Source organism: Micropterus salmoides, unplaced genomic scaffold (genome assembly GCF_014851395.1).
Source record: "Micropterus salmoides isolate LMB-PRFRI ecotype aquatic unplaced genomic scaffold, ASM1485139v1 Ms_hic_scaffold_15, whole genome shotgun sequence".
Taxonomy (NCBI): Eukaryota; Metazoa; Chordata; class Actinopteri; order Centrarchiformes; family Centrarchidae; genus Micropterus; species Micropterus salmoides.
The window spans coordinates 28,699,076-28,828,197 of NW_024040596.1; the positions used below are offsets into that span (position 1 = coordinate 28,699,076).

Consider the following 129,122-nt stretch of genomic DNA (forward strand, 5'->3'; position numbering starts at 1 on the left):
AAAGCCAGTAATTTAATAAGACAATAATAAAACAAATGCAACATCATCATAAAAGTCAATAAAACACAGACAGTAACGGACCTTAAAACACATACATCTCCACACTTTCAGTAGCACGTGGCGAGACAAAGCTTAAATCAACAGAGACCAAGGAGCTGAGGGAAGAGCATTCCACAGTGTCGGGGCAACCACATGAAATGCACGGCCACCTTTGGCTTCCTCCCACCGCCCAAAGACATGCTGGTTCATAGGTCAATTGGTGAGTCTAAATTGCCCTCAGTTATGAATATGATTGTTCATTTCTATGTACGCCGCTGACTGACTGTTTTAAATCGAAACCGTGAAACTAGTAAGCCCTGGTTTATAGATTTAAGTGGCCCAGTGGTGATGTGGGGGTGAAGCAGGTCGGAGATTTACCCAGGTGCCTGACCGTGCAGTGCTCTATATGTGAATGAAAATGAGTACTTGAAACTGAATCCTGAACCTAACGGGGTGGCACTGTAACGATGACAGGATGGGTGTGATGTGACTTGTCCTGCAAAACCTGGTTAACAGCCTTGCAGCAGCGTTCTGGACTATTTGTAGACGGTCCAGGACGACTTGCTAAAGCAGATGGAGGGAGTTACAGTAGTCTAACCGGGATGATATAAAAGCATGAATGATCATCTCTAGTTCTGGTTTGTGTTGTTCTCAAATAGAAGAAACATGGACGGGAAACATGGAAGATTTTATTTGTTGATCAAAGTACATGGGTTGGTCAACAGGCCCAAATACTGTATACGTCTATTTTCTTATTTCCTATCATGTCAAGCATAGTATGACCCCTCAAATTTATCTCATTTTTATCTTGACCCCCCAGGTTGAAGACTGCTGCTCTAAGATTATTATCTCACAGGACAAGGTTACTACAAAGGTTGAAACTATTTATTGATTTTAACTGTATCCAGACCTACATTTTAGCAGGTAAAATTCGGAAAAAATCTCACCACCATCTGTCCTGTGGTGATAAGTGATCAGGCTGTTGAAGTTGTTCAGCAGTATAAATATCTGGGCAGTGACCTGTAAGATTCAGAGTTTTAATGACACGACTTTCATTAAAATGTTTTTTTCTTGTTTTGTTGAATCTATTCTTACATTCTTATTTGTCAACTGGTACGGGTCACTTAACCTTAAACATCAAAATACGATTGCAAGGCATGGTCAAAGGCCCCACCCGTTTTAAAACGGAGACCTTCTGCTACGTTTGCACCTCCAGTCCAGACTAAAACTGCGAAAACGAAGACCTAAAATGGAGAAGTTTGAAAACACTGACGACCCGTTTTGCATTTCAATACTCCAGAGGGCGTTTTAGTGAAGATGGGCAAAAACTGAGGACTTTGATTGGGTCTTATAAGTCATGCAAAGCAGGAATAGGATGCTGCTGACAGAGTTTCTGAGTTGGTCTTTTTATTAAAATTCTGTACCGTGCAATAAACACTCATCTACCTACACTTGTACTGTGCATGTTACCGTTTCCTCTGTTTTCCGCCACCACACTCCCGTGTTACATTCAGTAACAGTCCCAGCTCGTTATTGGTGCATGCAAAAAAAAAATCTGGTCTAATTCTTTGGCTGCATTTCTTTATTCTTTCCCCAAATCTTCTGTAACTACGGAAGAGACCATCTGCTTCATGTTTACACCGGCATGCGCATGCCCAGTGTACCTGAATGGGCACTAGATGTGCGTTTTCAGTCGTTTTAATGTAGATCACCTCTGATACGCAGCTAAAACGCTGGTGTGGACGCGATCGTATTCGTTTTAATTCTCCATTTGTAAACTAAAACGGAGTAGTGTGGATGGGGCTGTGAGGGGAACTCGCAGGCACGGCTTTGAACGACCTTTCACACTTACATAAGGTTAGGACTTTGAAGAAGGCCCAGTGAATCCTGGCTGATCCATTCCACCTCAACACTACCAGCACTCATTGTTATTACAGTATTTATAAATTCTTGTTATTTATCATTACACTTCTGTTAATACTATATGTATCTACATTTATTATATTCTTAGATTTTTATACTTTCTTATATTGTCTACTTAACAACTTCTACTATTATTTCTATTCCTTTTATTACTGTATCTGTACCAAAGAATTTCCCCCCTGGGATCAATGAAATATTCTGCTGCTGATGATTTTGTCTACGAAATGTCACAGAATAGTGAAACTGTCCAATATATTTCCCAGAGCAAAGAATGACATCTTCAGATGTCTTGTTTTGTCTGACCAACAGTCTAAAAAACAAAAAAGCTTTGAAAAAAAGTCTGAAATGATGAATAAATACAGTCATTACAGTTACTATAGTAAGTCCTCTCAGTTTAAATCTACGCTACATCTTCAGTATCCTCACTCACTGAACTGACCTTCTCTGTAACATCAGTCTTTATGGGCTCTAAACCTCCCGTTCTAATCCAGTCAAAACAAAGCTTAGTTAATGGAAAGATGGAGAACAACAGACACAGCCTACAGGGAGGTGGAGGTATTGTTGTGCTAATAGGGGTTAGAATTACCCGGGTTTATATAAGTGATAAAAGGGGGAACTCCTACCGTGTTCATCACCCTGCAGCCAAACACACCAATCCTCCTCCTCCCCCAGCTGCAGTTACCTGTCTCTGTGTTGGGGGTGGGGTGGTGGATGTGGAGATGAATGAATGGAGGCATGTGGGAAACCCGAGCACTGACAACACCCACTGAATCTACAACAATAAGAGCACAGCACGCCATGAAAATGGATCAACTGAAAGTTATCAACTTTTCACAAGGTTTTTCCTAAATCCCTTCAGTGTTTGCATTCATTTTAGCAAAACAAACAACGTCTAAAGGAATAAAAGAAGGAGAACAAAAAATGAAGGTAACAGAGGTTAAAGCTCTGACAGTTAATCTAATGTCTAAACTGGTTGTAAGATATTTAGAGAAAACGAAAAAAAGAAAAGAATTATAGAGTTTGCTGTTATGTCAGATTTGTATTTCAGGAGTTTTCAGTCTGTTACAGCCACAATATGAAAGTTTTGGACAGAACAAACAGACATACTGATGATTCATACTCGTAGAGCCTTACTGGGGAGGAAAGTCATTATGACTCATCCTCTGGGGACCACGAAGTAGTTGTTTAGATATTTCAGTCTGGACCAAAGTGGTGGACGGACCAAGCTGGGAAGCTAAAAATGGCAAAAAATGTACATTTTCTCCTGCGGTGGAGCCGGAGGTGATGTCATGGGGGGATTGTTACCTTCTTAGGGTTTGTTAACCCAAACCCTAAGACGTCGATAACGTCAGATCATAAAACGCTAAGCGCCAGTGTTCTTCAAATTAGGTGCTTCTCTTATCGTTTTCATTCTTCACACAACTTCTTCTGCAATATTATAAATAATTTTCAGCAAAGTGTGAACTGTTATTACCACTAGTACATTTCATGGCGTTCCCTCCTCTCTTTGGCAGCAGGCTTCTCACCCAGCCTTAATGTGGCCACTGGGACCAGCATGAATATTTTCACCTTCAAATGTGGTCACACAAATCTGCATTAATATGGAACCTTGTGGATGCAGAGTTTATTTTTTTATTTATTTTCATTGAAACCGATTCACTTCAGTTTGGGATTTTTAGGATCAAGTGTCTCAGCAGCCAAAAGAGGAACTGCCTCTCAAGATTGTGATGGTTTCCACTTGAATCAGATCAGTCTGGCTTCTGTAAACTCCACAGTTTGTAACGCTTGAAAATACCCAGTTTGTATAGAGTGTCATCTGACCACATTAAAAGGCAGACGTGTTAATGGCTGTTCTGTATGACCACACTAGAAGATGTGATAATTGTTTCAATGTGGGGATAACGGTGCACAATTTCAGACATTTTCTTTGGAAGGCAGTGCTCTCGGCTGTAAACACCGAAAGTGGCAGAATCAGTTGATTGAAATTTTTAAGAAAGAGCTATAGAGAAAATTTCAAACCCTGACTCCTGTCTCATGAGGTATACCGGCCCCTTGATGGGAGAGAGGCAGAAGCAAATACACTTCAGGTTATTTCATTGTCACTTCATGCCTCAGCCACAATGATTGTTTTTTTGTTAGGCTTCTCAGAAAAGCCATTATGTTGGTATGTGGCGTGCACGGTTTGCAACCTGAGGGCTGAAGGCGTTAAGATGTTTAAAATATCAAACATTCACATCTGTTTTTCGCAGATTTCAGGTAAAATTCTAAGAAAACCAACAAAATGAAAGAGCGCACCACTGCTCATACCTGAGAGCTGGATCCAGCTGGTTCCTTCAGGCAGCTTCACGTCAGCCCTGCTGTTTGCACACCTGGAGAGCCTGTTGGTTCACAGATAAACATGTGGCAACACGCCGCAATGCTGAGAAAGCTCTGTGTTTGTGCTCTCGCTGAACTCCTTCACACTTCTGACTAAAAAAAGCACGCAAAGACACGTGTAAGAAGTACACTGACCCGAGAAACAAACACATGATTTAAGATAAGTGAAGTGTTTGTTTAGGAGACGTGACTCATGCATGCAGAGTCTCAAACAAATACAGCACTTTATTTTTATTTATCAGACAAGCATCACATGGCTTCTCAAAACTGCAACAGACTTGCAAGCTAGTTCACTTTGCAGTTCTCAGTGCTCAATTCCAATTTAATGCCCAGGTCAGATTTTGTTGATTTACACATTATTGTTTAATTGTGTCCCATATCAGACTCCAGAATGAACTGTCCACGGCTTGAAAGAGACCCGCAAAAGAATAATACAACATCCCATGCAAGAATGCTGTCATGTGGAAGTAAACATGGAGGCCACAGATGTTACTTCATACCTGCCAAACAGGAGACTCACATTTATCATTGTCCTCATCCGGTTTTCTCCCAAGATATACCATCCATCCATCCATCCATCCATCCATCCTCAACCGCTTATTCTGCGTGCAGGGTTGCGGGGGGCTGGAGCCAATCCCAGCTTACATTGGGCGAAAGGCTCCCAAGATATACTTTATTTTAATTTTATTTATTGTACTTTTATTGTCACATACACATACATGTAGCTAAGTTAATTCTCTGCATTTAAGCCGTCCCTCAAGGGAGCCGTGGGCAGCAGCTGTGCAGCGCCCAGGGACCAACTCCAGATCTCTATCAGTGTCACTGGTCAATGACACTGAGTGAAGAACCTGACATGATTTTGACGGTGGGGGAAACTCCACACAGAAAGGCCGGGACGACCTTGAACCCGGGACCTTCTTGCTGTGAGACCACAGTGCCATCCACTGGACCACCGTGCCGAAACAATATGTTCACAACTTTGTGTTCTTTTTATTGCATTTATTACCACTTCTGGTGCTGTACAGCGTATATATGCCCTTGCTGTCTCTCTCTCTTTCTCTCTCTCTCTCGCTACTGTTTTCGCCCAGATAAGTAGCACAAGATCGCTGGATTGTTCATGCTGTTATAAACAAATCTGATCTGAGTCACACATGAGCAAAGAAATCTGATTTGGGTCACTTTGGCTGCAGTCTGAACACAGTCTTAACTAAACTGAGAACAGAACAGTCTTAACTAAACTGACTGACTGATAAACTGACTTTTATTACACATAAAGTATATTAAACATTTGATTATCTCAAAAATGCACTTTCTTCATCAAGTTGACCTTTTAGAGATAAATGGTTTACAATATTGTGTGCTTGAGTGTTAAGTTCCTTTTCCTGTGGGATGATTTCCCAGCAGCAGCAACATCAGAGGCAGAGTTTCATCTGTATAAACAGAGTGAGTCACGATGCAACGGTGTCTCATTTAATACTAACGGGGGTCTTAGTGGTTTACTTTGATCAGGCTGCTGCTGCATTTTTACACCACAGTCCTTTCTTAGCAGAGTTAACTTAAGTGCTAAATGAAAAAGTAAGTTGTTTGTTCTTTTACAAGTTGCCACGTGTCGCACGTGTAAATGTGTTTCTAGCAGGTTTTACAGCGCTGCTCCGCTGCTACACGGGAGGAGAAAGAAGACAAACAAGTAAATGATTTAGAGAGCGGCAGCACTCAGCACATCTCTTCATGTTTGACACAGTTCGACCGGCCAAGTTGTGGGATTTCCAGCCCTGCAGCTGCTCTGTGTCCCCGGGAGACTGTAGGAGGTTGGAGGGAAATCAAACATCACTGCCAGCGATTCAACACCAATCCTCCCCCCTCCGCTCTCATTCCCTGCCAACAACCTCTTGACCTCCGTCTCCATCCAGCTCTCTTACTGTAATCCACAGCAGTAATGGTTTTAGGTTACCATGGAGTTCGGTTACATTCATGTCACTTATTCTCTTTAGCTCAGACTATATTTAGGCCCTTTACAGCTACAGTTTTTATTGGTTTAAGACGCAGCAAATCACTTTTTACTCCATCTGAAGGTCAAAAGGACAGATATTATCTACCCATGCAGAAGTTGCTGAAGTTTTGAGATTTCTGCTGGACTTTTCTCCATTAAGTCGACGATATCTCTTCAGTAACTTGAGACTTGAGATTTGTCTTTACTGATTTAAGACTTGAGTTGGACTTTTCTTGGTGTGGCCTTGATTAACTTGAGACCTGAGTCACGTTTACCTGAAACTTTAACTTGTCTTGGTCCTGCCACTTGACATGATCGTGTATTGATTAACTTGATACTTGATCTTGTCTTGACATCATATTAACTTGATACTGTGCAAACTCACCGTGCAGCATGGTCCCAATACACTTTACAAGGAATACACAGAATAAAATACAAAAAAGTTTGACTGGACAAAATGCATCTCTGGAAAATACTACTAGGGGTTGAAAAGAACAATTATTGATAATTGTTTTTTGCAATTGTTTCCAGTGTGTATTTTCTAGAAACACTGAGACTTCCAGCACTGCTGAGAGCTTTGACTACCCTCAACATACATCCATACAGTTGATATCTGTATAGCTTATTCTGTTGCAGCCTTTGTCAAATTTGGTGCATTGTTTGATCCACATATATTATGAAATGTTCAATCAAAGCAGCGTCATGATTATTAACCCTCCCCTGTATGTGTGTGGAATATTAACACAGCGCCTGGACAAGCAAGGCACCATGGGACGGCGGAGACAGGCTCAGCAGAGCAGATGTGTGATTGGTGGCGACAGGGTGGTTTGTGTGGGAGAAAATGAAGGCTGGCAGCACTAATAGTGACTCTTTTTCATCTTGCTGCTCTGTTCACCGCTCTGCTCAGTACACAGATCTCCTGAGCTGCTGTGTGTGGAGCTAAATCATACGGTAAGATTTAACGTAATCCTGTTTATGATGTTTTCTGCAAAAATGTCCATAGTTACATTTTATCAAGTCATGTGATTAGGGCCACATTAGGAAAAATAAGGTTAGAACAGAAGATATTTAATGAATTCTTCAACATGTCGTGAATTATGCTTGTTTGCTGTCTTGCTTTTTTTGGGAGCTTTATAAAATATCGTATAGTGTTTCTCTATACAGCCCTCATAACAGTAGGATTAGATTATAATAAAAAATACAACTATATCTAATGTAGAAATAAAGAGCAAGAACAAAAAGACAAACTGTAAAAATAAAACTGATGTGTTTAATTTGATTGTCAAGTTTTACTGTCATCTCCTCCATGCTGTTGAGAAGAGTAGTTTCATCTCTTTTCCTGCAGAGATGGACCTCCACTGTCAAGTTAACAATAATAAATATAAAACGTTTGGTTACACACAAAACGAAAATGAAAAGAAATGCAATGTAAGATCCTGAAGACGAGATGTTTTCAGTGGTGTATGAAGACCTTACATAATGAACCATTGTGTTTTTATTTCCTTAGAATAAGACAATTATATGTACATAACTGCGGGTCCCCCCTTCCATGGAGGTCGCTGTATTGTGTCATCATGTTTCTACAGTAGCTGAAAAAGGACAAACAGCGCTACAGAGCATGTTTCGTCATCACGGGGTTCTTCTTCTGCTTGTTTAATTCCGGCAGTGTAGACACCCGTCACTACATTGAATGCATACATAGAAGAAGAGAGTCTGAGTAGTCATCTGGTTTTCAGAGATGGAAGACTGATGTCGGACAGATGTTTTCAAAGCGGCGCTAAAGTTGTCTGTTTCCTGCTGGACAGGTAATTAAGTGAGTCGGACTTTAGCGATGCAAATGAAAACTGTTGTTTGATAGCTTTAGCTGGAAGATGGGCATAATCACAGAGAAAACTGATGTGTTTCTCCTGTCAGTGGTGTAAAATATGTAGCTGGATTAATTTCATAGCCTAGTTATTCTCCAGCACTCTGTTTTGGTTTTGTCGGTCATGTTCCTGAGACAATCAACTGAGCACTAATTCACGTGCTCAGATCAGCTAGCTAACCTTTACTGCCCTTGTAGAAAAAATTTGTAGTTGGATTGTAATTTAATGTAGTTCTGCTCCAGTGCTGTGCTATGACTTTGTTACGTGGACAGAAATGTGCCCTTACCTTTGTGAGACAAACCGCTGATGAACATTATTAGCAATAAAACTGTAACAGCAGGGAAGCTCAGATAAGTGGCTAAACTTCACATTTTTCTTCCCTGGTGGAAAACATGTATTTCTTTTTACTACTAATGGTGATATATAACAAGACTGTGTGCCTATCCAGTGACCAATAATCAATACTTTTCGCATTTGCAATAAAAAAAAAATCTTATTTATTGCTTACCTATTGCTTCCCACTGTGCATACAAATGTGTAATTTGCACATGCTAAATGCCCATTAAAAACGTTGCACGCTTTACCACAAGCTGAAATTATGGCTGTCAGTACTACTTTGTGTTTCTGTTGTATTCTAAAAAATTTTGGTAAGATTTGCATGCTTATCTAATTAAGCAAAGCGAGAGGAGCCTTGATCCTCACCAGTCAGTGGTCAGGCTTGATGCACTAGATGTGATAGTAGGAAACGGCAAAGTTTGTCGAATTCATACGTAGACATGTTTAACCATGCACAAAGACTGGGGGGCAGGGGAATCCACAAGGGCCACCAACGTGAAAAAGTACACCTTTCAACGACTGCAAAGCTGTCTAATTTATGCTAGCAAGCTAAAAACTAACTATTCATATAAAATGTTTCAGAACAGTTTTTTTTTTTTTTTTTTTTCAGAGAATGCACTGATATGGAAAGTGATCACTAGGAGAAAGTATTTTGTATTTATCAGATTCTTTCTTTGTATTATAAAGCTGTGACAGCCCTGGCTGTATTAATGTTTGCTAGTGTTTTCCCAGGCTGATCTCTGCTGTGAAAAAAATCTAATTGATGTCATGTCCATGGCGCTTTCTTACAGACACATGTGTTTTCACTTCTTTCCTCTCTAAGCTCTCATTTTTCTTAGCTGTGGCCAATTTGTGCGACTGACTGTATCCGGGAAACGGCACAACATTAAACATGGTCTCCCTTTGAAATGGTGATATTGAATGTCAAAATACCTCCCTCATAATTGATCAGTCATCTTTAATGCTCCCATTAAGGGACAGAAATGTGGGTTTAATTACTGTTGTGTGTAAACTTATGGAGCACGCTGCTTATTAAATACAAGTCCTGCTAACAGGAGTCGGCTGATCTGCTGTGCTAACTGCAGTTGGAAGCTTTGTTTGTAATTATGGGTTTTTTATCGTGAGATCTGCGAGTACAACTCATTTCTCAAATATGGGTGAAGCTGCCAGTGTTAAGTTAAATTTTACAAGACAAGATGCTAACATGTTCATCATGACAATGTTTAAATACTGATGTTTAGCAGGTGCAACGTTTATCATGGTAGCTTAGCGTGCGAGTGTCATTCATGGTGTTAGATCGTCTGGGGATCTGAGGAGGGTTCATCCAATAGTTGTTGAGATATTTCCTTCTGAACCTTAGTAGTGGACAGGTTGATGGATGATATTGTCATTATTAAAAACACGCTGCTAGCACGGCTGGAAACAGAAATTTGCACAGTGAATATCTCAAATGACTTTAGTGGCCACCTAATTTTTCTTTTGGCATCAGCCACGGTATAAAATGTTACTCTCACACTGGATATACTTAATCTAATGCTTGTTGATATTACATTTCCTAATCCCATTCCTGCTCCCTAGAAGATGAACTCTTTAGATCTGAATGACCCCATGACCTTTCCTACAGCACCACCCCTCACCACAAACGTGTTTTTAGCTCCACTCCTGATATAGACCTGAACAGACCATGTCTTGCTTCATGTTTCAGTTACCATTTCTCTTTCACACTGATCTCGCACTCAGTGACAACACAGGAACTTCTTGCAAATAGATAGGAAAGGTTGCACTGAGTGAAGATGCCTTCCAAGATGCGATTCAAGAATCCTACATTCACAACCCCTTTCATCCACAAGTTTCTATTTGTTGTGGCATTGAAGCATGAAAAGTCCATAGTCCAAGTGAAATGTATCTCTAATAGCAGCATTGGGCCTCATTTTGCAAGGCTAACCTCAATGCTTATGTTTTATGTTGATATATTTCAACCATCAAAAGTATTCTTGCAATTACCCTCCTCTTTATTTAGGTCTGTAATCAAATACCAATATCGCTCTGCTCTAGACCTCTGCATCAATCTATCTATAGGATAAGAGGAATATTTCAAGCATGAGAAGGATTGTGAGCGTCTCTGGCCTCCTGAGTATGTGCTTGTCTATCATCATCATGACCTCCCCCTCCCCTCTGTCCCCGAATCAAAACATCAGATGACAGCTGGCAGCAACCATTCCTGCCGCGTCTGCCAAGGCTACACCCTTGAGGAGAGTGTTGGTGATTTCGGAGGGTGAAACAATTGCGCATGACTTCAAACCAAAAGCGAAAGCCTGTGTTGCCGTCTGTCAGTCACTGTTTCATCATTTTCTTTTGGAACCAAGACGGGCCCTGATCTGCACAGCGATTCCCGTGACACAGAAGCAGGCTAGTCCTGGATTAGGAATTAGACTGGTGGATCTCCTTTATCCCATCTATGATGAGCTGCAGTATTTCAGAGCAACAGGTCTGCTGACCATGTTATTTATAAAAGCAAACATAGAAATTAGTTCCCTCCGAATCTGAGCAAAGTTTATTAAAGAGATTATCTGAGGCAGTGGTTCCCAACCAGGGGGTCCAGACTCCCACAAGGGGTTACAAGATAGACATGAGGTGTCACAAGATGATTGAGATGATAGGACATTTCCAAAATTATGGCACTTTAATCTGGTATTTGCTTTTGTGTCTTGAAAATGAATTTAAAAAATATAAAAAGGTAAAGGTAGTTTGGTGTTTGATGGTGTTTATGTATGAATATCCACAGAAATGTTCATGGAAATCTGGGCCCGTTTATTAAACTTCTACTTCACTTACAAACATAAACAGTGTTCTCAAACGTTTTCTCTCACACCCTCTTTTAGAAGCTGAAACCTGTTCAAGCCCCACAACACCAGCTTAAGTGTATATTATTTTTAATCAACACCACACACAGGCGATTGAAATAAAACAAAACACTCATGTCAGTAAAATAGCCTGGCTTGTATCAGAATCCTTTTTATGTTTATGCCACCACATGAAACACATTGATGCAACTTTAGGCCTGCTCAACATCCATGCAAAGGAGGTGCAGTGGTACTATGCCCACCCACGGGTGCCTGCCCCCCACTTTGGAAACCACTGTTATAAAGAGTAAACAAGGTCTTTGGTGTAAGTCACTTGATAACTCATACTCTGCAAAGGGTATGTAGTACACTGGCAGTAATGGAGCAGGAAAAAAACTGTGTGAGCTTTTTATGTTTGCACATAAGTTCACATGTAAGCTTAAACTATCGAATTCTGACTTCTGCATGTTGCTTCAACTACCATTATACTGACCATAAACACACTGTCTCTGCACTGCAGCTGCCTGGGATCTACACTGAACCCCCCCTCTTAAGTTCCACTCTTAAAGTGGTAAGAGTAATGATAAAGTGCTTTAATTGTTAAGTTTGAATCCATAAGTATAAGTGAAGGATTTTGCTTTCATTTGTCACTGTAGTACAAAATTGGTCCAGGGCACACATTCACAAAAGGATCTTATTTCACCCCCAGGAGTCCTCCTAAAGCTAAGAGTTTCCTATTCACAAAGCTGCTGAGAGCAACTTTTAGCTTAACTCCTCACAAGTGAACTTCTTCACTCTGTCCACAGTGATGTCAGTGTGTTAGTGAATGTGAAATCAAATATTCACCAATACACAGGAGCATGAGAAACAACAAGAATCTATGCATGTTTTATTCAAGCAGAGAAACTGTATTTTTCTGTTGTCCAAGTAGCATGGAGTTCTGCAAACGGTCACTTCTGGTGTTATTGGATTTTTTTGATTTGTTGGTGAGCCGACTGAATCCTTTACCTATGAGACGTGTTACCTGCAGAACATTACTGACAGAGACCAAAAACTCAGGAGTCCTGGATTTCGAACTTAACACGCCCCTTATTGTTAGGAGTTTCTCCTTGCTCTGCCAGGTAGGAGCTACTTTTTAGCCTTAGGATGTTTTGTGAATATGACACCTGATGTCTTTGTTGACCAACCTTCTAACTTTGCAATCTTCTGGTTAGTATTAGATATCACTAGAGTTGAGTATCATTTAAAATTTAACCAGTACCCTTAAAGTGATACCGATAAAGTGATACCAATAGAGTACTTAATTTGATACCTTTAAAATGCCACATGTTGAAGTCACAGTAGTTGATTGGTAGTCTATTATTATTATTATTGTTGTTATGGACAAGCAAGGTTATGTATTTAATTTTTTTCTTGTGTCAAATAACTGTTACATAAAAGTATTGTGCAATTGTATCAGATCCTCCCCAACCTAGGGTTTAATTAGTTCATCCTCATACGGGGAAAGACTACATCTAGCAAATTTTTATAGGCCTATTTGAATAAGAGAGGAGGAGTGAAATAGTTCAGTGACCAAATAAGTTGTGGGAAAACAAATTTAACGTACTTTTTTGATATACTGGGTTTTTGTGGTCGATAGTGTTGTAGTACTTGAGACCTGTCTTGGTCTTAAGACCACTTTTTGATGGTCTTGGTCTCATCTCGGACTTGACCACCTTTGTACTCGGTCTTGTCTTGGTCTCGGACATTGAGGACTCGGGATTTTATTTCCAGTCAAGACCGTAACTTTGGGAATATCAATAAATTGCTTTTGCATTGTCTGATTTGTTAACATCCTAACTTTGATTGGAAGTAAAACATGTTGCTTCAAATGCAACCAATAACCCTAATCAATGAATGTCACCACTCCCTGTGATGCTTACGTGCTCTTAGTGTTTGTATGTGGGTGTTTTAATGGGAAAGTGGATCTTTCAGATCACTTTGAGAACTACCTATGATCTTGTTCCTGATTTTATTGAGTGCCATGCAATGCAGGGAGCTGGTCTTGGTCTCGACTGGTCTCAGCCCCTAAAAGTCTTGGTCTTGTCTCGGTCTCGATAAACTCTGGTCTTGGTCTTGACTTGGTCTTGGTGTGGGCAGTCTTGACTACAACACTAGTGGTCAATATCATAAAGGTATCGAGTAGTGATACCCATCAACCTCTCAGCATTGTTAGTAGCTGCAGTGAAACCTCCCTCCTCCTAAAGGGTCCTTAACCTTAAATAAAAGAACTGAATCACCTTGGGTGTCCATTGTCCAATTTTACTTATAATAATAATTAAATGTATTAATGAAATTGAAGAACAGTAGCATGGAGATATTGCTTAAAGTACAATTTTGCATATTACTTCTCATCTAATTTAGTTAAAGTAAAAACAAACATATCTAATCCCCAAAAATAATTAATTAATTTTGACTGTGAGAATGTCTTGGTCGCAGTCCAGTCTAATGACACTGCTCCCCAGATGGATGAGTTTGTCACTGTCATGTCTGAACATGCCTGAAAAATGGGGAGATGATGAAAATACCTGTGACAGGTAATACTTTATTCAGCTCACTAAGAACCAAATGCATTCCTCCACACCAGAAATAAAACCATTTTATCATCAATAAAACATCAGCAGCGTGTCAAAAATACTTTCCTGTCTCTTAATGGAAGCTATAATTTGAAATATGAAAGACAGGAGTAAAATGATGCATTTACTTAATTCTCATTTCAGTTGTTGCAGAAACACATTTTTATGTTTAAATTTATACAAACGCAACAATGAAATTAATGTTCACAGACTTCATTTGTTTATATACTGTAAGTATAAACATGGCATTTGCATTTTTCCTTCGACATTTAACTGGCTTTATTTGTCATTTAAGATGCACACATTAGATAGACAAAGTGGAGATGCTCACCATCAGAAAATGCTCTGCTGCTCTGACACTTCTTAAAAGAACAAAACAAGACACGATCAGACTATCTGTCGATAACTGGCTGCAGGGAAATAACAGGGAAAGGTTTGTTTGAAAGCAGTGCTTCACTGTCAGCTTGTGGTTTGGTCTTCCAGGAAGGCCTGTAGATGTGTAAAGCAGGAAGTGATGAGCAGTAAAACGTGTGGGCTGCAGGAGTGATTCAAGAACAGACGCAATTTCCCTTAAAGAAGGCTTATCTCTGTTAGAGGCCTTTCAGTTCCCTCCCTCCCTGGATCTGAGATGACGCCCTCTTCCAAATGTTCTTGGGTAAAAAAACCCCAACATTTTGTAGAATCTTCTGAGCGCACTTAAGAGTCACATCTGCGCTGTTTCAAACCAGAAAACAGCAGACCTCAGGTCAGGAGGGCGTGTACTTCTTGGATGTCGAACAAGTCAGGGCTGGTGTTTGATCAAACGCACATGTGTACACACCCCTTAAGTGACGTGGCTGCAGCCTCACGTAGCACACTTCTGCATCATCACTTTCCAGCCCTTCCGCAGAAGCCGCACGTCACAGCGAATAATTTCCTGCAATGTCATCAACAACCTCAAACTACCTCAGAAAGGAAGAAAAGAAACAGAAGCCTCTTTGCTGTAAATGTGGAAGCACGTTTCAAAACCAAACTTTTAGTGCGTAGTATTATATTCTGAACAGGGTGCAGCCCTGTGTGAGCAGGGGGATCTATTTCATATCTTGGTTAAAAACATAGCAAAGCAGGATTATTACTACAGTACTTGGCAGGGTGATAAATCACCTCTTCACTTGGCAGCTCTGTTGACTCACTTCCTGCCGTCTAAAATATAACTTTACAAGCCACTGTCAGCTGGGCCAAAGACCTGTTGATGTGGGTGTCTAACTGCCAGTCACGGACCTTGACACAAAACATTATGACTTTCAGATCTGATGATCAAAGCAGGAGAGTTGAAGGGGGAGTGTGGATTGATCAACATGAGACGAAGATAGAGTATGAGGTGACAGTGACAGGCGCATGCATGTTATCAAAATGATGATAAGCTGCAACATGCATGTTACACACAGATCATGGAGGCAATTAAGGGACTTTAAACCAAGTGCTGCAATTTGCCTACAAAAGCTGTGAGTTCAAACTGAGCCACGCTAAATCTAAAAAAATATGTGTATAATGTCTGTATGTTGAGGTTTGTCTGTCATTATCTCTGATGTCAATCATGAACAAACACCCATAAATCCTATTAGAAAAAAAGATTCTCCACCTTATAATGGGAGAACTTGCCTGAGAATCATCAGGTTTTTAATTTTTCTTTAGTATCAAACTTGATTTTAGCCTGTTCTAAGCCACTATTGAGCAATTTTAAAAACTACACACTTGTATAACATCCTTAATGATGACATAAATGCTTGCCTGAATGCTTTAACTGAAAACCTCGCTGCTTTAAGAAGGGAGCAGCCATTCTTAGCTGCTTTGGACAAGCAGTGGATTTACATCCTCCAGCTGGAGACACCTCCTCCACCCACCTCCCTCCCGAGCTCTCCTGACCCCTCCACAGCTACAGCACAAAGGGAGGGGCACCCTCTTATCTCGGACCTGAGCCTGAATAGCGATGTTTTCCTGGGAAACCTCCACTCCAGTGGGAAAGGACAACAGATCCTTTGTGGTATTGCTCTCCCCCGCCTTTAACCCAACAACCAAACCCCCACCATGTCAGGCATGCAGGAACCACTACCATTGGCTGACCACCCTCCATCTCACTCTGTCTCACTCTCTGTTGTCCTAAAATTCCTCCATCCTCCACCTGTGGTTGACAGAGATCCAGCCGGCTCATGGCTGTGTTGTACGCCTGATAAATAGTATTCAGCTCACAGTGAGCCAGATTCTGCAGTTCTTTTTCTCTCGCCCTCTTCTTGTTTGAGAAACAAAAGCGGTTCCACCTGTCCCACTTTATACAAAGGCAGCTGAATGAGGTGAACTCTTCGCCGGGGATGTTTGTTGCGCAGGTCTGCTGTAACGCTAGCTTCCCCAGATTTAACCAAACCCGACATCACTCATACTGTACTCAGATCCCAGACAAAAGCCACTGGTTGAATGTTCCAAGTGGAACTAGACCTAGAAACAAAGGCCCAGCTTGGCTTCAGCCCCAAAGATCTCTATACAAGTCAGCTGATGCTAACAGTTATTTATAGGGTAGGTTTTGCTTCAACATTTAAGGGGACACATTAAGTGATGTTTTAGTCATTCAGAACGGCATTCTGGGGACATTTTCTGCACCAATTATTGGCGGAAATGTCTTTATATATAAATAGAAACACAAACAAGTTACAGTTCACAATATAAAATCTCACACGAGTATTCCTGCCGACGACACCAAAATGTGATGGCAATTGTTATTTAAATTCTTTGAGGCAAACACTTGTCTTTCTTTCTTGGGTTTATTCAATCATCTGCAGATGGACTCATAGCAACACACGTCATGTACATGTGTGCTCGAAGGAGTGAGGAGAGAGCTATTTATCCAGCTTCAAAGTCAAGCAGATCATCTCACAGAGACATGTTATGTCCCTGAAGTCTGAGTAGCACAGAGGACAGAGATGCTTTGACTGTTAACGTTTACACAGATCCAGCGCCACATCACGTACGAGTCTCTCTGAGTCCAGGGGTTACATGAATCAATAAAAATGGTAAACACATCAATATGTTTGGACTACTATTACAACCCCTTAGACTCTTAACTCTCTGAAGACTGCTAATACACAAATACACAAACGTCAGTCAGCCAAAACACGTGACACTTTATGTGGAAAATGTCCCACCATGACAGTAACCACACTTTGCTAACTTTTCGACAGGGGCCTCTTGTCATTGAAGGGTTGTCTCTATTTTAATGCCTCTTGTATTTTATTATCATCCGCCTCCTCCATCACTTCAGCTTATATTTAGCGGATACAGAATTTGCCCATTTGGGTCACCGCTGTCTGACGCTGGAGTACTTTTCGCAAAGGCTTTTTACTCTCAGACTCCAGGTTATCACATGAAGGTTAGTGGGTCTTCAAACTGCTCCTCCATTTACCTGATGGCTGCTGGCTCCACTCCCAACAGAGCGTGATGGGAACATACTTTTAGTGCAATATTCTTTCAAGGTTGAGAGCAGTAGTGAAAGTGGCTCTGGAACTATTTCTGGTTTTATTGTAACTTTCAAATTAATATTTTTGGCTTGGGATGGATGTTAAAAATGCGGCTTGCTGCGCCACATTGCCATGCCAGGATAAACACTTGCTTCTTGTTTCTTTTTAAACAGTGATGGTACATTGTGATTTGGATCCACGGATATGTGACCGCAGGGCTGCATGGACTGCAAAGAAACAAAGCAGCAGGTTTTTCAAAGGCCACATTGATGTCATATCTTACTGGCCACTGATACTTTATCACAGAAACTTCACCCCCCCCCCACTGCAAATATTTGGGTTAGTTTGCTACACAATGTCAAAGAGAAGAGTTAAACCTTTTGTAAAGTCTCAGACGAACAACTGAACCACTACACTAATCTGATATCCTGTCTGAGCGGAAGGAAACCGCCACTTTGCTGATTATCTCACACATTACTCAAGAGTTTCACTCTGATCGTCTGTTGATGGAAGTTTACCGACATAGCAGATCGTAGCAGAATTACTGTCATATTAGTGCTAGGCACAGTTTACGTCATTTGCCAAAGTGTAGACCCAACTCAGAAAGTAGTGCAATGTTTCTGTAATGCTGATGAAATCAAGAGGTCCAGGGTGTGGAGGTAACACAGAGAGATCACAGATCCCATCTCATACCTAATCAATGACTAATGTTGACCTTCGTAAAACATAAACAAGTGTTTTAGCTGGCCTATATTCACGTTTGTAGTTGTTTTTTTATCTTAAAAACGTAAAAAGGCAAAATCCATTTTTAACAAGCAACTCAAATATAGACATATAACAACATTCTCATGACTTAAACTTCAGTTGAAATTTGAATGCTCATTTTTTGTAAATATAAAACAGTTTAAAGTAAATATAAACTGTAATGATACTGGATCTGATTGCATTGTTGGTAATTTATGTATTTGTGGAAACAGCATCTTAAGGATCTGGGTAGGTGTTTGCAGGGATTGACTCATATTTGAGAGCGGGTGTTTCTGGGAGACACACTGTAAACTACCGTGGCGCTCCACCAACTAGACAATGTCACACTGCAAAGCCTACGAACGCTGATGCAAGATCATTTTCCAACTTTTGTAAAAAACCCACAGTGTTCACTTTAATTTCTTTGCAGTTAAATAGCGGCAATTCATAACAAATGTCACTTTTCATATAGAGCAGGTCTAGCCATACTCTTTGTAATAGTATTTACAGAGACCCAAAAATTCCCGCCATGAGCAAACACTTTGTGACAGAGGCAAGAGAACTCCCATTTAGGAGGAAGAGAAACTTTAAACAGAACCAAGACCCAGGGTGGGCGGCCATCTGCCTCGTGTTATGTTAATGTTAGGATATGTATCTTGCTGCTAAGCTTGTAATCCACTAAGGAAGTGGAAGCTGGTCAGCATTGATTATTAGGTAATATTAACACTAATTTCAACACATCCTCACACCTAAACAACAAAATAGGTACATTTTTAAGTGTCCCTAAATGGCACGTACGAATGTTGGCAAGTACCAGTTCACCAACAGGCATGCCGGACCTTCCATAAGTTATGGAAGTCACACGACATTTAACACATGGTACATGTTGTGAAACAATGGTAGTTTGGTTATGTTTAGGAAAAGATTGTGGTTTGGGTTAAAATAAGTAATAAGTCATCTTTATTTAACTTAACACATGTCACCATTGACTTTGTTCCACACGGGACTCCTGAAAATCCTGAATTTACTTGACTCATCCATCCACCCCACCACCTCCTTACATGGATTTTTCGCTCTTTATACAAGGCCACCTGTCTTCTTTTACCACTAGAGGTTGCAGCCTAACCATACAGGTAAATATGGGTCGCAATTAACTGCTGCATAATCAACCTATACGGACGTTTTTCTGGTGAGGACAGGCTGACTGATTTCCACTACACAACATCATCACTTCCTGATGTTGTTAAATTAATTTTGAGTTACTAAAGCTAGTGGAACTGTGGCTAGCCAAAAACTGATGTCAGGACTCTATAATCTCACCCTGTTGGCAGATTGTTTTCAATATTTTGAGTAAAAACCAACAGGATTAAATAACTCACACAGTGATTTGATAATGCTTTTACCCCTAGCGTGTCAATAAAATGATTGCATACACGCTGAATAGTAAGCACATGTGGCTTTGTATAATGGGAATATGCAATTCTAATCTGTGAGAGCGTGAGGAGAAAAGATCAGTTACAATAATCAGATCAGGGACGGATTGAAGCAGGAAAAGGCAGGAAAGGGAAATCAAGGATTTGAGATTTCACCTCATTTAATCAGCAAGAGGCTTCCAAACAAGACAGGACCACTTCAGTCTCCATTTAAATATTTTACATCATTCCCTGCATTTTAATATGAGCTCACAGTTGGGTGGGTGAAAGCACATCCATGGCTTGGAGGGGGTTCTTGTGAAATTTCTCAGACTCATGGAGAGCAGCTCATTCTATAATTTAGGGGTTGTGGGTTGTGAATGAACCACCTGCTGTGAAACAAGAGGAGAGTCATTTTCAACCATCTTTGACCCTACAGCAAGCTCCCAGTCAACAAGAGCAGCGCCCTTCAAAAACCGACCACAAACAAATATAGTGGAACAGTAAAAAGATCTTTGGTACCTTAATAGAAAATTTAGAAGGCAAAAAGAAAAGAAAGAAAAATATGTGAACCACAAATCTAACTAAAGACATAAATGACAGTTTCTGTCTGTTGACATGGATACTCTGGATTTCAATTCTATGTTGCTCGCCAAGGTATTTAAAAAGGAATCTGGGTTAAGAAATCCAGAAAGGCTCCTTGACAGCCACTGTCTGCTTTGACCAAACCTTATAAACATGATCCTTGTCAAGATGGCCAGAATGTTAAAATTTAAAAAGGACGGTTTGACAATAATTTAATAGAAAGCTTGAGAGAGCCTCCTCCTCACCAAAAAACTGCCGTTCAGGTTGATTATACCGCAGCTTATGACGACCCATATTTACATTTTATGTTAGGCTGCAACCTTTAGTGGCAGAAGAAGTCAGGTGATGTAATATAAAGAGTGACAAAATCGGTGTTCGGTGACATGGATGAATCAAGTAAACTTGACTCAAGTGGACTTTTACTCAGGCGACCGAGGTTCTAGTCTTGTGTGATAGAAAATCAAAGGTAACATGCTGTAAGTTAAAAAAGGTTTTGTAGATTACTTGCGTCACGCGACTTACATAACGTACTTATTTTAACCCTAACCACCATCTTGTCCTAACCAAGTAGTTCCTGTATGCCGTCTGCAAATCTCCTTCTGGTGTACCCTGATGCAGACATAGCCATCTTATCAGCTCACCTGGTCTATCAGCATGCTAACAAGTGTAATGTTAACTAACCAGGTTCAATCTACACTGAACAAAATTATAAAGGCAACACTTTTGTTTTTGCCCCCATTCATCATGAGCTGAACTCAAAGATCTAAGACTTTCTCTATGTACACAAAACTCAAATATTGCTGACAAATCTTTCAAAATCTGTGTAAGTGAGCACTTCTCCTTTGCCGAGATAATCCATCCACCTCACAGGTGAGGCATATCAAGATGCTGATCAGACAGCATGGGTATTGCACAGGTGTGCCTTCGGCTGGCCACAATAAAAGGCCACTTGAAAATCATTTATCACACAAAAATGCTATAGTTCTGTTCTGCTTGGTTGTAGCTTCTTAAATGTGAGTATTTGCCACTTTTCTCTGTTTTATATCATTGTAAACTGAACATCGTTGGGTTTGGAATTGCTGTTCGGACATAACAAGACGTCACCATAATAATTCACCATTAAGGAAATCAATTGTTAAATGCAGCTCTAGTGTTATAATAGCTTTATGACAGTGTGTGAATTGCTGCCTGTCTTAAATAATGTACATGCATTTAGTCGTCATCAATAATGCACTTACTGAATGAGATCACACCTCTGTGTCTCTTAGCAGTCTTTCCCTGGAGGATATGGAGGGTTTTAGGTTTCCTCCCTTATGTTTCTGCAGACCAGCTGATGTCACAAGCATCAACCCAAACTCTTGAAATGATTACAGTTTTCATTTTGGGTACCCTTGGCTGCAAATGTTTCCTAACAAAACGCAGACTTTGTAACAGGATATATATTTTATGTCCAGTAGTTTAAAGCTACTTGTCCCTCTAAGAACATAATGCAGTGGTCGAAAAATCTTTGCAAGTAATTTAATTCTCCTCTGAGAATCGAATTACCAGCAGTGTAAAACCGAACGGACACTTCACACTGAACACGACAGCTGACATTCTCATTTCTTCACCCAATAAGCTTTGAACGGGCACATCAAATCACCATTTAAACTAATCCATATGTTCTACTGCCAAATGTCTGTGTGTCTGTTTTACTACCCAGAGTATAATGCAGCTCCAGCTTGCTGCTGTTAGTGCCACTTTCTGCTTTAAAGAAGTCACGGTTAGATAGATTTCTTTCTACTGCCATGTTTTCAGAAATTTGTCTTTAAGCCTCAACTTGTGGTACAATTCATGATTACACAATATTAAAATGAAACATGCAATCACTTCCTAAATTACACATGTCCCTGCAGGGCTTTCTGTGCTATAGATCTCAAATAGATGACTCAGTTCATTAGTTAAACAAAATTGAGATGGTCTTAGGTCTCATTTTCAGTCAATCTGTTTCATCGTTTAGGTACCAAAGGACATGTTGCAGTATCTCTCTTCACTCACTAGCATCTGTTTATCTCATCACAGAGGTCATGGTCATATATCAATTATTTAATCAAAGGCATATGAAGTTCTTTTTTTTGACCTTTAGGGCTCTGCGGTCAAGTTAGCAACGGTTAGCAAGACTAAATATGCAACATCCATTTAGACTTAGTACATGTTAACATTGCAAAAGGTTGCATTTTGGTTTCACACGGGAAACAAAGGCCGGTCTCCTGGGTGAAAGTCCGGCTTCTGGACTGCCATCCACCCCAACCACCTCCTTACTTACTCTGACTTTTCTGTTAAATATCCTACACCTACCTTTAGCATTCAAAAGTGATGCTACATGGCTGTGCGTTACATACTGACACCAACGGGTCTTGACCAGGCGTCCATATGCCTTATAAAATAATTACAATTTTATGAAATGATTTTAGCCCTCTATAGTTAGATTAAACTTTTTATCCTGTGTATCAAGGATAAAAATCTGTTATTATTCTTTCTAGTGTAACTTCTTACCTTACATTTAGACCTCTCTCGCAGAAAAGCAAAGCCTGGCCTGATTCTTTAGACCACTTTAACTTGGACCAGTGCCTGGAGGACTATCCATATTGCACAACATTCACAGTGTGTGATCCTGAGAAAGAGCTATTTTACCGTGAAGGGAAAGTGGTATGTGCTGTTTCAAACAGCCTGATGATGAAGAAACATGGACTCATTCAGCTGGACAGAAACAAAGGTTATAAAAACAACTTTACTGGCAGACCGGACGGAGCTGACCTCTTCATGACCTCGTCTATACATCTGTGCTTTAAAAATAAAAAACAACTCTAGTTTCTCTTTTTAAACTTGCTTGTATTCTCTTCATTAATAATGTGATTTCTTTATCAGCGGGTTCAGGGAGAAATCAGCTGCTCGTCTTATTAAATTCGTAATGAGAGAGTCACTAAAAAGGGACAACATTAAAGTCCAATACATCACAGAATCAAACAGCTGACCCAATTAAATGCTCATCCAGTCTACTCAAGAATTTATGATTTGCTGTGATTTTACATACATGATGACAGATTTTAGCATTTTTTCATTACTTATTTATATCATTTTATTTTGTATTTTACAGAGTCCAACATTTTATAAAAATCTGCCTTTTCAGTTTTGATGTTTCTTGAGTGAAATTGGAAGTAATTACAGTTTATCCTCTGGGGGACCATGGATAACACTTTATTTTTGAGAAACCTTGTCATGGTACCAAGTCTCATCAAAATGACATCATCAACTACTTGATGTTACGATGGCCTTTGCTCATGACGGACAAGAGTCATTTTTCATATGATAGCAAGAGGTTGGTGTCAGGTTGAAGGAAGAAGGTTGCTTTAGGCATTTTTATTTTTTACAAATGCTGACAATTTTTAGGTGAATTTTGGCTTTTTTAACATAAAAAAAGTCAAGTGGTCACCAAAACAAATCGTAAATATCCTTTGGGGACCATGAATAAAAATATTTCCTGGCGATCTGGTAATAAGTTACACTTCAAGACACAATAATGAATGATTTGTTAAGGCAAACAAAGTGAGAATTTTTATTAAACAAAGATAAACAAAAAGCTTTAGCATAATTCTGACTCCACAAAGACCAAACATGCCTCCTCTGCCACAAAAAGCAGTAGGCTCCAGACATTTTGCCCTTAATTGCTCCTCTTGCCGTCCTTCTTTGTCTGGTGCATGACTGCAGAGGGGGGATGGCTGGCTGCCAAACAGGTCCCTAGTCCCTATAGATTGAGGGGGGTAGTTGTGACATTCCTGTATCCCTGAAAAAGCCACAGACAGCTGGTCGGGAACCAGCTGACCTGCGCTATGTGAACGCCTTTCTTTGCTTTCATCCCAAAACAATTGATGGTGACCGACTCAGTGGCCCTTTAATCCACCTCTCCTCTCTCCGAGCAGCAGTCACAATCTGACCTCTTTGTTCAGGCTGTTTGAGCTGGGGCTGTCTGCTACAGCTTATGTTTCATTACAGTCGTGTTAGCTGATCTTTACTGCCGCCAGAGAGATTCTTATTTTCTTATTATATTGTGGCTTTCTGAAACTTTAGATGTTCTGTCTTTCTCTGCCTTTTTGTTAACAAATGCAATTATTGATGACAGCTAAAATGTCTGTCAAGAAGAAACAGAGTCTACTGATTAAAAGGTCTCTGTGTCCCATATGCATACAAATCCACTTAAAACACACATCTGAACAGTTCTGAAACTGTAGTTTGCGATGGTGGCCGAGCTTTAGAGTGACTTTTAGCTCGTTGTCTATCGTCCAGCTGCAGCGTTACTGTTCTGGTTCACTCTTAGAAATCTCATAGCGTCATTTCCAGAGAAGAAGAAGGTGTAAAAAGCCACCGTAACACACAGAACAATTAGGGACTAGCTGGTGAATATAATGGAGCATTTAGCAGCTAAAGAGCCAGATATTTCCCTCAGGAGCTGGTGGAGACCAAACACAGAGCTAACAGAGAATACTTGACATACATTTATCAGGTGATACAAACACAACTCCACATGATTGATCATGTTGCTCCATAACTGATGGATGTGGAAATAAGCGGCTGTGTTCAATCAAACATACATATCAAACATATCAATTTAAATGTTGATGAAATGCCAATATTGAAAATTTATTTACTAGGATAAACCCCCTGAGATACACTCCTAACATATCACAAATCACTGTATAACTAGGATACCATAATGTTCAGCAAAGGAAATTAATCAAATCTTCCATCAGTCAATAAGGTGATCCAGATTAGGATTTGCCACAAAACCATCCTCCCTGAGCGGCCATGCTAACCACACACACCTGCAAATTTTTATTCTAATGTTGCACACAACTTGTTCCCGCTGCTGAAGGAACGCAAAGAGAAGCAGATATACTTTAGGTGTTGCTGAACAAAACAAACACACAATACAAAGAATGAATACAATGCAACAAGCAGTTCTACCGAGTATGTGCACCAGCTGATCTCTGATTGGACCGTTGCAGGATGACACTGTGCTGCAGCAGAAGCTGAGTCAGGATTTGTCATTTGCTGAAATGCTGTTTTGCTTGTGTTCACCTTTCTTTTTGTTTTCACTGAAATGAACGAAAAAGCCTGAGAGGGAGCGTACATCCAAAGACAACACGGAGGGGGAAGGGTGCAGGAGGCAGAGGCGTTCATGAGTAATGTGTTAATATGGAGAAACATGTGAACCAGTAAAACAAACTGTGTGGGAGAGAAAACCCTTCAAGCCATACTTCAAAAACTCTGCTACCTCTTGTACTTCTGAACTGAAAGCTGCTGTGTCGGTTGACACTCTGATAATGCCCATAAAGCCAAGTGACCACACACGGGAACAGAAACCCATCGTTAAAATGCAGCGTGGAATAATCCCATCCTCTCTGTGGATTCTCCGCCTTCCCGCCGAGAGGTGATAATGACTTGATATCTTCTGAGAGGTGTGAAGCTTGGAGTCACACTAAGGAACGGCTTTTCCTTTTTCACATGCCAGTTTCCTCTTTCCACATGCTGAATGTTGCCATGGCAATGGCCCAAACTATCAGCAACCATGCATAGCACAAAGACTTGAATGAGATTAGGAAAACGCAGATCCACATCAGATGGAGAGAAGCCGGTGAGCACATGAGGATAAAAGCTTTTAAGTAAAAGCCTTTAAGTAAATGTGCTACCTTGAATGAGTTGAAGGTTTCCTGATCATCCATGTATGAGTCAAACGCTCCTGATGAATCTCTTTTCCCACATTTTCACCTGAGGGTGGATGGTTTGGCTTTCAGTTCCTGCTCATCTACAGACATGATTGTTTCATGCCAGTGCCTGAGGGGCTCAAGACAAAGTCAGAATACACACTGCTGGTGTTCAGACAGCATTACATTTAAAACAATAGGCTGCGTTGGTGTTGAGGTATCAGTGAAACTATGAAATTTCATCCAGTAAATCCGGCGTTACTTGGAGCTTATAAGCAAATCTGACCTACTTGGTCAAATTCTCCAGAACAAGTATATAATATTTTATCACAGATATGTTTCCTATATTAACGACACACTGCAGATACGGTCATGGTGAACATCTCAGGATTCAACAGAACACGAAATCTGAGTTTTACCCAGAGGCATATCTATATATTCTTTTATTTAAGTAATCACAACAGACCACAAACAGTACCACTTTCTTAACTTTTTTCTTTACTCTTCCTCTTTTTCTCCTTTTTTTATTTAGGCATCAAGGTGTGTTGAGGGTTTACTGTGCATAACACAAAAGACATCGCTCTTAAGCTACATGATCAAGCTATAAACCTGCAAACAGACATTTACTGCTCTTCCAGCATGAGTGAGGAGGAGTGTTTAGTCTAACCTTAACCCAGTATTTTTAAATTTACCAGACTTTAACCAAAGATGTGACAAATCAAAACATTTGTGAGTTGATTTTTTAGAGGAGTCATTGTTGCTATGACCACACACTGTGTTTGGATAACAGCTTCCTTCGCAGAAGTCAACAGGCCTTTACCTAAAACCACAAGCTTTTCTGTCCACTGACAAACTGACCCACAGATTCTCACAGACAACTCAATCACTGTGAGACCAAACAAAGCTCGAGCTGTTTCCACGTCTCAGCAGCTGACCAGTGAGTCTTTGGCTGAGATCATAAACACAGCTCTCTTATGAAAAGCTTCGCCTGCACTTCTCACACTGACAGACTCTCACAGAAACCACAGTTCATCACAGGCTTCTTTTTAACTTGCATAACTACTGAAGTTCTTGAGTCCTGAAGGGTAAAAGACATAAAAGGCTTCAGATAAAGCACTGAAAGCACTTATATTATGTAAGTCATCTCTGAGATCAGAAAAAGGTCCGAAAAGTCTTCATAGGTTATTTTTCTGGGTCAGTTTCTCAATCTGCTTTCTTGTCTGTACGTGTGTTCTTGTGAAACGTCATCATGATGTAATACTGTTCCAATTCAAAAGTCCGCATCTAGCCAAGTACTGTCAAACACCCAGTTGTGTTTTTGCTTCGTCCGTTTCACAGAGAATGCATCAGGCGGTGACTTGTTTGGACTTTGGCTAGCCAAATTTCTCATAATGCGTTTTGCACCCACAAGCAGCAATGGTGGAAAATAAAATATATAATGCTGCTGTTCTTGTGTCATGGAATGTAGTTTAAGAGTTTTTAAGGCACAAATATAGTTGTTTCAACTTCAAATCTGTGATAGATTTATCAAGACAGAGCAGAGTTGAAAATTTCAGAGATGATGATTCTGGATTCTGCAGAAAATTAGACACAGTCAAAAGATTGGTCAGGTGTCATTCTGTATTCTTTTGTTAACAAATCACATGACAAGACCAAATCTAACGATGTGTTAGACTGTCACCGTCTCTGAATCCTTTCTGACACTCAGACTCAGGCACTCAGCTCCAAGACCATTGGTTCCTACTGACAAATCTTTTAAAAGGAACGCACAAATAAATACTTTCCTTTTTATAAAGGGCTCAGAAATGTACTGAAACAGCTGGTTGCTGTAGTTTTTAACAAACGTGACTCAAACAGGAGGAAATGGAACATTTGCTGGGGACTATTTTCAGCAGCAGATTTGTTCATTTGATGCTCCATAGTAGGTATTTAGGGAATGGTTTCTAACATCCAATGTCAATAAAGTCCGTTCAGAACAGAGTCAATGTGTTTTCACACCATATTTGTGATTTAACGCGAACCAAATCAATTGCATCAGCCCAGGAGCATCACACCTTTAATTTTAAGCCAGCATTCCCAGTAGTGGAGCTAAAATGAACTGAAGGTGGCGCTAGAGGAAAGATTTTTATCCTCTGGGGAGCAGGAATATGACAGATACATTTAATGATAATCTGACTTTTACAAATTGATATTTCTCATCCTCTCTATTCTGGAGACAGGAAATGTCCACAGCATATTTCATGGAAATCTTATTTATTTTTGGAAATGCCTTGTAGTGAACCAAAGTGATGATCAAGGGAATTTTTTAAGTTCTCTTTTTGGAGTGACATTGGAAAATACACATTATTAACAAAAGATGACGCATCATGCGATGCCCAGCCACACCCTAGTTTCTCTACAGTGACTTCCCTTTAGATGATGGTAAGAAAGCTGGAATGAACCAAACCTTTATACAAACTGTGGCCAGGCACCGAAAGCGAAAACAATTCCTTTTGCAGGCAGCTCATAGGAGATAAATATATTCATGGGAGGGGATTAGAATCTAACTCAATTATATTCATCCTTCAATTTTACAATCAGCTTCTCGCTCTAAATATTCACACAAAGCCACATGTATTGTACATGGGCTTGCATGAATAAACACATACACCAACATGTCTGTTTCCAGCCCATACACATGAACAAAAGGAGATTATACCATCTGAGATCAACATATCTTTCATGAAAATTAAGTGGGCGCTGGCTTTGAAATTCCAAGGGGCTGCGTTGGTGGGGGCATGTTGTTTTAAGTACCAGACAAAGACATATGATCTAGTGAGTCCATGAGGTTTACACCCATTTTTAAATATGAGGAAGGATTTTACCGCTCTGGAATGGGATCACATTCATTTTATCTTTTTGTCACCACCATCGCGAGGACAAGAGTAGAAATACAGTGTTCACGTTTCTAAGTATTCTACCGGGAATGTCTGTTTGCATGAATTTGATTGGCCACTGCAGCGCCTTTGCCAAATGATGTCACATTGCGTTCTGAGAAACAATGAGCCTGGTTAATCTTTTTTGCTGGATGATGAATAATCCTGTTGTGCGAGGGGTTTGTAGACATAATGTTGAGGTCACTGACTGGACCGGAGACATCCCATCAGGAACCCACGACAGCGAGCTGACCGGGACACGTTACCAGCGTGTTGTGTATCTGCTCTCTCTATAAAATTATTCTATTTTGTTTGTTTTTTCTGGGCAAAAGCACACACAAGTGCAACCAGCTGACATAGACAGTTTGCCTCCATGTTTGTTTCTGTCTATAGTCACGTTTGATCACGCAGGTTTCTGTGAGATCCAAAGTCCCCGGATCCACCACTCTGAAACTGTTTTGTACAAATGTCAAGTGTGTGGTCCTGCGTCTGGTATGTGCATTCTTAGGATAAAAACATAAAAAAATCTGTTAATTCCGTCATTTAGTCTGTGGTACGTTTTTAAAATTAGCAAAGATTTGAAAGTCCTCTAGTGTGCGCCAGGCCTTAGCTAATTACAGCTAAGCACAAACTACCGCTGAAGCTGCAGGTATTTGGTCGTAAACCTACTGGACAAAATTTTACTTTGACCAGATGATGGTGCTACGTAAAAAGTCAGAGGATCACCAAAGTTTTGTCTGGGAGCCATGAAAGGCTGCTCTGAATTTCATGGCAATCCATCCAAAAGGTGTTGGAACAACCTACACTGCCATTCACAGAGCCATTTAAAACATCAGTCCACCTTCTATCACAGTAAAGGGCACTATTATTGTCTGTAACAGACGTCTTTTACTGAGCAAAGAGCTTAGAGTCAAATCATTGGATATTTTTAATGGCTATGATTTTCCTTGTCTTTTTAAGTGGCTTCTCCAAGTTAAAGTCTTCTACAATCTTTAGAAAAGTGCTGTTTTAAAGGGGGACTAATAACTGGACTACTGTAACATACATGTCATATATAGTGTGAAGCTGTGATAACTTCCACAGCCTTTTCATCCATCTGATAGCATTTTACTTGTTTTCATTTTCTCAAACTCTCAATATTTTTATTGATTTGTTTCCTCGTCCAGGCAGCAGAGCATGAAGCAATCCTAAAGTCTCAGAGTCAGTCTTTTCTAATAAAACTACCGTCTCATGTTAATAAAAAACACGTGTTTAATTTCTCTTGTTCTACTCTTCGTAACCTGACATGGAGTAAAAATGTGGTGTTGTTTAATCTCCAGATCAGATGTTGCTGCTCAGTTGTTAACAAGCCTTTCTTCTGGTTTGCAGCCCTTCATGTTGTTTAATGAAATTAAGATCAAAACAACCCCCGTTCATTTGACTTTCAAAAACAATTCCAGCTCTGCCTGTTGCATAAGAAAACGACAGTGTTTGTGATCAGCTGAAACTGCAACCGAACTAGCTCTTCTTGCTGCGTTTCATTAAATCAATTACAAGCTGCTGACATTTCCAGGATTTCACGAGAGAGAAAGAGAGAGAGGGAGAGAGGGTATCCTTTTGAAAGAGGACATGAAAACTGTTCTGGAGCTTATTAGCAGAAACCATCAATTAGTCCAAACGCTTTATAGTTAATGTTCAAACGCCTCGCAGTAACACATGAGTGTTTGTTTACTTTTCGGCCCTTAATGCTGAACTCACAATCCGCTGAAGCATTTAACAGTTAATGTTCAACGCTCCTCCTCAGACTGAAACAGAAACAAAAGTGGCTGTTGGTTAGCAGTAAAGGTCGGCTTGTGTTTACTCTGCCAGGCAGAGCCCCAGTGTGCTTTGACCTTTGACCTCACCCATCCCCCGGTCAGCTAACAGGTTCCAGAGAACTACTGCCTGTTTTTTGTCCCACGCAGTGAAAAATCTGTTATTTTTACTGACTTGTAGTCAGGGAGCTCTGATGGTAGTTAACAAATATTTGACCTTATTCTTGAACCACTTTTTAATCTGTCATTTAATTTTTTAAGTACAACCCTGTTACGGTGTGTTCACACACAACGCTCTCCCCGCGGGAGTTTAAACGCTGGGCAACTTTCTTGTTCACACACAAATCGATAACGCGAATAAACACAACTCGCCATTACTACATCTGTTTGAACCCAAAGTAAACGTTTTGCTGTGATTTATTTGCAATAAACGGATCAAACTGATGCCGAAATAACTAAATATGATGCCGATTTGTTAGACATATGAATTCATGCTTTGTCAGGTCTGTTAGCAAGTCAGCAGGAACTTTTAAAATGTTTGTTTTCTGAATGGAGTTCGGATCCATCAGGGCTATGCTATGCTAACTTGTTCACAGTACAACGATAGCAGGGAATAAAGATACAGACACATATTTTCTGAACTCACCAGGTAGTTCAACTTCCTCACTTTCTTTTCTCCAAGAAATGGCCAGTTTTGTCTGGTTTATATATAATGTGAAGTTGTCGTCCAACAGAACTCTGGGTGCCAACCAACACTAACAACACTTACTTAGTAACACACAACTAACAGTGGGACTGGAAATACACGAAAGCTTCCTGCTCAGAAGCTCAAGTGAAGATAAATCAATGTTGTAATCTTATAAACTAAAGCTAATTTAATAAAAGCAGTTAACTCTGAGCTCCTCCTGCGGGTAATCAAGTATAATCCAGATCGACTATGGGTGTTTATTCAAAAGCTGCAGCGCTGCTCCCGGCTCTTTCTTCTTTTGCAGCTCTCTGTCGGTCAGCGGCATGTCACTCCCTTGTTCTGCCTTGTCCTCTCCAAAGAACGCTCTGAAGCGGTCAGTGATGTCCGGGCAATCTCACTGCTGATTGGCTTTCGCAACAGAGCATCGTGTGAATTTCTCGCTCACGATGAAAAATATGAACTTGAGCGAACCAGCGAATGTTGCAACAAACCCATCTTCCGCACCGCCCTGAACAAATTTGCATCTTTGTATTGACTTCGTATGTAATTAAGCTGCGCAGAACGCTGGATTCGCTTTCAGTGTGAACACGCCATTACTAGCCTTCTGTAAGTTAATTCACCTGAATTCCTCATTCATAATTCACAATACAATGCATTTCTTTTACTCCATTACAATCTTTGGCATCCAACATGCCAAACCTGACCAGCACAATGAGCCAGAGCACAGAAACCACACGCTACTTATGTTCATTTGAAAAGGCTTGTGCGCCGAGTTAAAAAAAAAAAGTACAGCTTTGCAAACGATACAGTCTTCTAACAGTGTCCAGAACTGGACGCTTCTCAGAACAAGAACAGCAAACTGATTGATTTGCAGCCTGTAAACTGTGCAAACATACCAACGTTTCAACACTCCTTTGTCAAAAAACTTTTCTCACGGCTTCATCATGGCTGAATGAACAGGTACGGTCTTCGTCTCTATAAACAAAACATGAAATTAAAAAGTTGACCACAGCATCTTGACCACCTTCTGCTCTTTGATAATCAGCTCCTAGAGATGTGCCGCCTTTACTGCATTAACAAGCACAGTCAAAAACAAGGGGGAGAAAATTAGTTAACAATGAAAAAATAAGTATCATAATTTAGATATTATTGTGGAACTTGTCACTGTTTATATTAAAATCAAAGCTTGACATATATTAAACTACAGGTAAACATAGCAAAGTCTCCGTAATGACATATGCCACCGTCTTCAAAAATGACGTATATGGCCGTTGGAAAGTCCAACAACACATATGAGCATTCCCCAAAACAACATGAGTGCTTTCAATTTCAGTCCAGCAACAGGCTTACAGGATGTTACCTAGGTATGGTTAACGCGTGGAAACAGTGGTTAGGCTTACGCAACAAAACCACTTCGTTAGTTTTAAGAAAAGATTTGTTTTTTGGGTTAAAATAAAGTGAAAGTTACATAAGTCACATGATGGAAGTCAGTAAATGTGTAACTTAGCCTAAAATTCAAAATAACTCCACATTTACTTGGTTTCACATGGGACTGGAACGCCATTCTCCTGTGTGAAAGTCGTAAGTTTGACCCATCCACCGCAAATAGCTGCATAATAATCGGCGTAAGGACAGCTTAGTGCTTCAGGGCCGGGCAGCACTTTACTGATTGGTGAAAACGAACCTAATTATCGGAACAAATACAGACAAAATGTGGGTTGTTGTGTTGATTTTCAAGCAGTTTGTCAATTCCCAGAGGAAGGTTTTGAAAGAACTGCTCCATTTAACCCAATTACATATTCAGTTCATACTGCAAAAATGTCATGCTCATCTGTAGACATATTTCATACCATCACATGTTCGGGTGGCCTGCTGTCTCCTCAATAAAAGACTCCAGTTGACACACATTAATTGTTATTAATTGGTACAATAGTTAAATACATCACCATTTTCAATAGTGCCAAATCTACTTCTACGAATTTAGTTACATACTATCAAACCTGTTAATGAAACATTAATTAGGGAAATGGAGAGAAGGGTTTCTGAAAACAGACATCTGAAGAAGGCTGCTGGTTGTCAGCGATTATCTGTGTTTACAAGTGTTTAATCTGAGGACCTGACCACTGAGGCAGTGAGGGGACTGTGACAACGATGTTTTTGTTAAGTGATTTTCCACATGTCAGGCAGTTACAGAATTTGAAACGTTGTCGTTGTCAGGGCCACCAAACATCACATGTCACTAAAAACAAACAGAAGAGCCTCTGACACAGGAAGACTTCTCATTTAATGGCTTTATTTTAAGTAACAGATGAAGAAATAGTGGAGAGTAAATGGGAAGAGGAGAAGTGAGATCCTACAGCTACATACAAGTTACACAATTTATTCCAGCTGTGACGAGTCAAGAGAGTTCAAGCAAACCAGAGATCTTAAACAGGAAATCCAAGACAAAGACACTCAAACAAGAGCTTTAAAAAGCAGGTGAAAACACACGGTTTTGGATGGCGACGGGGCAGCCAAGATTTCACCGCCAAGAAGGGTGTTGGCTTAAGATTTCAGAATAGATCGGGGTCACTGACGTTCTTAGAAACATAGCAGTCTCAGGTTGTCAAGAAGAGGAGATCTATTTGCACAAAGAAGTGCCTCCTGTTGTAAAGCCCACACCTGCAAAGGTAATGGATCAAAGTCTTTTAATGACTGGGCCACAGGACCAGGTGTGCCAGAAACAGGCAGTAAACCCATTATAATGAGAGAGGCTCATAAACAGTAAACACACTGGGTGGTTGTGTCTGTGTCTTCACGGTGTCCACAATGGTAAGAACAAAACCGGAGCTATACAGATGGCTAGAAATAAAGGTTCACTTGCAGTTTCATGGACACCCTCAGAAAAAAAGGTCCACATTGAGGAATGCTGTGAGTTTGACACACAAGTGAGTTGATTCCCCACAAAAATAAAAAAAATAAAAAAACAGAAGGAGCCTTGTCGTCTCATGACTTCCCATTGCTATAGCAACAGCACAGCCGAACCAACCGAGTCGACCCTCACTGATTTAAGAAACAGATTTCCCTTCTTGCATTTGTCTGTGTAAACACAAATGTTAAACTGCAGACAAGAGTCACAAAAATGAACGTCCTCTGATTCGCTCCTGGTGATTATCAAAATGCAGAAAATGCTTTCCTCTAGGGTTTTACAGTATCTTATCTATTCTGTATGATGCTGCTGCAGCTCTTCTTTGAGTGAAATATTAAAGCCGAGGCTCTTGTGCTTTTCCATGTCTGCACATCTTATCATCTTAGCATTGTTTCCCACCAAAAGCCTTAGCCTTTTAGGAAATTCTGAGGTTCAGTTTAGGATTAAATGCTGGGGAAGGTTTGTAGGTATTTTTAAAATGTTGTTCTTCAGCTAATCACTGTGCCGCCGGGGTTTAGCTGAAGATCAGTTCTTGGAGGCAGTGTGTGGTGTGAACTGTGTGAAGGCCATGACATTCCTTAGAGTTTCCCATTAATTACGGAGTATAGCGGCCCGCCACGGTCTGATTTGTTCCACCATAGTTTCAAAATGAACCGAAAATTAATATTAAAGACTTCTAACGTTGGGTTTTGCACCACTGCTCCCCGCTGCTGTCAACTCGCATGCTCACACACTTTGGCATCCGACTCAAGCCAACCGCTTTTCTTTTGAGGTAACTTTAACTAAGGGGTTGAACAGTGTGAGTGTTTCCACTGTCACTTATATGTGAGAACGCGATCAAGCTAGCAACTAAATTTGGAGTGCACAGGTGCAACAGCCTTTATGTTAAATGCAGTTAAAAGGAGCAGAGCAAGTTGACAGGCAGGGTTAACGACTTTATTCTGTCATTTTCTTCCTTTACAAAGTGTTGCAGTGTGAGAGTCTTACCTGAAGAGAGGCTGTTGAGTCTTAATTGCACGCAATACAAGCACAACATACAATTTTAATAATTAATAATTTATCAAATTGTGTCAAACTTGGTGAATGTAGCGTGAGGATGTAGGATACATATGTGACAAAGTCCAGTTTTCTAAAGGTGTTAACGTAACATATACTGTGTGGAAATAAGATTAATTGTATTATATTCACAGGACGTATAAAACATGTTACATGTATCCTTAAAAGTAAAATGTTAGGGAAATTATTCTTTGATTTAGGGTTGCTCGAAAAACAGGTTCTTCATAGTTCTAATCTCTTTATTTTTATTTTAAAGTGCACCAAATTAATGCACTTAACTTTAAAATGTACACATTTTTCTTCCAGGAGGGCCGCGGAGAGTGTCACTGTCCACCCACCATAGTGTAACCAAATCCTGTGGGGGAAACTGTTCCTGGTGGATTGTATTCTGAATTTAAGGTCTCCATGTTTACGTTTGCCTCTTGCACAAAAACCCCCCACCAATATTCATTCATTTGTCCTGCAAGTTAACAATAAGTGTGATAAGAAAGCTCTAATGTACTAAAGCAAACCTCAACATTCTTGTCTTGTATTTTAATATAAAGGAAGGTCAGTACAGTAACAGCAGAATCTATTTTCATTTGACCCATTTGTCAGTTTGAAACATGCTGAAGCTGCTGCTGCTGCTGGGAAAACGTCTGAAGGCCACATGTGCAGCACAGCGAGCTACACGAGTGGCCTATTAAAATCCACGGCCTCCAAGCGTACACCGCCTCCAGAGAAAGTTGTCCTTGTTTATGCTGAAAGAACAGTCTCACTGTCTGCGGAAACCAAGGCCTCACTTTTGTCAGCTCAACACAGCAGCTGTGAGTTTAACCTGCAGGACAATAAGGAACGTTTGAGAACAGAAAAGATCAAGGAGGCCTCCAAAAGGACAACAATCAAACATGTTTCTCATTGCCTTTCAAAATGGATTTTCTGATCCGTCACTGCAAAGTTCCGTTTAGGCACAAAAGCTACTTGGTGAAGGTTGCTTGGCTCAGACTTTTGAGTTTTCTGAGATGGTCACTGTGTCAGTCTAACTTTGTGGTGATTGAATGACTTTTGCATTTGGGTTCACTACTGAGTATATTTTTAGTTTCAATAGCTCAAATGACATTACCCCCAAACGTCTCCACCTGTAAATGTTTGCACAATGAAAATCAAATACGGATGGAAATAATTGCCATATTACACATAGTCTATTATTCATGTTCTGCTGTAACTCATACGTCTTGTTTATTCCACATTTTTTTAGTTTAGGTTTGTGTCTGGCACCAAAGCAAATTCATTGTGTGTAAAAACTACTTGGCAATAAAGCTGTTTCTGATTAGGTGGTTCTTGTAGCCATCAATAAAATTCCTTATGCAAGTCAAAATAAGGCAATAAGTTGCATACTGCATCTCCTCCTCCTCCTCCTCCTCCTCCTCCATTTGTGTCTCTCTCAGCTCCCCAATTATCTACATAAAGCAGGAACAGAGCAGTCTCTGCAGGAGCAAAACAAACTGCTGATTACAGAGCAGCATGTCTTTGCGCTGCTTCAATCACTGCAGAAATTAAAAGATAATAAGCTGACACTGTAAACGCTCTCAGCCTGAACAGCCAGCTCTGTTTCTGAGTCTTTATTGTCTTCCGTGGGTTCCAGTGTTTGTGGAAACAGGAGATTATGTACTTTTGTCTGAGCTTCTTCAGCCCATGCTGGAACAAGTGAGATATGTGATATGGATATAATCTTTTATCACAGTAAAGGTGGGGGGTATTAGAGCCAAGACATTGCTTAAATTGCGTTAGAGGCGGGCTACACCCTGGACAGGTCAACAGTTCATCACAGGGCTGACACAAACAACCCACACACTCACATTCACACCTAAGGGCAATTTAGAGTCAGCAATTACCTCCCTCCCTGCATGTCTTTGGACGGTCAGAGCCAACCTGGAAAGAACCCACGCAGACACGGGGAGGACATGCAAACTCCACACAGAAATGCATGCTGTGAGGACACAGTGCTATCCACTGGGCCCTCATGTAAATCAATTTTTGCCATAAAAATAAAGTTTGAAACATTGTGCACAAATGGTCTTATACCATGTTGGCACCAATATAAGACAACAGAGTGGAGGTGTATTCATGAGCTACCTAGCAGTAAATAAGGTAATTAAAATGATCCAATAATATAAGTAATTCATCCACCACTGTCTTCAGATCAATCTCCCTACAACATTTAGCACATGCTTTTGTCCAAAGCAACTTACAAAAAGTAAATTGAGAAACTTGGCATGGTAATACAAAATGTTTAATGAAGATTTCATTAACTCTTGCTTTTTCCCCTCTTACAAAATATAAATATATTAATAGACATTTTCTTGTGTTTACCATTTAAAAATGCTTTAAACATGCATGTTGTGAAGTAACAGAAAAGCAAGTGTTTGGAAAATGGAAAACGAGCCTATCTTGTGGTGTCACTCCACCTCTAAAAGATGAATTTAAAATGTGGATATACAGAGTAACCAGCTGCAGAGCAGTAAACAAAATACAGATGTCCTTTTGTAGCAGCAGTAAAACACAAAATGGAAATATTCAAGTATCAAACCAAAGCCTCTAAAGTGGTCTTGAACTGAGTGCATGCACTCAGTGTCTCCCCATCTGTAGTTTGAACCACCATGTTGAGACGTGGACTGTGTAGGACGTTTATCTCAAAGCTGCTGTCCCTGGTGGATCAGCTCATTCTTGCTCCTGAAGTTGTTATTGTGCATTCAGAGGGTTGATAAGCCGTTCATTGTTCGGATGTCCCTGGCATATATAGGTCATGCTCTCGTTGTTCTGCCTCCTCCCCACTGTATGTGCTGCATGTGTGGGTATGTGTCACGGTTTTCTCAACAATATGCAGCAGCACCAGAGACAGATCTGCTGCTGTCACCCAGTGATAACCTCTGCCATCTCCAACAGCATGAATATAACAATAACATTGATAAAGGTAGCCTGAAGCTAACACAAAGTTATTTCAGGTGTAGTGACTGAGCCTAGCAGACTGTTATCTCATTGTGTAACTGAGACATTAATTCCTGGTGGTTCTTCAAGCATGCTGCCTCACTGACCGGCTTTATTGTGACATGATATTAGTTCCACCGATGCTTTTCCTGCTGTGACAAGACCATCTGTATCCTAATTCTAAGCAGGTTTGAGTGACACAATTCAGAAAAAACAGCATGTGTGCTTAAAAATGTTGATGTTGGTGGACATTGTCTCACAATGCACAGGAAATGGGAGCTTCTCAGAGCTGGATAAAATTTAAAGTCATTGCCGATGGTGGTGAAAAGTTAGTCACACTGTTTCTAAAATGAATCCGGATTTCATTTTTTCATCAACTCGTTAAGGAACCATTGTTAAAAACGTATCTGAAGTCAGAATGTTCAATGATGAAATTAGTTTTCCTACAACAGCTGCACATGCAATACAATATCAGGACCTGGAGTAACATGAGCGTGATTAAACTTTTTATGCTAATGTTCAGGCACTCGCATTAGTTGGTTAAGGTTGGGGAATTACTGTGCAACGAGAAAGGATGTGGTTACCTTTTAAAACATTTAAACAAAACCCCAATCTTTCCCCTTCACCATTGACAAATGTTTTTATGGCTGAAATGTGACCACATGTGCTTGCGGTACAATAACTTGACACTTCCTTGACTGGAAAAAGCACTGGCAGTGAACATAGTCGAGTCAGAAATGACAGTTCCTGTCAAAACGCACTGCAACTGCTACAGAAAATCTGTATTTGACGTAAGACTGCAGGCCAAAGTAAACCAAATCAGAGTTTTTTACACATATTGTTTAACAGTCACATGGAGTCTGATCTTTCCTCTTTCACATGTGGTCCAAATCAGATACAGGTTAGCGGAAGCCGCCAACATGCTCCACAAAACGCTACAATTAAACATGTGGCTCTTTCTCCTCGTCCTCGTTATCATCTGCTCACAAATTCAATTTCTTCCACCTTCAAATCTATTGAAACTGTAGACGCTAACCTGTGGCCTCCTAGTTGTTCTTTTTCCTACCAGGGTGGTGATGGATAATCCGTGTTGGGGGGTCACAAGGTGCCCTGGCTACTGGGAGTGGAGGTCTCTGGGCCCGGTTGCGGTTTGGAGGGCTGCGTCGGGATTGTAGATGCATCTTGATGCATTGTTTTTTTCTGTGCAGGGTCTCTGGGGGGCTGCTGGGCATTAGTTTGTGAATTGGAATCTGGGGGAGGTATTTCCTGGTTGGCTTGGGGGGACTACTTTGCATCCCTAGTTTGCTTCATTGGCCTCAGATCGGTGCACCCCTGTTTCTCTGTCACCGGCTGTCGGTCTCCTCTGAAGACTGAGGTAGTTAGTTGTTCGGATGTGCAGCAGTGCTCCGGGTTTGTTCTGGGCGTGTGCCTGAGGTTCTCGGCCCTTGACGGGTGGGTGGGTTGACGCTGCCAAGCGTTGGCTGTCACTGTACTCGCGCGGTGTGCGAGTTGGGGTCGTCACTTGCACGCTGATGTTTGTGGCAGTTTGGTTGCTCGTTCCGCGGCGGTGGGGTGCCAGGCGTGGGGTGGCACTGGCCTCTGTTGTGTGCGCACCGCGGTCAACCCTGGTGCCGCTCTTCTGCGGATTCCACCTTTTGCTTTCCGACGGCATTGCGTTCTTGATTGGCATTTGGATGGCTGGTGTCTTTGGCGTTTGTTGGTCGGGCCAGGATCTTCTGCGTTCGCGTCGCGAGTCAACTTCTTTTTTTTCCCCTCCCAACCCTATTGGTTCTCCCTGGTAGAATTATTCTTGATGTTTTTCATTCAGTTACTTATTTAAATGAATTGTTTCAGTTCTCATGGTGTGCTGTGTTGTTTACTTATGTTTCCTGATTTTTCATTTTTCACTTATGTTTCCTTGTTTTCATTTCTCTCAATTTTCTTCCTATGTCAGCTGTTTATTGCTGCTGTTCAGCTGTTTGTTTGTTGTTTTTCTCCGCCCCAAGCCCCCATCCCCCATCCTCTTGCAGTTGTTGCCCTCTCTCTGTGCTGTGTGTTTGTGGTGTTTCTATTCTCCATTCCCATGTCTGTCCTAGTGACAAATTTGAATATAACTTTATAAAAGTTACACCTCATAAGCTCAGATCAACACAAATCCTTATTATAATGAGAACATACACAGGATCTCTTTTATGCTCTTTAATGCTACAAAGCTGACAAAGTTGTGAACATCAGCCCAACATTTGTCAAGAGAAGAATAAGGCTACAGTACAGTAAACATTTCATTGGAAACATTTATTTTTAAATAATGAAGACTGTGATTACTTACTACTGAATCATTAATAGCTGCAAGCATGTAGGTCTGGGGGCTGACTGTGAAAGTATCAGGCATGTATGCCTTATTATAGTAATAAGGCTATTATTATTATCATCATCATCATCATCATCACCACATGCAGCCATTTTGCTACAATTAAGCTTGACACAACAGCTGTGACTGATTTTGCGACCTGACCTTTCTTTTCTCCACGAGAGGGAAGAATTTAGAAAGTTGCGTGGCGTGCAGTAGTGCATGGATCATGCGTAATATTCATCCAGCCAGAGGGAACGATCACGAACCGTTCACAGCGCGTCGGCCGTACTAGCAACACAACCCGTACCGGAGAGGGAATGGGGCGGAGATGATGATCCATGATGACAGAGAAATATAGAGATTAATGTCAATAAAGCATGCTCTCAATATTTTACAGACCCCCAAAATATCACAAATCATGCTTTTAGGGGAGCTGATGTCTTGTTAAGGGGAGCTAAGCTCCCCCTGGCTCCCCCGTAGTTCGCACTCTGTGCAGGAGTCTCTTAAATTGTTCGTCAGACAACCTGTTCCTTCTCTGAGTCAGCACAAGACTGCCCAGGCTAAAGAGCATCGCCACAGGCACACTAGAGGGTATCGCTGTCCTTTCGTGAAACAATATGAAGTAATGCCTCCACCCCTCGAAAGAAGTCTTTGGCAGCTCTGCCATTTCTGCATCCTCATGAACTGGCGCTGAAATCAAAAAAGTTAAGACGCAAAAACGAATGTAAAGGGACGTTTGATTTATTTTTCTCTCCTCCCGTTAAGCGGATAGTTCAAGAACCAGTTCGCAAGTAACGCGATGATTTTGTAATTAGTAACTGTAATGTGATTACTGAAGTTAACAGTAACATGTTACATTACTTTTGTCTATAATGCAGTAATCTGATTACAGTAACGCGTTACCCCCAACACTGTGGATAATACACATGCCTTTGGTGAGAGTTTCCACTGTGACACATCCACTAATGTGTCCCTGAGCAGGACACTTAGCCCCTAGTTGCTCCAGAGGCGTGACACATTGTAAGTCGCTTTGGATAAAAGCGTCAGCTAAATGAATAAATGTAATAAATGTACCAGAGTTTCTACAACTGGTTGAGTCCTGCCTCTGATTGTCTAGCCCTAACCTTAACTAATGGAATCAACAAGTACTAACCAATCAGAGGCAGATTTGTTGAAACTCTGGTCTTCATATTTACTTGCGTACGACAGCGTGCTGTGTGTGACGTCGCATTATTCTTGGCACGTGCAGATCACTTTCAGGCAGTGGTCAGTTTACACCAGTCTGACTTGGGCCGCATTTAAAAAATTTCTCAAAAGTCAAATAAAATAAAATACAAATCCAGATCTGGGCAATAAATCAGAATTGAGCATTAAGGTCTGCAGCATGAACGTAGTCTTTGTGTCAGCATTACACTTGGGACAGAGACATTTCCACATTTTCAGCATCTAGTCTAAAAATCCCAAATCACATCCATCTCTAATGCTTCATGGTTGCCTTTACACTTGGCTTTTGATCACACTTATTGACGTCTAAGACGTATACAGTGGCTCAGTGAAACAGGGTTAATAGTGTCGGGTACTTTGACAAGTCGGATATAGATCTGAGCTCCTCCTGTATTGACTTTTACTGTGGTACTCGATTTTTGAATCCAAGTGAGCTGAAATCAATGGTTGTAGTATGAAATATGTTTTATCTGTTCTGTGCCATTGTAGACATGTGAGTTAAGAGGTTTTCTCCCACATTGTGCTCTGTGTGTGTTGTTTATTCCTTCTGCGATGTGCTCAGCAGCAGACTGAAGAATGTGTCGTCCTGCTGCTGCAGTTTAGTCTGAGAGCAGAAACATGCCTCTATATGGAGACGAGGCCTTCAGGGACACGCAGGCTCCTCCAGCCACCAACACTGAAAGTCCAGACCATTCATCTTGGCACCAGGACTCGTCTTCCCCCAGTACCACACACGCACACACACAGAGGAAATGACAAGCCATTCTTTTCGCTTCCTGCTTTGGAAAAAGTGTGGATGAATTATGCATTTTATCAGATGACAAAAGAGGCCTGTCAGACTCTGCATAATCAAAAAGCAGCTTGGTGCGGCTGCCAGCGGACATCCATCATCTGCTGCAGAAAAAATAAAAAAAACAACACATGCATGGTCACGTTTTATATTCACACTGCAGCTTAAAGTGTCCAAACACTTGGTCTTTGGGGGGGGGGGTGGATTTTTAAAAAGAAAATTGTTGTATCCGTGTTTGTATTTGCATATGTATAATTTGTGTACAATGAAGACCTTTAATAAATCTGAAAATGTTACATTGACCTGGTTTACTGTTACTGATCTGATTCATCTCACAACTCACTGTTGACCAAGACTTAAAGCCATCAGGTACAGACAGGAATGCAGCAACACCCAGACAACACATGCCACAAGTAAGAGTCAAACAAAGCACAGCCCAAAGAAATACACTGAGAAGAACTAATGAGTAACAAGGTGCAGCTGGGCAGCCAGGTGAAAACAATCAGGGGATCAACCGAAGCAGAAGGAAGAAGAGGGACGATACTTAATATCTTAATATGGAGATCTGTGAAGATCCGGCAAATTAGACTAATAATGTTAAAAATTGACAGTTTAGTTTGAGACGTCATTGTTAAATCAAAAGTGACAGCTGACCACCTGGATTTTTTGTTACCATAATAAGATGACATTTTGAAAATATCCAGAAAGTAGCATACTGAACACATCTGAAAAACGTTCACAGGCAACTTATTTCATTTATTTTCGTTATAGTATCTGCTCATAGCAACTAAACCACATTTGATGCTGATTATTTTTGGGCTGAAAGCACTTGGTCGATGGCGGAAACGAGACAGTGTTTACATTTTTAATATTAGGTGACGTGTTTTAGTAGCCTAAACCTGTGGACATCCTGCGCTCAGCTGTTGAAGACCTGCACTTTGCAAACACATTTTATACCCAACACCTGCCCCAAGACTCTCAGGCTAGTTAGCCTGGTCGCTAACAGATTAATTCAACAAATAGCTCACTCAGTTGACTCTCCATCTCCCTAAAAGGTCAGCTCTGTCGAGACAGTTTGCTATTGGACAATAGAGCAATTTTTCGTGTCAAAGCTCAGCAAAGTTTAACAATTTTGAAAAATCTGTGCAGATTTAATCCACTCCCATGAGCAAATCATAACAATTTCATTGAAACATTTTAAATACTGGTGTGACCAAACTGCAACCTCCAGGTCTGAAAAGTGAAGCCAATGCTGCTAAGCACCTTGTACCTACATTCTTTTTAACGGCTAGCAGGGGGCGACTCCACTGTTTGCAAGAAGAAGTGTGATTGTGTAGAAGTCTATGAGAAAAAGAGGCTACTTCTTAGCTAATTTATTACCTCAGTAACACTTTCCTAATGAGTTATTATTCAATTCAATTTTATTTATATAGCGCCAAATCACAACAACAGTTATCTCACAGCGCTTTTCATAAAAGAGCAGGTCTAGACCGTACTCTATGATGCTATTTACAGAAGCCCAACAGTTCCCACCAAGAGCAAGCACTAGGCGACAGAGGCAAGGAAAAACTTCCTTTTAAGAGGCAGAAATCTCGAGCAGAACCATGGCTCAGGGTGGGCAGCCATCTGCCTCGACCGGTTGGGGTGAGAGAGAGAGAGAGAGATGCCTCGACCAGTTGGATTGAGAAAGAGAGAGAGAGAGAGAGAGAGAGGAGGCAGCCTACACAATATACACACAGAGGTACAGACAGTAAAGGTGATGTTGCTATAGACTAAATGAAAAATGGTACAGATATTTATAGTAGTGTTAATGGTAACAGTCGTAATGTTAATGATTATAATAACAATAGGACTAGTAACAATAGTCGTTGCAGCAGAGGGTGTCGAGCAGGAACACGGGGGCAGCAGGTGACCCGCAGCCACAGATCCAGACTCCACAGCTCCAGAGCCAGAAACACCTGCAGGAAGTGATAGGAGGAGAGAGGAGAGGGACGAGAAAACACAAGACTACCAGAAAGGGGAGAAGTTGTGTTAGTAACATGCAATAATGGGATGAGGTTGCATACAGAGGGAGAGAAAGTAGAGGAGAGAGGAGCTCAGTGCATCATGGAAATCCCCCGGCAGTCTAGGCCTATAGCAGCATAACTAAGGGATGGTTCAGGACTCACCTGAGCCAGCCCTAACTATAAGCTTTATCAAAGAGGAAAGTCTTAAGCCTACTCTTAAATGTGGAGATGGTGTCTGCCTCCTGAACCCAAACTGGAACCTGGTTCCACAGGAGAGGAGCTTGATAGCTGAATGCTCTGGCTCCAAGTCTACTTTTGGAGACTCTAGGAACCACAAGTAACCATTCTGGGAGCGCAGTGCTCTGGAGGGGGAAGTAAGGTACTATGAGCTCTTTAAGATAAGATGGTGCCTGACCATTAAGAGCTTTGTAGATAAGAAGAATGATTTTAAATTCTATTCTGGATTTTACTGGAAGCCAATGCAAAGAAGCTAAAACAGGAGAAATGTGATCTCTTTTCCTGGTTCCTGTCAGAACACGTGCAGCAGCATTCTGGATCAGATGAAGAGTCTTAATGGATTTTTCGAGAAGCCTGATAATAAAGAATTGCAGTAATCCAGCCTAGAAGTAACAAATATATGGACTAGTTTTTCTGCATCATTTTTAGACAGGATGTTCCTGATTTTCGCAATATTACGTAGGTGGAAAAAGGCGGTCCTTGAAATTTGCTTAATGTGAGACTTAAACGACATGTCCTGATCAAAGATAACTCCAAGATTCCTCACAGTGGTGCTGGAGGCCAGGGCGATGCCATCAAGGGAAACTATATCGTTAGATAATGCGTCACGGAGGTGCTTAGGCCCCAGAGCAATAACTTCAGTTTTATCTGAGTTTAACATTAGAAAATTACAGGTCATCCAGGTTTTAACATCCTGAAGGCACATTTGAAGTTTAGCTAACTGATGAGTTTCATCTGGCTTGATCGATAGATATAACTGAGTATCATCTGCATAACAATGAAAGCTTATGGAATGTTTCCTGATAATATTGCCTAAAGGAAGCATATATAAAGTGAAGAGGATTGGTCCGAGGACAGATCCTTGAGGAACTCCATGACTAACTTTGGCATGCATGGAGGACTCATCGTTAACATGTACAAACTGAAATCGATCTGATAAATAGGACTTAAACCAGCTTAGAGCGGTTCCTTTAATGCCAATGAAATATTCCAGTCTCTGCAATAGGATCTGATGGTCAATGGTATCAAATGCAGCACTAAGATCTAATAAAACCAGTACAGAGACAAGTCCTTTGTCTGATGCAATAAGGAGGTCGTTAGTAATTTTCACCAGTGCTGTCTCTGTGCTATGATGAGCTCTAAATCCTGACTGAAAATCCTCAAATAAACTATTGCTCTGTAGAAAGTCACACAGCTGTTTAGCAACTGCTTTCTCCAGAACCTTAGAGAGAAATGGAAGGTTAGATATAGGTCTATAGTTGGCTAAAACATCCGGATCAAGTTTGGGCTTTTTCAGAAGAGGTTTAATTACAGCTACTTTAAAGTACTGTGGTACATAGCCTGTTGATAGAGATAGATTGATCATATCTAGTATAGAGGTGCTGACTAAGGGTAAAACATCTTTAAGCAACCTAGTCGGGATGGGGTCTAAGAGGCAGGTTGATGGTTTAGATGAAGAAATTATTGAAGTTAGTTGGTAAAGATTGAGTGAAGCAAAACAGTCTAAACATATATCTGGTTCTACAGCTGTTTCTAAGGTTCCTGAGTTAAGAGATAAGTCGGTGCCAGTTGAGGGCAGGTCTTGGTGAATTTTGTCTCTAATAGCTAGAATTTTATCATTAAAGAAGCTCATGAAATCGTAACTACTGAGAGCTATGGGAATACTTGGCTCAATAGAGCTGTGACTCTCTGTCAGCCTGGCTACAGTGCTGAAAAGAAACTTGGGGTTGTTCCTATTTTCCTCTATTAATGACGAGTAGTACGCTGCTCTAGCATTACGGAGGGCCTTCCTATAAGTTTTAAGACTATCTTGCCAAATTAAACGAGAATTTTCCACTTTGGTGGAACGCCAATTCTTCTCAAGTTTCCGCGATATTTGCTTTAATTTGCGAGTTTCAGTATTATACCATGGAGCTAACCGTCTTTGTTTTAGTATTTTCTTTTTTAGAGGGGCTACAGAGTCCAGTGTCATTCGCAGCGAGCCTGCAGCACTATCAACAAGATTATCGATTTGGGAGGGACTGAAATTAGCATAGGAGTCCTCCGTTACTTTGTGACTTGATAATGAATTTAGAGCTGATGGAATCGCATCCTTAAATTTAGCTACAGCACTATCAGACAGACATCTTGTATAGAAATTTTTGCCCAATGGCGTGTAGTTCAGCAATACAAACTCAAAAGTTATCAAACAGTGGTCGGATAAAGAGGGATTCTGTGGGAACCACTAAATGTTCAATTTCAATACCATACACCAAAACAAGGTCGAGGGTGTGGTTAAAACAGTGAGTCGGTTAATGAACACTCTGAGAGAAGCCAATGGAATCTACCAGAGAGATAAATGCAGTACTAAAGCTGTCATTCTCAACGTCCACATGAATATTAAAATCCCCTACAATAATAACTTTGTCCGTTTTAAGGACTAAAGTTGACAAAAACTCTGCAAATTCAGATAAGAATTCAGAATACGGGCCAGGTGCTCGGTACACTATAACGAAGAGAATTGGCTGCAGTGATTTCCAACTTGGGTGCGAAAGACTAAGAACAAGACTTTCAAATGAGTTACAGTTTGGTTTAGGTTTTTATTATTATTATGGACCCATTTAGGGGAAAATAGACCATAAACCGGGGGAGGCTTTAGGGCGGGGCTACCTTGTGATTGACAAGTCGCTAACACGTCAATCAGGATAGGAGCAACTCGTATCTGCTGCTCTGTGTACATTTAATCAGCCGTGAACTTGTTTTTGGATGCTGTCTGTGCTTTCGTTTTCATGGCTTTGGCCCTTAAACAGCATGTTTTTACTTAATGAAAGTTATTTGTAACATTTTGGTCCTAAAAATGATGAAAATTTATTTTAAGCCTGTTTTTCGTTAGCCAAAATTAGCATCCCAGTTAAATGTGAATTACAGATCCACCTAGCTAACTAAGCTAGCTAGCTCCACCCTCTCATCCAAATATGGCCATGTCTGGTTCGCATCTTTGCATTGACAAAGAAAAGTTGAATGAACCAAGATGCCGATGACCAAAAGGCTAAATTCGAGGCTTCTAAAGAGTAGTCCACAAACCATGATGTTCTTACTCGCTCACTGTGTTTGCAAGTTCCTAAAGTCAGTTCCTGAGCCCTTGGAAGGTAACTTCCTCAGGACAGGGGGCTTGTTGGTGTCAAGAGACTGAAACAGGAACCAGGTTTCTGTGGTTAAATGACCACAAAAAAGTTCTTTGGCTCTTTGGAAAAAGTTCCTTTCATTGAAATTAGCCATTATGATGTAAAACTGTTTCCTGTAGAACCTGTCTGTATAATGATGGTGATGCAATAAAGATGAAGTTGAATCTGGGGTAAAAACCAAAATTAGCATTTATTCTGGTGAATAGCAGGGGAAAAAATGTATCATAAGAGATGTTTGTTAATGCAGAGATGTCTGGCTCCCACTGCTCCTCCAGAGACTGAAGCGTACAAGATGAATGGGAGATTAGTTTTGAATTGGATTATGAATAAGTTACGGCTTTGAGGTGGTGGCTTTGATGTTGGAGTGTGCAGAGGAGAGTCGGGGTTATCTGGAAGTCAAGAGTGGGCAGATGAAGGTTTGGTAGAGTTGAGCAGCAGGGAGGGATCTCCCAGCCTCCCTGCCCAGCCAGCCCAGCAGACAGACAGAAAAGGCTTCCTTCTTCCAGGGAGGGAAGTCTTTCAATGGAAATGCAGCTGACTTTTTGTTGTCCTAGTTTTTGTTCGCTCTCTCAGCCTCCTCCCACTCACTGTCTCTGTGTCTCGTTCTCCACTGTTCTTATTTCTGTTATCCTTATTCTTTCCAGAGACTCTATTTTCACACCGGAGGAACGTTTTTATTGTTCTAACTGTGCATTCAGACCAAACATGCAATGCGATGGTGCGGATGAAAACACAGCGGTATGAAACCAAAGTTAACATTTTGCTGGGATTTAATTTAAATTAACGGATCAAAATGATGCAGATTTATTAAACATATGACAACAACTTCTAAGATTTTTGTTTTCTGAATGGAGATCGGCTCAATCAGGGCTATGCTATGCTAACTTGTAAAGTAAAGTACAAAATAGCTGGAATCAAGTTACAGACATATTTTCTGAACTCACCAGGTAGTTCAACTTCCTTGTTTTCTTTTCTCCAAGCAATGTCCAGTTCTTTCTGTTTTTTATATAAATATGAAGTAGTATCACAGAGCTCTGGGTGCCCACTGACGCTAACAACAGTGGAAGTTGGAAACAACCGGTGGCTCGCTGCTGAGAAGCATAAGTAAAGATAAATAGTTTGAGTTGAAAAAATTCAACTCTCACGCACCAACCCACAGGAGATGTCATCTTTGCATTGACTTTGTATGTAATCGCTTGCCGTCTTTCACTAAAGTTCATGTTGGCGTCAAACAGCCTAAAGGTGAGGCGCAATCAAATTTTTTCTAGATCGTTCAGAAAGCTGGCGGCAACTTCCAAGAATTTGGCACAAGAGAAAACAAGCTACTGATTAACCTCAGTGTTTCCCATTAATTAATGAGACTATGGCAGCCCGCCCAGTCTGATTTGTCTGACTCGAGACAACCGCTCTCGTTTGTGAGAATGAGATCAGGCTAGCTGCTAAATTTGGAGTGCACACGTATTGGAGCCTTTACGGTAAATGCAGTTAAAAGGAACAGAGCGAGCTGACTTGCAGGGTTAGCGACTTTATTCAGTCATTTTCTCACTTTACAAAATGTTGCAGTATGAGAGTTTTACCTGAAGAGAGGCTATTAAGTCTTAATTGTACGCAATACGAGCACCACATACAAAATAATTTATCAAACTGTGTCGAACTTGGTGAATGTAGCATGAGGATGGAGGATACATATGTGACAACGTCCGGTTTTCAAAATGCAAGGTATACTGTGTGGAACTAAGATTAATTTTATTATATTCACAGGAAGTTTTAAACTTGTTACATGTGTCCATTAAAATTAAAAACCAAATGAATTCACTTAACTTTAAAATGTACAAAATTTTAAATTTTAAACCCTCAAGGTTGATGTCCACCCTCCGTAGTCTCACAAAATCCTGTGAGAAATACTGAACCTGACACCTGATCCTCTTTAACATGAAGTGGTTTTAGAAATACAGATTCTATAGATAGCCGACAGTAATCAGGTCACTTAATTGATTATCGAGATTATTATTATTTTCTGGAGATCGACCACTTCATGGATTAAGTCACTGTTTCAGCTGTAGTCTTCTGGACCACAAAGATAACAAGAATCTAGACAAAGTTCACACTGTGGTGGTTTAACGTCTCTTCGAAGTTGAATTTCAAAGCAAAATGAAAGGAAATGAAACCTCTGTGTGATTCTGAAAACAGTCAGCAGTAATGGAAGGTGGGTAATGAGGAAGTCAGCAGTTTGTGTTGTTGAGACATAGTTTTCAGACGGTCTTTCCATTTGTTTCTGAACTCTGAAGCTGAAAGCATTACAGCTGAATGTGTGTCTCACCAGGTGGTGAAGTCTTTGCTCTGCGGGGGTTCACACTGATTCACTCACATGACAGGAATGTAAAACCCTCGGCAACAAGATTCATTGAGTGTCGGTTTGTGTGGAAGAAGTACTCAAATCTCTACGGTAACGGATCATAAATGTGGGACTTTTACTTCTAATGGAGTATTTTTACATTGTGGTATTACTTAAGGAAAGGTTAGTTATAACTACTTTATATACAGTCAGCTAGTTTTAATAATTTTTGCCTAGTTTAGTCATCCTAAGGTCCGGGCCCCACCAAGGGTCACCAGATAAATCTAAGGGGATATGAGATAATTAACGGGAGAGGAAAGAAGAATTAACAAAGTCCTGATACACAAATCTGTTTTCTGATTTTACCTCAAACAGTTATTTAAATGAATCCATGTGAGAAGTTCAGAGCTGAAATGTGTCTGATAACAACTCAAGACATCTGAAACATGAGCTTTTCCAAAAAGGTTGAGAACTTATTAACTCCTTGGGAGGATTTTATAAATCTATTTTTTATGTAAAATCTTAAATGTAACTACAGCTGTAAGATAAATGTAGTGAAGTAGAAGTATAAATTAAAGCAAAACCAAAATACTTAAAAATTCCCTAAAATGTACTTTAGTAAATGTACTCAGTTCGCCTGGTTCACTTATGTAGTGCTAAAACACACAACAACACACGTGCACTACAATGATTCATGTGAGGGAATACAATAAAACTGAAAATATCAAACGATAAATTTCATAACCGATTAATCATTTGTTATTTTGTTTTAAAAGAAATAAAAGACAAAAAGGATCTGCTTCCAGCTTCAGGTTTCCTTTGACTTTGATGAATCACTTAATGCAGAAAATAATTGTTAATTAATTAATTGATGATTAATTAATATTAAAAGTGCTAATTTGTACCCTTCACATCAGAGCAGAAGTTTTATTCAGCATCTTTCTAACTGAACTCACCACATGTTAGACTGAACTCTAACATGCTGGTGAATTTCTGGTCCAGATCAGGCTCTGGATCTGGCTGCGGCGGACTACACAGCACCGCAATGCAGAGCCATAAATTTTACCAACGAGCTCCGGCTCTAAATGTTCACTTCACATGCAGAAGATTAAAACAGAAATCTGTGCTGAAGCCTTTTTTAACATCCTGAGCTTCAGACATCAGAAGGATTTACTCTGATTCAACCTTCTGCCAGCTCTCTGTGACCTTTGACCTCTCTCTGTTTGCTCCACACCCACAAGTATCTGGATAAAGATATCAATCAGGTCCTTATCGTGCCAAGCTGTTTGTACTATCCCACTTCCTGTTGCTGGGGTCACCTCCTCATCCTCAACACTTCTTTAACCACATGTAAATGAAGAACAGTCACCCAATTTTTGGATTTTAAATCTTTTAATATTCAAAAAATACTTCACTTTTATTATTAATACAGTGTAGTTCTCTACTGTCCGTTAGGAAATGAAAAGTGCAAAGTAGTGGACACACTGTCCTCCACACTGAGAGGAAAGGCTACTTCAATGCTCCAGAAAAACAGTCGGCATGACATCCATAATCAAAGAGGCGATGTCTGTTCTCAAAAAGAAAAAAGAGCAGGGGGCACAAGTGACCCCAAGCCTCGTGCAAAATCAAACTTGTGTTTCCACAGTAGACATCCTGTGGGTGGAAATAAAAAATATGAGTCCATAAAAGTCCTCGGTGAGCTACAGCAGGAGCTTCTTGTTCAGAGTCAAACTGTGTTCAAAGTCCAGATGAAGCAGCAGATAAACAGGCCAGCTGTTTCTCTCCCTCCAGGCTGATCTGAAGAGTCATTTCAAGTTTCTTTTTTGGTTATTTTGTACGTTATATCTGCAAAAGCGGAGCTTCACAGCATCGAACAGCTTTAATCCAAACAGAGGATACATTGATGTTGGTTTTTTTAATCACTGCAATGTAAACCTGTTTGGGACAACACTGGCAGAACCCGGACTCCTTACAGTAAATGAGACTCAAACACTGTCCACAGAATCAGCAGCTGTTACCGCTTCTTCTTCTGTTTCAGGGATTTCCTCCTCTTCAGTATCATTTCATACAGTTTGTCCATACCCTCGTGGAGCCCCTCACCTATTATAGCACATGCAGGTTGGATGTGGTAGGTGGTGGATGGGGTGAGCTCGTGCAGAGCCAGCTGCTTCTCAATATCCGCCACTGGAAGAGATTTGGGCAGGTCCTGCTTGTTGGCGATGACCAGCAGCGGCGTGCCCTGGTTCTCGGCAAACTTGGTGACTTTGTGCAGTTCAGTCTTGGCTTCCTCCAGCCGGTCAACATCCACAGAGTCCACAACATAAATGATCCCATCTGTGCATCGGCTGTAGGACTTCCACAGGGGCCTCAGCTTCTCCTGGCCCCCCACGTCCCAGAAATGACAGCTGATGCCCTTCGCGGTACCGTTACTGAGCTTGATCTTCTCAGTGTTGAACCCGATCGTGGGAACAGTGTTGACAAATTCATTGAATTTGAGTCTGTAAAGGACTGTGGTCTTCCCAGCAGAGTCCAAACCCAGCATGACGATGTGAAGAGACTGGAAGGCAGAGATGTTGGAGAAGCTGTTGCCCATTTTGGCGTTTTTTTCCCCCCTGCACTTGTGGAGGGTTTTATCCACCACCTGAGTCTGGAAATAAATCCTCTCCTGTGCTCAGACCCGCTCGGTAATTCCTGGTTTGAGGGTGTAAAAGTCGAGGCGGAGGGGGTGCGCAGGCCCCGGTGCACTCTGGATGACTGATCAGCTCTGCTGTGGCCCTCAGTAGCAGCGGGGGACGCGGTGCGCCTCAGCAGGACGCAGCGCGCCGTTCATTAGTATTCTCCTCACGCACTCACATCCATTTGGCGACGAGGAAGCTCCACTGTTAAAACACTCCGTCAGGACGCAGTGGACGGTGTCCGCGCTGGAAAGGACAACGATGATCACAAGTCTTTCCCCGCCTGAATACCCCTCCGCTCTGTGTGTCCTCTGATTCAGTCCCCTTCGCAATCAAAGTCCCTGGAAGCTGCGCGCAAACAGACCCGCCTCTCGGGCGTGTGACTGCGCCCTGCCCCTGCCGTCGAACCGGGAAAAATAATACCGAAGATCCACCGGTCTGTGTCGCAGCTCCTCTCCTGGCGGTCCCTGCAGCTGCACTGTTGTGAGGCTGACAAAACAAGACCGCAAAACAAGAGGCGGCCCCGCTACGCTCCACCCCGCCGGGACATGTGCCAATGAGGCAGCGAGCGTCCCCACGAGCTGCCGTGGAGATCCTGCAGTCACACTGCGCCTCTGCAGTAACACCACCTGTTCAGGAAATTAAGCAACTTTAGTATTTTTTTGTTTTGTGACAGAAAGAAAAAAATAAATAAAGAGATGTTTCCGCTCACCACCGGAGAAATAAAGAAATAAGAAATAAATTTTCATGGTGAATTTTAGAATCATTCACGGGCAACAACGACACCTTCTGGCACCAATGTGCAAGAACATGAAGGACAGAGGATGTGCAGGCTCTCTACGTAATCACAAAACAAACAAAACGGAAGTTGACATTTAAAATTGGAAAGCCAAATATGTTCAGATGCTTTTTGGAAACAATCTTTAAATAAAACCGTTTTAATTCAACCAATGAAGAAATGAAACTTTTTCTGGTTATTGAAAATTAAACCCAGACTATAGATTGATTACCACAGATAGATAACTTTATTAATGCCAAAGGGAAAGTGCATCCACCTCACATGAGATAGACACGTGAGATAGATAAGAAACAAATAGGTACAATTTAAGAACCGAAGGAATAAAATTATAAGATACAGTAACAGAATCAGTAATATCTATGAGTAATATTCTGCACTATAGTGCAAGTCAATGCAAAAATGTACAGTTGAGGCAATGCTCTGTAGTGATGTCATGAGTTATATAAGTAAAAACACAGAAAATAGAAATAAAAGCTTACAACAAATGGCCAAAAGTATGTGGTAACTAATATGTCATAGTTGAGCATCAGCTGGTATATCCACCTTCCCTCCTGCAGCCTGGATCCATAGAGCGCTTTTCTTCCTGAGACAGGTACACACAGCTGCTCAAACTAAACACAAAAAGACGTAGTGACAATAATAGGAATATAGACAAAACAAACAAATCAGTGAATAAAATTATATATATATAAATAATACAGTTGTGATTATGTGTATGATTTATAACTGAAGAAGAGACAGAAAGAGATGGAAAGATAATAAGTAATGAGTAATGAAGCTCACCACTTTTCCCATACAGGTCATTATCTATAGTACACCTCCTAGTTTATACAAGTGTTTATTTTTTGTAATTTACCATAGCTCGTGTAAAAGTGCACCACTTACTATACCGGGTTGTTTGTGTTTGCATTATGTTACAGTCGACAGCAAAGCACATGGTAAGTTAGAGTAAACACACAGTCATAAGTTAGTTTCAGTTCCATTTTATTAGGTTTGTTTGTTCCTGCACCATGCAGGATAATTGTTTGGGGAGGGGTCGGCCTAAGCATTTTCTGTTTTATAGTAATAGGGTGGTCATGGACGACATCGCCGGGCCAAACCAAGTACAGGGTTTTCTTTCTTTATAGGAATGTTTCTTTTGGTTGTTTTTGGTTATTATAAATAAATCTGTAAATATCCCTGACCTGTTTTCTAGTCAGTGGGAGCGGAGTGAACTGGTAACTAAGTTCCAAATGTTAAGAGACATCTAGATAGTAATGTTATGGAGTAGATCAACCTGCATCAGAATGGGATGGGCTGAAGCAGTTTGGGTGTGAATTGAACACCCTATATAAACGGTGGGATTTGTGCTCTCAAGGGGAAAAAGAGGTGAGACTTTGCTGCTGTGAATGTGTGCCTTTTGAGTTTAATGAGTGTAAGTCCTTTTTCTTAAGTCCTTTTGTTTGTTGAGTTGAGATCCGTGTACTGCAGACCACTGTAAATAAATCAATCACCTCTGGGAGCATACAATGTTTGCGTCTACCTACCTACCTACCACCTTTCTAGCCACTCTGGTCAGGCTACACTGCATATATATATATATATATATATATATATATATATATATATATACACCATTATAAAAATATGATGATTTCTATAGTAAGGTACTATTTCAAAAAGTCAGATTCTGGGCTTAACTTAGTTTTGAATATGTAGTTACTGCATTTTGCCTTTTAAAGAGCATCACAGTGCATCATGTTTAGTAGAGGTATAAAGTTGCATAAAATGTTAATATTCAAGTAGCCTACATTTTTGAGATACTGGTAGTTATTTTTAATTGTATTAATTAATAATTTTTTACTTTGTATAGCACTTTGTTCAACATGTTGTCTTTAAATGTGCTTTATAAATGAATTAACTTGAGTAATAAATCACTTCAACTTTCTCAGTAACGTGACAGTTGTACTGCACTAACCTGCTGTACTGCTTTCATCCACTAGATGGAAACGTCCAACAATAAAAAACAAACTGTTTTTCTCCCACAGTCAGCTGTTTTTATTTCATCACAACACCTAATGTTGCATGAATATGAGACAAAGAGTGATTTTTTAAATCTGCATGTATAGAGAGTGTTGTGATGGAGGCGATACATTCAAAATAAATGTGGAGACATGTTTCAGTGTCAGTTCCAGGAAGTAGCTGGTACCTGTTACAACAAACAGTCAGTGTGCATGTGCGCACACGTTTTCAGCCTCAGCCACTTCTCCTTCATCATTATTCCAGAGAGGATACCTGCAGGAGCGTCGGCCCACCCACCTCCTCTTCTCTCTAAATAAATGCGCACACACGCACACATTTGTTTTACTGTATATGAGACTGCATTCATTCCCCCTGAATCCTGATTCATTTCCAGGCATGTCGTTACCCGGTGGTGTTCTGGAGGGTGAGCGTACATAAACTCTATTTACCCTCAGGTCAAAAGCAGAAATAGCACTCAGGACCTTTCTTCCCTTATACTGTTATTTTCACAAGAGCCCAGAGGAGCCAATAACCCACCGCCCACACATGTGAGGTGGAGGCACAAAGAAACAAACACTCATATAACTGTATCGGCCATACATGTTACATTAAATAATCTTTAAAATAAAATACTGTGAAGGTAAATAAATACATTTATATGTGAAGCTGAGTTGAACATCTGGTACCCCCCGCCCAACATGTACTTGGACCATGATACTAATTCAAACCAAAACAAAGTCAGAAATGTTGGAAATGTTGCTGCTCATATTGAACTGTTTGTAAGCCACTGTTTGTAAGGTGAAATGTCTTAAAAAATTAGTAAAATATACCCCCCAAAAAATCAGTAAAATCTCTCTAAATTATTAGTAAAATATTCAAAAACATGCTGTAAAAATCTCCAAAGTACATTTCTTTGTTTAAATCTTTAAAATCTCCAAATGTTAAGAAAACATAAAAAAGAATGATGCCATGTTGTTGCCCATATTAAAAGGGTTAATCTTTAGTACACTGGAGATTAAATGTTATGCCACGTTTGACGATGTAGAGCTGTGCCTGGGAAGCTGAGCCTATGATGCTTAAATTAACATGTTAGCATGCAATGCAAATATTTAGCATTTTAAAATACACATAACAATCACTTTTATTAAGTATGTTGACATGTAATTTTGGTAATGTACGGTGGCGATGCTGCAGTGAGTCCTCTGACATATATGGCAGTTGTAAGTCGCTTCAGATAAAAGAAAAGTAGTAAAATAAGTACCCATTCTTGTAATGTTTAGTGTAGATTCATGCTAATATTAACATTACAGTATGTAAACATGCTAAAGTTATGTTTAGCATGAAAAGGACAGTGATTATGAACCATCGCCTCCAAAATCAAATTCAAGCCACTAATGCTGCATACAGAGTGACCACTGGGTCTGCACGATCTACCTAAACTCCACAATACAAGCTTACGTTCCTACTGGGCCAGTACGCTTACAAGCCTTATTGCTGCTCTTACTAGTATCTGTTGTTACTCGTAGTTCTCTTATTTTACCGATAATTCCATTCCTTAAATGTATAAAAATGATGATGTCGTTCTGATGAAGTTCAGAACAGCTAATTACTTCACACCTCTATAACAAGAGACAGGTGCGTCGAAGAGGGACAAGTAGGTCAAAAGTTGCAAAGAAAACTCCCGCACACCGTCCAACTTGCAAAAAATATATACTAACGTTTCAGTACTAAACCTTCATAAGGCAAATAGAAAGATTCAGTCCACTTGGGAACTCACAAAAAACTTGCATGATCAAACTTATTTGTGTTACTTCAGACAGAAACAAACGTGGAGGTGGACTCTTGTCGTCAGTCAATTGGCTGCTCTCACAGAGGTTTAGTTCAACCAAAGAGATTGTTTCTGTCGTCACGCTGGCCCGAAAGCTGAAGAACTTCTTAAGATATAAAACTCCACTCTGCCTGCAGCCCACATCTGTGTGAACCAAATTTTTTAAATCATGATTAATTCACGTTGCCAAGCATGTTTTCCAGAAGCATCTTCATGTTCTCAGTGGGAGATTTCTAATCTCTTGATGGGGGGTAGTTTCCATCTGTGTGAGCATGTTTATCAAGAGTTACAAGTGAGTTATAGTCTGTATAAAGAGTTATGTAAATTTCATGCTTTTGTTTCTGCAAGAAGTGATTCATTGTCATCTGAAGATTTTAAACATTCACATACGAAGCTCAAAGTGGGTCACATCTGTACAAACAGCCGTGAGAGGGTGAATGTTTCCAAACGAATGATGTTCAGCTGCTTTATATCCACGATTACCACTTTGAAATCTATTTTTTGTAAATAAAAGTGTAGCCAGGACAGAGCGTACTTAATGTTTCATAAGGTGTGAATGAATAATAGAGGAAGATAAAATGAAAGTTGGTCTTATGCTCAAGGACAAAGAGAAACACGGGTCCATGTCCATAAAGAAACGTGATGTCAGAGCAGTCCGGTCGGTCTGAGCTGTTTGCTAATGAAGACTTCAAAGTCTGATCTGCTGGATATTGCAATGCTGATCTCACATCCACACATTCCTAATGACCCTCAAGTGTTCACATTTCTGAAGTTTGGAAGCTTTTTTTATTCTCCTATTTTGAAGAGAAAGGCTGCAGAAAATTGGACCGCAGCAAAGATGAGTGATGCAAGCGAGGTGTTCGGCTGTGAAATCCTGTTAAATGATTCGTGGGCCGGTGGCTTCCAGGTCTGGGTTCACGCTTCAATCAGGAAGTCAGATTCCATTCAAAACTCTGCCAAAAATCACACACACACTGAACAGTCAGGGGATGGGAAGCTATCACAGCATGCACTGGTTCAACTCACCTGTCATGTCAGGACAAAAATACAATGGATGTGTTCAGTTTATTTAATATCAGCCCTCTTACACATTTGGGGAAGTTTGACAGCTGTAGATACTCCTGTGCTCTTGAGGACTCAAAATTTGAAGTCCACACACTCTGCGTTTATACTAAACTGTCACAGAGTGGCGGTTCCGAGGTCATGGGATCTCGCGTCATCAGCTGGTTGACCTTGTGTGTGCTGTGTTTTGCAAAGAAAAACAAAACATGAGAATGAAACTGTGGATGAACCCGAAGCTGAGAAGAGAGAATCAGCAGTTTTTTTACATTTTATAGCGTGAGCAGATACAGAGCGCTGGTGGCGCTTACCGATCAGCCTGCTCTCATTGGCTGTTGTGGGTTTCTGATCGGAGGAAGAATATGTCTGTAAACCCCTCGCACTACAGTTTCTTTTGGGCCGATAATCGGTTCCCACCAGCCTTGGCTCAGGAACCCTGTGATTGTTGGGAGGGCGAATCAGACCCACTCATCCTTTAGTGTGTGGCCAGCATTAACCATCAACTTTCCTAAACTTAACTAAACCAAGATGCTGCCTTTCCAGGAGCATCAGACCAGAAACTCATATTTTTAACTTTGGTGCCCCCCAGTGGTCGTATTAAAGATGGCGTAATTATATAAAACAACATTCACATAGTGGCTTTAATATGAAATATAGCCATAAAGATTTGTGTTATATAAATTGCTAGTGTTAAACATCGGCACCTGAAAACCTGTCCAGGAAAGAATACAATTCTGCTTTTATGTATTATTGTGCAGTTTATTATTGCAGTTTTGAAGGCTCAAAGAAGAAACCATAACACTTTTTAATCTTTGTAGGAGGAAGTTACTGCCTGAAAGCAGAATCATGTTGCAGACCTACATGTTGTGTGAATGGGAATCGCCTGCAGGAGCTTGTTGATTAAGGTATACTGCAGGTCTTGTGTTACTCAACCTGATAGACCACTGAGCTCCGTCTTAATGGCTCCTTCAGCCTGCTTGGGGGAGATAAAAGCATCGCTCTCGATATCACACGTAGGAGGTATAATGGAAGCTGACAGGACTGGTTCACCTCCCTGAAGAAAGTGTCCGAACTCTAGAAGACCCAGATAAAGAGAGAGAGAGAGAGAGTGGCAGAACAGCATTACAGAGAGACCCGAATTCTACTTTCATGCTTCACATCTCAACTCAAGTGCTTCAGATGAAAGTGGCGTGTTGTTTTTCTGTATGTTTCTGTGTTTGCAAGCACAAACAAGCCACCACGCAGAGCACATTTAATAATAATATAATAATAATAATAATAATCTTTATTTGTAGAGCACTTTTCAAAAACAAGTTACAAAGTACTTTAACAAGTGTAAAGACAATAATACCCAAAAGACAATAATACAAAAACAATACAAGATAAAAGCATGAAAACATTGAAAAGACTAAAATACACGTTTAAGATAAATATAAAATTAGTAAAATAGAATCAAATAAAAGGGATAAAATAAAGTCAAATAAGATCGGGAAAGGCTCTCGTATAAAAGTATGTTTTAAGAAGGGACTTAAAAGAGTTCACTGACTCAGCCGACCTGATTTCCTCGGGCAGGCTGTTCCAGAGCCTTGGGGCCCTGACAGCAAACGCTCTGTCCCCTTTAGTTTTCAGTCGAGACTCTGGAAAAAACAACAGACCTCTGCCCGAGGATCGTGCTGGTGTGTATGGGACTGAAAGTTCAGAAATATAACAAGGCGAGAGGCCATGAAGAGCTTTAAAAGTGATCAATAGAATTTTAAAGTCAATTCTAAAACATACTGGGAGCCAGTGTAATGAAGCTAAAATAGGAGTAATGTGGTCATATTTCTTTGTTCTGGTTAAAAGCCTGGCAGCTGAGTTCTGGACAGTCTGGAGTCGATCAATAGATTTTTGGGTTAAACAGGTGAAAAGGCTGTTGCAATAATCCAGGCGTGATGAGATGAAGGCGTGTAAAATGGTGTCGGTGTCCTTAAAAGTTAAAATAGATCGAATTTTTGCTCTATTTCTAAATTGATAAAAACATGATTGAACAAGCTTTGTGGTGTGCTGCTCGAAATTTTTATTATAAATCAAACCAAACACCAAGGTTCTTTGCCACAGGCTTAATGTGATTTAATAGGGAACCTATTTGAACCGTATTTGATTTGCCATCTGCTGAGACCCGATGACCAGGATTTCTGTTTTGTCTGAGTTCAGCTGGAGGAAATTATTTGACATCCATTTTTTAACTTCACAAAGGCAGTTGTTAAGTGAACTCAGCATTCCAGGGTCTGTGGATCTGACACGCAAGTATATTTGTGTGTCATCAGCATAAATATGAAAAGAAATGCCATGTTTATGGATAATATGTCCAAGGGGAAGCAGATACAAGGAAAACAAAATGGGTCCTAAGACCGACCCCTGAGGCACACCATATTTAACTGGACAGAATGAAGAGACATAGTTGTTTACAGACACACAAAACTTCCTATTTGACAGGTAGGATGAAAACCATTCTAGGGCAGTACCAGAGATCCCCACCCAGTGCCTCAGTCTGTCTAACATGATGTTGTGATCAATGGTGTCAAAAGCAGCGCTAAGGTCCAGGAGTACCAGGACTGAGCACATGCCTTCATCAGCAGACATTAAAAGGTCATTGGTGACTTTTAAGCAGGGCAGTCTCAGTGCTGTGGTACTTCCTGAAACCAGATTGAAACTTTTCAAATATTTTGTTATTTTCCAGTACAGTGAGCAGCTGTTTGGACACAATTCTTTCTAGAATCTTTGCAATAAAATGCAGTTTTGAAATTGGTCTAAAATTATGTGGGAGGGAGGGATCTAAACCAGGTTTCTTTAAAAGTGGGTTCACGCAAGCCGTTTTAAAATAATCAGGGACACAACCAGTAGATAGGGAGCTGTTGAAAACAGAGATCAAATGGGGCCCAAAAGAATCTATTACTTTCAGTAAAAACTTTGTAGGTATTACATCAAGTGGGCTGGAGGACACTCTCATTTGTGATACTGTTTTTAAAAGCTCAGACAAGTCGATGGGATAAAAGTGGTTAAAACTCTCTTGTTGCTGGTGAGGAACCTCTGAGTAAGAGGCCACGGGGGTAATAGAGGCTCTGATTGACACCACCTTATTGGTAAAATAAGATAAAATGCAATTAATGTAGTATATCATTCCAAGGCTGATGCTACATATGTCTGTGAGTCATTATCACTTTCTTAGACTGGTTGATTTGGGTGTTCGGCTCCGTGTGAACATGCTAGACTTTAAGATGCGTGCTTCATACTGTTCAGAAACGTGCGTGTCCTCTCCACTTCTCAGCAATTAAGATGGTTATTAAAATGTTTCTTTAACAGTAGGAAAGATTAAAAATCCAGTTGATAAAAACTAAAAAAATTACTAAAAGTTAAATTAAAGGACAAGTCAGTACCAAACCACACTGCTGGAAAACTGTTAATCCAAACTGTTTTTTGACCAGCTCATCCTCATCAGAGAAACATATAGGTCGATTGTGCAGCAGCTTAATACGACCCATTTTCAAATTTTTTGTCAGGCCGTGACCTATAGTGGCTGAGGAAGTCAGGGAGCGTAGTATAAAGAGCAAGAAAGTCGTGTAACGAGGCGGTCACATTTTTTTATTTGCTGATGATGATGTTATTGTGTCCTTCCTCAGCAGTGACAACTCTGAACCAAGAACAGGGTCCCGTAGTGAATGATTTCATTGATTGGTGTAAATCATCCTTTTCAAACATTAATGTGGCAAAAACAAAAGAGATTTGCATCGACCCCACTGTCATCTCCCCTGTTGTGATGGACTATCATGCAGTTGAACTGGTGAGCAGTACAAATAACTTTGGTACTTTGACCAACAACAAACTGCGCTTTGAGCTCCAGGTTGACGCTGTGTGCCAAAAAGCACATCAGCTTGTGCATTCCAAAGCTTTGAGGTTGTGTCGACATTTTTATGAATGAATGCATTTTATGAATTTTTATTTTGTGTTTTCATGAAAACGTTTTATTCCTGTTTTATTGAATCGGTTCTTACCTTCGCCGTTATCTGCTGGCACGGGTCACCTTCTTTTAAACAGAAAAGTTGTCTGCAAGGTATTGTGAAGGTGTGCAGCAAAATTGCTGTCACACCCTTGTATGACCTCCATGACCTGAATAAGTTTGGTCCTTAAAGAAATCGAGAACAGCAGATTACATCTGCACCCTGATGCAGAACAAGAGGCTAAAAAGGTCAATTATCCCTGCTGTTATCAGCCTTGTAATTACAGTTTGTGTTGTATTTGCTGATGTATTTATTTTTTGTTTTCTGAAATCTATTTGTTACTGCTGGGTGTGCCCCTCAGAGACAATAAAGTTACCTTGAACCTTGAAGTAAACTCAGGACTTTCACTCAGGAGTTAAAGCCCCTTGTGGAAGAAAGTCAAAGGTGGGTTAAGTTAAATAATGTTTTTGTAGATGACTTATGTCATGTGACTTACTCAAGTGGTTTTGTTGCCTAAACTTAATCAAACTAGATGCCTACAAACCACAACCAAACACCATGTGAAATCTTTGTGCTGCTGTTTGGACAGAACGCTGCCTGTTGACTTCTCCGGCTGTTTGTGAACCCGTCCAACAAACATCTGCACATAAGAGAGCAGGAATTCATCACCTCTGTGAGGACAAATGGTCTGTGTGGAGTCAAATCCAGCCAGGCAGAGCACTGACGCACGCAGCTGGTGTTTATACACTGACTTGACAACAGCACTGACTTCACCAAATCGAATCACTGCAGGCCAGAACGTGGACAAAGTTGTCTGTGGTTGTTTTTTACAGAGATGGAGACCCAGCGAGCAGCCTCGAACACACAGCAGCGAGCTCCATTCATTAACACCTCCTGGTGGATGCAAATGAGAAACACTGATTGAAAAATGAATAGCTGCAGGTCACAGCAGTGTCTCTGAAAGTCTAGAGGCAATTAAAAACTTCCTGTGAACACAGGAAAATGGTGAATTCATTTTTCTAATTTGGCTTACCATGTTTGTCAAAATCTTACTTGTACATTTATAGTTTTTTATTTTTCTCTTGACATTAGTAAAGATGATGTATACAGCACCGTTGTTGTTACATGGTGCTTTAGAGAGGTTTGTTAAGGACAAAGACTTTCTTTTAATATAAGGTCTCCTAAAACAGCTTCTTACAGTAGTTTTTATCAAACATATGCACAACAGTGCATTTGTTGGGGACTATTTTCAGCGGCGGATGAATCCACATGTGGTTCTTTAGTGAGTATTCGGTGCAGCAGGACGGGCATGTGTGCTTGCATGTTAGCAGGTCTTTAATGCTGTACATTTGGGCTAAATGCTAACATCAGTATGCTATCATGCTCACAATGACATGCTGATGTTCACCATGTTCACCATCTTAATTTAGCATGTTAGCATTTGTTTTTGCATCAACTTCCAATGCTTCATTTACTTCCACTGCTGCAGAATAACTTGAAGTTGTTAACTCATTATTCGATCCCTGAAATTTACATTATTTCTCAGCTGATCTAAACTTTGTCTTTACCTTCTTTGGTTATTCTGCAGCAGTGGAAGTGAATGAAACACATTTCTACAGTAAACAGCTTGTAACAGCCTGTGAGGTTCTCATTTAGATGACAGTTTGATCAAAAGTGACTTTCAATTGCTATATACTGTATGTCAGGTGTTGCACGCCTCTGGAGCAACTAGGGGTTGTGTCTTGCTCAGGGAACCAAAGGCATGTGTCTTATTCACTGCCCCATCGCCACCCAAATATCTGTACAAATGGTCATCACAATCCATCTAACCGTTGTTGAGATATTTCAGTCTGGACCAAAGTGGTGGACTAACAGCAACATCTCCAGCCCTCACTGACACCGACACCGCTCGCCATATAGTCCATGAGAAGAAGAATGAATCTGAATCTGATCTCTTCCACGGCGTCCCCGTCAGCATGATGTCACGCAGACTTGTGAACAGCTTGTATTTTGGGTGAACTGATCCTTCTAGTAAACCTGGAGCAGTGATTGAAGAGTGAAGTGAGGAGATGCCTTTGAGAGCTGTTTGTTGTTGTTGTTGTTTCTCTATGTCCGCCCCCCCGTAAGTCAGAGAGATAACGTGTGAACGCACTGATTCTATATGTTTGTTGCACTTCTCACTATCATTTGTCTTGATGTCTTTCAATCACTACCTCACATTTTCTGTCTCTCTCACACACACACACACCAACACACAAAGGTTGAAATGGAAATTTGCATGCTGTGCTCTGCAGGTTGCCATGGCACCGGTTTTTACTAGGCGGAGTATTTTGTTGGCTGCGGTGGTTGCTCTGCCTCCTCCAGCAGCTCAAATAAATTCATTTGTTTGTGCCTGCTGAACGCAGCGCTGGATGTTTACTGACTCCTGAAATGGATCGACACCGAGGAAGAGGAGGATGTGGGCAAGACAGAGAGTGAGAAAGGGGGTGTGCACCGGGGAGATGATGGACGATCTGGTGATTGAGAAACAGCCCTGAAGTGAGTGCGAGGGCAGAGCAGAGCGCTCAGCACGGCGCTGTTGTTCTTCCTGTACTTCATCCTGAGCTACAGCCCCCGCTTCAGCTGCTAATAGGAAGACAAATAAGACTTATTACTGATCCATCATGTTGTTTTTACCACAAACCTTTGCCATTAGTCTCCCTCTTAGATCTGTCCATGCCTTAAACATCTACAACCTCCCTCTGTGTTTTGGTGTACAATAAAAGAGAATCAGGGGAGCCTGCAGAGGAGACTGAATCGAGTGAATTAACAGCAAGCAGGACATTTTTAAATAATAGGGTTAAAAGACTTCCTCTCTGCAATTGTTTGTTACTTAGTTCAGCCCAAAGTGTGCTTAGCTGGAAAGAACAACTGTATTTGATTTCCAAATTCTATTATGTTGCATTGAGATTAGGGGGAAATATACCCATCAGCCATAACATTAAAACCACTGCCTAATATTGTGTAGGTCCCCCTTTTGCAGCCAGAACAGCCCCGAACCATTGAGGCATGTGCTGTGGTATCTGGCACCAAGACATTAGCAGCAGATCCTTTAAGACCTACAAGTTGCGAGGTAGGGCCTTCATGGATCGGATTTGTTTGTCCAGCACATCCCACAGATGCTCTATTGGATTGAGATCTGGGGAATTTGGAGGCCGAGTCAACACCTTGAACTTGTTGTTCTCTCTTGTTCCTCATACCGTTCATGAACCATTGTTGTTTTGTGGCACGCTGCATCATCATGAAAGGGTGTACATGGTCAGCAACAATTCTTAGGTACAGTAGGTGGTACGTAGGGATGGGGATCAATACCCAGTTCTAAAAGGACCCGGTTCAAAAATTTCTCAAAACCCGAAAATCAATAAGGTCCGAGCTTATCGATATTGCTATCGAGACTACGCTAGTTACTGTAAGTACGTGCAATAAAACCTTCGCGAGTAAAAAGACTTATCAGTACACCTGTCTGTAGGGTTAACATGTAGAAAGGGTTCATTTAAACTGCTCTGTCCTCAGTATCTCATCCTGTGTGTTTTATACAAGCACAGCTAACGCTAGCTTGGCATTAGCCAAATGTTAAAAATAAGCTAAACAGAAAGCTCTCTGTCTGGAGCACAGAATGGTCTGTAGTCTTAAAATCATCAGTGTTAAAAACTCAGCTGCAACCTTCTACCAGGTAACATTACCTGCAGGCAGCGAGAGAGGAGGAGGGACTGATACAGACTGATTGACCGAGTTTTTATTCTTTCTGAACGTCACTCAGTATTGTGATGTTAGATATTTACTTTATATATAGTGACTTTGCTGTTTTAAACATTAATGTTGCTCCTCTAGAAATAACATTTAGCTGTATTTAAAACATTAAATTCTAATCTAATTCTATAATTAATTTAAAAACAACCAGGCAGTTAATATGCACACGTCAGTGCTCGTTTATTTATCGCAAGTCATATGTCACCTCAGTATTTAACAATGTTATCGCACATCGTGCAGGCCAGTTGGGTCTGGTCTTACCAAATAACCGTCACCAAATAATAGTAAAGCATCGATAGTGGTATTGAGAATCGGATCATTAAGCAGTCTTAATAAGGGTATCCATATCAATAAAAATTAACGTATGCCATCCCTAGTGGTACGTGTCAGATTATCATCCACATGAAAAGCAGGACACAAAGCTTTCCAGCAGAAAATTGCCCAAACCATAACACTGCCTCTGCCGACTCGCATAGTGCATCCTGGTGCCCGTGTTCCCCGGGTAAGCGACGCACCCGGCCATCCATGTGAAAATAATAAATAGAAATGAAATAATTCATCATGATTCATCAGACCAGACCACCTTCTTACATTACTCTGTGGTCCAGTTCTGATGTTCACATGCCCATTGCAGGCACTTTCAGCAGTGGACAGGGGTCAGCATGAACACCCTGACTGGTCTGCAGCTACAGCCACATATGCAACAAACTTCGACACACTGTGTGTTCTGACACCTTTCTATTAGAACCAGCATCACTCAATTAACTCAAGCACACCTGTTATATCTCCCCTATCCGATTCTCCCGCACTTAAGTTGTTGGCAGAACTTCTTGGGCCTTCATCATCACTTCTGCTGTCCTGTTTCTATCTTTCAAATACATAGCTGTAGCTCATGAAATGACAGCCTGCTTGTCAACAGACTTCTGAGCAATTGGCGTAACACGACCGTTGACCATTTCGGAGATACTTTCACCCAGCTGTCTTGACATTAGATTCTGGCCCTTGTCAAAGTCACTCGAATCCTTACACTTGCCAATATTTCCTGTTTCTAACACATCAACTATGAGGAAAAATGCTTACTTGCTGCCTGAATTAAATAACACCTGTCAGTGTTCAAAATGTTAGGCTGATCGTGTGTGTTTGATATAAGGAATGCAGAGAAGATTGATGGTGAAATGTTCAGTTCTGTTGTTCTTTGGTGATAAAGAGTTTATTAGGCTGGTCTCCAGTGTAATGCTGATGAAATGTCCTTATCTCTGACAAACCTATCCTCCTTGAAACCAAGTAGGTTTCACACCAACAAGGTTTCCAAGGAGACGGCTAACGGGCCCCACAGTTTCATGTTGAAAAGAGAGAAAAAAGGGTTGAAGAGGCCATCATCTGTGTCCGAGGATCTGTTGGATCCTCGGACACAGATGTCACCAGTAAAAAGTAATATATTCTGTCCATCAACAACAAGAGCTGTTTGGCCTCTTTCCAGTTTTACCTTCACAACCTGTTCTCAACAGAAAATCCTAGAAATCCAACAAAGGTTGTCTCAGTCCGGGGATTCTGTTTCTGCACTTCTCTGTAAAGACTCTATATCAAGTGACTTAGTTTTAGGAAATACTGCCAATGCCATTAAAGTAACACTCAAAAGGTAAAAACACAGCTAGATGGATAAGATTTCAGTGATTTTGGGCAGAAGCGGATGTGGTAATTGTGACTTGCGTCCATCAGGAACAAAGGTGGTCGACATGTGATTTGTATTTGAGCCACAAAGTCCACAGAGAGAGGAGGTGGATGGATGGAAGAACAAAATGTCGGACCATGATGAACGTGGTCACGATCATTCCCTGACTTTAAGCAAAGGGTTGCCGATAAAGGTCTCCTAACCTTAGTGAAGAATTCATTTTAACCCAAACCATGATCTCTCCCTGTCAAAACCAAATTGTTTTGTGCCTAAACCTAGCCAAAACGTACCCATTGCTGTGTCAGATCTGAAAACTGTTTTATATTTATTACTTTAATCTGTAACGAGGCACAGACAATGACGCTGTCCAGCTGACGGGGCATTTAATTTGGAGACTGGATTGAGAGTTCAGTGCAGGTGTTCAATACATGGAAAAACAAATCTTTTTCAACAAATCTTCAAAGCGAACTGAATGTATTGAATAACCTGTGCCACTGACTGAATTAGTTCCTTTAACAAACACCATTTCCTGTAGGCCCAAGAGCCTTTGTGGGCCAGCCTTTGTTACCTGGTAACAGCCTCAGGGGCCACAGAGAGGTGCTGTGGTCTTCATCACAATATCATCAGAGAAAAGAGCTGTGACTCTACTAAGACACAACTTTATCTAAATGATTAACCATTATGCTAATAAGTTAATATGTTTTCTTTACAAATGTGATTTGATAATTTCAGTAAACTCTCAGTGTTCAATCATCATAGTCCTGGAGGTTACAAGTTAATTTGAGTTCAAACTGCTTTTTATCTCATCAGCTGTGCCATGAAATTCAGTTCAGACATTCATGTTGCGCCTCAGGATGAATTATAATGACTTTTGGAATGGTCTGACTTTTTCTCTAGGACCACTGTTAGGTTCAAATAAAAAAAATTAAATACTTTATCCCAATAGTTACTTAGTTCACTGCTAATTAACATATGTAAGCATATTAACACACTAAACTAAGGTGGTGAACATGATAAACATTAGAAACACCAGCCTCACAGAGCTGCTGGCATGGCTGCAGTTTCTAAGTCTTGTTCTTAGTACAACAATATGTGTGTGTGTGTGTGTGTGTGTGTGTGTATACAAATGTATGTATTTGTACATACATGAATGTGTGTGGGTTTTTGTTGCACCTGTATGTCATGTAACCATGGAGCTGGCCGTGGCCTCCTGCCTCCTGTCTCATCCATCAAAGTCTTTCCTTTTGCTCTGGCTCCTGTTTGTTAGCGCTCCTTATCTCCCCACAAACCCTCATATCTGAGTGTGTTTAGGGCACACAGACACACAAAGGGTTAAATGAGACTGTGGGCACACACACAGAGGCTGAGGCTGACAGTGCTGAGCACACAGAGAGAGTCGGCCTCCCTGCCAGGTTTCGATCTTAACTCACCTTTCTCATCAGAGAGCTGCTCTGAGAACAAACACACTTCTGTTCTGCTCGTGTCAGCACAGACTCCTGCTGCAGCACCCATATCACTAGACACTATTCACCTGTTTTTATTCATGCATATATCCCAAAATAACAAAAGTACTGCAGTTTATGAAATCCATATATTAGATCACATGTAAGGCTCACTTTTTAAAAACTGGAATATACCCAAATACACACTACTACTGTGCAAAAGTGTGTACAAACACATCAGTTACAGCTTCTTAAAACCTTAAGTATGTAATAAAATAGAGATAAAATAAATATGTTATGTTATATAAAACCATGTTGCAGTAAAACCACATATTCAATCTACTTGGTTTGTTCTGTAAATGCAGATGTGCTCTTCTTCATTGTCAACAAGGGACCTTACGGCAGAAAGAGTTGATACTAAAATGGAAAACACCAGCCCGTTGTCATTCCCTGAGCATCAAATAGCTACGCTTTGTCACGTCCTTTGGCGTCTGGTACCGATCAAGCGGGAAGCTTCCGGTCTGAGATGTGAATCCAATGCGGAAGTCCCTTAAACCTGCCAGCAGGGGGCGACTCTTCCAGTTGCAAAAAGAAGTCCAGATCCATCAGAAATAATGGTAAAATGACCCTACTTCTCAGCTGATTTATTTCCTCAGTAAACACTTTCCTAATGAGTTTATGGTCTCAATCACTAGTTTCAAGTCTTCTTCAACACAGCATGATGTTCATTTAGTAAATTATGGTCCTATATAGAGGAAAATAGACCAGAAAGCAGGGGAGGCTTTAGGGCGGGATTATCTATGATTGACATGTCGTTAACATGGAGACCTGTCAATCGGTCTAGTGCCTTTGTCAGTGACTAGTTAAAAATGTTATTTAATTGTCATTTTGTGTTGTTACACTTTCTCTAAAAATTGACAATAAATAAATTTGATACAAATTATTTTTTGTAATTTAGTTGCCTAATACTTTTGCACACTCAAGATGTCTCGAGCGTCCATTTTAGATGCTCGAGACATCCTGATATATTCTCCTGAGCAAGACAAAACCACTTCTCCTTATTTAAACTTTCAGGTCAATTATAATAATTGTGTTTATCAACAATAACATTAATCCTGACTCTGAGGAATACAGTTCACCCAATAAATGTGCACGCAGTGTATAAATAACAGAAAGGTCTGAGTACGGAGGTTCAGAAACTTGACTTACATACAGTGGGTACGGAAAGTATTCAGACCCCTTTAAATTTTTCACTCTTTGTTTCATTGCAGCCATTTTCCAAAAATCAAAAAAGTTCATTTTATTTCTCAGTAATGTATACTCAGCAACCCATCTTGACAGAAAAAAAAAGAAATGTAGAATTTTGCAAATTTATTAAAAAAGAAAAACTGAAATATCACTGAGACCAGTGAATATAACAACAATACCTTCTATACAGGAATATTTCTTCAAATAGAAATCCTGCAAGTCCAGGAGTCACCAAAATAATTGACATTTATTGTCTGAGGAACACAAATTCACAGTCTAGTATTTTTCATCTTTAGTCTTTATATGTTTTATTGTTGTTGTGTTTTTGTTTTTTTGTTTTTTTTACTATTTTACGGTTTTATTTCTAATATTTTACTCTTGTAAAAACACTTTGTGACCTTGCTCTGTTAAAGATGCTTTACTACATACACTTTACTTACTTACTTTGCATTGCCTCTGTGGCTATCAAGATATTTAGAATTAGTTTTGGGCCAAATGACCATAAACAAAAATATTGCACATTAAAGCAGAACAAGCTAAAAACACAGCGCTGACATGTTATGACCTCATGAAGTTGTTCAGGCTGACATGTTAGCAAGATGTTTACCCGTTTACACCATTAGCAGTTACGGAGCAACCTGCTGATCCCACTGAAGTTGTGTTTATAGCCAATATTCTCTCTCTTTTACCTCTGTTTTTGGTTTCCACCAGCTCCTGAGGGAAATGTCTGTCATACGCTCCCATCAATGATTAAATTAGGTGCCACTGAATTTGATCAGTTTGTGATGTCATTGGGCCGTAGCGACACTGTCAGCTTAATGGAGTTAAGTAAAAAGTAGTGACAGTATTAACACCTTCACAACCTAAAAACGAGTGTGGGAGCATTTCACTCTTTATTAAACCAAACTGCAGCATTTGCTAAGCTGAACTTTCCTAACATGGAAGCACACCAGTTATGCCGCAGCATCAGAGGCTAGTTAGCTAACTAGCTAGCTTAATGTTAAAAGCCATGTTATTTCACGTTATGAGCCCACATCACCATTTATTGTGAAACTGCAAATTAAAATGTGACCTATGTCTGGATACGTTACCTGGATATTAACTTAACCTTTGTGTTTACACCTGGCACTTTTAATGCGTTCTTGTTATCCTTACTGATCTGATGCCCCCCTGCATCTGTATCTCCTAACCTAACCCATATGTCCTCCAAAACCTGCGCGTGAGTAATTTGAGCAGGCGGCTAATTCGCCCCAGACTCCCATCAAAAATCATGAGTTTTATGAGTTATTGGGTTTGGGGAAACTTCATACACTTTAAACACTGTCTATGACAAATTTATTTTTATTTACCTCCTCTTGTAAATTTGCAAATGTAATACATGAAGTTTTTCCTTTCTTTGTATAAATATAGTGTCAGTTTGTCTCGGTGTGTTGCAGTACCAGTGTGTAAGCTACTCTGTCACTGGATAAATATATGTCTTGTTAACAGCAGATCAGCCACCAGGTGAGTGCAACACACACAGTTATTTCTTTCTGTATATACAGTGTTTGGTCCACGAAAGGGCATGACGTTCACTAAAAGATGTATTTTTGAATGCAGTATTCATGTTTATTGTCATTATTGTTAATTACCACATGCCAAACAACTTCTCCACTATGTTCCCCAACTAATCTGAGGTAGGTTAACAAATACAATTAACAAATGTACAATATATATATATATATTCAAACTACTATGCTACTCTACATAAAAAGAATAAAAGGTTTAAAGATTTGTCTCTCCGACTACTTTTCTGTGCAGAGGAGTGTAGGAAGAGCCTAGTCATTCAAAAGAAATAAGTCTCCTCTGCTGCACAGAAGGGAGTTACTGTATATTTTAATTGCAGTGGGCAGGAATTACTTCTTGCAGCTCTCCTTATTACTGCGGAGCTGAAGGAGTCTCCAACTGAAGAGAATCTGTTGTGCGACCAGTAGTTTGTGCAGAGGATGTAAAATGCTGTCCATAATTTTGAGCAGTTTGTGCAACATCCTTCTCTCCACAATCAACTCAAGAGGCTCCAGGGCAGTCCCCAGCACAGAGCCTGCCCTCTAAATCAGTGTGTTCAGCTTCTAGGTCGTGTACGGTGGGTTCATCAGAGACTGAACCAAACAGTAAATGCTCTGTAAATCCCAAAATATGGAGCAAAAAGAGGCTAAAAAGCTCACCTGCAGAGATGGTGACTGTTCTTTGTAGCTTTGTCGCTCTGGGCCAACCCTCTCATTAGCATTGTTTTTATAAGCATATTGATGAGTGCAGCTTTAAGTACTTAACCAATAACCTGTCCTCCAACCTAAAAGACAAAATAGGTCATTTGTCAATGGCTCCCAAAACAACACGTGAGAGTTTCCTGTAACAGTCCAGCAACATGCGACTGGACTTTAACTATGTTACGTAAGTCAAACTACATTAAAAATGTGGTTAACGTGGAACGGTTGCAGTTTGGTTACGTTTAGGCAACAAAACTACGTGGTTAGGTTTCGTGGTTTGGGTTAAAATAACTATACATCAGTCAGTAACTGAATAACTTGAAAATGTCACTCAACATTTACATAGTTTCACATGGGACTCTCCTGTGTGAAAATCCTCCTCCACCTCCTTACGCAGACTTTCCCGCTCTTCATAATACGTCACCCGACTTCCTCCTTTGCAACCGTGGTGTGGCCACTAGAAATTGCAGCCACACTAAACGTTAATATGGTCGCTTTTCTGTGTGAGGGCAGTTTCAATAAAAGGCTGGAAATGGTCCCACGTCACAGCTAATAACCCGTTTGATCCAGATGGATGAACACATACATGTTAACCCTCACATGAAGCAGCATGCAGAAATGATTTGGGTGTTTTATATCACGTGTTTGTTCTTTGCTTCCATACAGGTTCTTCACTCTAAGTAGCAACAAGTTTGAACACATTTTATGAGACCGCACCTGTAAAACTCGTCTCCAGAAGAAGACAAGAGAACAGTGGATCTTAGCGGAAAGTCCTTTTTCAAAGACAGAAGAAAATGGTTCCAATAAGAGTCTCCAAGCCTCTCGGGCTGAGTGGTTCATTCAGACGCTGACCTTTTCTCACTGCTGCTGATAGCTTCCACAGTGAAACGACAACACAACGATAAAAAATGACTCAAATTACACTGAGCTCCTCTTCAGCTGGCAGGGGTGTCAAAGCTTTTGCCTCCGTCTCAGATGTAGTTAAACATTAGACATTTGGCCGTTGTTGTTGACAGAAGGAGCCGTCGCTCTTCACGGTAAAAAAACAAAACCCCACAATCATCGTGTCAGAGCTGGCAGGGTGTTATTCTTTCACCACTGTTTTTATATTCAACTGGGAAGATAAATGTAAATGTGTTGATGTTTCTCTGGTGGGTTTGTCTTCCAGTGTTCAGGAAGTCTTCAGTCAAGAATCCAGTAGCTTTGACTGTGCTGTATTAGCAATAGATTCGATCTGAACTAAATCCATCCATCGTCAACCGCTTATCCTGCGTACAGGGTCACGGGGGGCTGAAGCCTATCCCAGCTGACATTGGGCGAAAGGCGGAGTGCACCCTGGACAGGTCGCCAGTCCATCGCAGGGTCTGAACTAAATATTTAATGTAAATATTATCTGGCCAATAGTATGTGGACGAATTTACTTCCCATTAACCACTAGTTTTATGTTGAAAGTGTAACCAGACGTTGCATATGTATTGTTGCTAACTTGACCGGAGCCCTACACGTCCATAAACAAAGCTAAAGGGCTACCCAGGGCATTAAAAGTGACACCAAACGTCTTGACCATTTTACTGGGGCACAGCACACAAATACTACCCCAGTAAAAAGGTCACACCAGCCAAGACTCCCAGCTACACCGGATCAACTACATAGAGTCACCATGTAACCAAGGTACATGTCTTTAGACAGTGGGAGGCTGCCGGAGAGCCCACGCAGGCAACAAGCAAACTCCACACAGAAAGGCCTGGGACGCCCAAGGTTTGGTCCCCAGACCTTCTTGCTGTGAGGCAACCATGCTAATCACTGCACCATCAACATTCCCACTCCAACATGTTTAACGCTCCTTTAGCGCATCAGACGATGTAATAAGTGAGGAGTGAAAAAATGAAAAAGAAAGTAAAAATCACCAGGTTCCTGATTTGAGGAGGATGAAGAGCAACTCCTGCACGGCCTCTATGCATTTCTGGGCAACTTTGATTTCCTGCTCCGAGCCATTCTCCAAGCTCATTCTCCACAAAGGGCCAAATTTAGAAGCAGCATTATGGAAATGGAGCGGGAGCAGAAGAGGAGCCAGAAACATAAGGACTTTATCCCTTTTATAAAAATGTGCAGCATGTGCAAGCATTGTGATTCAGGACAAAGAAACAGGGAGATTACTAACTTTTAATTTTCCACTCTGCTCTGTCCCTGTGTACAGACTGAGTCCTGCAGGTATTTATGGGGCTTAAACAATAATCTACTCATTTGTGATACGGCATCATCTGAAAGCTAAAACTGAAGCCAAATGAGCGTACTGGAAAAAAAAAACAATCTCAAGGAAACAGCAGCGTGTTGGACATAATGAAAAGTCAACACGTTGAATGAGCGGCCCCGGAGTCCCCTCTTTGCACAGATTAGCTCTGCATTTTGAAGCTGAGTACAGAGCTGTGTGCTGTGCTGTGAGCCCTGTCACCCTGGGGGACCTCATTACCAGCACTCCAGGCTGGGATTTGAAGCATGTCAGCCCATACTCTGCTGTAATTAATTCCACTGCTTTTGGCTCTTTTTTCTCCTCCATTAATCTGTGTATTTAATTACGGTCTGCTTGCTTTAACGGCACAGAGAGCGAGAGGCACAAAAAAGACAGAGAGCCTTAAAAGTTATAGGCGATTTCAATCAGAAATCCTCTAATTATTAGAGTAAAGACGCCGGTCTTCCCCTGTCCTCTCTGAGACTTTAAATTAAGATCCGGTATCACTGAAGTCACATGACCAATGATTAGATCTCTTCAGATCGTCTTCATTCCAACAAGATATCCAGCATGTGGTGCCACCAACACAACAAAATGCCAGAGCTGCTATCCAGGCAGCTGTGGACAAACTTTCGTCTGGTCAAGTTAGCTGTGTGGCTCAAGGGATTTTGATGTTAGCCAGTCCAGAATTACATATCTCGAAGTTTTGTACAGACATTCGTGTTCCCCAGAAGATGAATCCAAGTAACTTTGGTGATCATCTGACTTTTCTTCTAGCTGGTTTTGTAAACCGTTACTGTTATGCTGCCGCACACTAGAGGATAACAGGGACAATTTTAGGTCCGATTCGTCCCTCCTGATAATTGCGGGGACGTTCCCGAGCCGAGGCTGATCGGAAGATTTGAAATCGGGGAGCCGCCGATCAGGAACCCACAACAGCTAATAAAGCTGATCGGGAAGCGTCACCAGTGTGTTGCGTATCTGCTCGTGCTATGAAAAATGTATAAACCTGGTGATTCCCTCTTCTCAGCCTCGAGTTCATCCACAGTTTGATTCTCTTTTTCTATTTTTCTGTGTAAAACACAGAACACACAAGGTCAACCAGCTGACGACGACAGTCTGCCTCCCCTCAACATTTTTACTGTTATGAGTACACCATCTGGGTACTGATGCATTTTGCCATACTTCTCAGTGTAAACGCACTTCTGCACTCAAAATACCAAGTGTGAGTTCAGAAGGACGCAAATTGAGACACAGTAATGGTACAGGTGAGCATGTTCATATTAAGCATTAGCATTTAGCTAAATGTCAGAGGGATAACGTCTATGTTAACGTGCTAACAGCAGCACCCCAAGTGGTAACAATCTTTTTCATAATTCAACATGGTATTTTCTGTGTGTAGTCATCAAAAGTGTGCCTGTTACTCTTTGTATCTTGTTGTATTTCTTTCTCCAGCAGAGCTTTGCTGCTTGGAAATATAACGATAAGTGAAGCTCCCTTTTCACTCATCTTTCTCCTTCAGTTTTTCTCTCTGTTTTGACCTTGGTCTGTCTGCACCCTGAACTCTCTCCGTCTATGTCGTCTCTCCTGCACCATCCCCGTTCACCTTCCTGTGCACATTTTGTCACACGATGTTTTCTCTACAAACAGAACGCTGATAACACAACGGTCTGTCGCTCCCGCTTCAGATAAGGAAACCGCCTGACCGTGACGTTCTGGTCAGGTTGTGCTTTTACAGCGAAACTAGACGCAAGCACAATATGACAAATGGTGTGTACAAATATTTACATTTTATTTAGAGTCTTCTTTCACAAAAGTATGCAGTCACAAAAAGGTTTTCGAAACTCACCACTGGTGTGTTACTACCACATTATACAGTATGCAGCACAGAGACAGAACCTAACCAGAAGCTTTGACAGAGTCAGTGGTGTCAACATTATACAAGGTCATCTGTGGAGTTGGCAAGCTTTGGTAGAAATTACGTCCATCGGACAGCAGAAACACAGCAAGATGGATAAGGTTTGGTTGGTAAATGGATATAACGGCTGAAAATAATCATTTAACTCCATTAATTAATAGATGAATCTTTGGCAGAATAATCTCAACTCTTAGTCTACTTTTTCACTGGAGCTTTCAGTCACATGGTCCTCATCAGCAGACAACATGGTCAAGTCCTTGAGGTTCTCTGAATCATGGAGATCATGGAGTAGCTCCAGCAAACTGAATCTGCTGATGAAGACCATGGGATACGGTCAAAAGCAGCAGAACAGGTGGATCTACGGCTGGGCAATAAAACAATAATCAGTATTATCGCGATATCATTTTCCTCAATAATAATATAACAAATGTGCAATAAATGTTTGATATAATGCATTTGAATCACAAAACATTAGCACTTATGTCTTTCTATTAAGATATTTATTTAAGATTTTACATCTGCATGTTTGTTAAAAAAAAAAGGTTTTATCACAATAGTTTGATCCACTGTTCATCCATCAAGTGTTTGTTTTGACCACAAAGAAAAGTTTAAAACCACAATTAACCATCTGATTTCTTCAACTTTCACTCAGGAGCAAAAATCAGCCTTTAACCTTGAAAGAAATACTGAACTGACATGTAGGCTCAATCCCATTTTACCCCTTGCCCCCACCTTTTGTTTTCGAGTGTAGCCCTTGGCCCTTAAAACAGAGTTACAAGGGCCAAGGGGTTGAAATATTCTCCTACGAAATGGAACAACCATTCAGGAACCCGTTACGTCATCAGTAGTAGACGATAGCTCTGAAGTTAATAGAAGCGACAAGTTTTAACGATTGAAAACAACTCCAATATGCCGTCTTCCGCTGTGGTAATCTATGAACGCACAAAACGGAGGGGTAGGGGTGAAATGGGATTGAACCTTACCCTGATAATTACTGATGTTATGACATTTAGTATCGTGATATCAGTTTTGGCTATATCGCCCAGCCCTAGTTGGACCTAGAATTGAGATTGTTCTGTTAACCAGGTCAAGGATGAACTGCTGAATTTGTTTCAGTTTTGTCAGAAAACTGTGAAAAATGTCCGTCACAATTTTACGACAGAAATAAGAGAAAAGCAGCAAATTCTCACATTAGAGAAGCTGAAACCAGAGGCTGCAAACATTCAGTCAATTCAGACTATTTAATCAGCTGTTGATTAATTTTCTTTATTTGTTGAAAATTGACTAAATGTTTCGGCACTAGTGGAGAGCTCGATTGAAACTTGATTAGATTATTAAATCATTCTGTTTCCTTCAGTGCCAGGTCTTAAAAAAAAACACAGACTGGCAGCAGAATATTTGGAAATGACAAGGACAACGGTGAGAAAGAACCTGAAGAAGAAGAAGTGACTTTTTCCTTGGTTGTACAAATAAATAGAACAGATTTGACACACGTGACGAGGCTACGGTAACAAGAAAATCATATTGAAAAGTGTCTTTTCTTGAAAAAGTGTCTTTCTTGGCGTTCCATCCACAGTTCTTAACCAAAGTGTTGCTTTAAAAAAATGCTGTGCCATAACAAGGTACAAAAATACATAACTATGCGAGACTGGAACCATTAAAAGAGTCTTTGTGAATACTGCGAGCTCCGTAACAGCACTGTGTTGTTTGGCCGGCGGCCGCGGAGACGGGCGTGGCAGTTTGGCTCGAGGCGAAGGCTTCGACAGCAGTAGTGGCATTCAGAGTGCGCAGACAGCTGATGTGCAGCATTTCAAACTGTAACTCAAATCCTCCAGGAGAGCGAGGTGAACCGGTGCGGGCGAAACACCGGCGGGATCGGCAAGGGAGTCACTAGGGGCAGAGTTTAGATGGCGTAGTCTTCCTGAGCGGCGGGGCTGAAGGCGGAGCTCCGCAGGGCGTCCAGGCAGTTGACCAGGATCAGCGTGCCGGTCAGGTGCTTCCATCGTTTGGTGATGGGGTTCTTCATCTTGTCTAAGCCCATGTGCAGCTCCTGGATCACGTCCCTGTAGCTGTCGCCGATCTGAGCGGCCCACGTGACCAGGAAGTCATACGCCGGCTTCCACATGGCCTGCAGACGGACAGAGAGAAGAAACATCCGGTGATCTGCTGGTACACGGACAAAGAAGATGTTGTCCTGACTGCAGACTGTTAATGTATGTCGACATTTCAGTGCCTGTTTTAAAAAGCAAAGCTTTTATTGATCTAAACATGATGGTGATGCTGTGGATCGTCAGTCCACCTGTTGTTCCTGACATCTTTGTTCTTTCCTTACAAAAACTAGCCCTAGTCTTGATCAGCAGGTAGCTGGGATGTCACGACAGCGGGAATTTAGTAGTTGATACAGATACAAATGAAATTTCACGATTATCAATACCAGTTTGATACCACGATAAAAAACTCAACTAAACAATAAATCCCATATACTTCAACATTCACTCACTTTAATAAAAACATCTGAACATAAAACAACAGCTGTGAAAGCTGTGAGAGGACGTCCAGGACAGATGAGAGGTGGTTTGATGTCAATGAATTCATAAATTAAGATGTTGAAATTACAGACTTGCACTGTGCATAATTAATTATTAAATCAATAACTTTATTTTCTGAACTTTTCTTTACAATCTCTCAGGTGTGAAATATTTAAAGGTATCTGTATTGCCAGTTGTCTCAGATTTTTATTTAGTTATTGAATTTATTTATTTATTTTTTTATTTATTAGTTATTGATGATTGAAATGGATCGTACTGTACTTTTCAGACGGCCCCTAACTACAGCAACAGAGGCGTTGGACAGACATTAAGTTGTTAGCGCTGCAAACTCCATCGTCATCTTTAGTGATTTTCTGGTGATCACTTGATACCAAAGTATCTGGTCTCGTGACATCCCTAGCAGGCAGCATGTACAGACCTTATAAAATCACAATATTAAAACCGAAAAAAAGTCAGTGATGACAGCTGGAACTTGTGTTCTGCCATCTTGTTGGGTTCTCGTCTAAAGATGTTTCCTAAAACTATTAAGAGTCATCACAGGTGTTTAATTCTGCTCACACAGAAGGATTTCTTAAAGGCAACATGATGTACGTCAGAACAGTAAACAAATTAGTACAAATTAGTACAAAGTACAAATCTAGCTGCTACATCTTGACGCACACCAAAGCATCAGGACACGTCACCGTCCTCCTTCCCTTCCCTCCTTTCTCCCCATAAATTATTAATGAGATGTGTATATAAGTTCCAGGTATGACTGACTTTCCTTTACAATACTATAAAAGGAAAGAGGAGGTGTTGGTTCAGACAGAGCTCTGAGGCTGTGCTGATCAGCTGTTTGATTCATGCGCCACAACAATGTCCTGTATAAATGTGTTGAAATTGTGTTCATTATTCTATGTTTTTAAACTGAGTCAGGCCTGTTTACTGTAACTAAATTGTTGCTCTTAAACTTTTCCTGTATAATAAATGAAATGAATCGCTGATGTGCAGCTCATCATAATGTCTAATCATTTTCATGCAGGTGTTCAGCACGGCCATTACAACAATAATCAATCAATAATTACAATAATCAGCTAATAGGGGGAGTAAGTCTTAGAAGAAAATCAAAATAAGTGAGTTCTAAGCGACCAATCAGCTTGTCAAACACTTTCCAACCACAGATCTCACCAGACGGTGGTGATACTGCAGTTTGTAGCTAACCACGATTAAACCAAAGGCTTTAGACGCATGCGTCTAGAGAATGTGAATTTCCTTTAGGCTTTCATTGTAATTCCAGTTTCACCTGAATAAACCATTTCCATGTTCACGTGTTAAACAACAGATTTACCTCACTGTCCACCACCCCGTTCTTGTCGCGATGCGGGGCCTCGTAAGCATCCATCTGCTGCCGTGAGACCTTGGCGAGCCTCTCGGCCAGCTCCCTCCAGCGTCCGGCCACCTCCACCGCCGTGGTCAGGAGGACAAAGTCCATGACCAGTCTGGCAACGAGACCTTGACAGTCCATCTTCAACAGGGCCTGCAGAGAAAGGACACAAGAGGATTTTAGACTGAGGGGAACACAGAAGAAGAAAGAGTACGGTCTTAAATAACGGAATTTAAGAGACGTGGGGTCTGAACTGTGAAGAAAAATCACATGAGCTCTGACTGGGAATCAGTGGACAAGAGAGACGCCGTCTAGTGAAGATGGAAACTGAGCAGAGACAAAACCACACACTTCACAGAGCCTAATAAATCAACAGGTTTCATTACACTGACTTGATCCTTGTTGTTTTCCACAGCCTGCCTCCCCAATCCCCCTGCAAATCTCAGCTTTGTGCATTTTTCAGATGCTTTCTAGTGGAAACACCGAGATTTATTATGTCACATCTGAACTGAGCGTGGTAACCAATACTGATACAGACAACAACAACAGGGCGAAACAAGTGCTGCTTTCAACCAGATTAAAGTGTGAAGCCCTGATCTGGAACATAGAGGCTGTTAACACCTGGCATTAACATGTGTCTTGTATCCAGATTAGGGAACCGAATTAGAACGCACCGGTACCTCATTTTGGTGCAACTTCAATGTGTCGATTTGCTGCTAGTACTGCAACTGTTATATTTAAAAATTATTAGGTGGGTAAGGTGGTTTAGGTTTTATATATTGTGATTTTTTTATGTATATGTGTTATTATGTATATGTGAATTTTAATTTTTAAAAATGAAAAAAATTCTTTAATGTCAATTATGTGAAGTATTTGCCACCGGAATCGGTAAAAAAACAAATGATACCCAACCCTACTCACAATAATTTAATAGTTGACAACTAGTTGACTAACAGACTAATCGTTGCAGCTCTAATCCAGATTGTATCCAAATTGATTTTAACCAGATTACATTTACACCTGGTATTAATATATTTATATTAATGAGTCCTCAGTGTCCACAATAAGATCTGATCAAGCTCTGTCCACCGTTAGAGAAACAAGCATCAAGCTCTCAGGCTCTGGACTAAAGTTCAGGCAGCCTGAACAACATCTCCATCCTCAGGCCCCGCTGCCAGCGAGACAAAAAATGAGGAAGAAAAATGAAATCTGCCGATGTGGCTCATGTTTGTTTGGGTCTAACCGGTCTGGACAGGAACCCTGCTCCTCCCATCAGCCTCTGTAACCTCTCTGTCTCCGTCAGTCCTGTCCAGACGGCTGCTGTTTGGGGGGGGGGGGAAGAAAGTGACTCAGTCTGTTCCTACAGGAGAGACGACCTGCAGCACGTCACAGGGGAAATGCAAATACAGATGTCGCACATGCAAATATGAGTGCATTTGCACATGTATTTGATTATGCACACACATTTGTGAGGATCCTCGCTCAAATAATCCAATCCCAAGCTCAAAACACTAACCTAAGCAATATTAAAATCTTTACTGTTTGTGAAACACTAATAAAAAACTGAAGGACAAAGGTATATTGAAGATATTAAACAGGACCAGGACCACTTTCCACATGTCCTCTCTTCATTTTGCTGGTCTTAAGCTCAAACTGGTCCTCTGAAAGACAGAAGCACACAGACTCACACTCGGATGCAGACTCAACAGAGCGAAGGTGAATTTAAAGCTCCAGTTTGGGCTTCAGCTTCAGGAATGTGTGGGACGACAGGATATGGGGGGGGGGCCATGAGGATGAGATAGCAGACGCCGCTGACTGTTCTCCAGGAATGTTAAGTTGCTGCCAAATTACATTAATCAAAGAAAAAAGTCAAACTAAAACTTAACTTTTGTCCAAAAGCTTCGCACAGCGTTTGTTTGTTTGTGCATCTCTGTGGATGTTGAGGGGAAGAAGCTGTCATGGAGATACACACTTTGACAAGCACCTTTTTCCTCGCTGGATAGCGACAGGAAATCCCTGCCAAAATAAAAGGGATCACTTCCTGCCCTACTACGGTTTTACGTCTGTCACTGGACGCGCAACAACATTCTTGCTTTGTTTAATCGGTAATGATTTAGAGTTAAACTGATGAAGTCAAGCAAACATTTTGATGCAGAAGATTGTGCCTGTGGTCGTCCATTATTACAACTTGTGTTATTTTCTGAAAGCAGATTCTTAACATAATCTACTCCACTCTCATGTCTGTACGTCTCCTGGCTGCAGTTTGATATTTATCTGTCCTGGAAACAGGAGGGAACAGCTCTCATAAGCCCCTTTTCCACTGCGTAGTACCAGCTCGACTCGACTGAGAAGTTTTGAGGTGAGAAATCAGCTGTGTAGATTTCGAATACTGACAGTTTTACGAGAAGTGATGGTGGAACAAAAATGTGCTTGAATATTTTCGGAGTTGAGGAGCTCCGCAAGTGGCTGCAGGGGAAGCCTGTGCCGACCTGCCGGAGGAGGGCGTGAGGCCGGCCAGCCGCCCGCTCACAGAGCCCTCTGCTCCCGCCGTCACACAGACCGCTGCAGCAACAACGGCAGAGGAAAACACAGCTGGAAGCTTTTCATACCGCTTATCTGTCTTTACATTCTGAAGAATGTTGAAACATAGAGACAGCTGTATGTGGGTTGCTGGTGTGTGTCGCATTGAACATTACGTTGCGGCAGTTGTGTGTGGCATCACTATGAGGAACAGCTACATTGAGGGCTACTATCTCTGGGTACTATCGGCAATGGAAAACTAATTTGACTCTTTCACAAAATGTAGAACTACTCATTTAATGTAGAGATATTTAGAGCTTGTTTGTATTTTACACAATTTAAGATTTAGGAACATGCAGGAACAGACGGTGATTTAAAGCTTTGTTGTACTCTGTATTTGTCATGCAAACTTGATGTTTGCTAAGAGAAGAGTAACATCTGGTGAATCTGAAGTTTTTTCCATCAGACTACTTACTACTTTCCTCCACTTCCTTTTTAATTTGTCTGAGAGGCTTTAATTGTGAAAATGAAATGACTCTGAACAGCCAGCACTTGTTGGAAAGTTTCCTTTTAGGTGATCAAGTGTTTTCTCAGAGGCCCGTGTCGGCCTCTTCACGGAGTGAAGGTTTCATTACCATATAAAAGCATCAAACCTCTCCATTATAAAAACACAGACGGTGATTTAAGGAGTGTCTCGATCAATAATTCCTCCAGCATCACTCCCTGCTGCCTTATTTTGTTCTCAGCAGCGTATTAATACCTCCAGATCCCATTTAATTGCCGGGCTAATGTTGACCTGATCCTCCCCTTCATAGAAAAACGGTCCTGAAGGATTCTGGGAGGCTTTACATGAGCTCAAGGCCGATGTGAAGAGATCCCAGATAATGGTCCAGATTGACTATTGCAAATATTTCATCTGCAGTTAGACAAGTTTATTAACCCTCAGTCTCACATGGGCACTGAGTAGAAATGAAGGCGAACTTTATTTCTGCAGATTTTGCCTCTAGATTAATGTTATCACTATTTTTGATGATTATCAAAATTGTTGCTGATCATGTTTCTGTTGATGGAACATTGACAAAATCATTTTAACTCAGCTACTAGACCATTGTTTTCAGAGCTTTCAACCGCATTGCATGGTCTTCATTAGCAAATGGAGTTGGCTTTGTTGTCAACATGACACTTGGACCTTGAGATTAATATCTCTAACTATAGCTGGTATGAAAGAAGTGGACGTTGCCACCATGACATCACGCCTTGGTTTGTGGACTACCGTTTTGAAACCTTGAGTTTGGCATTTTGCAGTCGCCATCTTGGTTTTTTAGTGCAAGAAGGGTGGAGCTAGCTAGCTTGTATAGCAAGATGCATCCAAACTTCACATTAACTACACTATCCTGATTGACATGGTAGCTACTTGTCAATCACAAGGTAGCCCCGCCCTAAAGCCTCCCCTGCTTTCTGGTCTATTTCCCTCTAAATGGGACCATCATGAAGATCAGGAACATCATGCTGTGTTGAAGATGACTGAGACCATAAACTCATTAGGGAAGTGTTTACTGAGGTAATAAATCAGCTGAGAAGTAGAAACATTTTCTCATAGACTTCTTTCTGCAGCCAGAGGAGTCGCCCCCCTGCTGGCCATTAGAGAGAATGCACATTACTTCAGCATTGGCTTCACTTTTCAGACCCAGAGGTTCCTGCTTGTCTCAAACTATGACACTTAGGGTGGTGGTTAACACAACAGGGAATTTGAGGAGCACATTGTTAAAAGTCTAGCTCAACGATCAGAGCTTTCAGAAGTTTTGTGAGGCTGCACTTTTCCTGGCACGTCGGACATTCTGGCTGCTGTAAATCTTTGATGGCGTGTTGTAAAGTATTTATCACTGAGCCTGATTTTAAACTAATAATTGCACTGCAGCAGACAGAGCCGGGTGTCACTACTGCAGTTCAAACAGCTTCTCTGCAACAATACACTGAGACAGAGGAGGAGTTCAGGGCTGGGCTGCGTTTTTCTAAAATGTCAGCTGGTCTATGTGGACGGGTTATAGGACTCTCTGTGTGTATGTGTGTGTGCGTGCTTTTAGTTAAATGCCACAGAGTTTGTTTCACCAGCTCAGCAATCAGCGCTCTGAAGCCTGCAGCCCCCCCCACACCCCCCACCCCCATCACTGCATAAATCATCTGCTTGTCAAAACGAGAAGAAAATTCCTGCAGACATATTTCCAGAGATAACGTTGATGTGGAAACGAAGCGGGCGCTTCAATCATGTCTGTCGCTGCACACCAAAATACACACACACACACACACACACACACACACACACACACACACGCACACTGTGCTTTCATATTGGAAGAAAACAGCCACACTAAACCCTTGCTATAACCCGCAGTGAGGCTTTTGATAAATTACTTGTTTCTTCCGTCGTCCTGTTTCTGGTTTTCCTCTCAGCTACAAAACTGACACTCAATCTCTCCACTTCAATCTCCTTTTTATTATTTTTCTATCTCATCTTCATTTTCCATCTGACTTCCTCCACCTCTCCCATTTGCGGCTCTTTACACTCCATCTTAGCTGCACCGCGGCTTTGCAATTTCATTCCTCACCCACTTTTGCCGTGAACCTGCCTTTTTGTCTCTTTACCTTTTTATGTGAACAAACCTCAACATCAAAATCCGGGGATGCTGGGAGAAATCAAAGATTGTGGTGTGCCGGTTTTGGACACATAAACTCCCTTCATTCCTCATGAACTGGCTCTGAAATAACTCCCACATTCCCAAACAAGGCCAAACTCTCCAGAGAGTGAGTGATCTGTTGTTCAGTCAATTATTCCAAAAGCAGCAGCCTGCCACACCCAGTCACTGAAGAACGGGAGAAGAGGAAGCGGGGGGGGGGGGGGGGGGGGGGGGCCGGAGAAGCTCCTGTGCACATTTGTGTACAAAAATGGCAAAGCAGCAAGCTAATAGCACATAATGGGTCCGGTTGCTGCTCCGCTTTTCAGAGCCCTGCTCCAGAAATAGGATGTTATTGTTATTCCCAGTCTCCACCGCCACACTGATCTCGCTGCAAATAATTCAGGAGGGTCAGACGCTTTGCTGCAGAGCTGAGCGAGAGCTTTGAAATGAAAATCACCCTTTTAGCCCTGAGATACAACAAAAGCTCCACCTCATTCTCCAAGATGTTGCAACAGTTCACAGTCTGTGTGTGTCATTGTGGCCAAATGTGGTCCTGGAGACACTTCAGGAACGACCACAGAGACGGTTTTGGATAGTCAGAACTCAACCAAACTTTACAGGTGTATAGTTGAAATCAAACTGAAGGAAGAGTTTGAAGATGGGTGTGGTCCGACCTATGAACACTGAGTACAAGATGATGGGCGGGTGGGGTCTCTGGTGGAATCTGCAGTCAGTTCACTGTCTGTCTGCAATGAGAGGAGGAAGAACAGGGAGGAGGACTAGGAGGGTTTTCCATGCTATCTCTCTTTAGTCACTCACAGAAACAGTGGAGGAAGTATTTACTTCACATAGGATCAGGGTTTTTCCTGGCTCAGAATGGGCCTTTGGGGGGTGTCTTCGCACGACAGTAAGCATGATCAGTACGCGTACAGTAGAGGTAATCAGTTACCTTATGACTGAAATCTATACATTTTCTTGTTATTTCTGACCTTTTCATTAACAAAATATATCCACAACCTGGGGGAGTAAAGGTATAAAAGTAAAGTAATATGTTAGTATAATAATATATTTACAGGTTACACTTGATTTGGATAATCTACAGATACAGGGCAATAACGGTGGCCTGATGGCCGAGGCCAGTGAAAAGCAATGTTGGGACAGTTGAACTGGCAACTCACTGGCCCGATTGGGTCAGTGCAAAAACATTAGTATTTCAAAAAATAAATAAAAAATTAGAACAGTCTCTGATTTGTTTATGCACAGTATTAACTTAATTAATAATTTAACTTAATAATAAAAACCGTGCATACAGAACAACAAGTTCAACATTTCTAAAGTTTGATGTAGTGCATCAGCCTTTTTTAATGTCTCGCCTACTCCAGGCTGTTGGTCGGCTAGATGAGCAACTAGCGCAGACGGCTGCATGAAAGGTTCCCGATCCCGATCTGACTGCGGAGATTAGTAGGCAGGAGAGAATGGGAGCAGGTGAGCTCACTTAGTGCCCGGAGAACCTGATATGGAGAGGGCAGGGAAGAGGACCGGGGCCTGTGCGCCAAAGAGTAAAATGTAAAAGTGACAGTACACTTCAAGCATAAACTGAATATATATGGTTATATATTGTTATATATATATTGTTATATATTGTTCAGGCGCTGTCAATCCAATGCAGCAGCTGATTTATGAATCCGGCACCAGCTGCATGTGTAAAAAACAAAACAAAAATACAGCGCTGTGGATGAGAGGAGAGCTGACTGCTGAAAGTCAAGACGCCGTGTTTAAGTTTATGTTCTGCTTGCTCAAAAGCTGTTTGATTAAAACACATTAAGAAAGTATTTGAAACGCTTCTTCAATTCTGATCATTTTGGCACTGGTGATTTTCCGTTGGCGCTCACTAAAACCTCTGGGGGGCGCCGAAAATTTCTCTATGCAGGAAAACCCCCTGAGGATTAAAGTATAAATAAGTGTTCTGATTGGACTCTGTGTCTCGTCCTGTACAAACAAAGAAAATACACAGTAAAGTTCTGTTGTTGTTGATAAATGACAGCAGGTCAGCCCAACACTTTAACAGAACTACAAATAGTTAGCTATTCTGAGTTAGATTTTACTGTAAAACCCGAACGTGCCTTAACGTCATGTGGAGGTTATAGCAGAACAGAGAGTGTGTCATCACTTCCTGTTTTGCATTTTTAATTTTAAATCCACAAAGACGTCTGCAGCAGCTTAAGAGAGAAAGAGAGAGGACCTGTGGAGGCTTGCTTAGAATGACCCAATCACAAGTGAGTCATTCCACAATGCTTTGTTGAAATCAGGTAATTACCTCACCTTAAAACAGTGGGTAACAGTTGAGTACTAACGTCAAATTTTGTAGTCGATACAAATACAAGAGAAATTCCCAGATCCTGAATACCAAATCCAATACCATGGTACAAAAACAAATACACAAAAATAAGTCCCCTGTACTTCAACATGCACTCTTCTGATAAATTATCAGTTTCACTCAATAATTACAAAACAGCAGAGCAACACACACCTCAACTCAGAGTGCAAGCAGTAGTATAAATTTACTGACATAGTAACACATCAGAGAAGGTTACATCACACACCTTGCAAAAAACAACAACAAACAATCAAAAAAGCCTCTGCTCAGTCTCTGCGTCACACAGTACACCCAAAACTTCATGACTGAAATTAAACATGAGTAAACAAACAGCGGCAGGAGATAAAACACTGAAACCAGCCGCCTCGTAGTCTATGTCGTCCGGCTGAAGCGCTGCTAGACGTAGATCCACCCCACTCACATGGAGCTGGTGTGGCTGTGAAAGGCAGGTGTTGTTTCAAGGATGTTAATCTGCAAACTATGTGGAATCAGAGACGAACAAACCGCTGCATGGAATATCAAGAATATGAAAAGCTTCGGTCAGCTAAACCGCTACACTGATGACAGACTCAAAGCCACTTGAATGTTTCACTTTAAAGAGGTCATATTATGCTCATTTTCAGGTCCATCATTTTATTTAGGGGTTGTACCAGAACAGGTTTACATGATTTCATTTTCAAAAAACACCAGATTTTTTGTCAGACTGCACATTGCTGCAGCTCCACTTTTCCCCCTGTGTGTTGAACGCTTCATTTTAGCTACAGAGTGATACATCTTACCTCTACACGATCTCTGTTGGGAGTTGCACATGCGCAGTTCCTAGAAGGACTACTAGCCAATCACCAGCAGAGAAAGGCCGGCCCTGAAAAGCCGGTAAACACGGCTTCGGTTCAGAGAGAAAAGCCAATAAGCATGACCTCTTTAAATATGTCATGTCATTAACAAGCAACAATTAATATCCTATTAACAACAGCAAACTAGAACAATATTAGAAGAACGAAACAGATGTCTGTTTATTTGTTTTGGATTTAAAACAAAAAACTTATTTTTTTGTTTTTTCTGATTTGGTTTTGAAATGGAATAATCAAAGACCAAACCATACAATAAATAATAAAACCTTTAACGCAGCACGGATTGAAATCCAAAGACATGTTAATCATGTCTCTGCTACACAGACAGAGCCACACATCACACGTGATGACTGAGAGGGATTTTTTCAGATTCTTCCGTTTCTTCCACTGTGTACACCGTGTACTTACTTGCATAGCGTGTGAATTTTCACAGAGTAGTGTTGTCTTAAATCAAACACGGCTGTTGTGCCCTTGCTGGAGATGAGCAGCAGAAGAGAGAGAGCACAGATTTTCTGCAGCAATGATTTGAATTCAATAAGCGAGACAGAAGTTAGCATGTTTAGAATCTGAACAAATACAGCTTGCTCACACTGTGACAGACATTCAGGTTGGATGTTTGAAATGTGGAAAACACAGGACAAATACTACTGGCTAAATCAAATGCTCATTATAATTAGTATTGTAAAATGTTAATGTGTAGTGCAGCTGACATTAAAATCACCTGCAGACAGAGAACTGTGACAGTGACAGCCAACTGTGAAGGGTCATATGTGCAGAGGAGGATTATGGGAAGGACGTGGAAGTCATACGGACTGCAGGCGCCTGCAGGTCCAGAAGTGGAGCTTCTGTTTAGTTTCTGAACAATGAGGCAGGAAACATCTGCAGGCCTGAGACCCAACAGACACAAGCCGGATCCTTTCCATCGACCGCTGACGACGACAACAACACAATCTCTTCACAAACAAACAAGAGTCTGAGACTGCTTCATCCACACAGATATTTATTACGCGAGAACCTCCAACATGAATAAATGAGTGAAACGATTTCAAAGAATGTATTTATTAGAGTCTGCTTCAGTCCATGCTGCAAATGTAGCCTCAAGAAGCCCAAGTTGAGATTAAAAGCAACTTGTGCAAAATCTTCTCTTGAAAACACAACGGTCAGTTAACTCTGGGGTCACAAAATACCTGTGGTGGATAGTAAGGCTCGGGTTGTGACGGTCAAATATATTGATCCACCGTGTTACAGCGCCATTTTGGTCGCTATTAAAAGCACGGGGCACTTCCTGTCGGCTCGGAGGCATTGCGAGGCTAACCAGCCCACCAATCACAGTGCTTAGGGTCCGCGTAAATTACACTTTAGAGGGACATATTGTACTTTTTACTTCTCTACAATTAGCTGAAAGCTTCAGTTACTTTACAAATTAAGCTTTTTACACCCAAAACATATGAAGAGTTTATAAACATGTTTTGTTATAAATAAAACAGCTGAAACGATTAGTCAGTTGCCAGAAAATTTATTGGCATCTATTTTGATCATTTAAGTCATTTTTATGCAAAAATTAATTTGCTTTTCCTTTAAATTATTTTAATAATTTGAATGTTTGTTGAGGTTTAAAATATGAATCGGACAAAAGAAAGCATTTTGAAGGTGTCACAATTTCTCACTATTTTCATAATTTTTACAATTGATTAATGCAGAAAATACTCAGCAGATGAAAATAGTTATTAGCTGCAGTTCGATAAAATTCGTTAAAATGAACTCTACCTCATTAACTATAGCAGTAAAATCCTGCTTTTAAATGAATGCATGAGTTATAAAATATGAACAGACACACGAGACAATTTACTGCTTTAGGTACTTTAATACTTTAGATAAATTATCCTGATTATACTTACATACTTTTTCTTAACATTTTAGAAGCAGTACTTTTGCTTTTAAGAGTACTTTTACAGTGTGGCTTTTACTTAAGTAAAGGATCTGAGTAGTTCGTCCACCACTGCAAAATACGACATAAGACACTTTCCCACTGCTCCCGGAAAACAACACTGTCTGCAGCCAAGTCACTCACTCAGGTGAACCAGCTCCAATAACACACCTGCTTCAGTTCACACCACTCTGCCAACACACAGTGCGCTGACACAAACACACACTGGTGTAGACACATGTGGAAAACAGTGGCTTCAAAGGTAGAGACTGAGAAATGAGAACAGGAACATGTTAACTAAACACAGAATTACGGACAGATGAGGGGATCACTGGTGTCTCTCTGGGTTTAAGATAGTGACCAGTAACTAGTAACATCCCCAGTCCGGTCTTCCCCCCTTCCTTTTCCTGTCACCTATCTACTGCCACTATAATTAAAAGCAAAGACACTTGATATTCGGACAGATAATACTCTAATCTTCCAAACTGTGTCACTTCAGCAAAGGAGGAGGTTTAACTGATGTGGTGAACATCTGAATTAATAATAATATTATTGTATTACATTTATCTTCATTCTGAAAGCACAACCATGCAGAGTTATAAAACAGAAGGTGCACTGTATGAGAGGGGGCTATCAGGTAGTTGGCACACAATTATCAATCTCAACCTGTACTGCTATTTGCTGCTAGTAGCCTGTCTGTTCTGCTCTTCCTGCAACAAACATTAATAAACATTAAATAAACAGAATAAACATTAATAATATATATTAACATTAATAATCACATCAAGCTAAAAGCACAAACTTAAAGTCATTTCAAAATGAAATATCCAAAGCTACAAAAAGTCATAGTTTACCTCACGTCAGGGTATCGATAAACGGTTCCAAGTTGGAACTGTTAACAATTTTCCAAGAACCTTGGATTCATTAAGAACTGTGCATTTGGATTCTGCTCCTCGGTTCTTAACTTCCTGCATATTTCAGCTCCTGACTGAACTGCAGTGAGCATTTTACAGTCCGTAAAAGTGTCTCTTATCTGCCAGGAGCTGCTCCGCCGCCCTAACATCACCTCATTTGTTACGCAGTACGTCAACAAAGCATGAAGAAGAGAGTCCTTCTGTTTCCAGTCCTGGACCATGGCGGACCGCAGTAAAATGCAACACCTGCAGTAAGGAGGTTTGGTGCGAGGGAGGAAGCGGCTCCAACATGACGAAGCATTTACCTCAACACGGCGTGAATCTGAAGGAACGCACCGTGTTCGATGTGCCGCTCTCTCCCAGCTACAACGACGCCCCACATACAGCGAACGCTAACAGTAGCAACGTCTCAGGTACAAAACACAGGTGAGCTGACTGAAACCAATGATGTCTACAAAGGATTCAATATATATTTTTCTTAGAGACCAGTCCTCAGAGACGCCCCTCCAGTACAGAGACTCCTTTCACTTTAGCCATGAAGGGGAAGATGAATAAGGAGGAAGAGGATGAAGGTCACCGAGAGATAACAAAATCCGAGATTCATTAAGTAGAATCGATAAAATTTAAACAATACCCAACCCTATTATTAAAATATCCAACAAGCTCATCTCTTGGTTTGGGGGTTGAGATATTCACTGAGCAGCCTGAGAAGCATTTAAACATCGAACAAAGGGAAATCAAAAATCTATATTTGTAATAAACACACTGTGTTCAAACACTGCTGACAACAATGTTCTCCAATGACAATCAAAGCAGACCAGAATGGATTCAGACATTTGAGCACAAAGGAAGCTCTCTGGTTTGACCACAGTGCTTCAGATTCGGTTCTCTTTCTTCTAAAAATAGATGTCTGTCCACGTCTAATGACACACCGGCACATCACAAGATATTGTCTTCTGTGACGTGGAAAAAGAAAAGTTTCTTTGCAAGGGGCGAGGAAGATGAGGATTTCATCTGACAAGTCTTTAGTCTTACTCAGCTTTACTCTGAGGCCCACACAGACAGACACACACACACGGACCAAACTCTTTTCAGAGGACAAAAAAAAACAAACATCAGATGTTTGCACATGGCACAAACAGCATATTCGTGTGGCTTAGACAAAGAGCCTTCGTGATTTCACTTTGCTGGATCGCTGCGTGCTTTGATTGCCCCCACAGTAACCAGTAGTTTAGGTGTAATCCCGACAGAAGACACAGAAAAACAGACCTATATTCAGAAATGAACAGTAGTGACGCCCACAAACGGCATATTTTCAGTCACCACCTTTTATTATGTTCTTTTCCATACTGCAGTTTCTCTGTCTATAAATGGTCCTAACTAGTGTTTACAACCTCGCGTAAATTACAGTGCTTCTGCTCCGTGTTACCTCAGCTGTAGTCTGTCCACGACTTCTGACAGAGACTCTCAGTAGGATAATATGCAGACAGAGAAACTTAGTCATGGAACACTGGTGTAAAGGCAGCAGGGAAGCTAAATGTCGCTCTCTTAAAGCGTTGTAATATTTCAAACTGGCATAGATACATAAAATAATGTATTTTGGAGCTTTAGGGCCATAAGCATCGTCTCTGAATATCCACATTCTTTGACAGAAGATGCACAACCAAGTGCCTGAGAGATCCGGTGAACACAGCTCAGCATTTTGTTCTCTTTGAAGAAAAACTGAATACATTTTAAAAAAAGAAAAGAAAAGCATGACGCATGAACAGGCCTCTTCATCCACCGAGGACACATCTGTTCTTTTTTTTTTTTTTTAATGCCTGCTATTGTCTGGCTCGGTCAAAGAACACCCGTCTGAAATTCTAATTAAAGCAGAACTCCTCGTGGAAAAGACACTTTTCTATCATTGCTGTACGAGAAGAAGGGTCATTACTGTCTACATTTCAGACATTGGACACTGGTCTAATATCTAAAATTATATTTTACAAGAGTGAGGTTCTGTTTCACTGAGTTGTTTCCCCCCCCCCGACGGTTTTGATTCATATGTACATAAAGATAGAAAATTATCAGAGCAGCCTGAGCGATCAGTTGGATTTATAAGATCAGCTTACTGCACACACTGACTGTATAACTCAAGCAACAGATGCTCGTAAGAGGACAAAGTATTCTGCTGCTCCCCACAGCTCCTCAGGTCCCGATTAGACCTCGATGCCTACACAGCAGTTATCGACTGCACTCCCAGCAGAATTAACGGACTACAGCCGAGGGCCAAAAGCGTAAAGCAGCTGTGGGCAACCAACAGGAGAGAGGACGAACTCAGAGAGAAATCTACCAGGAGGACACAGGCAGATACACATGACCATTTCATTTAAGTACAAATGAAGGACGAAAGACGCAACTGAGATTAAAAATTTAAAACAAGGAAGAACAATTTGCATTTTGTCAAATAACTCAGGGAAAATGCAAAGTCACCGCAACAGAGGAGGATGCCAAGGCTGTAACTTACCGTCAGGAGTTCTTTCTGGAAGGACTTTCGCTCTTTGCCCTCTGCATTGTTGCAGTCCTCCTTCAGCCTCTCCAGCACTGACGCGACCCTCTCTGGCTCGCTGTCCAGCTCTGAGCGACAGAAGTGGGTCAAGGGCAGGTTGATGTAGCCGAGGGCATCTGCAAACGCTCGCCAGCTGCCGATGTTCTCCATCAGTATAGTTCTTACCGAGGCGTAAATGTACGTGAGGAATTTGCAGGGCTTCAGAATTTGCTCCAGTAACAATGAAGTCGTAAGGTCGGGCCCGCTGAAATAAATGGGCTTAACTTTGCCGACCACAAGCACATTCTTCGCATGAACAAATCCCATTTTGCCCTGATAGTATCCAATGTACCATTCTTTTGTCCACAGCTGGCCCTTCAGCTTGATCTTCTCCTCGCTCAGCAGAGCTACAAAGTCTCCTTTCTTGTACTCGAGCAGGTACTGGTTTTTTGTTTGTCGGATGACGGTTTTGATTAATTTTCCAAACTTCAGGTTATTTATTTTCCTGTCCTGAAAAGCAGGGTACTTGGTGGCGATGGCGAGAGGAGACAAGACTATCTTGCCCACTTCCTTCTTCTTCAGGAAGCGCCGTTGTACTGATGTCTTTGGGCCTGCTTTGGGTGGTGGCGTTGGCGTCTGGACACAAAACTGAGCCAGTATACAATCTTGGTCGTCTTTGACCTGGATCCTTAAGGTGAAATCAGAAACATCTTCAGAGTTGCGCGAAGCAATGATGTAGACGAGTCGGCTGACTTTGCCTAGTTTGACCTGGAAGCCCCGGACGACCCTGGCCTGGTCACTAGCTTTTACCTCGTAGTTGGCCATGTTGGAGTAAACTCCAACACGGAGGTCCTGGGGTTTGGATAAGACAAACTGGTGTTTACCCCAAAGCTGCAGCACTACGGATGGTGCAGACTGCACCTGTTTGCCTACCTCACTCACCAATAATGTCTTTGGTGCACAATCGTGGCCAAACATCGCCACGACTGTCTTGAAGGACGGGTGAATATGTTTGGGACCGTATACTCCTAAGGTGATCTTTTTAACCACATGCTCCCAAACTGTGGAGTCTGGAAATATGGACTGGGACTGAGCCACAACACACACATACATGCACGGTTCCAGGTTATCCAGGCACACCTGGACTGTGTCCCCATACATGTACGCCTGAGGGATGGGAGTGTAAGGACCCTCTTTACAATCACTCCTGACACACAAGACTTCCGTCGTCTGCCTGCTCTCCATTTTCACCACGACAGACACTTTCATCTCCAGGGTGATGGTGGTTTTGGTCTCCATGTTGCTGAGTTTGATCTCCACCACAGGGCTGACGGTGGTGCAGCGGTCGTTGTTGAGCTCTAGAGGCGGGTCGAGCAGAGCTTTGATTGAGATCTGCTGGGTGTCCCCCGGGACCACGTGGCCTTCGGGTATGTGGATGCTGATGTTGGTGTCTGGGAGCTGGACAGCGCCTCCTGAGCTGTCCAGCCGACAGACGATGTTGGTCTCCACCGGCTGCGTTTGGCCCCAACCTGGGTTCTGACCCAGCGAGTCCAGGTCATGGCAGGACCTGGCTATCTTGCGGTGGGTGAGCCACGCTGTCCGGAAATCCTCCCTGCTCTGGAACTGCTCTGGCGCCGGAGCTTTCAGGCCTCCAAAGAAACCAGAGGACTGCGGGGCGTCGGACTGAGCCTGCAGGATGGACAGCTCAGACAGACTGTAGGAACGTTTGCTTCTAAAAAACGGGTTGTCCCTGCGCAACGTTTGGCCCACCCCTACAGTGGGACTCAGAGGGCTCAAGTTAAAAACGCCACTGCCAAAACCATTGCTGTTGGCGGTGCTGCTGGTGGAGTTGGGCACTGATGGAGTGAGCGTATCAAACAGAAGGAGGTCAACTGATTTCTCATTACTGTTCTGATCGAGTGAGCTCTGAGGACCTCCGTTCAGGAAAGGGTTTGTAGAGGTATGGGTTGTTGCAAAAGGATTTCCGTTTTGGGAGGTGGTTGGTTTCAGAATCACCCCCGCCCACTCGCCTAGAAGGTCCATTTCTTTGGCTGCCTCCTCGTTACAGTCTCCCAAAGTGTCAATCATCCCACTGTCGCTGAAGGACGAATCTCTGTAGTTGATGGGCTGCACATACGCTGCAGGGATGTAACCCATCTCTGTGTTGTTGTGGGCATACCACCACTCTCCCCCCTGACGAGTCCAGAACGTAGAGGCGGTCTCCTTTAGAGAACTTCAGGGTGGTGAAGCTGGATGGGCAGTAGTCCTTGATGGCAACGACTTCCCTGGCAGCGCCGAAGGAGGCAGTGGAGTCCAGTCGTAAGGCACTGGGAGAAGGCACTGAAAAAAAACAAAAAACAATGTCAGGCAGAGGTGGATGATGCAGCCTAAACATCAGGTGAGGGAATATAGCAACTTTAACATTTTTTGATGGGTTAAACCATGAGTTGCATTTAGCCAGTTAATTTTAGTGTCCCTGGATCAGATCCATGGGGTGGGGGGTGGGGGTATCGGCACACACTGCTGCTACTGCTGCTTTAATGGATATTTTATTTATAAATTAAACATGATTCAAACATATTTCTAAGGCCTACATGTGCTAAAACTGATGTTCATCATTATGCATCTTTTTTTAAATACAGGCTATCCCATGCAGCTACGGACTGTCACTACCAGATGCTTCAACCTAGCAGAGCACAGACATCCACTTAATCTGTTTCAGCACAGACTGGAGGGCTGGAGGGGAGGGAGGGGGCTGCTCACGGATTCATCTGCTCCTGCTGTTTCTGTTTCTTTGAAGGGACAGGCCGAACAAAGTGGAATCCACTTACTGTTCAGTTTCACCCCTCTAACAAGAGACAGCTCAGTATCTCATCAACAAATGTGTGCAGAGTCTCTGCAACCAAACTGAGCCAGCCATCTACAGTCACGTAAACTGTGGCGAGTATACACAGACCTTTAAAGTCACAGTTTATCATCTTGATAACTTGATTCACAAGGTTTAGACTTTTTACACTTCACATAAAACCAAATTTCACTTGAGGTGTTGGATGTAATTAACACTAAAGAGGTTACTCTTCCTGTTAAATTCCTTTTTTTGAGCAGCTGACCTTTGACATCAGTCAGACTGGCTTCTGACACTCCGTCGCTGAGATCGATGAGCGTCCCCTCGGACTTGCAGCGTGGGAGAGAAGCGTTGTTGGTGGTGGTGGCTCTTATTCGGTGGGCGGCCATGTTTCGGACGTGTCACTGTGGACCAACCGGTGTGTTCAGGCTACTCTAATGGGTTTCCTTTTCCGTCCTTTCGGATGTCAACAGCCTCCCATGATCTCTGAAAGACACAGAAAATACTAGATTACATAAAACAAAGATAAAAGGAAATAAATATTCTTACCAAAATCTACTTTTAAAGCTGCATTTGCTGCAACTTATTTCAGAAGCATTTTTGTTATGTTTGTTGACAAAAATCAAGAAATCAAATGCTCTCTGACTGTAATAAGCACAGACAATCATTTCATTCAGTCTCAATGAAATGATTGGCTGGCCTACCTGCCTGTCTACTTAAAGGAGGGTTCTTCAGTTGGGCACTTTCTAGCTGCCTCTTGCTAGTTTCTCCAAAGTGTTGCTTATTTATTCCCTAATATAGAAAGTAATTTGTGTGAAGTCTCCCAGAGTTCTCATCTTTTGAAATTTTACTTGCTGATGTTGATCATCACGCTGAGATCTTCAACCCACTTTTAATGTTTCTGAATGTTTTTCAGTTTTCTGCTTATGAGCTTTCAGCGTGCTCCAAATCAACAGGAACCAAGCAACAAACCCCCAGCATTAAGTGGATGTGCATAAATATGTGCGTGATTAAAGTCTACTAAATAACTCTGATCCCCCAGCTTTCTCTCAGGAGTTTGGATCTTCATGTCCAGACCAGCAGGAGAATTATTAAAAAATCTAAACAGAATAACAAATTATTTCACGCGGAGTTTCAGCTGTCTGACAGCAGACTTCTGATTAATGTTCATAGATATCGTGACAAATATGATTTATAAATATTTCATTGATCATTAAACACCCTGGTGAACGAAGTGGAAAATTAATATTACTAAATCTTCAGTTCTTTTACTATTTTCTAAATCTGAAAAGCATGTTTTTCAAAACATAACAGGAAAAACTGACTGCCTGATTGATACGATGAAGTGAATCACAAGTCATACATTAACTTAAATCGTGATTTATTTTTAAAATGCGCTTACACAGATATCATTCCATAGATGCTGGCAGGGTACTGTATTGTGCCGAAACATATTTATTTCTCTATTTGATAGCTGCTCACTCTTAACTGTTTGCTAAAACATAAACATGATACATTATCAGTGCTTCCTACTCAGCGATAAGGCTTCTTGATATTTTCTTTTGTCTCATTGTTAACTAATCCCAAGAAATAACCATAATCAACAGAGTGCTGTTGTCTCCGTACTCAGGATTGTACACCATTGTATTCAATAAAGAGTTATTTAAAAGGGAGAAAACACTAAGTCAGCAAGCTTGTTAGCTTTGTCAATAACAGGACACAGTTTATTTAAAAGGATATATTTGTACCACTTCCTCACTTTCATATTTTTTAACCTGAACCCTATTTTCCCATGTTCTTGCGTAAAATTACCATTTTAATCAATGGAGTCTGGTGCCTTTGACAAGAGTGATACAGCGACTGTTTCTGGTTAAACAAAAAGGATCTTATCTCTGTAGGGATCCTTTCCATAATGTTGTCAGACACCTGGATTAACAATCAGAGCCAGTCAGTGGCCAAAAACAAGCAGTTTGGTGGACGTACTTTGACGGGACATATACGTTGCAGCCCTGTCCCTCTGCTGCCGACTGCAGGTCGAAAGATACTGAAATCACTTTTAAGTGTCTGCAAAGCATTCCTGTTTGGTGGAGCAGTTTATGCTCCAACAGATGAGGTAAAATTAAAGTGGACGGTGCAACTAAACTTGATGCAAGAAATCTGTACAGATTTGCATTGCCCACGTTTTATGTACTTTTGTCTGAATAGTGTTTGGCTGCTTTAAAATATCACTGTAATAAAATGTGCAGTGTCCTACAGTAGCCAAGCATTTTCCTTTGACATTCCTGTCGTCCTCCATACATCCATCCTCCAACACTGGAATAATCCTGATTGGTAATTAGCTGTTTTCAGTTAACACATACTGCAGTGGGGGAATAAAACACTGAATGGGAAAGTAGAGGAGGGAAGTTAAACACTTCATACCTGAGCAGTTGTTTTGTGTCAACAGTTTTTGAATGACACTTCAATGTGTCTGCTCTTCCCTCCCAGTTTTAGCCCGAACTGCTTCCTTTAAACAACATTACAACAGTGGTTTGAACCACTGTTGTAAATGTAAACATGATGATGTAAAAAAAATAAATAAATAAATACTGCAAAGAGCAGATGTGGGTCAGTGGAACACAGCGCCATGAGAGACACCAGGGTTTTAACTTGAATCCATAATTCATAGCTGTGTCATCTCGAGGAAGACACACGGAGAGGACGAGGCTGACGCACAGGAGACGCTCAGATGGAACAAAACTGCCAACAAAGGCCACAATTGCTCCTCTCAATTAACATGATTTTGTCTTTTTATATTAGACAATCTTTTGGTATGATCAGTCTGTAAAACCTGCAGTGGATTGGACAAATACAGGACTCTTAAAATCCACTGCTGATTTATTTGTTTTGCCAGTTGAACGTAATTTATTTTGTTCATCATTTGCTGCCTCCTCAAGCACTCTGCATATCAAGTGGGAGGCAAATTGGCCTTATCCACAGCAGGCATTGTGACTTATCGCAGTAGGAGAAGCAGTACAGGTGTTACCAATCACATTAATGATTCCTCTGCTCTGTTCAAGTGGGTGAGGCATGGCAGTGAGCCAGCATGAACAACACCAGGATTATTGTCCTGTGAGGTGTATGGTGATGATATGATCTTTGTTTTCTTTACACGGATGTCCTGTCCAAAAGCATGCAGTGTTGAAGTAGCAACTCACTTGCCCAATCGTCACTTTGTACAACCCAGTGCGGCCAATGTTGAGCCCTGGTATGAATCTGAGCATTTTGTAAAAGTAAATGTTTTTCTAACTATTAGAAAGAGTGTGATGAAATTTTGTACAGGCATTAATCCCCAGAGAATTAATCCTATCGACTTTGGTGATCCCCTGGCTTTTCCTCTAATACCATCATCAGGCTGAACAGCGTGTCCAAAACTTTGGCTTATGACCAAATATCTCCAAAACATATGACATTCCCATGAGCCTCAGCTGTATTTATCACTAATTAACAATTGTTAGCATGCTAACACACTGAACTAAGATGGTGAACAGGGCCGGCCCTGACAGTGTTGGAGCCCTAGGCGGGATTTTAGATTGGCACCCAACACTTCTATTATTTAATAAAATCCCTGCTGAGTCAACACCCATGATTCAGTCTTCCCTCCTCTGTTGTGTCTTTGTTTGGGGAAGTAACCTCTTTCAATGTACATGTGGCTCCTTTCATCACCTCAATGAGAAATGAATTTATTTTAATTCAGTTAGAAACTCCTGGACTTTAATAGCTCCTGTGTTTCAGCAGGTTTTCTGCTCATGTTCAAAACTTTTTGCACATTCACAATCTCTCCCACATATCTGTGTTCTCTGACAAAAAAAGTCATATTACGAGACTAACGTCATTATTTAATGAGAGCTCATAATATTTTTACTACCTGCCATATACTCTGCTGTGCATTACATTATTGCTCTGCTTATACGGTAGTATCCCCTTCATTAAGCGCGATGTGCAACAGTAATAAATGTCCATGCAAAACAGTGTGCTATATAGTTATATGAATTAAACAAAGCATTGATGCAAAGAATTTGTGTCGATGCTTTTTAGTAATCGAACTAAACGATTAATGATTTCAGCCCTAAATATAATCTTTATTTAATAGGCAGCTTCAACAAGCAGTGATTGTTGAACCAGCAGCATCGGAGGAATAAACCTCCTCTGTCCCTGATAACAAGAAATATAACTCTGTGTCAGATTTAACTAATGTATATTGTGTTGTTTTCTTACTGACAGCTCGCTACAGTTAACGTTGCCGTCGTAGTGATATCAAACGTTAGCTTAGCAGGCTTAACTTAAGCATTATGGCTTTGTTATGGGTAGTAGGGCAAATGCAGCTAGCTATAAAGTTATGCTTATTACAGATTGGCTGGTGGCTTGTTTTCCTTAAACAAGATTAAGTTTGAATTTTTTTTTTTAAGTGGTACTTGCATTTAAATTCCTCCTCTTCGGCTAAGCCTGGCCTAGCATACAGCTCCGGTCTTGAAGACCATGGCCTGCCATGTTATTGTCCTGTGTTTTTGTGTATACAAGAAGTTCAACCGACAAGAGTCAACTGACAAAATGAGGTTTGATTACCTGAATTATGGCGCTTTTCCATTACCAGTACCAGCTCAACTTGCCTCTACTCAACTTGGCCGTGCTCTGTTTTCCTTTGCAGATAGTACCCAGAGATAATGGCCCTCAATGTAGCTGATCGTCATAGCGACGCCACACACAACGTAATGTTCTGGCCGGCCATGGGAGCTCCTTAACTTTCAAGCACATTTTAGCTCCGCCATCACTTTTCGTAAAACTGTTAATATTCCAAATCTACACAGCTGATTTCTCACCTCAAAACTTCTCAGAAGTGGATTTAGTGATGCAATTACATACGAACTGTAAAATATGAAAACGTTCTGTTGCTGGCCTCTGTCAGCCGTGTGCAATAAATAGTGATGATTATCTCTGACCAATCAGTAGTCTGCCGTGTTTTCACGTCACATTTTAGTATCGCCTCAGCTCGCTTGGAACCTCAATTGGTACAACCATTGTTTCCACAACGGAAAACCAAAGGGGGCCACTATAGCATATATCTGATCTATGACATATCTATCTATAAAAATAAATAAAAATCATACACCTGTAGTTTAAATAAATGGCATTTATTTCTTGCTTTCTGTTATGCTCACTTAACCAGGTTGTTCTAACATCTAAAAGATAATAACTTTATGTTGCAGTCGCAGTACAGTCAGTGGTGGAATTCCTGCTGCTGCTTATAAAACATTCACACAGAGGCTGTCTGAGAGAGGAACAACCAGCTGCTCTGTGTTCTGCTTTTAAGTGTTTGTTTCCAGCAGCAGAACAAGAAGTCACCGTGTAACTACTTCCCACTGTCTTGTGTTGACATTTAGGCTTTGTAAACCGCTAATAGCCCATTCACTGGTGCTGAATCTTTATTTTGATATGCCAAACCTACAGGGTCAGTTACTTTACAGCATGTGACGCTACATAAACCCTACAGCTGCATCACAGAGTGCTGTATGAACGCTCGCGTCTGAGCTTTATTAGAAAAAAAAACAAGACGACATCTTTGGCTTGTATCTGATGAATCTGTATTAATGTTAAAGCATCAGCTGTAGTTAAGTGCAAGAGAAAATGTTTCACAGACTACACCTTTATGTGTGTGTGATGTGTTTTGATTGCTGGAAAGCTACTTTGGTAGAAGTGGAATAATCCACTCTGACATATGAAAAATAACGTTATAAAGTTATTTCTCGACGATGAAGATTATTCTCATGCTTGTTGCACTAATTTTGAAGTCCTTTACACTGGTTGCCTGCAAGTATTTGTATCAGTTTAAAGAACAAGGAAGGCCTCTCCGGCCCAGTGTTTTAGTTCAATACAGAAACATTTGGTGATGCACATTTGAGCTTTTATGCTTTGCGCTGCTGGAAGTGTTGACAGCTTTATACATAAATATAAAATCTCCCATTTTAGCCTGGTGTTTGCTTAAATTGTTTTATGCCTTTCATTTGAATTTCGTCTATTATTGTGTGTTTTGTTTTTCATCTGTTGTATCTTCTGTATTTATTGTACTTACGACTTCTAATTTTTCTTCACATACAAATCTTCTATATTTTACCTTATTTAACCTGTAGTTACGCATGTTTTACTGTCTTAATAGTTTGTCATTCACCTGTAAAACACTGATTCAACAGCTGTCTGCAGCTTTTATCCAAATGTATTAGTATCACGTTCAATAATCCATGTTAGTAAAACCCTGAGGCCAATTCTGTCACTCTGTTATCTGCGTCCTAATGTTAGCGTGCTCTGCTTCCTCAACGCCATGACGTCTGGATCTCATCTCTTTGAAGCAGGGGGAGATGAGGGAGGTGTGGGAGGGGGGTTCAGATATAAACTCCGGGTGGTCTGCAGCAGCCACAGCAGCTATCCAAACCTCCCCCTGACCACAGTGCACTGTTTACCTCCCACCACAGAACAATGGCGGGTGGGGCGACTGCTGACATGCAAAAGAACGCACAAGAAGAAGAAAACTCTCTCATGCAAATCACCACATGTTGCCTGGTAATAAGGAGAGGCCATAATGAGGCTAAGCCAGCTTCTCTGCTAATGGCATGTCAAAAACTGTCCCTCTGGACGTCTCTAATAACATTTCTGTGGTTAAATCGCTCGGCCTCTAGCGCAGACTGATGTGTGGAACCAGTTAACACAATCCCCAGATGAGACACATGAAATAGTGTTAAGAAGGAAAGTCCTTGGCTCTCAATGTTCCCTCAGCTCTTGTTCCTATGTTGCTGAGGCTCTAATGTTTGCGTATTAGTCTCAAAAATGAGTCTTTGAGGATCTTTGGGTGGAAATTCAGTTCACATTGGTAATCAGACAGCAGGAAAATCCATTAATCTATACTTATCTGTGAGAAATGATGCAATGTGTAGTTAAAAAGACTTCAGGTGTCAAGCTTGATGAAGGTGTACGTGACCAGAGCCAGTTTTAACAGCAGAGGGGCTGCTCGTTGCTCATTAATGGTAAAGCCGAGCCTTTCTTTCTGAGTATGAAATTACATTTTGTTTAGCTTCAATCACTCAGCCTGACACCTATTCATCTCAGTCGAATGTTGCTGGGGGCTGTTCCAAGTTGACGATATCAAACTTTTGAACTGCAGTGAGCCTTTCACAGTCCATAAAAGTGTCTCTTATCTGCCAGGAGCTGCTCCGCCGCCCTAACGTCACCTCATTTGTTACGCAGTACGTCAACAAAGCATGAAGAAGAGAGTCCTTCTGTTTCCAGTCCTGGACCATGGCGGACCGCAGTAAATGCAACACCTGCAGTAAGGAGGTTTGGTGCGAGGGAGGAAGCGGCTCCAACATGACGAAGCATTTACCTCAACACGGCGTGAATCTGAAGGAACGCACCGTGTTCGATGTGTCGCTCTCTCCCGGCTACAACGACGCCCCACATACAGCTAACGCTAACAGTAGCAACGTCTCAGGTACAAAACACAGGTGAGCTGACGTTCAGCTTTTATACTGAAGGGAAAACAATGATGTCTACAAAGGATTCAATATATATTTTTCTTAGAGACCAGTCCTCAGAGACGCCCCTCCAGTACAGAGACTCCTTTCACTTTAGCCATGAAGGGGAAGATGAGCAAGGAGGAAGAGGATGAAGGTCACAGAGCGCTGACAAGATCTGTGGTGAAGGAACCAGAACAGAGATTCAATAAGAACCGGGTTCCATAAGTACAATCAGAATCGATAAAACTGAAACAATACCCAACTGTAGAAGAGGTCCATAAGTCTGCAGTTACAATTTGCTATGACAATTTCATAAATAAATGTATTTTTTAACAACTTATGCAGCTGCATCCATCTCATCCTTGCCTGTCACTGTTTTTCTGGCTCTGACACAGGAGGATGACGCCCCCATTGAGTGGGTTCGGTTGTTTTTCCAACCAGAAAAAACAGCCATCAATAAGTGAAACTCCAAACACATTCTGAAACGCCGCCCGAATCTTAACTGTAAACCTGCAAAAAAAAATTAAAAATCTGTGCAGGTTTTCCGTCTTGCGGATTGTTGTGAGACTCAAGCAAGGTGATTAAGAATGTGACACCTTCAGTGAATTTAAAGTTAAAAAATGTACTTTATCTGTCCAGGTTTCAGCACAGGCACATATTTACAAATTGATGACTGATTGTTTCTTTAGCTACTGTTTGCAATCTAACTTTAAAGCCACCAAACATCTTAAATTCATCTTTACAGTTGAAGAAAAGAAGCAATAAAACTCTAAATTATTTACATAGGACCTTTTAATAGGCTCCAGATCATCCAATAAACTTGGGTGCAGTGGACTGTGAGGAGATATTCTGGTCATATCTTTTGTTTGCTGCCCTTCTCTGCTGAGTAGTTTAACTGTACAGATCCACTGTGAGCCCTGTTAGAGCTCGGCCTCGGGCTGCCTGCTGGTCTGCAGCAGGAGGAGGAGGAGGAGGAGGAGGGGGGGGCTCTGTTGTGTTAACTGCTGCCTCTGACTGATAGGACTCTCCCAACACAAACCAAAGCTATGAATATAAAATTATAATCATGTCTGTCCTTCTCCAAACCTCTACTCTCATTTCCTGTCTGGGCTGTGAGGTGGTCTTTGTCAGGTGGGAGCATGAGCGGCGGCACTTTGACCCTGCTGAGGCACCGTAAAGACGATTTCCACACTTGAATTCACTGCAGCGGCCGTGGGAGAACAGTCTTCACTTGGCCTTTCCTTCATAATCCCCGCAGAGGAAGCGCTCTATGAAGCTGTCATCCATCCCACGCCTTTTATTCGGCAGTCCAGTTCCTGTGGGGTGGATGTCCCCAGGAAAAAGGCAGTTGCCAAACGGTTTCTTATTTCAGATTCAGAGTGAAAACACAAAGCGCCTTTACTCAGCTGACAGGACACAGCGGGTGCTCACGTTCATGTAAATGCGACTCCTCACTGTGGGCCTTGGTTGTAAAAGAGTTTTTAAATATGTTGGTAAAACTGGCAACAGACCTGAAGATTATTATATTGTACTGAGCACAATACACAGCCCGTTCTGATTCCTAGAGTGTTAAACAGCTCTGCTCTTCTTAAGGCATCTCGTACCAACGCACATGGCAACCTTTTCGTTTCCCAAACAAATGTCAACATTGATTTCTTTTAGTGATGTTACTAGGGCTGTCCTATCCGACACACTGCGCTCCTTAGTGAGATTCAAATGAGGCTTACTGTCCACAGTTTCTCTGGACTGTCCCTCAGGATCACATGTTAGTCCAACATCGCTGAGCATGTTAGCCACATTAACCGCGCAATATGCTAACGCCAATTTAGCTAACCTTTAAAATAAACAGTAAAACAACACAAAACACGGCAACACTTCCAATCTAATGTTACAGTCCGTCCACCGTAACGAAACTTATGTCGCCTCGGCAACAGCCCAACGACACCTTATCACAAAGCACCAGGTGTTCTGCCACTGGACCACAGACAAGGTCCTGATCATGTGCTGTAATAACAGAGCCGGCCCTCATGCTAACTCATCACGTCCAGTTTATGCTGTTGCTTGCATTAACAGGACAATATATTCTGTGTGTATCTGTAATGTGTAGAGGAAGAGACTGCAGAGGAAGAGCATCAATGAGACCACGGCTATAAAACCAGTCACTGCACAAGGTCAAAGACACAACAATGTTCACCCTGCAGTAATAAAAGCATCCTCAAGACCGAATGACTGGCTCCATATTACCCGTAAGCGCAGGCCAGATTCTCTGCTGTAAGTTTAAGGACGACTGCTCCTGAGCAGGAAGTGGCCGAGGAGGAAATGCCTTTGTGATGAGAGGGAGCCAGATCTCTGCTGGCTCTCCCTACATTTCCTTTAAAGCACCGCCTTCCACGCATTGTTCTTATCTGCTCACTCAACAGTCCAGAAGGATGCTTAAGAACCAAAAGCAAAACAAAAAAAGACATCAGATATGATCATTTATGGACGCTGGTAGGACATCATCTCCACACAGGAAGAGATTTAACTTGAAGAATATCATGAAAACTGGCCTTTTAAACCTCACTTTAGTCCGTTTGGTATCCAAACATTAAATCTGTTCTGAATGTTGCTGATGCAGTTCAGATGGATTACAGCAATGCCTTTTGTTTTCACCTGCTCTCTATTGCCTCCCTTGAGAACTAATCAAATGTATCAGAAACTCTAAAAACCACAGCAGCAGAACACCTCTACAGAAACACCTATACAACTACACCTACTGCAGATCATGACAGCAGGAGGGACGATTTGGCATTACTGTGCAAAACCACTGCTAGTTTCTAAAATGCATGTAATTTAAATAAAAAGAATCAGGTGAGCTGCTGCAACATTCAGAGTTTAATATCTGGTTGTTTCCTGTTAATCTGTTTTAGATTCTGACATGAAAACAACAAAGCAAACTTTCGTCTTCATCTGTTCTCTAACCACATACGGAGTGAACAGAAGTTAAACTGATCCCCAGCTCTTCCTCACATTAAAGAGCCACAAACATGCACTGTCGTCTGGTTTAGTTTCCAGAGAGGGAGCGCCGAGCAGCTGACGAGCAGCGGCTGCAGCGAGCTCACAGACCTTGAATTAGCTGGTGAATTCATCAGATAATGAGAGGAACCCATATGCCGTGTTCTCAGGCAGCAGCTCAGCGAGAGATGTGAGGACACGGTTTCATACTGAGTCAACACTGCTGAGGATGTAAAGGGTTTGGAAACAGAGCTCCAGGATCTCTGGTCTTCTACATCATTAATACAAATGTTGAGGCTGCAACAACTTAGCTTTATTCACACAGTAAGCAGAAATATGTGCCACTGGAACCAATTTTAGAACAAGGGACGGCATTTCTTGTGATAGTTACTGATGTTCAAAACAAACGAACGCTATTGGCGTCTCTGCAACCGAGACAACCAAGCAAGGCAAACATGTTTTTTTCCTTTCTAAAGAATAAGTGACCCTGTACACAGGTGGTTGACGATGGATGGATGGATGGAAGGAACACTCAGTGGATTGTCACCAGGTGCTCTGGAGGTTTCGGTCTCCTTTTCCACCTCTGCATTTCCCATTTTAATTAATTCACTGAATTCATACAAACAGTCAGACAAAAAGAACGACAGGGTGACAGTGTTTCCTTGTGTGGAAATAGCCACTGATAAATATGTGGTTTATAAATATGTGGTCAGTGTTATTTGCCTAATCCTCACAGCTCTTTGGATGCGGTAGAAATGGAATCAGCTGTGAGATATGAGACATTTAGTTCCTCTGTGTAGTTTCTGTAGCTCAATATTTCCTGGAACGTTTTAGAAGCTAATAATATCTGCAAATTCTCACCTGAAAGTCTGGGACCAGTTAGTGGATAAATGACTCAAATGAGTTCACAATTCTAAAAATATTTGTTTTTGCTATTTCATAGTGTCCGTGCAAAGAGCTTGCTGTACAGAATAGGCCGTAACTAGTGATGTTTAGAGGAGAGACGCCACTTTAAGAATCCTCAATACAACTCTATAGGGAAATGATGGTTAACCACTCCCACACGCCACTCCCTCTAAAAAGCCAATCTTCAGCTTTTAGGGTCTACTGCACATGCATCACTACTACCACGCATGGCGTATTAGAAGTATACCCTGTGGGGAAAAATGCTTTTTAAACCTTATTGTTGGACAAAGTCATCAAACTTATTCAACAGATTCTATACATGCAGGTTCAACGTCCCAGTGACCAGTGACCCTCTCCCCATTCATTTAGAGAGAGACCTGGTCTTGTTGGTCCGAAATAACCGGCCAGAGGCCTTACCAAGATGGCTGCAGAGTGGCGAGTGATAAGGACTTTGCTATAACATACTTAATAACCAGTTAACGGTGGAGTATGCCAACAAATAAATGGGTTAAATAACAGATAGACCCTGCGTGCCCTGCAGCTTCAGTGAGGATCTCTCATATTGAAGCTTGGCTTGTCTTTAGAAACCATCTGAATTATTTCACACTTTTCTGCCAGTCAGAGTCAGAAAGGTCCTGATTGCCTGAAGTCCACACAACCAGACAAAGACAAACCCACAAACATACAAAGCATTTGTGTGTTTGTTGACTTGCAAACTCTCCTCAGAGCACAGGGGCAATAAACTGTGCATGAATTTAGGCTGAAAACGCTCCTGGCTCTATCAGTCAGACAGTGCATTCACTTAAGTACACCTTTACAAATGCTAGATATTCTACAGTTGTAGTCACCAGTTTGTTTTCTTACTATGCAACCAGAAATGTGTTCTGTGTGGTTCAGTCGGTGCTGCAGCAGCTGCAGCCATCATCCATTCCTTTCCTTGACAATATAAACATACCAAGGTGGAACGGCTGCAGGGATAAAGTGAGGAGGAATGTGAGGAATGCCGAGCTCCAAATGAAATCATGCATTATTCAAGTGAAGGAGGAGAAAGGGAAAAAAAGAGGAAAACTAATCATTCTTTTGATGACAAAGAGGAGGTTAGAGATCATGTTAAACTGTCATTCTGGCCTTTTATCAGCAAATTCATTGGGCTGCTTTCATTGTTGTCAGTCTTGTCACGAACCTGAAAACAATGACATTACACTCACACCCCTGTCCCCCCTACCACATCACCCCTCCCTTTGCTTTCTTCAACAAGACCAGTCTATAGTGAGCAGTCACACCAGACAGCTAGACTGATGGACGAGGGAAACTTTGCTGTTACTTGTGGACCAGGACTGTGACGTTTGGATGAGATGGACGCAGCTGAACAGAAGTAACAACTATACTATATTTAAGACTATATGCATAACAGAAAAGGTTTGAGAACCACTGCATCAGTGGGACGAACACATGTCTAAAGTTTAAAGGCTGATTTTTGCTCCTAAATGTGAAAATTGAAGAAACCAGATGGTTAATTGTGGTTTTAACCTTTTTTCTATGGTCAGAACAAACACTTGATGCCAAACAGTGGATCCCTTCACAAATCTGAGGTAGAACATTCAAAACAACTGAATCTTTTTTTCAACAAATATGCACAAGTAAAATTAAATAAAATCTTTTTTTTTGTCCCTTTTCCTCAACAAAATTAATTACTTTGTAGAAAAAATAATATTCTTCCGTTATTCAAATGAATTAAATTAAACATTTATTGAACATTTGTTATATTGTTATCGAGGAAAATTGGATTGCGATAGCTATCATTATTGCCCAGACTTAGGACCAAAAACCTTAACCTTAACGTTAATAAATGTTAAAGATAGTCAACAGAATCGCTTGTTACATAGTTTGACCACCAGACAGCTGAAGTTTATATTTCAGATGTAAAATGTCACCACAGTCAGTTGTTACGATATGTCTGCTATAAAGTTGTTCCTAAGTGCTGCTGCTGTTTTGACCCTGCTTTCCTCTCTCCATTCACACTGAAAATACGCAAACGTGTGCAAGGAACCTAAAACTCTACTCTGGACCAAAACCGACAGACTTCGCCAACCCCTTGAGCCACACAGCTAGCACGCTACAAATGGTGTTTCTGTCCTGGGAGATTAACTTTGACAGCATGTCACGGAACAATCAGTATGTGTCGGTGAAACTGTATGCAAAACCTAAAAGGTGAGCTTCCTTAACAGGCAAAGATGACTCGCTGAAAACAATGAACACTCACTCTGAGCTCGAGGGGATGCAGAGCGTGAAGGAAGGGGGGCGATGGGGGCTGTTGGGGAAAGACCGAGCTCCAGCATGACTCATGCATGGTACAATGGCTGGCTGCAGACGGAGGGGTCCTGGGCTGAGGTTGGAACGAGCCGGGTGGGGGGTACCAGCTGCCTGTCTGATGCCAACTACAGCCGAGCCCTCCCTGTCACAACTCGTGTTGTAATCAGCTGGAACTGAGCGACACCAGAAGACGCACGTTCGCCCGGGGAAGAGGTGGGGGACGCTTATCTGGAATCACATGCATTCATTCAAACAATGAGGTCTATTCAGGTCCAGCTGTAACCCAACATCGGGTCCTCCACAAGAGAAGGGATGAAAAGTAGGTTTAGCACAGTGAGTTAGAAAAAACATCCAGAAACACATTCCTGAGCTCAATTCAGAGAAAACTTCTTCCCATGTAATGGACAACACATGACTGGCCCTTCTTTGGAAACGTTCTTCCATCACTTGGGGATAATGCCTCAACTACGCCTATAGCTGCTCTAGAGGGAGAAATGCGGATCATGCTCAAAGCATCCTGACATTGTGTAAAAGTACAAAAGTGTAAACTGATAAAACAGTGTTGATTCAGTTAACATGACCTCTTGGAAAATGTAACTGAAGCGGAACTTTCTTGAAATGCTGTGTAATGTTTTTCTTGTCATGGCATGATTTCTCTTAATCAACAGAAACTTCTCAAATGTACAGTCGTCTTCTGAGCGTATAAAGATCGACTGCTATGAATGATGCTTTACCTTTTTACCTGAGACCCCTCTGTATTGTTCTTTGGTGTCACCTTCGACATGCAAGTGTAAGAATAAAACCCAGAACAGCCACTTTCTCTCCCGTGAGTCAAAACACTTGCAATTTCAAATAAGGACATATCTGTGTGTCACTTCTCCTGGACGTGTAGTTGCAATGTAAACATCATTCACGCTCAGGTTAATAAAATTTACATTGCATTCATCCATAATACTGCTGTCTTAGGAGCTGGGTTTGTCCTGGATAGAGAAATTTTTGCACCTCCCAAAGAAGTTTTAGCGAGCGCCAAAGGAAAATCCCCAGCGCCAAAATAATCAGAATTGGCAAAAAAAGCAATTAAAATATTCTCCGGATGTGTTTTTATAGCCATTTATCAAACAACTGTTGAGCAAGCAGAACATAAACTTAAATACAACGTTTTGACTTCCAGCAGTCAGCTCTCCTCTCATCCACAGCCGCTGTATTTTACAAATGCAGGAGGCGCAGGATTTATAAAGCAGCTGCTGCGCTGGTTTGACTGCGCCTGAATGCTTACAATAATGGGAGAGATGACTTCCTGTTATTTCTCACGATATACAAGCCGTTAGTGCTTGAAGTGTGCCGGTATTCAGTGGTACTGTCACTTTTACATTTTACTCTTTTGCGTACTGGCATCGGGTACTCTTCTCCGCCCTTTCCCAAATCAGGTTTTCATGACGCTCACCTGTTCCCATTCTCGCCTGCTAATTTCTGCAAGGAGATCAGGATTGGGTAACTTTCATGCAGCTGTGTGTGTTAGTTGCTCGTCAAAGTCACTTTTCGAGCCAGGAGGCGGGACATTAAAAAAAGGTTGAGGCACTACAGCAAACTTTAGAAATGTTGAACTCGCAGTTTTTATTATTGCCAAGTTAATACTGTGCATAAACAAATGAGAGACTGACCACAAAAATGAAACTGCTGTTTTCTCCGACTGGAATTAATATTACAGGCTACTAATGGTAACTGCGTTGTTTTGCTGTATGCCATTAATTGTCTGGCCTGTTTTATTTTCTCTGGTTTTATCCATTATTTATATACGTATGTATGTACGTTTGTTTTTTGTTTGTTTTCTATTATTGCTTCTTTTTCTGCATAACTATATATAACTGTAGGCTAATATCAGAAAATGGTTTTATTTGTGAAACAGCTGAATCTCAACTAATAAACTATTTGTAGGCAGATAATCCAAATCAAGTGTAACCTGTAACTATATTATTATACTAACATTATACTATTTAATGTTATAATATTTATTAATACACTAATATACCTTTACTCGTCCATGTTGTGAATATATTTTGTTTATCAAATGGTCAGAAATAACAAGAAAAGAAAAGCTCCGCTTTAATCTTCAGAAGCTGCAGAGCTGCAGTCTCTATTCATTCATCTTACAGTGTAACTTTCCAGCTAAACTGAGGCTTTCTGAAGACCCTTGTACACCCTGTGTAATTTTTTACAAAATATAGGCCTACAGCTTGCACTAAATACTTTAAATACAGTGATTTTGACAAATGAGCCGGCCAGATATAGTAGCACCTGCCAAAGTACATTTGGCAACACGCTTTAGCATTTTGCAGAGAAACACAGAGAGAAATCTTTTCTGATATTGCATTAAGCGACACGGTAGAAATTTTACATTACGAAGCGACAGTGAACGCACCACTGCATATGTCACTCATTAACATTTCATTCGGCTTCGATCCACATACGGCGCACTTGAAAGCTGAATCACGGGGGAGTTTATTAAACATGGCGACTTTATGAAACGTACTGCTGATGGAGAAAGTGTGCACATACATAGAGACACATACAGGAGACAGAAAGAGGCAGAGCAGGCCGGCGTGTTTGCCGTGAGAGATGAGAGGTGCAGGCTAGGTGCGTGTTAGTTTGGGGAGAAGAGGACAAGCAGATTCAAGTAGTAAATAAACTAAAATAAGGTGGAAAATTACCTAGAAAGTTTCAGTCTCATCGTCTGAACCATTACAGCCCTATGCTGTATGTGTATTTACGCTGAGGTGTGGTTCTTACAAACGCCTGATAGATGTGTGAGGGAAGGGGAGAGACCAGTGTGCCAAAGGATAACTGATTATGATCTCACAGTATCATCCAGTCTTTTTTCAAGAAATAATGGGCACTCGATTCTCCTGATTGAGGTAGTTGCTGTTGAAGATACTGTTCACTTATTTTTGTTGCTATAGATGTTGAGCAATGGAAAACCTTTATTATGAAATCTCTTAAAGCCTTGATTTTGAGGACACAACCTTTTCTATTTCTTTCCTTATCAACAAATCCCATGAAAACACCCAACGATGAATCTATCCTGCTAAGTACTTTGTGTATCCATAGCCTGATATATGCAACATAGTAACTTTCTAGTCTTCCAACCCAAGGACTCTTAAAGATGCAGACTGGAGGAGCAGGGGAGCGAACCTGCGCTTTTCTGATCAGTGAGCAACCCACTCTACCTCCTGAGCCACAGATTACACATCAATGAGAGGGTGACACCTTCCTTCATGATACATGCTGTCTTTCATTTTGTCCTGTCCCGGTGGGTTTGGCCCTCAGAGCCACAAACAGGGAAGTACTTTGAGGTGGACTAACACAAATTGTTGGTGTTTTCATGGGATTTGTCAACAATAACAAAAACACAACACACACCTCATCAAGTTTTTTTTTTCAAAATTGTTCAACATTTTGAGAAACACACTTATTAACTTTCTGGCAGAGAATTTAAATGACTCGTTTCACTATCAGAATGTGATCCATTCAGTCAATAACATTTAAAAAGTCCAACTAGCGTTTGCGGGTGTAACTGCAGAACAACACACCGACACACAAGTATAAACACCTGGCTTAGCATAAAGACTGAAAACAGGGGGTGACATCCTAACTCTATCCAAAGTCCAACAGTAAAACTACCAGCACCTCTAAAACTCACAAATTAACATGTTGAATCTCATTGGTGTGCACAGCTGGGCAACTGAGCAACTTCTATGTGCTGAAGAAGACCGTGACATGTGGTTGAATAGTTTAATCAATCTAAGCCATCACTAAGCCTACTTAAACTTTGGTGCCATTAATTATTTCAAGCTCCATTATTTAATTCATATATAAAAAACAAGAGAACCCTGCATATGTAATTACTGCTCATGTAATTGTATTTAATTGAAATATAAATGAACCATTAGATGTAATAATAACCATGACAATGACTGGTTTTATTTGAAACAGCAAGAATAATTTAAGGCAGTGGTCACTAATAGGCGGACTTACAGCCTATTTATTATTGAGACTTACTACCTCGTGACGGAGCGTTTCTTATTTAACCTGCGCAGCTTTTCTAGCATTTACTGTACTGGTTTAGCGGCCCAGGAAACTCACAGACCAATTGCATGTGCTTCAATCGTCTCATGTGACGCTGCTCAGCCAATCAAATCTGTGCATTCCAATAAGCATTGAGAGTTGAGTCCGCGAGATTCACCAGAGACATTTTGGAAACACACGCGAATTGAGGAGACATAAGAGAAAATAGATTTCACATGGCTTTTAATCAAGAATGTACAGATTTTACATGTACATTCCTCCCACGGACAGTTCAAAACCAGAATATCTCATAGAACTCCAATGCTAGCTGGCAGGACAAACTAGAGCTCACGTTTCTCACTGAACAAGAGAAAGTAGGAAAGTGGTATATAAAAGGGAATGAAAGAGAAGAGGAGGTATTACAGCTGTTCATTTGTTAAGATGTGTTGAGTGTTTATTATAAAATTGGTTAAGACTGCACTTCATCACTTCAAGCTACACTTTTTATTTAATTATTTCTAAAAATAATAAAATTTGATTTGATTTGACAGTCCGTTGTTGACTAAAAACATATGTTGATACAACTATAGGTTATGATACTGAATGATAATGCATGTTAGTCGTTATGATGTTCTGGACCTTTGCTTCGGGAAATTTTCTCTAACCGGACCTCTTTGAATTCTAATTGAATACCCCTGATTTACGGTTTATCTCTTCTTTTCTGCAGCATCCTTCCTTTTAATATCAGTACAGTGGCTTCTTGTGTGTGAACATGTAAACTGGGTGAGTCATGGTCACACAGTCTAGTCCCAGCTCTCTGGAAATGAGCACATATTTCACCAACTGCCTGAGCACTGTGAGACACTTCTAAATCAAACATGTGGTGTTCAAGTATTATTCAATATGAAAACGATATCAAGGGTAAATAACAAGTATACGGTTGTGATGCCACATCCAAGTAAAATCAAATCTATGGGAAACTGACTGCTGGGAAACCACCCAGACTTTTTATTGTGTTTGTGCTGCAGCAGAAAATGTCAAAGCTGTTTTGTATTTATTAAATTTGCTTTTCCTTCAGGCAACCATTGGTTTCCATTTATTTTGGTAGAATACAAAAATCAACTTGCAGATAATTGGTACATGCTAGAAATGACAGACATCACACACAGCATCACGTCTGTTTTACTCGTGAAAATGATATCACGTTTTGTGACGTAGCAGCACAGCAGACTTACTCCAAAGCATTGGACAAATTAAGGTGCTAAATTAAATGTCAGAGGTTCAACAAAGTTATTACAGTTCACTAGGAATGCACCGATCTGATACTGACAGCGGATAAAGGCCTGATACTGACTCAAAAAGCTGGATCAGGTATCATGACAAGGGGGCCGATCTATGGGTCCCAACATTTTCCTAAGAGAGCTAACATACCCGGTACCCGGTGTTGGCCCAAAGTAGGGTTGAACAATAAATCAAAATATTATCGATATTGCAATATGCCCACGTGCAATACCCAAATAGCAGGCGTTGCCAAGTTTTGATACAATTCAGAGGGCTGTGATGCGATTATAAAACGATTTATCAATGCATCATGATGCATAATTTTATTCTATACAGGATCTCTAGATAATTACTAAGCATTTCACTGGCGCATTAAAATCCAAAAGAATCATCACCTAATTCGCTTAAAATGACTAGTTTGCATCCCTAATTTACTACATTAACCTCATCTCCATGGTAACCACCTTCATTTCTTTAACACTCCTCTGAAAACTGAAATATGATTATCAGGATGTACAGTCTGTATACAGGACAGAGCTCTACACCAGTTTAGTCTGAGCTTGTATCTGATGTTCTCAACCCTTGACAAGTAGGTAAGTTAGTAATGACATACAGCTGAGCTACTTAATATTACTTTGTTACTAATTTAGCTGACGTTACATAACAGCTGTAAAATGTGCTGTACAGGGGAGATGTTAGCTAGCGCTAATAAAAAATAGTAACTCATATCGCAAACCCAATATGTGTCAGAATAAACGCAATTTTATTTTTTTGCATTTCATTCAGTCCTAACCCAAAGCCCAGGAATTGATAAGTATCAGGAATAAAGTGGGATTGGTGCACCCCTACAGTTCACCATGAGGTGCGCGTTGTTGAGATATTTCAGTCAAATCACTTCAGTATCGGGTAGAGGGCAACGAAAGTCCAACAAAGCAGGAACTCGGGCCATCACACCCGCTGTAAACAATCTCCCAGTTTAGCCAGATAATCTAAACTCACTTTACTTTGAAAAACGGGGGGACAGGAAAACTGTGCACAAAAATCACGGCCTGTACAGTAGGTCAGAGTTGAAGTAGGAAGTCTGTCTGTAAACTCTAATGTATGTTCCCAAGAGACAGGTTAGATAAGAATTTTTACGTTTGTTTTCTCTTACAAATAATCTGGTTTAGATGATGATGATCTATGATGATAAACTATGAGCTGAGTCAGAAAAATATAAAAACACACATTTTTCCTTATAAAGGGCAGCTTTGAGGTGCTCACTTTAAAGATAGGAACAAGCCCAGCATGTTGCTGTCAGATATTGACTAAACCACTTAACGTGGTATGTGTGGAGAACAGCGGGTCAGCTTAGAGAATAAGAGGAAAGAGTCAGGAGACTCGGCCTCAGCATGTTCACAGTTTTCCTTTTCACTGCCAGGAAACACATGGGTGAAGGATTAGAAGAGATAGAAATAAATATTCTCATTTTTATGACATAGTAAATCTGACTTAAGAGCCATTATTGTTTATTTGAATATGATGCTTCATGGTACTGGTTCAAGGAATAGTGTGAAAAACACTTATGACAAGTTATTCAAGCTCAATATCAATCTCAAATCTGCGTGAAGCTACAGCCAGCAGCTGGTTAGCTTAGCTTAGCATAAAGACTGGAAACAGGGGTAAACTCCTAGCATGACTCTGTCCTGCCTACTAGCTCCTCTAAAGCCACAACCTGACACGTTGTTTAATGCGTACAAAAACCAAATGGTAAAATCTAAATATTTGCAAGGACACAAGCAACTGCAGCAAAATCACTACTCCGGGCAATAAAGTAGCAGTCCCCCCCAAAAAAAAATCCTTTACCTTCCACCTAACCATGGATTAAAACAGTTATAGAGACACAGATAAACCCAGCATACCTTGTTTTTGTAAACATAATGCACTCTGATAATGGACTCAGCAGATGTGACACCCGATCCATTATTATGTCATATCAGCACTCCTTGTTGTGAGTTATCACTAACATGAGTTAGGATACTGATTCATAATCATGACTTACTGTGTCTTTGTTTTGACTAAGTGGTTATTATTAGACATTAAAAGTAGAGCCTGGCCCATACATCAGCAGTCCAATATTACAGGCTATGGTTATTTTTCTTCATTTTTCTCACTCTAACTGCACTGAAACTGTATTTTTAATGTTGTCCTAATACATTTCTTTGCCTTATGTAAAGCACTTTGAGTTGTCTCCTCTGTGTTAAATGTGCTATACAAATAAACATATCTCCTTAATTCTCAAGCTTAAAATAGCCCATTTTTGTTGTATCATATCTTATTTTATTTATAGTTGTTATTTGTAATATACAGTTCAAAATCTTAGTTTAAAAAGGAATGTTACTTGCCATCTCTGACAGTTAACTTTAGGCTATTGTTACAATATAATTAAATAACGTTTTGTTGTCACAGCTCTTTTGTAACCCACTTTGAGGGACCACAGACAAAATAGTCTTTTACTCTCTTATATAAGATTAGAAAAGTTATAAGAACTTAAAAATCCTGAATTGGTTGGGATATATCAGTCAAAAGTACCATTGTGATTTGGTTTTCAAATTTTTAACTGAAATGCCCAGTAACATTTCTCAGAGTCTTACATGTCTTACTGGCTGTCCAAACAGTCCAAAAGCACAAATATGCATATTTACTTTCATAGAATAATCTACCAGGAGCCATACAAGAACTAAACAGTGACAAACACTAACACTGACTGTTTGGGAACTGTGTGACTATCAGCACCATAATTCTTGCAGTAACATTCATAAAACACTGCACAGATGTTTACATTTCAAATGTACTTTATATAAACAGTATATATTCCTAACTGCACTACGTGTCCATTGGACCACTGCAATTTAGCAAATGCAAAATATACTCGAGTGCAATATCTCAGCTGCTAACAATAAGTTATGGTACTATATTGTTTCATATCTACTGTTTTACAGATAGTAATCTATACACTTCATATTTATTTGTATATTTAGTACAGCTGCAATGATTAATCAAATAATCCATTAGCTGTCAACTATTAAATTAATTGGCAACTATTTTGATAATCGATTCATCAGTTTCAGTCAATCTTTTAAGGCTCCCAGGCTCCCCCATCTGATAGGATTTTTGCTTTTAGATGTTTTATTACAAAAAGTGTATGAAACCCATGACCACACATTCTGTCAATGTAAGACTTATGGATGGAATTATAAGGAAAATAATTATTCCCCTTTTTGCTGTGGACCCCCTGGATCCTCCTCAAAGACAATAATCGACGTATTAATCAACACTGAAAATAATTGTTAGTTACAGCCCTGATATTTAGTTAGAGTTCAAACTCTATATTTTTAATGTTGTTGTTGTTGTTTGTTTTGCTTGTTATGTGGGAATACATGACTCTATTTCTTGTACTCCAGGGTGCAAAATTTTTTTGTCCACCAGCTAATTGGCTAGTGAATGCTCAAAGTGTATCAGCCACTCAAGAAATAACCATTGTTTTGTTGGCTAGTGAGTAAAGTGAAGTAAATCTACCATTTGATTTGCATATTTTACCAGCTTATGGCTGGTTGCTGATGCTAAGGAATCTGAATCTGAATAAAAAGCAGCATATAAATCCCATTAGACATGCTGGAATCAGAGATTTTGGGCATATTTTTTACATTTTGTTCAGATAAATTACTTCATAATTTCCCTCCTCTTCCTGCGTGTTTGTTGTGGCTGCACACTTGGGTCTTTGCAGTCTGAAACCTCTGTTATTGATCCGTGTTTCATGTCAATATGAGCCAGAAGATGATCGCGATGAGGACGTCTCGCTGGTAGTTGTGTTATTTAATACCATGGTAACCGGTGTCACCCACAGTGCCACTGTGGTACCGTGTTCAGCGGCATCACAGGGACACTTAACGGTCCATCACGTTATAACAGCGCTACAGATCAATATTTATTACAGCTTTTAAACGCTTTTAGGTTTTTCTTTCAGACAGGGTTTAAACTTCAAACGAAAAATTAAAAAATTAAAAACAAAACGGCTTTTGATGACATTAGCTTGGAAAAGAGCCGTTGCTTTTAAACGAAAACAACCGTTAGTGTAACGTTAGTTTTAACGGTTAACGTTACACCCACAGAAAGGATTTTACAACGGTCCAACAAACTGCGAGGCAGAAAGAAAGAAAAAAAGACTAACGCAGCTTAACTGTTAAAGTCTGAACACATTCAAGACTTGGAAAGATTAGTCTGGTTTGGATTTCGACAGTTTGTTGTCGATTACCTCAACGATTTTCTCAACAACAGCCCCAAAAATATGCATCACTTTGGCTGAATTTCCCCTCAGTGAAAAGTTGCAGCTAATTCTTCGGGCTTCAGGATGGAAAAACCCGTCGCTTTAACATTTACTCACACCGAAAAACACTTTTTTCCATGTCGGAACAGACACACAGAGGAAGATGAAGCAGATGACAAGAAATGGCATCTTACCTGGCGGAAAAGAAGTCTTGTTTTGTCCCATGGAGAAAGCGAAAACAATAATAATAGCCGAGCAGGAGCTGTTTCCGTCGAGCTCTCCCAGCGGTGCTGGATGTGTTATGTGCGGATCCACCGTGTGCTCTCTCCTGAAGGAAAGAGGCACAGCTCCGGCTGATGTCACCGGGGCAGGGAGGGGCCTCACCGTGACACATGATGTCACTTCACCGGTTCAAATTACTACACGCACAGACACATTTATAGCGTATAGACAGGAAAATGTATTTCATTATGACGGAGTGGTGTTAGTTTATGGGACCAGACTCTCTAACACTGCAACAGGTCCACCACAAACTACAACAAAGGAAAATACCAGTATGCCTATAATAACGTGAAAGGTGGCTATATTTACTTAAGGTAGCTACTTATACTTGTGTATTTCGATTTTTTGTTAAATTATCCACAACACTTCAGAGGGAAGTACTTTTTACTCCTTACTGGTTACTTTTCAGATTAAGGTTTTAATGAGATTTTTACTTTTATAGGCTACAGTCCATGGATTTTACATAAAACAGTATATTGGTTGTTCCTCCAATTCCTTCAAAGAATATAGGGGCTGTATTACAGAAACTTCTTAAGTCATAAATTAAGATAAGAAGAGACTGTGATTTTTCTCTAAAACTAGCTGTGTAAGCGAGCTACAAATAGCTACCTGTATGTAAAGGAGTTAAACTACCTCACTGTATGTAAAGGAGTTAAACTAGCTCACTGAATGTAACTTAGTTAAACTCACTGTATGTAAAGGAGTTAAACTAGCTCACTGTTGGCCTATGTAAAGGAGTTAAACTAGTTCATTGTAGGCCTATGTAAAGGAGTTAAACTAGTTAATTTTATGTAAAGGAATTAGGTAACTGTATGTTAAGTACGGTAGTTATACTAGCTCACTGAATGTAACTGAGTTAAACTAGCCTACTGTATGTAAAGGATTTAAACAAGCTAACTGTATGGTAAGTAGTTAAACTAGTTCACTGAATGTAACTGAGTAAAACTAACTCACTGAATGTAAAGGAGTTAAACTAGGAAACTGTATGTTAAGTACGGTAGTTATTCTAGCTCACTGAATGTAACTGAGTAAAACTAACTCACTGAATGTAACTGAGTTAAACTAGCTAACTGTATGTTAAGCAGTTAAACTAGCTCACTGGATGTAACTGAGTAAAACTAACTCACTGAATGTAAAGGAGTTAAACTAGGAAACTGTATGTTAAGTACGGTAGTTATTCTAGCTCACTGAATGTAACTGAGTTAAACTAGCTCACTGTATGTTAAGTAGTTAAACTAGCTCACTGAATGTAACTGAGTAAAACTAACTCACTGAATGTAAAGGAGTTAAACTAGTTCACTGTATGTAAAGGAGTTAAACTAGCTAGCTGTGTGTAAAGGAGTTAAACTAGCTAGCTGTGTGTAAAGGAGTTACATCTAGCTAACTGTGTGTAAAGCTGTTAAATCTAGCTAACGGTATGTAAAGGAGTTAAAATTAGCTCCAATGTGAGCAGCTTCAACAAAGCTGCTATATCATTGATGCATGAGTATTAACTATCTAATAAATAATAAATCAGTCATCAATTAATCAGTAATAAATCATTTATATTACATAGTAATTTAATTTGTTAATAAAAAATATTGATTAGCACACCTTAAAGGTGCTTGCACACTGCCCCGACAAACACCGATCGACACCAACCAACACTGACTGTTGGATCAGTGTGCGCCATCAGTCGGTGTTCGTCAGTGTCAGTCAGTGTCAGTTGGATGTAGTCTTTAGAGTTTGACAAGTCCAGTCGGGTTGGGTCTAGTCGCAGAAAGTCTGACCAATGTGTGCCATTTTCCACCAAACCGCAATACTCTGTGTTCCCTTGACAACTAAGCCAATAGCCTACTCGCATGCGGAACATCAGCACGCACGATTTCTTTGATGTCAATTAGCAAGGTATCCATTACTCGCTCCTCTCTTTCTCTCTAATTGACAACAGACCTGTCTGTGAACAGCTCCTCCACTTCGTGCACAATCACATTCAGAACATGCCTGGAGGAAGCAACGGGTAAAAAGTGATCATTGATCAAATGGCGTTATCACCACGTATATTTACTGAAAGGAATGGTACTTCTACTAGGCCTACTAGTGTATTGAAATATTAAAGACTCTAAACGTTCATAAAATACATACTTCGAATCATTTAACACCATTGATGGACCCCACTAAGAATATTATAGCGTTTAAAAGCAGCATTTGGAGGTGTATCCAATTCTCGGCAGGCAGGCAAAACTCGGCATAAAACCTGAGCGCATGCAGCATGTTAAAGCTGTCCTATCTATAACCTACATCTAGCCTACATCTGCTTTTATCTGGATCAAACAGTCATAACGTCCAAATAAACATCACTTTATGTCCGTGGTAGCAAAGGTATGTATTTGTGAAACTTTAATGTTTCTTGTAACGGGATAATCACCTTTGAAGTGTTTGCAGTTTATTGGGCCTGACAAAACAAACATAAGCAATAAAATGCTTGTTTTGTTGCCAATTAAATTTGTGTTTGGTTTAATAATATTTGTTTATTGTACTGTAGGCATATATTGTTTATATATGGAAAACAGACTGTAGTCTTTATTTAACATGATTCATGGCTGGGATAGGCTATAAATTAAATAAAGGAAGTGTCGCTCCCACCATTGTCCTTATGACATTAATTCAGATTGCTCTGTGCCAACCAATCCACCTTTTTAGTTGAAATATGTAGTTTGTAGTATTGCACTTGCCAAAAAGACAGAAAATAGCTTAATCAGTCCTTATTACTAATTCATAGTTTTCAGTCATGTGACATGCGTGGTGACCTGGAGGGCAAAACAACAAACCAACACCGCGACTCCCCCGTAGAGACGCCGCAAAAGCAGTCACATTTATTTGGATCACCTTTCAACTTAAGAAAAAGAAAGATATGCACACAAACTGTAAGTGTTGGGCACTACCGATCCATATAATATTACAGCATCCGCAGCCGCCAGATCTCTGCCGCCACTCGACTGCGGTACTGTTTACTTTTACCTTCTGGGGAATCCCTCACCTAACACAGCCCAGACTCGTCTCCTCCTTGATTAGTAGGCCTAAATACGAAAGCACAACAACAATCCAGCATTTTGGCAACGCTAAAAGTAACAAACTCAAGGTAACAGTGTATCACTTGCATATTGGTTGGCAGGCAGTCTTTTTTTGCCCTCCAAGGGAGCGTTTTCCTTGGAATGTGACGTCACGTGAAAACTATGAATTGCAATAAATGGCCAATGCAGTTTTGCACTTGCCGACTGAAAGGTTCTCAAAATGAATTGATTTCATTTATGAGTGTTATGAGTTATGTCTAATTGTAGCTCACCCAGTCCTTTTAACCTGTTGAAATACTTTTAAATGGCCACAACCAGTAGGCTACAACCAGTAACAAGTAGCCTAGTTTTCCACTTGCCAAAAAGTGATTGCAGCCTCGACCTTGTGACTTAAATAAGAAAAATAGGCAACAAAAGTCTGTCTGGTCAGTTTCTGTCTGGTCAGTGTGGACTGATTGTTGGTTTTCTGAACATTCTATAGCCAATTTATGTTAGTTGGGTGCAGTCTGAGCAGTTTGCAAGCACCTTTAAACATCAGCATACTTCATCCACCACTTTCTGATTAATAATGTTATTCTAATAGTTATTATTAAAGGTCATAAATCAGAGGACAATAAAATTAATTAATCTTAATGAAAGCAAAATGTCAAAATTATTACTTCAACACTAAAACAACTTAAGTCATTTAAAAAAGTTACTGCAGTGTTTAGGAATCTATTTTGAAACATCTCAGACGTTTAAATAAATTAGTTAGTTATAAGGAAATTGGAAGGATTAGATATGTACAGTACTAGAAAAATTTATTTGTATTATCCAAATCCCACATATTCAAAAATCTGGAAATTGACATGTTGGCAACTCTAAGTGACCAGATGCCTGGCAGTTTTTATACTGTTTTAACAACTGCACATGAATAGTGAAGCGTCACCATTAAATGTAAAATATTGTAAAACAAAATTTAACAGAATTTAAAAGAAAGTCTGGCATTAAAAACAAGTTGATATGCATGGAGTCATGTGAATGACTGTATGAGGTTCAATCACACTTTAAAGTTCTGACAGCATAATTTATGATCTGCAGTAGAAAGTTCAGAAACAGAATATTTTACATAATATTTAGCTGAATTAGTATTAACTGTATCACTGAGATGTAGCATGTCTCGTCAGTGTATATTCTTGTCATTACAAGCAAATAATTACATTTTTTGGTGACTGAAACAGTAAAAATCTTTATCTCATCTGTATCTTATAGTACAGACAGAGCTTGTGGGAGATTATTTCTGGCAACTTCATGACAACTCAAAAAAACGCCAGTTTATGGTGTCCAAGGACAGATCTCCAGTATGCTTGCATTTGAATGCAGCACAGTATTTGAAACAGTCTTTGAAAACACATCAAGTTTAATTTAGAAATTAGTATCCAGGGCCCTGTACCATGGGGTCATTAAAATCAAAAGGGTTTGGTCTCCAGGGAGAAGGAATGTGCTTAATGCATTTTTAACGACAACCTGCTTGACAAACCTAACTAAAAACTACATGGTTAGGCTCATATTTATAAAGTTTGTTGTCTGGGATTCAAACCACAGCCTGTATAAAACATGGACTTAGTGTCTGAGACATCACCTAAAGGTTTGTTGTAAAGCTCAACTTGGACGGCTCCTGGCAGCTCTGGCCATCGCCATCTTGACAGTGCCTGAGTCCGGCCAATACAAAAATAGCACAGGTGGGATACAGGCAGGCCGAATGTAGCTTGGTTGCTGCCACCGAGAGGGCACCCACCTGTCACTCAAAGTGGTTAGTTTATTAGTTTAGCTGATGATTTTATTCAAATCAACTTACAATTGCTATATATGTCAGAGGTCACACACCTCTGGAGCAACCTTTATACTTTATGCCTTAATATCATTTAAACAGGTGAGTTATACAAGAATTCAACCCTAACCCTCGCAGACATCACGAAGGGGGTTAGCTATATATAAGTTAAGCTGTTGAAAACTCATCCATTTCGAGACTTCATCTTCGTCCTCGTCTTCTTCTTCTTCCTTACAATTCTCTTGTATTGATTGCACTCTTACTTCTTCATAGGAATTTTTATGCTAATAGCTCTTACTACTATTCATTGCTGCTCTTACTACAATCTGTTGTTACTTGTAGATCTCTTACTGTTTTGATGCTTGTATGTTGTTCCTTAAATATAAGTCGATTTGGATAAAAGCGCCAAATGAGTAAATGTACCATTTTTTGTACCAGGCTGTAAACATGTTCATTTCTGCTAAAGTTGGGCATTTTAATATGTGGTTGCTTGGTGGCAACAGAATACTAGTAGTCAGTCATACAGTGAGCTCACCATGATGGGCTCTGACCAGGCACACTATAAAAGATGAACAAATAATTTCATTTTAACAGTTTATCATCCCCTTATTAGACCTCATAACACCAGCATGTTCATACAGAGGACATACTGATATGAATTTGCTACACTTGTGCAGAGCAATTAGCTACCTCGGCTAAAACTCTTGCAAAGTTATACACAGCTACCAGCTGAATTTAGCTTCTGAGAAAGGCCAAACACACCTGCTAAAGTTAGTTAATTAGTACTAAACACAAAGCTACAGCTGACGATGATGGGATTACTACAGTTATTACAGAATGTGGCACTCAGGCACTGGATGAAAAGTTAAGGGATCACCAAAGTTATTGTGATTTATCCTGAGGGGAACATGAACGTCTGTATTTTTTCATGACTATTTTACTTAGAGCCTCAAGTATCAACCTTATATATAGTAGCACTAGAAGAAAAGTCAGGGGATCCCCAAAGACAATAGGATTTATTTTCTGGGGACATGAATACCTGCACTGAATTTCATCACAATCTATGGAATAGTACTTGAGATATTTCAGTCTGGACAGACTGATGACTGATCAGCCGAAGCCTACATCCCTTGAGCCACTCTGCTAGCATATCTAAAAACAAAGTACAAATAACCTAAAAAAAGCTAGAATATGAATCATGCATTTGCTTATGTGTTGTCATTATCTGGCCTTTCAAATCAGTGTGATGAATGACAAGGTGGAGATGTAAGAATTGATTGCGAGGCTCCCGTCGGAAATAAATCAGAGTCTGGGTCATAAATGGCACCACAGCCTGACAGACAGGCTGCCATAAGCACGTCCATGCAACTAGATTACATTACACTTACACTGCAGAGCAGACAGCTAATATACACTGTATAATAACACCTAACAAATTTTATGTTTCATACCCTTAAGAGAGCTTCCATCCCCAAAAAACAGATATGTACTAACAGTGCCTGAATAAAAATCTCTTCATTTATATTCATTGGAAGATGTGTGTGTGTGTATATATATATATATATACATATACACACACACACACACACATATATACACACACACACACACTGTATATACATATATATATAAATATGAATAACGATGTGTGGTGTAACAATAAGGCTCGCAGGCAGGCTGAAGACAGATTGCAAAGTGTTATTTCATAATACCAGTTCGCCCATGAAACAAATGGCACCATTACTGCAGTATATTCCAGCTTGTAGTGTGGATCCTGTGAATCTCCGTCTTCAGGCAAAAGCACTGATGGCTTCTGGGTAGATGGAGTGGCTGCGTAAATTTGAGGATGTGTGCGTTTGACTTCACAGAAAAAAACTTAGGAGTTTTGACTGGAGGTGTAGTTTTTATTATCCAGAGGACATTCATTTCACAGTTATCTTAAACTTTGCAGCATGGCCAAATGTATTGAACATTACAGCCATATGAAGTACATGAAAGTTACACTGCACTCAGCAGGATGAAAACTTAAGGAATAATACCCAACATCGTACATTCCATGATAAGAACTTGTTGTTCTACTAAGAACTTCCAGCTTCCAGCTTATACCGCAGCCACTCGCCAACTAAATACCACGTTCTCCAATTTAAAGCACCAGTCTTTCATTAACTCATATACAGTGGTGCTTGAAAGTTTGTGAACCATGTAGATATTTCTATATTTCTACACAAAAATGAACTAAAACATTTTCAAATGTTCACAGAAGTCACACATAGTAGATCAGGAGAGTCGTTCAGACAGGGCTACAGGCAGTGTGTAGATGCTGGTATCATATGAAACTAGATAACCTAAGGCCATTTTCAAAGGGGACCTCTCACCTCAAGATGTCTAAATGAAAATGGGTTCTTTGAGTAACCATGGGCCATGAATCTCCTCACTTTACATTTCAGAAGAAATAGGAGTGAACCCAGAAGCACGACTCAAAGACAGCAATATAAAAAGGCAAAGTTGAATTTACTTGTATCAACAGAGGCAGGTACAACATACCAGGTAATCAGTACGAGTGACACTAACAAATCCAATCCGAATGGAAAAGCTACAAAGTCTGGGAAACAGGGTCAAGAAATGCAGCCTAAAACAAACTAAGCTGGACCGCTAGGCTGCAGACACTGGACCGTCTGGTGAAGAACTAGTGAGCAGGCGCTGGCATAAGTACAGAGGCTAATGAAGATATAGAGCTGCAGGTGAG

At 40.8% G+C, this 129,122-nt stretch overlaps 2 protein-coding genes across 2 annotated transcripts; both read right to left on the minus strand.

Annotated features, from left to right (window-relative positions):
• Positions 1-51,766: 51,766 nt before the first annotated feature.
• LOC119903389 (ADP-ribosylation factor-like protein 4C) lies at positions 51,767-53,680 on the minus strand. Its single transcript, XM_038719521.1, has one exon. It carries the CDS (start codon positions 52,984-52,986, stop codon positions 52,408-52,410), a length of 579 nt encoding a protein of 192 aa, XP_038575449.1. The 5' UTR covers positions 52,987-53,680; the 3' UTR covers positions 51,767-52,407.
• Positions 53,681-78,046: 24,366 nt separating this feature from the next.
• On the minus strand, positions 78,047-121,572 carry LOC119903390 (SH3 domain-binding protein 4-like). The gene is given in 6 exon segments (XM_038719522.1): positions 78,047-79,405; positions 81,154-81,342; positions 94,960-97,173; positions 97,175-97,320; positions 98,091-98,311; positions 121,426-121,572. Coding segments are annotated over 5 exon segments (2,898 nt in total). The 5' UTR covers positions 98,215-98,311; positions 121,426-121,572; the 3' UTR covers positions 78,047-79,180.
• Positions 121,573-129,122: the final 7,550 nt, after the last annotated feature.

Excerpts from the sequence above, each read along its gene's own strand:
- LOC119903389 (XM_038719521.1), bottom strand. The coding sequence starts at position 52,986 with ATGGGCAACAGCTTCTCCAACATCTCTGCCTTCCAGTCTCTTCACATC.